Source organism: Quercus robur, chromosome 4 (genome assembly GCF_932294415.1).
Source record: "Quercus robur chromosome 4, dhQueRobu3.1, whole genome shotgun sequence".
Lineage (NCBI taxonomy): Eukaryota > Viridiplantae > Streptophyta > Magnoliopsida > Fagales > Fagaceae > Quercus > Quercus robur.
Window position 1 is genome coordinate 2,189,575 of NC_065537.1, and position 144,179 is coordinate 2,333,753.

The 144,179-nt window shown below is 36.9% G+C and overlaps 5 protein-coding genes and 2 pseudogenes across 13 annotated transcripts; 5 read left to right on the plus strand and 2 right to left on the minus strand.

Moving 5' to 3' along the window:
• The first annotated feature begins 17,888 nt into the window (after nt 1-17,888).
• Nucleotides 17,889-75,318, plus strand: LOC126720330 (uncharacterized). Of its 3 annotated transcripts, none has more exons than XM_050422667.1 (4): nt 17,889-19,026; nt 19,113-19,262; nt 70,608-70,793; nt 75,151-75,318. In XM_050422667.1, exons 1-4 carry the CDS (start codon nt 18,040-18,042, stop codon nt 75,229-75,231), a joined length of 1,404 nt encoding a protein of 467 aa, XP_050278624.1. In that variant the 5' UTR covers nt 17,889-18,039; the 3' UTR covers nt 75,232-75,318. The 3 variants fall into 3 exon arrangements, with proteins under 3 accessions (XP_050278624.1, XP_050278625.1, XP_050278622.1); XM_050422668.1 differs by lacking the exon at nt 70,608-70,793 and adding an exon at nt 26,457-26,642 and having other exon boundaries at nt 17,890-19,026; nt 75,151-75,310; XM_050422665.1 differs by lacking the exons at nt 70,608-70,793; nt 75,151-75,318 and adding exons at nt 26,457-26,642; nt 31,093-31,503 and having other exon boundaries at nt 17,892-19,026.
• Nucleotides 21,396-26,519, plus strand: LOC126720332 (elongation factor 1-alpha-like; annotated as a pseudogene).
• On the plus strand, nt 32,619-104,084 carry LOC126720328 (organic cation/carnitine transporter 3-like). 2 transcript variants are annotated; one of them, XM_050422663.1, is made up of 2 exons: nt 32,619-32,720; nt 54,837-56,522. In XM_050422663.1, exons 1-2 carry the CDS (start codon nt 32,646-32,648, stop codon nt 56,319-56,321), a joined length of 1,560 nt encoding a protein of 519 aa, XP_050278620.1. In that variant the 5' UTR covers nt 32,619-32,645; the 3' UTR covers nt 56,322-56,522. The 2 variants fall into 2 exon arrangements, with proteins under 2 accessions (XP_050278620.1, XP_050278619.1); XM_050422662.1 differs by lacking the exon at nt 32,619-32,720 and adding an exon at nt 103,957-104,084 and having other exon boundaries at nt 54,722-56,366.
• LOC126720333 (uncharacterized) lies at nt 61,564-66,113 on the minus strand. Of its 6 annotated transcripts, none has more exons than XR_007653349.1 (4): nt 65,917-66,113; nt 65,731-65,759; nt 65,238-65,290; nt 63,999-64,294 (listed from the first exon to the last, which is right to left on the minus strand). XR_007653349.1 is itself a non-coding variant. In XM_050422669.1 (2 exons), the coding sequence occupies exon 2, from the start codon at nt 63,363-63,365 to the stop codon at nt 62,553-62,555; it is 813 nt and encodes a 270-aa protein (XP_050278626.1). In that variant the 5' UTR covers nt 63,366-63,662; nt 65,917-66,113; the 3' UTR covers nt 61,564-62,552. The 6 variants fall into 6 exon arrangements, 1 of the variants encoding a protein (XP_050278626.1); XR_007653348.1 differs by having other exon boundaries at nt 65,663-65,759; XR_007653350.1 differs by lacking the exon at nt 65,238-65,290 and having other exon boundaries at nt 65,663-65,759.
• On the plus strand, nt 66,964-70,670 carry LOC126720331 (elongation factor 1-alpha-like; annotated as a pseudogene).
• Nucleotides 100,617-101,489, minus strand: LOC126720230 (uncharacterized). The gene has a single exon (XM_050422549.1). The coding sequence runs from the start codon at nt 101,487-101,489 to the stop codon at nt 100,617-100,619; it is 873 nt and encodes a 290-aa protein (XP_050278506.1).
• Nucleotides 102,349-103,950, plus strand: LOC126720329 (organic cation/carnitine transporter 3-like). Its single transcript, XM_050422664.1, has one exon. It carries the CDS (start codon nt 102,349-102,351, stop codon nt 103,909-103,911), a length of 1,563 nt encoding a protein of 520 aa, XP_050278621.1. The 3' UTR covers nt 103,912-103,950.
• Nucleotides 104,085-144,179: the final 40,095 nt, after the last annotated feature.

A 144,179-nucleotide genomic window follows, 5' to 3' on the forward strand; every position in this document is an offset into this window, starting at 1 on the left:
TCCCAACCTGCCATTGGTGAGTTAGTTAAAAATATTTTCCTCCACTTGCCCAATTCTACCCGCGCACATACCTAGTAGAAATTGTCTTAAATTTCTTATTTGACTTGGTTTAGGGTTTTTTTTTTTTTTTCCTTAAATTTTAAAATCATTGTATCAAAGACTTTAAAGAGGTTTTTTGTTTTTGTTTTTGTTTTTTTTGGAAGAGCTTTTAGCTTTTAGTTTTTATGTATTGTTTTTTAAAACTACATTTTTTTTTTTTTTACATTTTTAAAACACAAATATACTTTAGCACACTTTTAATAAAAAAAATATTTAATAAATGTCAAACTAATACTTAACTTAAAATAATGGAAACTGAATATGTATGAATCACCAAATTTAGCTTACTATGTTTGTATTCAAGGAAAAAAAAAAAAGTGAGGGGAATTAATACACAAACAAAACCGACAATTATTTTAGGCATTTTAGGAGGGGCAGCCTTATACATTGTAATTTGTACGTGGTGATGAAGTTTAAAGAGAGCTTTTCGAAAGCTATGCAAAAGACAAAGGAGAAGAACATCTTCATAAAATCTAATGCTCCCCATATATGAACCAATTCAATCTTATCAATTTGACCTCATTGAGTCTTTTACTTTTAAACCTTTTAAGTGGGAAAAATTAGGCACTTTTAAGACAGTGTTATGACCCACTAATCTTAAAATTATGATTCGTTTCACATGACCCTGGTTTAACAAACTGTAACTAATTAGGGGTAAATGTTTTCCATATTTAATTAATATGTACTAAATATTTATTTCACTGTTCATGGTGATTTAAGCACGTGGATTACAATCATTATGAGCCTTGAACCTAAGTGCAACAGCAAATAAATCATAATTTGTAATAATTGTGGTTGTTTGTACTTGTTCTTCCATCCAATGACTAAAACATATTGCAGCCGTGCGTCACGTTTATAGGAATTGTACAATAACAATTCCTTTTTTTTTTCTTTTTTTTTTTTCCCTTTTTTTTTTTTTTTTAATCCTAATTGTCTTCACATACTCTTCCATCAATATGAAAAATTACCATTAGAGACAACTATTTTTTAAATAATTTTTTACAATTTTTTAGGTGGTAAGATATGATTGAAGTAACATAATTTTCACATAAACCCAACACTAGTAATATTTTTATTATACACTAATTACATCAAGTCACATAAACAATTGTAAAAATAATTTGATATGATAAATGATGAAGAACAAACAGTTCATACCTTCTAGAACAAATATATCGTTAAAAGTCAACATACAAAAAATCTAGAAAGTTAAAAAGTACTAATAAAAATATTCAGAGCCAATGTCAAAATCGTATGAAATTTGGTGACTTTACGAAAATCATCACAAGGATCAAAATAAAGTCATTCAGGAAAATTCCTTTATTTAGGCCCTTAATTAGTCTCTTTATTATAGTAATTAATTTTTATTGTCGTTATAACTTTTAGATTAATAAAATTTCAAAATATTTCTATTCTATATTTTTAGTAGATTCGGGAAGTTCTTGTGAATTCAAGGGTTATTTTCTTGAAACTTGATTTGCTTCTTATGGCTTTCCATCTATGTCAACGAATCATGCTTCTACTTCATGTACAAATGCATAAAGTTTTTGTTGCAATTTGCAAAGCTAATCCCCAGAACAGCCTGTAATTAAGAACGTGTTAAGAGTGGTGCATATTAGACTATTAGTTCAATGTGAAGAAAAACAGAGTTCAGCATGAAGAAACATATTGATATTATTATGGTTTCACACCTTACTTGTTATATACTGCATGCAAATCTTGATCTACAGGCTTCCCATTTGATTTTTTTCTAATGAATTTAGGAGTAAATGACTTGATCAAACTTTAAAGATGATGGTGTCTCTATCTAGAAAATGTTCTACGTGGGGCATTCAAAACCACAAGTATCCAGCTCATACTTATGAATTTCCTAAAAAAGCCTAACTTAACTTTTAATTATTCTGATTAATTTGAAGCTGTCATTGTGTATTATTTTCAATATCGAATTGCCAAGCTAATGTTTTGTGACTCTCTCTCTCTCTCTCTCTCACTCTCTTTCACAAGCCACTTAGGTATTTTCATTTTATTTTTAATGAATAAGATAATGTACTGATCAGTCAATTCATACAGTTACTTGTGCGGCTGTGTCTATGTTTTGTTTGGAATTTGTCTAAATTTCTTTCTAATCCTTTTCTTGGACAACAGATAGAGTGGACCTATAGCTAATCTTCTGTTTATTCCTGTATAATACTCTCTCAACTTAAATAACATAGAATTGGACAATTGTCAATGGTGGTCCTACATATTGCTCCACATCAGATGACATGTATTGACGTCGAGAATTTTGGAAGCGCAAGACTGAGATGTGTCTAATCTCATTGTTTTTTGCAAAAGTTGTACATTTAAGCCATTTCTGTTAGAATATCCCATTGTTATTTGCTAGACAGGCCAATGGCTTTAAACCAAGACTATCCCTTTCTGATGACAGACTTTGGTCTTTGCAATACATTACTAGACCACCATAAAAATACTCATATCAGCCAGCATGTTAGAACAATTAAGCTGGGTACATGAGAAAAAGTCACCACAATTTCACAACATTCTTAATAAATTTATTTACCACTTCATATATGGGCCTACCACAATTAACAATTTAATTTAATTTTAACAATCCATGTGTGAGATGACAGACTAATTTGAGAATATTGTGGAATTGTTATGATTTTTTGTTGGCCAGTGTACCTAAAAGGACTCGTATTAGAATATTGGTGAGGTCATTGAATTAAAAAATTCTTAATAATTTAAACTTTTGAAACAATCGGTAATATTTTATCATGATAACAAAGTTGGCGATCTTAATTCTTGACTTCAAACCCTATTTTCACTTTACCTCTTATTTAAAAAGTCTAAAAATCTCACATGCATGTTGAATCTCAATTATTAAGGACTTACAGCTTAAGCTTTTGAGACGATTATTAATTGAATTTATCATGATACCATTCTAGTTATATGAATGACTTTGTCTCGTGTCTACCTATTAGAGCATCTCCAATAGGCTCTCTAAACCCAAAATTTGGAGAGCAAATTCATAAAAACGTGCTCCAGCAGTCTCTCTAATTCACTGTTCATTAGCAAAAAATTGGTTGATAATGAACAGTAGCTCTCTAAGTCTATGACCTACTGTTCATGAGCAAAAGAATTAATTCGAATAAAATATTGAACTATCATTTAAAATATTGAATTTTTACTCAATAATCACAATGGTAACAACAAAACTATTCTAGATCTTTTCTCTCAAACATCTCTAAATTGAATCTTAATCAAAATACAAACTCAAAAACATAATCTTAAAATTAATCAAATCATAACAAAAAAAAAAAAAAAACCATCTGACCCACGGTGGAGCAAGCAAGCAACCCACGGTGGAGCAAAAAAGAGACAATGCCTGCCTGTGTCCTTCGATCAACGGTGGAGCAAGCAATCACTTGTTCTTAAATTCTCTGTTTCTTATCACTATATAGAGTGTTCTAGAAAAGTAGAAATAGAAAATGTAAAAAAAAAAAAAAAAAAAAAAAAAAAAAAAAAAAGAAAAAAGAAAAAAGAGAAAGCTGGAGAAAGTGAAAGTGAGATCCGGAATGAGCTAGAAAAAGAAAAAGAAGGGTAGATAGAGATGGGAGTGGTATAGGTGTGTGGTGGAGAAAAAACCAAGAGAAAAAAAAAGAAAAGAAACGTATGGATGTAATTAAGTTTGAAAAATAATATAAAAAATAAGAAATAACAATTAAGAAATGCTACAACAATATTTTCACAATAAATTTTAAGTAATAGATTATTATTAGCTAATATTTGTGAATAAAAAAATAATTTCAGTGGTGGATTCAAATTAGAACTAGTAATAACTTTCCACATAAGATTTTGATATAATTCTTGTGAAAGTATTACGAAAAATATTGTAGATATAACATTTTTCATTGAAAAATATAATTGTTGGGAATGAATATAAGAATAATATATGATGATAAAAAAGAATAAAAAATGAATGAAGAAATAATAATTAAATGAGATGGAAAAAAGGATAGAGGGTCTGTTGGAAAGTGTATTTGAAAAAATAAGTAGGCAAAAGATAAAATGAGCTATTCACTCTCCAAACAGTACAAAAATTTGAAGAGACTGTTGGAGATGCTCTTAGTCTTGTGAATTTTATCTGTTAAGGTTATCAACTGCTTGCTTGGTTTAAGTAACCTATTTATTGACTCTGTCCCATGTCCCCTGTTAGTCTAGTGAATGTTATCGTTATAACCATATAATGTTTGCCTAGTTTCCTTAGCCATATATTACTACGTCTCTTATTAGTGAATGCTTTTCTTATACCAACGACTAGCAAAATATTCAACCAATAAACGCCTTGCTAATCCAGTTTTTTTTTTTTCCTGAATAAAATGCATTGTATATGGAATCTTACATAATATGAATTCTAGAAGCTAGAAATTTATTAAACTATATCATTATCTTAAGCCAAAATATTCTAACTTTCAGGTTTTCCAACTGTTTGGGCATGTATTTATGAGAAAGGAAAAGTTTTCAAACTTTTGTGATGGAAGAAAAATAGAACAGAGCAGATGATGAAGTGCTCTAGGGGAAATTTATACTTACACTTCAAATAATTCAATATTCTAACTTTGATTTGTATCCACTAGCGTCTTATGACGACACTAATTTGACTAAATCATATTATTTCGACCAATGTCTTAATCATATGATCTCAGCATCAATATTATAGCTCTCTCTCTCTCTCTCTCTCTCTCTCTCTCATTGTCATTAACACTCATTAATTATGTAAACCTTGCAAGGAGTAGCAAAAATGGTGCACACTTCTCCTACTATTCATTACACAGTCATATTCATGACAAAGACAGAGATTATCCTCAGGCCAGAAACTGTAGATTGATAGCCTGAGTGCCAGTGTATATGTTTCTCATATAGATGTAAACTTTGGTGCGATAGCTTGGTTGCCAAAACTGTTTGGCATGGTGGCCATGTATTTGGCTACAACGGTAATCGAAGAATATATAGACTCAACTATGCTTGATTATAGATAGACTGAAGAAGATGACTGAGCAACTGCGCATAATATCAAAGGCTTGAGAAATAGCAAGAACACTCAAGAGTGCAATGACATTCGTACTACTATAGTATTGTCACAGAATTTTAATAGAAGAAAATTGATACACGTATAAGACAAAATTTAGGTTGAGAGAATTGTTGATCTCTCTCTCTCTCTCTCTCTCTCTCTCTCTCTTGCCAAAAATAAATAGAATTAAATTAAAATTAAGTGATTCAAAATCAGAATAATAGTATGATACCACAGGTTGTGTAGATTGTAATGGATTGGACTTTGTATTGCGCTAATGTGTGCTAAAGTCCTACATTTGGGGTGTTTGTAAGTCAATTTGGGTTATATAAATGATTACGAGCAGCATTAATTATTATGTAACTAGTCTTTTTTAAGTTCTAGTGTAGATATGACTAGTGTCTTTCTTGAAACATAACATGTCAATTCTCAGTATAGTGCTCTACGCTAATTGGGAGATGTTGAGACATTCCTTGGAATTAGTTAATTGAAGCTCAAATATAGTCTTTACTGTTTTAGTTGTGTGTAGTTGCTGTTAGAAAATGAAAGAGTTTTAGATATGAAAAAAATGTAGAAGAAACAGAGTAATTAGGGAAGTTAGTGAGGTGACAAGAAAGAAAAAGAGGCAGTTGAGTGAAATAGAATTCAAGAGAAATAGTATTACTCCAAATGAATCCAATCTATACAAGGGTGATATTTATTCAGTGAAGGTAAATCTCCGAGACAATTGTGCATATTGTTAACAAAATCTTTTCTGGCATTCAAACCCAAATCAATCAGCAAGTTTCAAATCTCATGGAATATGCATTTTGTGCTTTATTGATGCACTTGGAGTGCATCCCAAGTACCCGTTGCATTCTTCAATATGGTTGTTTCGCTTGCCTTGGTTGTTTGTCATACCAAATTGCTAAAAAGCTCTGATACCAATTGATTCTTAATGGAAAGTGTGATAGAGGCTAAATCTCATTCTAGATTAACGAAACCCTTAAATCAATGAGGGTTTCTTTAAATTTATAAGGAAAACCTAGAATCTACTAGAAAAGGATAAAAATCTTTTTGAAATTTTATTAATGAAATTCTAAACTCTAGTTGTGAATTTTTATTTTACATATTGCAAGCCTATTTAAAAAATTCTATTCCATATCTTATTATAATCGGACTCTAATTTAACTAGAAAAGTTTTTAAAACACCTAAAAATCAAGAAAAAAAATTCCTAAATACTAAAATAAATGAAAATTAAATAACAAAAAAAAATTCAAAAATTAATATACGATAAAAATTAAACTCCATGTCTTATCTTATATCACAAAAGTCTTTAGAAGTAAAATTGATAATAGTTTAATTATGTCCTTATTCATTTACTAGTGTTATACCACAAATGACAGTATCATGCTACATGTTTATCAGTGAATATGAAATGGTTTCACTTCTTCTTGCTGTTGTTCAGCGCTAAATTAAGATAAGTTTGAATAGTACAAACTTTAGATATTTCTTGAAAATAAGATCCAATCGTTGATCTTTTCCCGAACAGGAACCAGTGTACGTTTCAAACTTTCATCCAATTAAACTATAAAGTCTCAGCGGTTTACTACACGAAAATTGTTTTGAGCAACTTTCGGTCAATCAATGGCACAATATTTTAATTGAGTCTAATATCTGTTTCTTCCACTAGATTGGTAGTTTCAACAAAAATTAGAAAATAAAAAAAAATAAATAAAAATGTTTGGTCTTTGATATTAATTATATGCATCATATGTAACTAGATCTTCATTCTTCCATGTCAGCTAGCAACCACTCTTTAATTCACATCCGGTTGAGTTGTGCGATTATGAGCGGTCTACGTAAAGTAGTGGTGAGTCGCAAAATACAAAACCTGTTCATCAATCATAGTCGCACAACTCGACATGTTGTGAAATTAAGTGTGTAATTGATTGTATCCTTAGAATTATTCACCTTCAATTTTGCCAATGACTCTCTCTAATACCACTAGCAGTTGGATTTCTCTCTTTTAAGGTCAAAAACTTGATCAGTTTAAGTAACCTATTGTTAATTAATTAAGACAGATCCTTCTATTAACTTTTTAAAACATTGGTACTAAGTCCTTCGTGTGAAATTCTTAATCAATAATTTTCTTGTACCAATGATTAGGAAAATATTCAAGCAATAACCAAGAGACTACGTCTCTGTATATTGGTCTTCTTTTTGGATAAGTCTTTCTCAGAAGTCTTCACCATATAACAACTAAGTCAATTTCTTCCTAATGACCAATTGCAGTCACTTGAACTCTAGAAATATAAAAAAAATTTCTAAATAAATTTTTTAATGAAGTAATACAATCCAAACATGCTGGTTTTCCAGCTATTTGGTAATATATTTACGAGAATCAAAATTTTTAAAAACTTACAAAGAATAGAGTATAGATGAAGTATCCAAGTGGATATTGAGGCTTACACTTCAAAACAAATTAATATTCTAAGGCAGAATGTATACAATACGATAGTCTCCAATGTCTTGACTAATCCAAGTTATAAACTTTGACCAATGCCTTATGTGATACTCAACAAAAATATCTTTTTATATGCTCTCTCTCTCTCTCTCTCTCTCTCTCTCTCTCTCTCTCTCTCTCTCTCTCTCTCTCTCTCTCTCTCTCTCTCTCTCTCTCTCTCTCTCTCTCTCTGTAATGTAAACTTTGTTACAAGTATCAAGAATTTATTAGCACACGCTTCTCCTAGTGCCTATGACCAATCCTTCACAAATACACATTGATTATCCTTTACCCAGAAACTATTGTAGATTGACAGCCTGATTTTACGCATGTATTTGACCGAGTATAGTTTGAGCTTGGTGTCAATGTTGTAGCTGTTATGGAATACAAATGCAAGCCTATTTATGATGATTGATGATTTGCATTTTATTTAAATTTTTTTTTTTTTTTTTTTTTGGGTATAGAACAATTTATCCACTACTCATCGTATCCATAGAGCTACTCACCAAAGGCCCAAACCCAACTAAATGCCCCCGTTAGAACTCAAACCTTAACTGCTCAGGAAAGGCCCAAGCCCTACTTAATGCCCTTTTCATAATTCAAACCTTGGCCTTTTAAATTTTTAATTGACGAGAGACAAGAGATAACAACCCTATATGGAGGAGGCCTCGGCAGCTCTGTTTGCAGTCAGATGTGCATGTGAGCTAGGGGTTGATAAGGTTATTTTTTAAGGGGATTCAGCCAATGTTTTTCTTCCTCTCAAGTGTTGCTCAAATGTGCTAGCTTTGGACCATATCTCCCATAATTAATGATATTTTTAATCATTGATCCATCTCTACTGTTAAAACATATGCTAATTTTGCTGCCTATTGTTTAGCTAAGTAGGTCTTTTGTTATAACAAGTTTGGCTCCTTCAAACTCTCAGAGCTCCCTGATAGTGTTGTGGCAGGGGAAGCTTGTGTACTTTAAGAGCCTTTCTTCTTCTTCTTCTTCTTTTTTTTGGTTATAGCAAAAATAAAAATTATAAGTCGATATCTTATGAGATGGTCTTATGAAACCTACCTATCACATGTTTGGGTCTTACATGTTGTGAGAGGATGGTCTCATGAGATACCATTTCATAGTCTCAAATGTTGTTGGCAATCCTAATGGGTTATTTTAGTAGTTTACAAGATTCATGTGATGTGTGATATCCCAAGTCTTTTAGTCAATATCGTACTAGGAGTATCTTCAAGGAATTTTTATTTGTAATTATATTATGTGTGTGATATGAGGGACTACACATACCTTAATTATTAGTTAAATACTCTAAAAGCCCTAGATCCATACTAACACCAACCAAAAAAAATCTCAGGCAATTGGCAAGCGAGAATATATACATAATGCATTATCCTTTGCAAAAGCATTCCACCAAGGCTATAATGTAAATCCTTTGCAAAAGCATTCTACAACGGCAATAATACATTATATCTTGCAAAAACATTCCATTTTTGCATCCCACTATTGGTAAATTCAGAGAATTCAAGCTCCAGTAATATAAATACCACCCTATATTTATATAAAAGATAGTAAAAATAAATAAATTAATTAAAAAAAAAAAAACACAAAAGCAAACACCTTTTTCGTATAAAAAATTGTAATTTTTTTCTCTCAATTATACATTTTTAGGTCAAAATACAAAACTTATCTTCTAAATTTCATTATTATTCATTTAAGTTCTATAAGTTTTTGTTTGTTATTTTAGTCATTGAAAAGTTTAATTTCTTTTCAATTAAGTTCTTTGTTAATGTGCAGTTAGTAAGTTTCTGCGTTATTTTTTTTTTAATTTTTAATTTTTATTTATTTCTTAATTAAAAAAACATTAATTAAAAAAAAAAAAAAAAAAAAAAAAAAAAGGCCAATTATAGGGTTTGGCTCCCCTCCAGTTTCAAACTCTCGTGTTTCTCCTATTTTAATATAGATGAAGGACTCTTAGCAGACCAACAATCCAAAGGCTAAAAAAAACCCCCATTTTGGCTCTCATGTTTCTCCTGTTCTAATAAATTTTTTAATGAAGTAATACAATCCAAACATGCTAGTTTTCAGCTATTTGGTTATATATTTACAAGAAGAATCAAAAATTTTAAAACCTTACAAAGAATAAAGGGTATAGATGAAGTATTTAAGTGGATTTTTTTTTTTTTTTTTTTTTTGAGAAACAGTATTGTGATGCATTAAATTAAGGAATACTAGCTAAATCAGCATGGTAAAAAGATAGTACATCAGATAGAACATCTTCCATCCATATTACATAATTTGGAAAATTAACTACTAACTGAGCCAAGTTGTGCACAACTGTGTTGCCCTCTCTCTTAGTGTGAGAGTAGGACAATTTAGAAAAACTTGTAGATGCATTTAAAGAGTCTTGTATCAGCAAGCCAAAAGGAGCTAGCCCAAGGTTCTTAGAGTTCAAAGTTGTCATCACCAGTGAAGAGTCGTCCTCCAGTACAACCTCTGAAATACCCATTTCTTTAGCAAACTCGAGAGCTTTGTTGGCAGCCAAAGCTTCAATCTTAATAGGCTGGAGTTGTTGAGGAACTCGAGTAGCCATGGAAGCTATAACAAGACCTTCCATGTCACGAATGATAACTCCTAGGCTAGAGCATTTATCTTTGGCGAATATGGCTCCACTAAAATTGATTTTAAACGTTCCTTGAGCAGGTGGTTTCCATCAAACTCTCCTCTTTGGTCTACTGGTAGTTGGTGTCATTTTCAGAGCTTTGAACTTCACATACCTGTCATGAGTCAATTGAGAGAGATGGTTTAGAGGACAGTGGGATTGCTAGGTTCTCACCTGATTTCTTTGGTGCCAAATGGACCAGATGGTGAAATGCAAACAGGACGGGGTTCCTTTGGTGATCAAATACCCAGGCTAAGAGCTCGTTGAAACTGGAGAAACATCATTGGTTCTGAAAGCTCCATATATTATTTGCTCCCCAAACTCCATCTAGCTCTTTGCAGCTTCACATCATGTGCAAAATGTCTTCATTTTCTTCCCTGCAGTAGTCACAACTCTGCTCTGAAATAATTGTTCGACGCACTAGATTGCACTTTGATGGGAGTGAATTATGGCAAGCCCTCCAAATAAGATTTCTTACTTTATTTGGGCATTCAAGAGCCCAAATCTTCTTCCACAGCCCTTTTTCATGGTTTTGATTCTCTGCCACCTGAAAACCAACTTCATCCTCCTTCAAGAATCGATAGCCCATTTTGCAACTATATCTCCTATCATGCTCCCACGGCCAATACATGGTGTCTTCTGTTTCATTCCTAGCCAACGAAATATTTTTTATTTCTTTAGCTTCTTGTGGAGCAAAAATCCCATCCACCATCGTTGCATTCTACGTTTTAGTTCCTTCATCAATTAAGCAATCAATTGTAGCTTCTTCCATTGTGTCTACCACTGGGAAGAGTATCTTGGTTGGATGTTTTCGGGGCAGCCAATGGTGTTGCTAAATTTTGATCGATTTACCATTCCCCACCCTCCAACAAGCACCATCTAGGATAACATTACGACCATGCAAAATACTCTTCCAAGCGTAAGACCCCGTACTTGATTCCTTGGCTTCTAAAAGAGAGTGATTAGGGAAGAACTTTGCCTTAAAGACTTTGTAGAAGAGGGTTTCCTTGTTATGCAAGAGTCACCAAGCTTGTTTCGCCAAAAGGGCGTCATTGAAGTGAGCCAAATCGTGAAAACCCATGCCGCCTACTATTTTGGACTTAGTCAAATCACTCCATCGAATCCAATGAATTTTCCTTCTATTGCCCCTTTGTCCCCACCAAAACTTCTTTATCATTACCTCAATGTCATCACAAAGCCCCAATGGTAATTTAAAGCACCCCATAACATAAGTAGGAATAGCTTGGATCACGGATTTGATGAGGACCTCTCTCTCAGCTTGTGAGAGCAATTTACCCTCCCATCCTTGGAGTTTTCTCCAAACCCTCTATTTTATGTAATTGAAGCTAGCCTTTTTTCCCCTACCCATAAAGGAGGGAAGACCCAAATATTTCTCGTAAGACTTCACTTCTTGGACTTGAAGGAGATTCTTTATGCTTGATTTTGCTTCATCCGTGGTGGACTTGCCAAAGAAGATTGCGGTCTTGTCTTTGTTGATCTTTTGCCCTGACCAAGATTCATATTCACCCAATAATTTCAACACATTGTTGCAATCCTCAAAGATGGACTTGCAGAAAAGCAAGCTATCATCTACAAAAAACAAATGGGTTAGTTTAGGGCCTCGTTTGCACAAGGAAAAGCCTTTAATATCTCCATTCTTTGCCGAGCGTTTAATAAAAGCATGAAGTCCTTCCATACATAAAAGGAAAAGGAAAGCAGAAAGGGGGTCTCCTTGTCTAATTCCTCTTTTGGGATGGATCGTTTCATTGAGCTTCCCATTTACCATGATAGAGTATGACATTGTTTTCACTCATCATGATAGCGACCCATCTAGCACAAAAACCCATTTTCTCCATTAGCCTCTCCAAACACCCATTCCACCCGATTGTAGGCTTGACTCATGTCTAATTTGATAGCTATACAACCATGTTTTCCTGAATTATGGTGCTTCATATGATGAAGAGTGTCAAATACAACAATAATATTGTCTGAGATAAGTCTTTCCTTAGCAAAAGCAGATTGATGTTCAATAATTAAGGAAGGTAAACATTTCTTCAACCTATTTACTAAAACCTTAGAGTAAATCTTATATAGGACATTGCAAAGACTAATAGGGCAAAATTCAGGCATAAGTTCAAGATTAGCTATTTTAGGGACAAGAGTAATGAATGTATGGTTGATGGGTTGGGGTAGAATACCTGAGTTCAGCCATGAGAGAATGGTTGAAGTAACATCATACTGCATTGTCGACCAAAAATGTTGATAGAACAACGGTGGCATACCATCGGGGCCCCGCGCTTTTAGAGGTGCCATCTAATTCAAGGCTTCCTTAACTTCCAGTTTTGTAAATTCCTTCACTAATTCAGTATTCATCTTATCTGTAACCATGCATGGGATTTTCTCAAGAGAATCAACTTCTAGATTCGGGTTGGAGGTGGAAAAAAGTTCTTTGTAGTAATTCTCCATCACATGCCCAATTTCATCTTGTTTGGTTAGCCAAGTTCCATTCTCGTCTCTTATTCCTCTTATTAGATTCTTCCTAAATCTCTTTGTTGCCTTACTGTGAAAGAAAGCTGTATTATTGTCACCTTTACTAAGCCACAACACCCTCGATCTTTGACACCACATCTTTGATTCTCGATCTTGCAGCAATTAATCTCCATTCTTAAGCTTCTAACCTAAGTATTGTTCCCACTCACCATAGCCTCATTCTCGGCCAAAGCTAGTTTGTTCTTTTTAATCTCCAATACCCTCTTCACGTGCCCAAATTTGTGTTTGTTCCACCATGTTAACTCTTTTTCATATTTCGCCACTTTTTCTAGAATGGTTATGCTTGGATTTGGTTCCCTTGTGCTACTCCACACTTGCCCAACCATTTCCCCACAAGTTGGATCTGATAACCACATTTCTTCAAATCTGAAATACCTCTTTCTCCTAGGTTCAGGCAACCCCGACAAATTGATCAATAGAGGAGAGTGATCCGATGACATACAACTAAGGTGATGTACCCTAGTTCTTGGGAATTTTTGAAACCAAGAATTTGTAGCCAAGCACCGATCCAATCTTATTCTTATGGAATGTCCAACATAATGTTTTTTCCCATGTGAACTTAGGCCCCACACACCCCAAGTCCATAAGTGACATTCATCGATCACATCTTGAAATAGTTGCATTTGATTATTGTCTCTAGGTGCCCCACCCCACTTTTCCTCTTGACGAACAATTTCATTAAAATCGCCACCACAAATCCATAGAATGTTCAACCTAGAGTTTAAGCTTCTCAGTTTACTTTATGCTTCACTCCTCCTATGGGTTTCGGGCTCTCTGCAAAAACTAGTGAATCGCCATGCATTTTCAGTGTTCCCATTGATGATTGTATTAATATAATACTTGTGGGAATCAACAACATCAATGTTAATAGAATTTTTCCAAAATAATACTAATCCACCACCTCTATTAAGCCTTGGAGCCACTCACTTCTGGTTAAAATTAATCTTGCTCAAAGTACGATCTAGCCTTACTTCATCTGTCCATGTTTCAGCTATAAACACTACAAAGGGATCTTTTGCCTGTATCAATCTTAAAAGCTCATTCTCTGTACGTGGGTTCCTAAGCCCACGACAATTCCATAATAATAAACTCATTACTTTTGTCAAGGTTGGTAACCAGCCTTCGCCAATATCTTATTTTTTGTTACACCTCCCTGAGATATCCTTCTTTTTTTTGGTAACTCGGTTTAGGTTGTACTTCATGCACTTCTTTTTTCCCCCCACTGCTTCAGACGTACCCACATCTGATACCACCCCTATTCTAGTAAGCCTTTTCCAAGTACCTTCAGCATGCATGTGATTGACAAGAGAGCTGGGAATCTCAGCCAAAGGGACTCGTGATGATGCAGACAAGAGGGCTACATGTGCTAGCGGGCTTGGCACGTTTGATTCATTAATGCTAGGATGGTCAACATCATTTTCCTTTCCTATGTTAACACCAAACCCGGATGCCACTGTAGCTTTTGAATCATACTTTTTTTATTTCTTTATCTATCTCCCCAAGTACCTCCTCAAAAGACTCGGCTGACACCTTTTTTGCTTCTAACCTAGTCTGTTGTAGCATCACATCCTCCATGATTCCCTCTTCATTTGACAATTGTGACCCCTGTTGATACAGCCCCTGAAAATCCAACTCTGTGTTCTCTCTCTCACTAGCTTCAAGGTTTTCCTTTTCAAAACTAATAATTTCCGGTAGTGTTTTCCCTATGCGAATCACCACCACCACCAGTGGCTTCTTGGTTGTACTAGTTTTTTCCGTCGATGTATCCGAGTTTTTGCTAGCAAAAAAATCGAGAACTTTGACCATATATCTCCGGGTTGGAACAAATGGCATTGTCTTAAGCCAGGGACCAAGCTGTTGGGATTCAGGTGAGAGGCTTCCTTCACTTTCAACCCAAAGGTCACAGTCACGATCGTCGTGTGTCATACATCCACACTAGAAGCAAAGGCTTGGAAGCCTTTCATATTTGAAGGGCACCCACAGTTCCTTACCACTATCCAGTGAGATAACTCGCCCCCTGCACAACGGTTTGGAGATGTCTATGGTTACTCAGACTCGCATGAAGTTATCGCCTCTGTTTCTTCTTCATCAGTCCCTTTAGTCACTGTTCCAATCACTTGACACAACTGTTCAGCTATCTTCCTTGTCCTAAATTTGATTGGGAGGTCGTGTACTTGCACCCAGAATGTCACCTTACTAAACTCCATATCACCCACATTTGTTTCCTCACCATACCATTGCAGTACCATTAAGCGTTTGTCAAAGCTCCAAGGCTCTGTTGCCATGATTTTCTCCATCTCACTCTTATCGTCAAACGTAAACAATACCACATGCTCACTCTTCTTTTTGATTTTGAAGCCATTTTTTGATCTCCAAATGGGTGTGAAGGTCTTAGTTATGGCATCTATGTTAAGAGCTCTTTTAGTCAAGAACTTAGCTGCTAAAATAAACTCCGTCTTCGCCTGTTTCTCCTTGATGTGAAAGTTCGATCCTTCACATTCCAAGAAGGTTAGGCTGTTCCAAGTTTTTGTGAATTCTTCCATCCTATACTAATATTTGTTTCCCAAAATCCCTGAAGAAAAAACCACCAAAGCCTCAAGGTAAACCTGTTATCTTGTGGGACAAAGACACCTTCAAGAGAAGGGACAACTATTCTACACTCTAGAAGGAGATGGAGACCCACCCTTCACTAACAGAGAGAAACTCAACGACTATCTAAGTGGATATTGAAGCTTACACTTCAAAACAAATTAATATTCTAAGGCAGAATGTATACAATACGATAGTCTCCAATGTCTTGACTAAACCAAGTGATAAACTTTGACCAATGCCTTATGTGATACTCAACAAAATATCTTTTTACATGTAGTGTTAGCTTTGTTAAAAGTATCAAGAATTTATCAGCACACGCTTCTTCTAGTGCCCATGACCAGTCCTTCACAAATACACATTGATTATCCTTTGGACAGAAACTATTGTAGATTGATAGCCTGATTTTACGCATGTATTTGACCAAGTATAGTTTGGGCTTGGTGTCAATGTTGTAGCTCTTATAGAACAGACATGCGAGCCTATTTTTGATTGATGTTTGGCATTTTTTTTTTTTTTTTTTTTTTTTGGGTATAGAACAATTTATCCACTATTCACCAAAGGCCTATACCCAACTCAATGCCCATGTTAGAACTCGAACCTTAACTGCTCAGCAAAGCCCCAAGCCCCACTTAATGCCCTTTACAGATGTGCATGTGAGCCAGGGGTTGATAAGGTTATTTTTGAAGGGGATTCAGCCAATGTTTTTCTTCCTCTCAAGTATTGCTCAAATATGCTAGCTTGGACTATATCTCCCATAATTAATGATATTTTCGTTATGTTAAAACAAAATAACATAACATATGCTAATTTAGCAAAAATATGCTAATTTTTAAAACATATGCTAATTTTGCTGGCTATTGTTTGGCTAAGTGGGCCTTTTGTTATAACAAGTTTGGCTCCTTCAAACTCTCAAAGCTCCCTGATAGTATTGTTGTAGAGGAAGCTTGAGTAGTTTAAGATCCTTTGTTTTTTTCTTTTCTATAAAATTTTCATTTAGAAAAAATAAAAATTATAAGCCGAATGAAAATGAATCTTATAAAATGGTCTTTACGATGTCTACCTATTACAATATGTTTGAATCTTATATAGTTACATGTTGTGAGAGAGTGGTCTCATGAGATACCATTTCACAGTCTTATATGTTATTGGCAATTTTAATGAGTTGTTTTAGTAGCTTACAAAATTCATATTATGCATGATATCCCAAGTCTTTTAGTCAACATCAGACTAGGAGTATCTCAATTTTTTTTTTCTTTATGATTACAAGATGTGTATGATACGAGGGACTATAGTCTACACATATCTACATTCTCAAAAAAAGAAAAAAAAAAAAAAATAAGAAAAAGTCTACACATATCTAAGTAATTATTTAAATGCTCTAAGAGCCCTGGATCCATATTAACACCAACCATAAAAAAAATCAGGCTATTGGCAATTGATGATAGGATAAAAGCATAGCTTAATGGACACTAGCCAGCCAAAATATAAATAAAAAAATATACATATATATATATATATATTTATTTATATTTATATATAATGCATTATCCTTTGCAAAAGCATTCCACTTAGCCAGTGATGCATTATCTTTTGTAAAAACATTCTATAATTGCATTTAACTACTCAATGTTATATCTATACAAAGAATTCAGCCACAAAAAAAAAAAAAAAAAAAGCAACACACTATATTTTGTTTAATATAATAATAATAATAATCTACTAGTATCTAAATATATTTCTTTTATATATATATATATATATATATATATATTTTATTGGTAAAACCTAGATAAAGTACCATAAAACTTAAATATTGTTTATTAGTTAGTCTTTTAGTCACGGCTTAATAAAATGAATAAACTATATAAAAAAAAAAAAAAAAATGAATAAACAGTGATACAGCCTACAGCCTACAGCCACAGCCTTCTCTCTCTCTCAGTCCTCCTCCTAAGTAAAAATAAATAAATAAAATTAATATCAACTTCCATGTAAAAATAAATAAATAAATAATTTTTTTTGATTAAAAAAATGCTTTACAATGAATATATACTACAACAAAAATCTCCAAGTCAGAAAATATAAAAATAAGAATACAAAAATACTGAAAAAAAAATATTGAAAATACTAAGCAATATTATGAATCATTAGTGATTATAGCTCAAAATCTTTCTCAGTGAATGATTGAAGAGTGACTGCATCACCGCACCGGCGTCGGAAAGACCACTAGTCTCCGCTTGCCGGCCTCGGCTCCTCCGGTGCATTCTCTCTATTTTTTTTTTTGTTCTAATTTTTGTTTGGTTGGGTTTTTAAAATTTGTTTATTTGGACTTTGAAATAAAGTACGATCCGAGGCCCACCAAACGAAGCCCATCAGTGATGGGCTCAGCTCGGACCCACTGTGTACCCTTCTCTCTCAAACAGTCATAGAGCAACGTTTCTTCTCGCTGCACGCTTTGTTTGTTTGTTTTGGATGATGGGTTTTACTGTTACATCGTAGTCGAAGGGTTTTAGATAGTTTTAACGTTTGTTTCCTTGTTGTTTCTTTTTCAGAAGTGGAAGCACCCACTGATCATTTTTTGAGAAATGAGACGAAGAACACTCGCTAATTTCTCTAATGCCACCAGACAGTCTCTGATCCCTTTCTCTACTTCTAGCGGCGGTGGTGGTCGAGGCCGTGGTCGCGGTTTTGGTGGCCCACAGTTTGATTTCACTGCTCCGGGTAAGCCAGGACCCGAGGTATCCGAATCCGAGTCCGTGTCAGTGTCCAAACCCGACACTTCACTTCCCGGACACGGACACGGTCGTGGTAGACCCCTCCCTTCTTCCCCATCTCTCCCCGGCTTCAATTCCTTCGTTTCCTCCATCAAACCACCACCCGCAGGCGCCGGTCGCGGCCGTGTCGCTGACTCTCCACCGCCTCCAGATTCGGGTCCTAAGCAACCCATCTTCTTCAAGAGACAAGATGGTGTCGGACACGGGAATGAACAAGGACACGTGTCGGACACGGCTGAGAGTGTCCATGAACGGAATGTCAATTTCAATCTCCCTCAGAGCATTGTCTCTGTATTGACTGGCAGCGGTCGCGGAAAACCCATGAAGCAGCCGGTCCCGGAGGAGCCCCCTATCGTCCAGGAGAACCGGCATGCCCGGGCCAAACCCCAACCCCAACCCCAACCCCAAGCTCAGTCCCAGCCCAGGATGACCAGAGAAGAAGCTGTGCAAAATGCAGTGAAGATTCTATCCCGTCGTGGCGCTGGTGGCGGTGAGGATGATGGTGAGGAGAGCAGTGGAGGCAGAGGCAGAGGGAGAGGCAGAGGTAGAGGTAGAGGGAGAGGATGGGCTAGAGGGAGGGGAGGAAGAGGATTTGATAGGCGGCGGGATAGAGATTCAGAAGATGGGTTTGGTGCAGGATTGTATTTGGGAGACAATGCTGATGGAGAGAAGCTTGCTAAAAGGCTTGGACTTGAGACCATGAACCAGTTAAATGAAGCTTTTGAGGAAATGAGTTCTAGAGTGCTGCCGTCGCCGTTGGAGGATGCAATTTTGGATAGCATGGATGTCAATTATGCGGTTAGTTCAGTTCCCATATGTTGTTTATTAAGAGTTCTTGTTTTTGCTAAATTATGGCTTGATTGTTTGTTTGTTTTGGATTATAGATTGAATGTGAACCTGAGTATTTGATGGGGGAGTTTGATCGGAATCCGGATATTGATGAGAAACCGCCAATGCCACTTCGTGATGCACTTGAGAAGATGAAGCCGTTTTTGATGGTATATGAGGGGATTGAGAGTCAAGAGGAGTGGGAGGTAACTTTTTATGGCTCGTGTTATTCTTTCATTTGATTGATATAGTTTCATGTTATTTAATACTGCCCGTAATTATTTTTGACTCTGCTGTTATTTTACAATGCATTTGCTGTTTGGTTTTCAATTGCATTTTGTTGCTTGAGTAATTAAGATTTGGTGAGATCTTTGAACATATTCATCCATATTGCTAGTAGTGCTATCGTTCTTAGCATTTGTTTTATGTTCATCCTAACTTACTGTTGTTTTAATTTTTTTCGATAAGTAAAACTTTCCTTGTTTAATGTGCTCGAGCCATCTCATTATTGTTCATAAGGACCTGTGAAATCCTCAAAAATGAACTTGCAAAGCTGATAGTCATTATGAACATTAAACATGAGAAGGATCTTAGTGCTTGAATGTATACAAGCACAATCTGTCAAAGCCTTCTTAAGAGGCTGCTCGAGCTGTAACTGCTTGATAGCTGGAAGTTAGCCAAGCAATATTCTGACAGCATAAACCAATGTCTATCTAGCCACATGCTGAATACCAAGACTTAAGAGTTAGTTATTGACCTGCTCTTTACAGAATTAACTAATCCTAGGACAATGCAAACTATTCTTGGACAGATGCTAACTTGATCAGTTACAGCAGTAAGTGAGCTGAGTGACCTCATGACACCTTACAATGGTCTATCAAAATATCAATGTTACTTCCACAATGAATGATAGAGTGGACTTTGTGTAATGCTATCATGTTTTGGTGGTTTGTAAGATAGTTGATGATGGGTAATTTGGGATTGGTTCTTATATTATTTCAACATCCCTCCTTTCTTAAACAAGGTTAGGATAACTATGTGGCTTATATAATATATATGCTTATATTAAATTCATATTTCATTACTTTAAAATTTCATTTACCTGCCATCTATGTTTTCCCTATAATATCACCATTTTTTATGTATATCTGCAATACAATTCACCAAAAAAAAAGAAAAGAAAAACCAAAGTCCTAGACACTATAACCAAGATATATTGAAGAAACAAAGTTTCCAAGCTTACAAACGTTTCAGAATTAAATGAACTTAACAACAACTAGGCTTCTTTCTAGTTAGAAGGCATATAAAGCGGCGTTTTTTAAAACACAATTAACGCTGTTGTTATTACAGGGGAAAAAATTCTGCCAGAAGTACATGGGCTGTATATGCAGATTTATCCCACACTTACAGCTTTAGATATTAAGCACAACAAAAAATCTTTTTCAGTAAAGAAGGCAACTGAAAGCAAAAGATATCTTCCTAAGTTTTTAGTAGAAAACTCAAAACTGATTTACATTTGATTATCCCTAAGAAGGACAGACTTTGCATGCATGATTTTGTGCATCATACACATAGATCACGTGTTGGATCATTTCCTGTATTTCTGCAATAAGATGAGATGCAGATACCAGAAAATAGTGATAAACACATCGTTTATCATAATAAATGCACTGAATGATGTCTTGTAGCACCACAGCCCAACCAAAAATATAGGATATGAATATAGACACAACAATATACAGAAGACATGAGGAGACAGTGGACAGATGCAACAATAAGAGAAAACAACAGCACAGGGAAAACATATGCTATTTATAATACAGATCAAAACTATATGTAACACAAACTAGGACCAGCCACATGACATTTAAAACTAGATAGCCACATATATTGCTACCAATAGTAAATCTCACCTCAGCAAAGTGCAGATGGTAGTCTCCTAGTTGCTTATCAGCCCATCTCTGGATGGGTGATAAAAAGGATTGTAAGAAAGACAAATCCTGAAAGCCCTCTTGCTCAACTTTGGAATGCAAACTATTCAAGTGTGACCTCTTTCTTGTGGACCCCGTTGTTCCTTCAATGGTATTTTTGTCAGCTGCACCATGGGATGTTGCAAGATTCCTTGATCACTTGTCATAGCATACTGAGATCACATGACAAAAACTAATATAAAAAAGGTAATAACAATAATTAAGTTTTGTTTAACAATGACAATAACAAACTAACATACCAACAGTCATGGGCGTGCGTGTGCGCGCACGCGTACACACACACACACACATATATATATATATATATAGAGAGAGAGAGAGAGAGTCCTTTATGTTCATTAAGTCCAAAACTTCCTGTAAGCATTGATGGAATAAAACAGTTGCAGCATGTGTATAAGGAAATGAGACAAAGCACATCTCATCACCAATTTTAAAAATCTTGTGAGACAATAAAGCATTTTCTTTCATAGAAAAATATGAAAAGTGATTGAATGGCTGCTTAATTTGGCAATTACAAGTGTTATATGCTTATGACTACCATACGTGATGAAATAATACCCATGCATAGCAGGTGCAATGGATGGTCTCCGTGATTCCTAAATCATGCCAGGTTGACTTTAAGAGTTCAAGAATTTCTTCCGCTTCCTGAAAAAGTGGATAGAAATATATGGTCCAGTCAAGCAAATTGTGAAAAGTTCATCTACAATGAATCATCATATTAAATTTACAACAATTCCTTGGATCATCTTTTGAATCTGATTAACATCCCTAAATGAAAATGAGTTTGTTATAAATACAACTATCATTTTTTTAATTAAAAAAAAAAATTTATAAGCAAATTCCAACAGAACTCAAAACCAAAAACTAACTGCATAAAGCTGTAACGCAAATATGAAGCCATAAACTAACTCAAAAATATGAAGAAAATCTGAAATTTCACTAAGATCTGAATGCTTCCATCTTGGTGCTGTCATCACCTGAAAAAAAAAAAAAAAAAAACTACTAACCTTTGTCAGCTTTCCTTCATCTAACATGTCAAAGATACTGAGAAGCAGTTTCTCATATAGTCTAACATTTAGGTGATAACCATCAGCCCATAGTGAATGGTACACTAGTTGAGAGTGATAGAGGGGAAGGTATTAGTTTTGGCCCTTTTCCTTCTAGTACTTTAAATTAAATTTGGTCTTCTGTTGTGATATTTGGTAACTTTGAGAATCCTTGTAACCTAAGATTTGGTATTCAGTACTAGGATTCTGTCAATTTGATTGCTTTTCATGCGCATAGGTTGTAACACCTTGTGTCCTTTCCCCCCTTAAATGATAAATTTATTACCCAAGAGAAAGAGGTTTAGTTGATAAGAATGGGGTTCATATGTGGTTTTCAATGAAGGGTACACTTGGTGAGAATGATAAGGGGAAGGTATTAGCCTCTTCTATGGGTTTGGGATTTTTCATTCTAGTACATTAATTTAAAGTTTTAAGTTTGGTCTCTCTCTCTTTTACCATATTTGGTACCCTTGAGAATCATCGTAACCTAGGATGATTTTAAATTTATCGTCCTTTGATGGTCTCACTAATCACGTGGCAACATCTTCCGTACTAGGCTTTTGACCATTTGATTGCTTTTATATCTAGGTGGATGAATTAACTTAATTCTTTGTACTATTTGATAGGTGATTACAAAAAGTTGGTTATTATCTACAACTATCGTTTAGCAATTAGGATATTCTATGATAATAAAGATGCATTTCTTGTTTCCCCACTGTTCTCTTAAAGAGGAAGGTTAACAAACCTTCAAAAATACTGAGAAAAATGATCAATCTACATACTTAGATGGATACTTTAGTCCAACTTGCATTTAATATTTTCAAAATAACTTGGATATAATTACTTATCAAAAAAAAAAAAAAAAAAACTTGGATATAATTGTGTAAGTCATGATTGAATTTGAATGAAATCTACTGTGCTGTTTCTTTAAATAAATTATACTCAAAGGTGTTTCTTGGGTTCTACCTAAAAGGGTTATTGACTTGCTGGCTGGTTGGAGAGGAATTGGTTGGGGAAGCATTCTTCAAATGTTTGGAATTTGGTACCACATTGTGTGATTTGCGTTATTTGGAGGGAGAGAAATAATTGCATATTTGAAGATTCAGTGCTTTCTGGGGATAAGTAGAAGCTCTTAGAGTTGTTTGCGACCACTTTGTTTGATTGGTCTTGTGCGTGGGGTGGGGTTTTACTTCAAAATCCATTCCACTGTTTTTAGATTCACTTTTTTCTTGTACATAAGTTGTTTTGGTTTCCTTTGTTGCTTGTACATATTTCCTTCATTTACTTCATCTCTTTGATGGAGTAGCTTCTTTTTTATACAAGTTTTTCTTACCTATCAAAAAAAAAAAAAAAAACTCAAATCCTTTACCCTTTCATGCTTCATTGCAGAAAGCCATTTCCCCCTCCTGTCTCATGTGGTGACTGACTTAAGGTTAATGATGATGAGATATACGAAATGGAGTTATAGATTTTTAATTTACAATTGCAATTTTAGAATTGGTCATAGAATTTGTAGCCTATGGTTGTTTTAAGCACTCTTGACTTACAGTTGCAATATTATGTAAACTTAGTAGGCTTTGGCATGTTTGTTGGATGAGCAGGCCTCTTTAGAAAGCATTTCATTGTGTTTACTGTTGTTACAGATTGAGTTCAAGATGCATAATATTATTAGGATGTGTATGAATGTGAGAAAAGGCTGCAGTAAATGAATGATAAGGATCAAGATTTTATCCCCCCCTCCCCCTCACCCTAACCCAAAAAAAAGAAGAAGAAGGAAAGTTTGGGTGTTGTGGTCATCTTCTTTTATATAAGCATGAACCTGGACATATGATAATCTCTATTTACCTTATTAAGCTACTGAGTTCAACAAAAGAGATAGATAGGAACATCTAATATGCTGTGGCTAAATTGTATCCAATGGATTCCATGAATGACCTTAGAGGGAGGCAACTATTGGGTTCGAGTTCACAAAGTTTGTCTTTAGGCTAATTTACTATTGTGTTGGAGAGGGACTTTGAGTTCATTTTGGAGCAAATATGAAAGAGGTGGACTTATGAAGGGGTTGAATTAATGTTGATAGACTTACGCTTGTCTTTCTAAGATTTTAATTTTCCATTTATCCATTATCATTGTTTCCCTTGTTGGATTTTCAACATTTATGATTGTAATTTGATGGGGATACTTATAGTACACAGTTTTTTATTTTTGTTTTTCATTCTTCTGCATATCTCTCAATGCTGTACTTTTTATTTGCTTTATCAAAAATCAAATAGGGGAGTTTGCTCTTAGTATTGTATTAGCTTTAAGATACCAAATGTCTCCACTCTCTCTTGCTCCTCACATACTCTCTTACGAGTGCTGTGAGAGTGTCTCTCTTATACCTTAGCAAGTTTCATCAGTTTTCCTTTTAAAAGTTTATAATGGGTAAGGAGAAGGTTCACAACAACATTGTGGTCATAGGCACTTATCAAAAAAAAACATTGTGGTCATAGGCCATGTTGACTTTGGAAAGTCGACCACCACCAGGAAATTGATTTACAAGCTTGGAAGCATTGACATGGTATTGACAAGTGTAATATTGGGAGGTTTGAGATGGAGGCTGCTGAGATGAAAAAGAGGTCATTTAAGTATGCTTGGTTGTTGGACAAGCTCAAGGCTGAGCATGAGCATGGTATTACCCATTGATATTGCCTTGTGGAAGTTTTGAGGCCACCAAATACTACTGCACTGTCATTGATGCACCTGGACATTTTGAGTTTATTAAGAACATGATTACTGGTACCTCACTGGCTGACTGCATTTTCCTCATTATTGACTCCGCTGGAGGTTTTGAAGCTGGTATTTCCGAGGATGGTCAGACCTGTGTACATGCTTTGCTTGCATTTACCCTTGGTGTCAAGCAGATGATTTGCTGCTGCAACAAGGTGGATGCCACAACCCCATAATACTCCAAGGCATGGTATGATGAAATTGTTAAGGAAGTCTCATTTTATTTAAAGAAGATTGGTTACAACCCTGACAAGATCCCCTTCATGGGGTTTCTGGTTTTGAGGGTGATAACATGATTGAGAGGTTTGCCAATCTCAACTGGTACAAGGGCCTCGTCCTCCTTGAGGCTCTTGACCAGATCCAGGAGCCCAAGAGGCCCTCAGACAAGCCCCTCCATCTTCCTCTCCGGGATCTCTACTAGATTGGTGGTATTGGAACTGTCCTTGTGGGGCGGGTTGAGACTGGTATCCCTAAGCCTGGGATGGTTGTGACATTTGTCCCCACTGGATTGAAAAATGAAGTTAAGTCTGTAGAGATGCACCATGAAGCTCTCCAGGAGGTCTTTCCTGATGACAATGTTGGTTTCAACATGAAGAACGTTGCTGTTAAGGATCTCAAGCATTGTTTTGTTGCTTCCAACTCCAAGGGTGATCCTGCCAAGTGCTGATTTCACCTCCATCATCATGAATCACCCTGGTCAGACTGGCAACAGCTATGCTCCTGTCCTTGATTGTCACACCTCCCACATTGCTGTTAAGTTTTCTGATCTTGTGACCAAGATTGACAGGAGATCTGGGAAGGAGCCAAAGTTTTTGGAGAATGGTGATGCAGGGTTTGTGAAGATGATTCCTACATAGTCCATGTTGTTGAGACTTTCACTGAGTACCCACCCCTTGGTTGTTTTTCCGTGAGGAACATGTGCTAGACTGTGGCTTTTGGTGTCCTCAAGAGTGTTGAAAGGAAGGATCCTTAAGGTGCTAAGGTCACCAAGTCTGCAACAAAGAAGAGTGGAAACTGAAATTTGCTTTTGAGGTTTATGCTAGTTGACTAGTTTTATCTATTTTGGTGTTACTGGTTTTAAATTTTATTTTGGTTGTTCTTGCATTTTTGAGGACAGCTTTAAAAGTTTCCATCACAGTCTTCTAGCCTTACTTCTGAGGATGTGGAGGGGTTAAGCAGTCAAATTTCATCTGGTTGCTTGACAAGCTGTGGTGGAAGCTCTGTTTTCTGATTTATGTTTTTAAGTTCTATATCTGATTGAAATCAGTTGTGTAGTTCATTGTTGATGAACAACTTCATATTAGTGTCAAAACTTTGGTTGTTAGTTCACTATCTAAATAAATAAAAAGATACGAAATGTCATCATTAGACATGAATGATAATGATGTTACGGTAACCTTGTTATGTTATTGCTTACATGTTGTTTAATTTATTGGAATTATTTCAACGATCTTTGATCTTTTTGTGTTGCAGGGATACTATAATATGCTTCTTGTGGGCTATTTTATTCTTTTGTTTTTCCATTATATTAAAAAAATATGTGGTGCAGTTCCTTTATTTCTGTTATCTTTCTGAAATTTTCTTATTTTACTAGGAAATCATGAAAGAGACAATGGAGAGAGTTCCTTTGATGAAAGAGATTGTCGATTACTACAGTGGACCAGATAGGGTAACTGCAAAGCAACAACAACAAGAATTAGAAAGGGTTGCAAAAACAGTTCCTGTCAGTGCACCTAAGTCTGTAAAGCAGTTTGCTGACCGTGCGGTTCTATCTCTTCAGGTTAGTTGTTCACCCTTGGTGTCCTGAAATCTCATGTTATTTCTACATTGGGGATGAATTTCTCTTTATAGAGTAATCGCTCCTTGCCTATGCCTCTGTGTGTGTGTGTGTGTGTGTGTGTGTATGTGTTAATTGTATTTGCCTGTGGAATGGAACTACAATGGACTATGGCATTTGGCATCTCTATACTAAGAAAAGGGTATGGTTTCCTCACATGGGCAAGAGAGTCCTTGGAGACTTGCGAAAGGCACGTTTTTGGGTCAAAAGTATCTATCTTTCTAAAGGCATAGGACAACAAGCACCATCATTTAACACATCCTATATTTAGTTGCACTCTCAAAAGAAGTATTTACATTTTCCCTTGTACCTCTTTTAAACTGCTGGAGTCTCTGGGTTCTGGCTTTGTCATTTAAGAACTTTTCATATAAGAAAGAAGAAACTTATCAAAAAAGAAGAAGAAATAGAATGAAACATTGTAATATTTATAAATAAAGGAAAACAAACAAGCGATTGTTTTGTTCGACTCTGAAGACATGGATAGATGATAGGTTGCCAAGTACTAGCATATTCTTTCTTTTTTATCCTGTTACAAAGTACAAAATTTGTACTTGGGCTTGACACAAATCCTTTGGTAGGCTTATCTCCTTAAACTTGTACTGGTCAAAGGATGTCCTGGATCTTAACATGGGTTTGTTTTGGAGAACATATAGGTTATTTGTAAGGGCAAACTATCTAAGAATGCATTTCTTGTTGAACAATTACATGCTGACATCAGAAATATAGAAGTTCTTGTGATATTTTAATCATGTAAGCATCTAAGGCAGACATGTGTCTATGTGTCCAGATCCTCTATTCTGAAGTTGTGTGTATATTTAGACCAATATATGTGGAGTTGAAAAAATTCAGATATAAAATTCCTTGTTATCCGTGTCTGGATGTGGATTTTGCTTACCATAATTTTGGAGTTGAAAGTCTGGAAGTGCAAAATATTTCAGAGAAATTGTTTTTTATGGACAACTATGTAAGAATAGATTTCTTGTTGTACAATTAAATGCTAACATCAGAAATGTGGAAGGTATTGTGATCTTTTAGTCATGTAACTAAGGTCAGATGTGTGTCTATGTCCAGGTCCTCTATTCTGAAGTCATGTATGTATTTAGGGGAGAGTATGTTGGGATATGAAAATTCAGATCTAAGATTCCTTTTTCATAAAATTCCCTTGTCACCCCTGTGGCTGGATGTGGATTTTGCTAACCATAATTTTGGAGTTGAAAGTCAGAAAATGCAAAATGTTTGTGAGAATATACTGGTTATTTTATTATGGACAACTACGTAAGAATAGATTTCTTGTTTTACAATCAAATGCTAGCATCAGGTTGTAATTATCTAAGGGCATGTGACTTTTGAGGTAGGTGATGGAGCTTGTGTTCGGTTCTGGTATGATCAGTGGTGTGGCCACCTTCCTTTAAAGGATTTGTACCCTGATCTCTTTGCCTGTTTAGTTGATAGCTGGGAAGCATAGACACAACATTTTGGGTGCCATACCCACGTTTGACACGTACTAGACATGGGACAAGCGTGCGACACAGCAGCACGTGTGTCCCAGCTGTTTAAAATTGATGGGACATGGGGGGTCCGGGGGGAAGGCTCATACTGAAAAGAGAAAGAAAAACTGAGAGAAAAAGAGATCTGTAACCTTGCATTGCCATCTTCAGTCTTCCTTGTGCATCTTCAGCTTGTCCAACACTGTGTCTCTTCATTTTTCTTTAACTTCCTTTCTCAATTTTTTTTTCAAAACTTCTCTTTTTTTCGATAGTTGTGTGGTGGAAAATCCAATGCCTCTTCTTTTAAATTTCACAATTTCATTTTTCTTGGACTTTCTCTCATTTTTTGAATTCAAAACTTATCTCTCTCTTCCTTTTTTATTTTTGGATTGTTGTGTGGCGGAAAATCCAACACCTCTTCTTTTAAATTTCACATTTTGACTTTTGAGTGGCTAGCTGTTAGCCTGTTAGCCACTTCCACTCTCCCACTCCAGTGTGTCTTTTTTTTTTTTTTTTTTTTTTCAATTCATATATCCTTTTGTATTGTGAAATAGTTGGACATGGCACTCACAGAATGGGCTTTATTATAGTTGGGACATGGGCTAAAATTATTAAAGGAGGTAAGATTTTAGATCTCTATCGAATATACAAATATTTACATGTATTTTGAAAGACTCTTAGACTTTAATTAAATATAATATCCCTTATTGCTCTTAAATTGATATATGTTTAACATTATATGAAAAATAAATGCTTAACAATATATAAAAAAATACAAATAAAAATATATTTAATATATGTATCCCCGTCTTGTCATGTTCTAATTTTTCAGAAATTGCCATGTCATTGTGTTCTACCTTTTCTTGTATCCATGTCCTTAGGTTGGTAGGGAAGATTTAGTCTCTAACTTGTTGGATTATTGGTTGGATGAGGAGGTTAAAAGCTGGAATGTTTGCTTTCACAAGGATTTTCATGACTGGGAGGTTGAGATAGTGAATTCTTTCTTTAACCATATTTACTCTCGAGTGCCTAGTGGGGGGTATAGGATGAGATGGCGTTTAAATGGGAGTGGCAAGTTTAATGTTCAGTCTTATTACAAGGATATCCATGGTGCCAGTGGTAATATTTTCCCTTGCAAGAGTATATGGTGTGTTAAGGCCCCTAAGAGTGTGTCTTTCTCTTTGTTGACGGTAGTTTGGGGTAAAGTAGTCTTGTTAAGTAGGACTTCTCTTTAGTAGAATGGTGTAGCAGGAAAATAGTGAACCATTTACTGCTTCATTGGGATGTTACTTATGCTGTGGTGTGAAGTTCTTAACATATTTGGAGTTCAGTGGGTGATGCCTCTGACAGTAACATCCCTTTTATTTAGGTGGAGGAATTGGTTTGGGAAGCATTTTTCAGAAATTTGGAATGTAGTGCCATCATGTTTAATGTGGTTAGTCTCTCAAAAAAAAAAAAAAAATGTTTAATGTGGTTAGTGTGGAAGGAATGCAATTCCCACACGTTTGAGGATATTGAGAGATCTCTAGATCACTTGAAATTTTTATTGATTTGAAGTTTGTTTGAGTGGTCTTGGGTTTGGAGTTTTACTCATTGTACTTCCATCTTTGAGTTTCACAATTTTCTTAGATCCTCTGTTTGATTCTTTGTAATTTTTTAAGTTACTTTGTGTAGATCATCGTGAACATGAAGTAATTCTAGTTTTCAGAAAACTTCATCAATTACTTAGATGTGTGTTTATGTGTTTATTCAGATCTAAAATTCCTTTTTCTTAAAATTTCCTTGCCACTCCTGTGGCTGGTTGTGGATTTGCTAACCATAATTTTGGAGTTGAAATTCAGGAAGTGCCAAATGTATGCGATTTTTTTTTTTTTTTTTTTTTTTTGGGTAAAGTTTCATAAATGTGGATTTTATTGTACATTTGATGGCCAGAGAAAAACGCTAATCACTTATTTTTACTTATATATATATATATATATATATAAATGTGGATATTTAAATCATGGTAAAAAGTTTTAATAAGAATTTTGGGAAAAATGGTTTTTGTTAAATGCTTGACTAGATTTATGGGAGTTATTTACCATGGGTTAACGTCTGTTTGTTTCAAATTACAGCTAAATGATCTGAGAGATGAAATTTTAATTCTGTCAGAGAAACTGAAATATAATCATGTAGAAAAAACTCACTATGGTAGTGTGCTGGTAAGTAGGGGTGCCCTGGGTTAAGTTGGTCCAGGTTTGGTGTCACCTGCCACTCAGGTGAAATTGCGTTAAACTCACCATCTGCCTGCAAACACGATTTTTGGAGATGCACACCTGATTTCAATTGGCCATTTGATGGTGCCTATCAATGATCCTTTGGATGGGTCCAGGTCAGTTGGGTGGATCAGGTTTTGCAGGTAGAGGCAGAATTTCTTTATTAGGATGTTGGCAATGATTATTTTTTAAAAGACAAAATATGATTTTCCTTGTCAGGATGTTGGCAGTGATGCCTTTTCTCTTCTTTTTGCCTGCATGTGAGATAGGAAAAATAGTTCAACTTATCCAAAAAAAAAGGAAAAAGAATTCATATGCAGAGGGTAGAAGGCTAAAGGCAAAAGTCAGTCCTTCAAAAGTTGACATGTTAAGGCCAGTTTTGATTCGGTTTCATTTTGTTTGAGTATTAAAAGGATGATCTGGACTGGTCTTTTTGGAGACCTTGTTTAGTTGATCAAGTAATATTTTATTAATTCATTTAGTAACTTTCTATGTGATTTTTGAATGGTGAAAGAAATTTTAATAATGCTACTAAATGACTACCTTGATGTGGTATGGTTGATTTACAAAGTGGGAAACCAACAAAAAGTCTGTTTTGATGGAATGTGTTGCTTGGATGTTTGAGATTCTCATAAAACTTTTACAATGCAGAGCAACCCTGGCTGGGGATTTGACAAGAAATGCCAGTTCATGGACAAACTAGTGAGGGAGGTTTCCCAGCAATACACATAAGCTCTGAAAACACATTTTGCCATTTTTATACCCTGTTTCAAGCTGCTCGATGGTTAAGATCATTCTTAGAAGTGAATTGGTAGGTGAGGTCAACCATCCTCGTCATGCTTTGACAAACAGTTTTTATTATGGTAATAATTTTAATACCTTGTTTTAAGGATTTTGCTCTGTAGCTTTTCTACTGTCTTTAGCAATTGTCGCTTAAGTTAATTTCGGGGATTACATAATTCTTGTAATAATTTTGCTATGTATGCATTACGGCATCTGATCCGCCAACCATATTGAAGCAGCGTGTTCACATTAAGTTTTAACTCAAGAAGCTTTTGCAAAGTTATGTTTTAGTGATTGCACTGCTTGTATTGATTTTACTGTTAACTGTATGCGCCCAGGGCTTGAAATATAGGAGGCTGATGATACCTGCATCTGCATATATAGTGAGTAATGGTTTCAGGATTTAACTTGGTATTTCATTTGCTCTTTGTTTACACTTTTTTAAGAAAAAGAAAGGCATTGTGTAAGGGACAAGAGGAAAGAGAGAAGAAGTGGAAGGGAAGGGAAGGGAAGGGAAGGGAAAAGCTTAGGAAATGGACAAGAAAATAATTTTCTTTCAAGTTTTAAGATATAAAAAGGAAAGAAACGAAGAAAATATGAAAACTTAGTATAAAGGGGAAAAAATAGTATGTTTTCCGATTTGTTCCCATGCATGTTATTAGATAAATTAAATATTAAAACACTTGGGGGACCTACTAAGTCTCTCTCTTCCCCTGTCTTTTCCCCCAGTTTGGGCTGATAACAAAACCGTGGATCCACATCAGCCTATCTCATGTCAACCAAACTAAGAAAAATTATGGGTCCTACAGGCTACAGAAATTAAATTATCCTCCCTCATTTTTCACTCCATCCAAACCGAGTGTTAAGATTCTTAAATAAAACCATTTTATGCTCTTGATCTGTGGGCTAGTATAGTGTTTTTATGCTCATTGCTAAATAAATTTTTACTTGTTTCATATGGTACTTTAGTGCAAGTTGTTTTGTTCTCATTTGAGATGCTAGAAGATAGAAATTGTTGGCTGCACATGTTAATGAGGCTGTCTTTGTCATGGCTAGGTTGGTTCTTTGTGTTTGAGGGGAAGTTTTAATAAATCAGTAGTAGAAAAACGAAATAAATGTTATTTAACATGTTAGATCCAACCAGAATTTAAAAACTATAGTTGATCTTTCTAAAGATCATTTATTTATATCAATTATTTAACATGTATATCTACAATTGATATTTGATACAATAATGTCCATATTTTAAATCCACACTACTCAAATATAATATTTTACCAAGGTTAGGTTATGTGCCAATCATAGCTGCTTGACGTGGCACACACTTTACTCTCCCCTTAGCCTAAAACAACTATAAAAGCCTTTATTCATTCACGTTCCTCTTACACCTCAACCCTGCCTTATAATAAACATAGTTACAAATGGCCGATTCAACACCACTTCTCTCCCAACCCAACTCAGTCAAGTCAGAAAGCACTCCACCTCTAGAAAAACACCTTCCATCTCTTGATTCCACCATTGAAAGATGTATAGGAGATTTTGGATGGGCTCAATTCCTCCAAGCACTACTTGTATCAAGTGCATGGATATTTGATGCACAACAAACATTCATTACTGTCTTCACTGATGCACATCCAACATGGCACTGTACTACTCATCAACATGGTTGCAACTCTATCTCCAACATTTGCTCTCTTCCAAAGAATTCATGGGCATGGGATTGGCCTTCCCATACTTCAATCATATCAGAATGGAACTTAGAGTGTGCTGCCTCCATTATCACTGGCTTGCCTGCATCTTCTTTCTTCATGGGTTGTCTAGTGGGTGGACTTGTTCTTGCCACACTTGCTGATTCCTCACTTGGTCGCAAAAACTTGCTCTTTCTCTCATGCCTAACTATGTCTCTATCTGCTTTGCTTACTATCTTCTCCACCAATATATGGGTTTACTCAGCTTTAAAATTGGTTTGTGGGTTTTGCCGCGCAACGATTGGAACTTGTGCACTTGTGTTAACAACTGAGCTTGTGGGGAAAAGATGGCGAGGCGAAGTGGGAGTGATAGGATTCTTTTGTTTCACAATAGGGTTCTTATCACTTCCAGCTATAGCTTATTTGAATAGAGGTTCTTCTTGGAGGTATCTCTATGTATGGACTTCTATCCCAGGAATCTTGTATTCTATGTTAGTTCACTTCTTTGTTCATGAGTCACCTAGATGGCTATTTGTGCGTGGACGTAAAGAAGAAGCGGTGGCCACATTGAAAAGCATTGCACCACCTAGCCATAGTGGTTATTTAACTTGGAGCTTCTCTGGGGTTTCGTTTGAACAAGAAACATGCAATAATGGGAATGTTTACTCAACTATTAAGATGTTGGTGCAGAAAAGATGGGCTTTTAGAAGGCTGTTACCGGTTATGGTGATAGGTTTTGGGATTGGAATGGTGTACTATGGCATGCCATTAGGCCTAGGAAACTTGTCATTCAATCTCTACTTGAGTGTCACATTCAATGCCTTATCTGAGCTACCATCTTCATTGGTCACTATCTTGCTTATAGGTAAGTTGAACAGAAAAATTTCGGTGCTTGCTTTCACAATGATCAGTGGGATTTTTAGTGTCATGTGTGCTTTGAAAGGCCAGGTGTGGGCAAGATTCCAAATTGGACTTGAGCTAATATCTTTCTTCAGTGCATCTACTGCCTTCAATATATTACTCATATTCACAATAGAGTTGTTCCCTACTTGTGTGAGGAACTCAGCTACTTCGTTAGTGAGACAAGCACTTGTGTTTGGTGGTGTGTTTGGTCCGATGCTAGTGGCTGCTGAGAGCAGAAATGAAATTTCATCCTATGGGGTGTTTGGGTTAGTGATAGGGTGTTGTGGGCTTTTTGCTGTATGTTTGCCAGAGACAAGAGGTAGGACAATTTGTGATACAATGGATGAGGAAGAACACAAAGAGAAAGCAGCATGTAATAGTGTAGGTGATGTCTTGGCTTGATTTGCTTTTGGTTTGCTCAAATTATGTGAGAATAATTGTACAAGGTTGTGTAGTGATTGGTCAAAAAAAAATAAATAAATAAAAATTCATGTACTATATAATAAAAGTTGGGCTTAGAAGCCATGATTGCGTCAAGTAGCTTCACCAAATCTCATAAATTTTTTTAGATTTAAAAAAATGTATATAAATTTTCTTCTCTTATAATTTTTAAGTTAATAAAAATCTTAATTTGATTACCATCCAAATTCTTCATCTAATCCATCTAATTCGTATTTTTTTACGTGTAGTGTATTATAAAAAATATGCAGCAACTTTCTTAATATAATAAAAGTTGAGCTTAGAAACCGTGGTTGCGTTAAGTGTCTTCGCCAAATTGTAGAAAATTTTTTAGATTTTTAGATTTTTTTTAAAATATATATATATATATATAAATTTTCTTCTCCTATAATTTCTAAGTTGATAAAAATTTTAATTTAATTACAATCCAAATTCTTCATCTAATCCATCTATGTGTAGTGTATTATAAAAAAAAAATCAGCAACTTTCTTATTTTATTATTACTACACTACACGTTTATATATTAAAAAAAAGGTAATTAATTAATGCGGTAATTCTGAAATACCACTTCCAAAAACTAAATAGATAATCCTAAGACACATAAGTAAATAAATAAAACTAAATAGATAATCCTAAGACAAATAAATAAATAAAAGAGAAGAAGAATTTGGTCACAATTGGAATACTAATCCGCATCAAATACCACTTATATTATATATAAGTTATCAACTATTCTTCTATTATTCAATAATTAAATAAAAACTATTCTTCTATTGCTTTATTAATTTTAGGGATAAACACAAAAGCTTAATTATTGTTAATTTTTTTATAATTTTTTTCTTAACTGTTATTGTTAGTTAAACAATTAATTCACGTTGAAGTTAGACAATTTTTTTCTAATACACGAGTCTCATCTTCTTTTTTCTCCCCAAATCCCAGGTCTACTAATATTCCTATACAACAAGCTATTTAATATTTAAATTTCAGTCATTATGTGAGCTCACCGCCACAAAAAAAGTTAATTAACTTCGCCCAATGCAATGCCTCAAAACAGTAATCAACCCGAAGAAGAAGAATAATAAGTAGACAAAGAATAGTGGTGGTGGGATTATGAGGGCCAAAATGGCCAAGTACCACTATTTGGCAAAATATGTATAGATCTACCATTGTTTGCAAAATAATTAGGGATTTACTAATTTTTTAAAACTTGAGTTTGTAAAACTCAAGTTTGCCATGAACTCAAGTTTCACAAACTCGAATTCCATGGAAATTTTTTGATGTAACTCGAGTTCCAGAAACTCGAGTTCTATAAAAAATTGCACGACAAAATTGAAGGCTATTTTTTCAAAGAACTAAAGTTACACTGCAAATTTGAATTTCACAAATTCGAGTTTTAAAAAGGTGATAGATTGTTGAATATTTCACAAACAGTAGTATATTGCTAAATATTTTTCCAAACAGTGGTTTATAGTCATTTTGGCTAGATTATGAGTGCTAAAACCTTTGAATCTTTGATTCTCTGAACCAACTTTCAAAGTTAACAAGGATATAGGATTTCACCATATGAGTCAAGTATACCCACCCTTATTTTGTTGTTTTTTTTTTTTTTTTACTTTTTTTTTTTTGGTGTGAGGATGGGGACAAAAAAAAGAAGAATATTTGATGTTGAAAAAGAGTTAAAATAAGCCGAGTTTGACATATATATATATATATATAACCTGTAACTGTTGAGATCTTGTATTCACTACTACTACTGTAAGTGTTTATCCTACTTTCAATAACAAGTATTTTCAGTTCTATGTTCATTACTTTACTTGTTGCTACCACCACCTTGGACGGATTACCGCCATACCGGATGGTTCTAAATTGCTTTCATTTATTTTGAACTATTGTTCTTATTTACTTTGAATTATTTTGTTATATACTGCTTGGCTGGTTCTAACGCCTTATTATTGTTCTTACATTCAAGTTATTTATTTTCAAGCTATTTACTTTCGCGTTGTTTACATTATTTCCATTTACAATATTTCTGTGCTTCCTTCCCCTTCATCTGTGCGTCCCCTTCCTTCCCCTTTATTTCTGTGCTTCCTTCCCCTTCATCTATGCGTCCCCTTCCTTCCCCTTCATATGGTATCAGAGCCACTCTTTTCTAGCCGGTGGTAGTGTGGTTGTGTTCTTTGTTTCTTGTCCGTGTCTGTCCGAACGCTTGATATTCCGTTGTTGTGTTCCCTTCTTACCGTCGTTGGCGCCACCCTAGTTGTAAAGTGAATTCCTAGGACCTAGCTGTAAGGCCCGTTTGAGCCAAGAGAGGGCGTGTAGGGCATGAGAGGTATGAGGTTGGTTAGGGTATGTGTTACGAAATGCAACGGTTGTGAGAAAAACATGATAACTGAGTGTTGAACCTAGGATAGTATGGATAAGTTGTGGAGATCCAACTCCTCTATCAGCTCCAGGACTAGTTGTCCTCCTGATATTGTAAATGAAGAAGATCACACTATTGATGATAATGAGATGATTCCTGATTTTCGTAAATGGACTATTCCTAAAGTTGATACCAAAACTATTTATAAAACTAGTTTTGTTGAAAGTACTTTTCATTCTGCTTATAAAGCTAGAACTGTTGAACAAATTTTCTCTATTTCGAAAGTTCATGAAAAATGTTGCTTATTCACTAAAAAGAATATCAATGACTTCCTTGCTGCTAAAAAATTCTATTATTTGCATATTGGTATGGTCCAAGTTGCTATTAAACCACTTACCCGCAAGGGCATTAATGCTTCTGTTCTTATGTGTTTAAGAGATGCTAGATTTAAGATTTTTAAAGATAGCATTCTTGGAATGATCACTGCTTCTTTGTATGATGGTCCTGTTTATTTTAACTGTTATCCTGATCTTACTCTTGCTTTGGATGATCCTAATATTGTTAAAGCTTTAACTTTGAATATTGCCTCATCTGGATATTACATGGAAGAGGGTAGTAAGCCTTTTGCTTTGATCTATCGCATTTATTACAAACTAATGGATACTCAAATGAATCCTTGTGCTTTAATGCCTAGAGAACCTTCAGGTAAAACCATGTTAATTCAATGTTCAACTCCTGATGCTAAAATCCAAGTTCCAAAAATGATTCAATGGCAAGATGTTAATCTTCCTAAGGATTGGTTGTTAGAACAAGAAACCCCTCCTACTAAACCCATTTTTGATGAGCTTGATCTCACCCATATTCAACAATATCTTGATGGTACTGTTAAAATAAGTTTTCAAAACAATCCACCTTTGAGGATCAACGAAGGAAGACATTCCTTTGCTGGATCTGAAAGTATTTCAAAAAGAGATCGCGACATCAATGAATTTTTGAAAAAGAATTTGGAAACATCCTCTGATTTAAAGCTAAAAGGTATTTCAAGTGATAAATCCCAATTCAGCTCTGTTTACTATTCAACTAAACCTGAAACTTCCACTCCATTTAGTAAAACTGCTAATGAAGATGAGGAAGATACTGTTTCTCTTACTCCATCTGATTTTGAATCTCCTATTGAAACTCCTCCTGTTTACCAAAATCAATTAAGAGTTTTGACTGTTTTAAATGATGATTTTGAAATTGATTGGGATTCTTTGTACAATGAATTTATGCTTGCTTCAAACAAAACCAAGAGAAAATATTTCCAAGATAATTTTGCTCAGTCTGATAAAGACCGTGTTAAAAGAAAATGGTTGGAAATGATGAATCAATTGAAAAAACATATTTTGTTTTTTGATTTTCTCGAAAACCATTATGTTCCAAATAATGAGGTTTCAAAACAACATTTATATGTGATAAAGAAATCAAATTTTGTTAAGATTGATAAAACCATTATTAGGTCTAGTCATCTGCCTCTTGATTCAATTTTGATAACTACTAAGAAAGATGAAGTGACAAAAGAGGAAGTGAAGGCCTCTCCTTTCAAAATTGCTGATGATCAAACTCCTATTGTTAGCCTTATTGAACAAAACAATTTTACTAATCAATCTTTGCATATCATTGGTCAACAGCTTGACCGTATTGAAGAAAGATTTGTTGAAAAATCTGTTTCTACTTCTGAAAAATCTGTTCCTGTTAAAACTGAGAAACCTTTGATTGATTTACCCAGTCAAAGAGAAAAAGTTATGTTTAAAACTTCTCAGTCCAAGACTCTTGAAATTGTTGACAAAATGCTTTCTAATCTAAAGATTAAATCTGAGGGTACTAGTACTTCTACAAGAACTCCAACTGCTCTCACTATTTCCAAAAAAGAAATTATTTCTGATGAAAATACAGATTCTGATACTGTTTCTTCTGTTTCTTCTGTTCCTACAAAAAGAATCTTTGATAATGATTTCCCAGAAATTAAAAGATTTGTTGGGAACTCCAAACCCATGTCTTTTACAAAAAATTGGTATCCAAAACCTACTCCTCCTGATATGCAGTTTGAAGAGAGATCTTTTCAAACACAGTTTTCTGTCTCTGCTGATAAGCTCTATGAATGGAATATTGATGGTTTGTCTGAACAGGAAATCATTAATAAAATGAGCCACATGTCTATGGTTGGTATTGCTTATCAAAACAACCATAATCTTGATCAACCTGAAATTGTTAACTTGCTTCTTACTGGTTTTTCTGGTACTCTTCGTGGATGGTGGGATTCATACATCACTGAAGAATCCAAAGAGTCTATTAAAAATGCTGTTAAAAAGAATGAAGAAGGTTTGCCTATTTTTGATGAAAGTATTGGTCGTGGTATTCCTGATGGTGTTAATACCTTGATCTATACCATTCTCAAACATTTTGTTGGTACTCCATCCAATATTTCATCCCGTGTTTCTAATTATCTAAATAATTTGAGTTGTCCAACTATGTCTGATTACAGATGGTATCAAGATGTTTTTACTTCCAGGGTGATGCTCCGGAAAGATTGCCATAAGTCTTATTGGAAAGAAAAGTTTATTGACGGTCTGCCTCCTATCTTTGCTCATAAGGTAAAACAAGAATTAATGGGTAAAAATGATTCTATTGATTATGATAATTTAACTTATGGTGATATGTTCAGTACTATTAAAAAACTTGGTATTAATATGTGCAATGATGAAAAATTGTTAAAACACCAATTAAAGAATAAAAGTAAAAAACATGATAAAAGCCATAAAAAATACAGAAATACCTTTATTAAACCTAATGATTTCTATGCTAAGAGGAAAAATGTTTCTAAAACACATGTTAAACAAAAACCAAGTAAAGGTAAATGCTTTAACTGTGGTAAACCTGGACACTTTAGTAAAGATTGTAAAGAAAAACCTGGTAAGTTAAAAAACAAGTTCAACATGTTAAACATTGATGATAATGTGCAAGAAGAATTATTTAGAATCCTTGAATCAAACACTCCGTCTGATTCTTTGGAAGATGATTTTTCTTCTTCATCTGATTCTTGCTATCAATCTGCTGATGATTCTTCTGATTCTCCTAATATTAAAATTGGTTGTAGAGATTCCTGTTGCAATGTTATTAATGCTCTCACCAAGAGTGAAGAAGATGAAAAACTGATAATTCAGCTAATAAATCAAATTCAAAACCCTGAACTCCAGAAAGATTATTTGGATAGGTTTAAGAAAAACTTGATAAGAGATGAAATTGGTAAAAAACCAAAATCAACCATAAGTTTTGAAGAAACTTTGGAAAGATTTAATAAAAAGAAATCTAAAGATTTAACTGTTAATGATCTCCAAAATGAAATTCATATTGTTAAACAAGAGATAAATGAATTGAAACATGAATTTAAAAGCATGAAAAGTGATAATCATAATCTTAAACAAGAATTGACAATGCTAAAACTTGATAAAGATCTTAATAAATCCGGTAACGAACAAAATGAGCACAGTGATGGAAATGATTCCAGTCAACAGGCTCTTCTTTCTGATAAAGGTACTCCCGATACTCTCACTAATCCCCAACTTGCTTTTGTTAATAAATTATTTCCTCCAAAATGGTTTACAAAAGTTAAAATTGTTGTTTCTCCTGATTATCATTTCACTGTTATTGCTATGATTGATTCTGGTGCAGATATGAACTGTATCCAAGAAGGATTAATTCCCTCAAAATATTTTGAGAAATCTACTGAAAGATTGGTTTCTGCTAATGGTTCTCAAATGAAAATTAAGTATGAATTGAATAATGCTCAGGTGTACCATGATGATGTTTGTTTCAAGATTCCTTCTGTACTTGTCAAAAATATGACTGATAAAGTGATTCTTGGTCTGCCTTTTATTAACTCTTTGTATCCCTTTCTTGTTGAACATGATGGAATTACTACTGACCCATTTGGACAGAAAGTAAAATTCAAATTTGCTTCAAAGTTTGAAATTGATATTGATAATCTGTCTTATAAGAAAGACTCTCCCATGAATGACCTTGTTCAAGAACTGATAATGAATTCTGATGATTTTAAAGGTGATTTTCATAACACTAAAATGTTAAAACCTATCCATTATCCTAACAATATTAATGATTCTTTGCAGGAATCGGATAATGATACGTGGATAAATACCACTAATAAGTGGGATAATAATAATATTCATATTTATACCACTAGTAAGTGGATTATCATGGAAAGAGAAAACAAGGGAAAAGCTCCTGCGCATGACTATTCCCAAAGCAAAAGGTTCCCAGCAGGACGACCTTTTAAAATGCATGAAGGCGCATCTTCTGGTGTAAAACCCAGTGGATCAACATCCCTTCAAAGAGATGTCCCGACAGAGGTGACATACTCCAATGGTGATATATTAATTGCTTTACAAGAAGTTTTGTCAAAAAACCTACAATTCCACAATGGTACCTACTCAGAATTACCAGATTCTATTAAATTCATTCTTGATAACCTTCAGTTTGCTTTTACCAAAAACCACAGTGATGTTTTTCACAAAACCCTTAGAGCCCTTGAAATCCACCTTGTTAACCTTACTGCTCAAAACGAGATTTATATGAGCCATTATAGTAACCTTATTCCAAATAATGACCTCGCTTCAAATATTGACTTTGTTCCAGAAAATAACCTTGTTTCAAAAAATGAGGCTCTTGTGAGCCGTCTTAAAACCTACATTAGTCAACTCTTTGGCAAAGAGGAAATCCATTCGATGGATACAAAGACTATAATGGGCACTGATTATGCTAGATTGAGTCTTAAGACCCAATCCATGTTAAGAAGTGCTGTTGCCAACTTGCCTTCAGATTTACAATCTCGTATTCTGGATAGCAAGGCTATGTCTCGGTCTTTTGACCTATGGTCCAAGTATTTCAGAAAACTTGTTACTGCTACTATTCCTGACCCTAATGAAATAGACGAAGGTGATAATGTCTTTATTCAGCTTGAATGGGAAGATCACTTTGGGAGCAGTCTCAGAGTATATGAAAAGAAACATCCATTTCCTGGTCTCCTTATTAATTTTGATACTGGTTCATATTTCACTGATGAAGATTCAGATGATAGTGATGATGAGGATCCTAATTCTAGCTGGCTTTCCCAAATGTTTGAATATGGCTTTGTTAGGTTTGTAAAATTGACAAGTCATAAACAGGCTAGCCAACTTCCACAGATCATTCAAAATGCTATTAAAGGGTTTGAAAACTCTTCCACTAGACCTTTTGTTACCATCAGATGCTGGAGCACTCTACCAAAGTGGGAGAAAAATAACTGGATGAATGTTAACCCCTCAAAGCATCTCATCCTCATTAATGGCTATACCCACCAAGGGCCATGGTTCGAGGGAAATTCTCAGTTGTCCCTTAAAGATCCTTTTGGTCTGGCAAAATGCTGGAGAAATTATTTTAATAATCAAATTCGTGAAGTTGCTCATAATCTATGGAAAAATTATCATTTCATAGGAAGCACAGGTAGAATTGCTATTTTTGGCCCCAAACCCTATGCTGACGCCTTTGTTCACCTACAAACAAAAGATCATCCTAATCTAAACAGTCTCCTCATCCCAGGAAAAACCCCAAAGTTTGAGCCAATTTTATATTGTGGATTCTGTAATAAGTATGCTATTTACCATGAGCATGTATGTGATTCTCCACAAGGTCCTTTTGATCCTTTTGATGGTTATCCCTCCGATGCTCCCTCTACTGATTGATGAGGCCACTACTATTTCTAGACTGGTGCTACTTTATTTGTCTGGCTTGCACAACAGCCAAAATATTTTATTGTAATTCACAAATATGTTGCGGAAAATCCGGAACCAACTCATGATATTCCGGATTTTGCGGAAGATTTTGATTCCCCTATTTGTCTAGTCTGCACAACGGCCACTATTTGTCTAGCCTACACAACGGCCAGATCTATTACAATATTCAAAATAGTTTGAAAGGCACAGGCCATGATGCTTGTGAAGATATGATGACAAGAGCCATAATGCTTGTGAAGATATGATGACAAGAGCTTCCTTTTGACCAACACATGATGCCACATTTGGAGTCTTTTTAGAAAAGAAAGAAGCATCTAAGTACTTGGTGGAGACATGCATGCTTTCCTTTTGTCTTTTGCCATGCTTCTCCTGACATGTTGGACCAAATGAAGGACAAAAGTTCAGAAGTTTTTATTTCAAAAAAGTGGAAAAAACACTGTTCACTAATTACTGTTCACTAATTACTATTCACGGATTACTGTTCACGGATTACTGTTCACAGATCACTGTTCACTTTTTACTATTCATGACACTGTTCACTCCGAATTTTTGCCTATTTAAGGGGGGTTGTCCGTTAAGTTTTAGGGTTCTTCAGGTCAAGTTTTACTTCTGATTTCTCTTCCCTTAGAACTAACCTTCTTAGAGAAAGAACTCACCCTACTTCTACTACTACTACCTTATTCATCCTTGTTCACTAAAAACTTTGTAATCCTACAAACCTTGTAACTAGGACTAGTTCAAGCTTTGTACTTGTTAACCTGTAACTGTTGAGATCTTGTATTCACTACTACTACTGTAAGTGTTTATCCTACTTTCAATAACAAGTATTTTCAGTTTTATGTTCATTACTTTACTTGTTGCTACCACCACCTTGGACGGATTACCGCCATACCGGATGGTTCTAAATTGCTTTCATTTATTTTGAACTATTGTTCTTATTTACTTTGAATTATTTTGTTATATACTGCTTGGCTGGTTCTACCGCCTTATTATTGTTCTTACATTCAAGTTATTTATTTTCAAGCTATTTACTTTCGCGTTGTTTACATTATTTCCATTTACAATATTTCTGTGCTTCCTTCCCCTTCATCTGTGCTTCCCCTTTATGGTATCAGAGCGTTTATCTGTGAAGTGGCTCTGATATATATATATATATATATATATATTTTTTTTTTAAATTTTATGAAACCAAGTAATTCCTAATACAAAACCAGGCAACACAATCACCACAAGCTTGATCTGAAATGATTAGGAGGAAGAACAAAACAAGGAAGAGAACCGTTAAACGGTAGCTTCAAGGTATTAATCATTACCACTTTTTTTTTTTTTTTTTCAAATATAAATGAAATAATGATCTTAAAAAAAAAAAAAACGAATGAAATAGTGAACTTAAAATATATAAACTTATATATTTCCCTTAGAATATATCTGAATATCTGATTATATATGATGATTTGATTAAGTAAACAAATCTATTTGTTTACTATTTCTTAAGTTTAAACATTAATAAAAACTACTAATTGATGTAAGTGGAAATATTTTAAATCTCTAATTTAATGAATTAATTATTTTAGATTGAAAACAAGCGTTTTGCTCTTTGGGACCATATAAAATATTTAAATGAAATTCGATTTTTTGATGTTTAGATTTATAGATAAACATTTTATGTTAATATTTTTAACTGGAGCTTTTACTAAACTATGTTTTAAATTTATTTTATGGATTGCATTTATATATTCAATCTAGGGCATTTTCATTTACATCTATGTGTATATTGTGGTGCTTTATGTTTTCAATTTTAATTATTTTTAAGGTTTCTCAAAAATTTTTTTTAATATATATAAATTTGGAGCTACAAATATAATTTTTTTTTTAATAATCTCACATAATATATATTTATTATATAGCTTAAAGTAAAAGATCACTTCACTTCAAAAAAAAAAAAAAAAAGAAAAAAAATATAATTTTATTTTTATTATCTATACTACTATTTAAGGGACTTTCCCTGTTTGAGATCCTCAATTGTGTGATTCAAAAATGCCCCTACACCCTTAAGTTTAAATAGGACATTTGGTAAAAATATATCTCTAATTCCCTACAAAATAGGATCACTTTTCTAGTGGGTTTTTTAAACTCAACTCTCACATCTCTCCCATATTCCACTCGCCCCACGTTTTAATTTTTTTTTTTCCTTACTCTAATCTCACTGTTCTTCTTTTTTTTTTTTTTTTCAAATCTTCTCTTTTTTATTTTGAAAAATTAAAAACTCTTACTATAAAAAAACCACTATTATATTCCAAATCCTCAACTCTCCTATCTCTCCCATATTCCACGTTTTCACTGTTTACTTCTTTTCCTTTATCAAGACTTATATGTTTCTTTTGTCCCTTTTTATTTTCAATAAAATTTCAGGTTTCCTTACTCTAATCTCACGGTTATTTTTCATTTTCTTTTCCCCAAATCTTGTCTTTATTTTTTTTTTTAAAAGCTCATACTATAAAACCACTACTGTAACTTCTCATCCATATCCTTAAATTTAGGCACCACTATATATGTTTTTATATATATATATATATATATATATATATATATATATTCTTCTGAATGGCAAGTGAGTTGCCAAACAAAACAAAACATAAATAAATGTTTTCTCCCCCATTCTCTTTTTCACGAAAGCATAAGCAAAGTTACATGGTTTACTTACTAACTCTCTTTATACAATTGTATCTTTATTTGATACAAAATGGACTCTCCCTCAAACTATTCACTTACAAGTTATGTTTTGGGTTTTTCTCTTCCCTTTCTTTTATGAAGATGTGGAATTTGACGAGATTTATCCATTTGTGAATGAAATAATTTTTTGGTATAAATATCATCACACCTCTACATATTTTTGTGATTAAAAAATGTAGCAATCCCGTCATCATGTTCTTGGGAGTGTGCTCTTTTAGTGTCCCTAAATAGAGCAAAAATTATATAATTTTAGGACAATGAAGGCATTCTATTGTATCAAGTTCAAACTTGGTGTTTTGTTTCTCCAATAAATAAATAATGATAATAAAAATAAAAAGGTTCTTTTTTTTGGAGAATTAAAAAAAGAAAAGAAAAAAGGCTCAAATTTGGTGTTTAATGTTCTTTGAATCCAGCGGATATTGACTCATAAACACCTTGTCATAATAATACAATATTTGATGTAAATTAATTGCATCCCACAGAAACAAGAAAATAATTGTAAAATGGTCAGTAGAATCTGCCATACATTGCTAGCTAGCTACAATATTATTTTATAAATTTTAGATCCAACCAGAGTTTAAAATCTGTAGTTGATTAGAGCATTCACATCAGCTCTTGGATAATTGTGTATAAATGTGTAAAATACACATTTTGATCATTTTTACACATTTTGGAGCAAAAAACACACTGCGTCAGTCTTTGTAAACTCATGTAAACTCATGTATAATTTTCCACGAGCTACAGTACCCGTGTAAATTTACACGGACACTGTAGCTCGTGTATACATTATTTTACTAATTTTCGTTCGCACCAATTTTTCTCTCTCTTCTCTGTGCACAACAACCTTAGCTCCTCATCTTGTTTTCCTCAGATGCACACAAATACATCCACACAAATAAATCAACACAGAAACACACCCACACACAAACAAACCCACACAGACAAACCAACAGAGAGATATGGGTCGCCGGTGAAGAAACGATGTGGGTCACCGGAGCTTGGTTCGTGGATTGGCCGGTGAAGAAAGGATCTGGGTCGCCGAGCTTGGTTCGTGGATCGGCCGGTGAAGAAAGGATCTACGTCGCTGGAGCTTGGTTCGTGGATCGGTCGGTGAAGAAAGGATCTGCGTCGCCGGAGCTTGGTTTGTAGATCGGCCGATGAAGAAAGGATCTGGATCGGCCGGTGAAGAAAGGACCCGGTGAAGAAGTGATCTAGGTTGGTAGTTTTTAGAAAGAAAGGATCTGGGTAGCAGGTGAAGAAAGGATCGGTCGGTGAGGAAAGGATCTGGGTAGCCGGTGAAGAAAGAATCTGGATCGGCCGGTGAAGAAAGGACTGTGAGGAAGTAATCTGGGTCCGTCGTTTTTGGGAGAGAGAAGGGAGAAAAGAAAGAGAGAGAGAGAGAGGTCTTTCTGTTTTTTTGGCTGAATAGAGAGAGAGGTCTTTCTGTTTTGGAAAAATGAATAAAGAGAGAGAGTGAGAGCGCGTATAGGGATAGGCAGTTGAGCGAAATAAAAAAAAAATGAGAAAGGTGATTATTTTATTAAAATATCTTGTAAAATAGAAGAACTGATGTGGGTGTTTTATATAGGTGGTAGTGTAAAATAGAAAAAGTAGGTTTTTTCGTGTAAAATAGACGGAAAATTTAGAAGAACTGATGTGAATGCTCTTAATGTCCAATTGTGACAAACACTTGCAGAACCCTTCCACCACTATAAAATGTATAGGTGAACATTCTAATTCACATTATGTGCCGAATTGCCAATACCAACTTTTCTAAACAATTGAAAATAAAAATAATTGAAGACCCAATTGAGTTTAGCAGCTAAAATGATGCCCACGACATTATCAAAAGTAATGAACATAAGTTATCACAACTGGTTCCTGCGATTAAAATCCAAGAAGCAGATTTCCAATTCTCTTTTGCACTGAATGTGCCCTCAGGACTTGTAAGCACTTCCAAGAAAACCAGTAAAGCAATGGCAAACACCTAAAGCCTAGTTTATCATCATACACATCAGACCATCTACAGTTTCACTAAATTCACAAAGTTTTGAATTCAGAAGTACCACTTAACAAATACAGTCCCTAACAGCATTTAGAGTAAATTTCACAAATTAGAAAGAAAAAAAATACATTAATAAGAGAACCTAGATGGAAACCAACTAACCAAATCCCATCACAAGTGGCTAGAACAAGAAACTCATCATCATCGCAAAGCTCAACCTATTTCAAGGAGAACCAAAAATGTCAAAATAGAGCTTGAGAAGAAGAATCTTTTAAGAACATATCCCAATAATTTTATGAATGGCCATACCCAACTGTGGCGGCTCTAGAAATTTTTTTTAGGGTGGTTATTAAGAAACTTAAATTATACAAAATTTAATAAAAAGACAATTTGAATATATCAACGTCACAAAAAAAAAAGAAGAAGAAGCAAATACATGAAATATTATATATATTTTTTTGTACTAACAAAGAGAATAAGAAAAAAAAAAAGACTAATAAAAGATAAAGAACAAATTGAAAATGATGATATGAGAATCATAAAGTGATCACAACAATTTTATAACAAATCTTATGCAATAAGTTGTTAGCCTGTTACATTTTTTTCAAGTTAGGTGGTTACAAAATATATTAGTGTAAATTATTTATTTATATATATATATATATATATATATTTTTTTTTTTTGCATGTATAATTTTTTTTTTGACAAGTGAGGACCACATTCACATATAAGTAGAGCTGCCAGTGATACCCAATAACCATATTCGACCATATCAAACTCAAATAGAGAGAGGAATGATGTACCTATTTGGATTGCACTGATTCTGGCGTTTGCGTTTCTGTTCTGCGGGTTTTTTTTTTTTTTTTTTTTTTTTGTTCAGCCCGCAATAGTTGACTTGTCAACTATGAACAGTGCACCCATGTACTGTTTACGGATCCCACAAATTACATTTTTCAGCAACTTTTTCATTAAAAATGGGTCCCACAACACTATTTACACATTTGAAAATTATTTTTCTACAGTATTTTCAGTTTTAGTTTTAGCAAAAATAGGCTCAATCCAAACAGACTCGATATGTAGCCAAACTGATCATTTGGAAATTAGCGTATAGTTTTGATCCTCACCTTTACCGGTTAGCAAATCCATGGAATGTGGGAAGGAGATCGATGGATAGAAAGCTTGGTTCTCCCCTAGAATTGAGTGAACGTGACAGAGAAATAGATATGTTTTGTTTTTTGTTTTTATTTATTTATTTATTTATTTTTAGGGTTGTGCTTTTATATGGAAACTTGCTCTTCTGGTAATCAGTATTCACTAAAATTAAATATATGGTTAGGATTAAAACTATTACAATTGAGGGTCAAGATTTGAGTGGGCACCATACCCCCTAAAAAAACGGGTGTACCATAGAACAACTCATGTGAATGGGGTTCTAATTTAGTAGGAAAAAAAAAAATGATTGGTCTAAGTGAAAGTGACAATTAGCCAGTTACAACTTGTCACGTAGGATATTTATGATACTAGAAGTCTGGAATTACTATTTGATTCATGCCCATGGAAAAAGGAAAGAAAAAAAAAATATTGAATAAACGAATTTTCTTTTCAAACCCTCACGTCAAACAGCCTTTAAGTTGTGAACTTACATTGCTCATACAATAGAATTATGATAAGGATTTTGCTTGATTACGTGAAATTTATTTATTGGGTAAGAAGGTCATGTAAGATAATCCTATTGAGAGATTAAATCTATGAATAAGTAAAAAAGTTATAAAAATACTTTTAACTCACAAATCATACATTTAAGTGCAGTGATTACAAGGATTTTGTTAATTACAAGACACAGATCTATATGTGTGTGTGAGCAGTTGGAACGGAATATAATACATAGATTTATTAAATGGAATTGTTTAAACAACACAACCATGGTTGGCTGTTGGCTGAAAACAAGCTAGTAATAACAAATTTGCTGCCGAGGTTTTCGAATTCAATTAAATAAATACTTTTGAGCTTTTGCTTAGACAAGACAATTAGTGGATGAAATTATGCTATTACTAGCATAATTTCATCCATAAGAATGATAATAATAGCATAATAACAAAATTATGCTATTATTATCATTCTTATGGATAAATGGTACATCGATCCATTCCCAGCCCACAATTTCTTATGGATAAAGCTTATTACGTCATTGGTATAGTATATTATCTCGTACTTGCTTTGCATGTACTTGGACAATGCTAAAAAGTATTGAAGTGACAAGCACTGCCAAATTATTGATAGGAATGCTACAATTGTATAATATATTTGTATTGGATTATTTTGATCTAAAAGCAAGTTGGGTAAGGGGAGAAAATGTTTTTAGAAAGGGTGAGGTCTTAAAAACACTTTTATAAGGGGGAGAAAAAAACTACACCATACATACACTTGAGCTGGGAGATAATTTTCTTGGTGAGTTCAATTGATGCTAGAAGATATAAATTGATGACTGCGCATTTTATTGAGACTGTCTTTGTCATTGCTAGGTTGGTTCTTGTGTTTGAAGGGAAGTCTTAATAATTTGGTAGTAGACAAACCGAATAAATGTTATTGGTTGAGGGATAAATTATAATTTATTCGGAATAGACAAAGGGAAAGTTCAGGGATATGCTAGTTTTTTATTTATTTATAGATATGATAGTATTTTACATTTACGATGTTCACTTTGTGATAATTGTTCTTTATTATATGGTTGGTACGTCAATTGATTTTTTGTGTAGACATAAATTAAATTAAAATATCTTATTCAATGACAAGGTACTTTATCATTTGATCTAACTAGACAAAGAAAAGTTTCAAGGATAACTATCCCCTTAGTCAATCATCATGTTCAACAGAGTGTGCCTTTTTGTGTGCTTAATTATTAAACAAAACAAAAATTATACAATAATCTTAGGACAAAGAAGATATTCTGAATATAAACCACATGCTCACAATCCACCAAGCTTACACACCCATAGACATAAACAAACTGACAACCTGCGGACCACTCACCTATACATGGTAGACTTATATACACTCAACTGAGCATCATAATTTTATGTTTTACCAATTATAATTTGTCATGTATTTATTTGACTTTTCTTATAAAATAGCTAAAGTTTAGCATGGAAAAATATCAAGCACATGGCAAATTGTGATTGGTGAAAAATGAAATGAAATACAATACACACACATATATATATATATATATATATATAAAGGATTTGTTTTCATTTAAGTGTAATGCTTAAGGGTTTTGTTAATTACATGACTCATATTTATTAGTTTGAAAAATCGGTGACATGTGTCCTATTGAGGAATGTATAATTTCTCAAACAAGCGAGAAATCAAACAAGCGAGAAATCAAACAAGTTATTAAAAAAATATTATAAGAAAAAACATTTGAAGCTAGCAAAACTATGGTTTTTCTTTTCTTTTTTTCTTTTTTTTGCTAAGTGTAACACCATAACCATGGGTTGCTAAGTGCAATATGTGTGTGTGATCTGTCGTGGTGATCGAGGGTGTGATTTGCCAATGGTTGGTTGGATCTATTCCTTGAGATTTATGGGTTTTTTGAGTTCCTGGGTTTTTTTTTTGTGTTTTCGGGTTTGTTCTTTAAGATTTATCGGCTCTTTGAGATTTATATGTTTTTGTATGTTTAATTATGATTTTTTACTTTTTTGGGCAACCAAACATGTTCTTTAGAGGAAAGAACATGAAGAACTTGAACAGTAACATGGAAGAACACCTAAACAAGGTTTTCAGAACCGAATCAAACTGGGAGGTCGAACCGTGAAAACCAGGAACTGGGATGAAAAACGATTTTTTAAGCCTAAAGAATCAGATTTTTTGTTAATTCCGTGAACCCCTAAAACCGGGGTTGGACCGCATGAATCGGTGAGAACTGTGCGATCCAAACCCTTAGCAATATTTAAAAATAAAAAATAAAAAACAACTTAACAAAATTTTATTCTACTTAATTAAATTATCCACTCTTACAAGGAATAAAAAAAAAATTATAATTAAAATCCTTAAAAGATATTCAACTAGACTTCAAAAATTAATCATAAATTTTAATGTTTTCATGGTTATTATTTTATTTTATTAACTTTCTTATTTAATTATTAAATATATACTTGAAAATCATTAAATTTCCCTCACATATATAGATATATTGTCAATTTTGCTAATTTTATAAATTTAATATCTATATTTAGGCTTTAATTAATTATTAAATTAATTATGACATCATCACGGTTCGACCCCGGTTCGACCTCAAAAACTTTGAACCTCTCTCTTTTACGGTTTAATGAACGGTCCGAGTCTGAAAACCTTGCACATAAACATAAACATGAATATATTCTTGGAAAAAAAAAATAATGACAAGAAAAAAAATAATTATTTTAAAATTATAAGTTCATAATTTTGTTTTTATTTTATAACTTGACATGGCTCTTGTTTTGCTTCTTTTTTTTTTTTTTTTTTTTTTTTAATTTTTTTTCTGATATGGATATGACGTGAATGTGGGCTAATGGCACATAGAATCAATTATTTATTTTTTTAATTGCAAAGCTTGCCAACAAAGCGCTCCATTTTTCATGTATGAATTTTTTGTTAGTAAATTGACGACAAGGACTAAAATAAACATGTTTCTTTTTGTTTTCAAAGATTCAGATAGACACGACTAAAAAGTGAGAACCAAAACAAAAATGGGACCAAAATATAAGTACCAAAAGTATATTTTTACATATTAATAATTTTAAAATATAAGAAGTCAAAATCACCTACCAACTCTCTCCCTTCTACTCTCCTTTCATTTAATCTGGGCTAATAACAAAACTATGGATACCATAGTAACTTCATCCCTCCAATAAGGCCACTTTCTTTTCTCTCATGTCGACGAAACTAAAATGATGGCTCCCACAAAAACTTCTCGCTTTCCCTCCTTTTTCTCTCCTTCCAAGTAGCCTCAAAGAAAACGTTACTTGTTTTGTTTCTTATTTAGACACTGTTTCAAAAGGCAATAGAATACTTGCTTTAGAAACACACACAGTTGTGTTAGGTAAAAGCTAAGAGCATAGCATCTGAAGATTAAATTTAAAAAAAAAAAAAAAACATATTTTGTATCCTCAAATATTATTTTATCTATTTTACCAATTTATTTTATAATTTTACATCCTAGTTTTTATTTTTATATACAATTCAATAAAATAATATAAACCACTTAATAAAATAATAAAAAAATATTATTCTCTTTTTTTTTTCCTCCCACTAACTTTTTCACGTTACACACAACTGCAAAATTAAAATAATATATATTTTTTACAACATATGGATATTAAGGTTGTATAAATGCAACCTTACTATTCATAGATTGCAAATTCTTTTAAGTTTACAAACCCAAATAGAGTGGATTTTAGATGGTTTAAGTTGTAAAATAGTAACTGGGAGGTATTTACACTCCAATGCTAATGTTCTAAGAAGTCTTTAAAGAGACAAAAATTATCTTAAGAGAACGGTTTTATGAGATTAATTTCTTTCTTTTTTCTAATAAAAATTTAGGAAGACTGAAACATCTCCAAAATGAAGGAAACGATGAAATTGCCAATGTGAAGCCCTTGACACATGGAGACTAGTATAATATTTTTAATTATGCTATGCTCATCTTGATTTCTCAGAGGGAGAGGTCATAATCGCAGCCTCATTCTTATATCATTGTTACTTGTTTCATATGGTATTTTAGAGCAAGTTGACTACCATTGTTGGCGTGTTAGTAGTATAATGTATTGTTATTGGATAAATTAAAAAAAAAAAAAAACAAGTTGGGAAAAAAAAAAAAATATCTTTAGAAAATCTGAGGTCTAAATAACCCTTTACACCATACGTACACGAGCTTTTAGATAATATTTGCGGTGGAAGATGCCAGAAGAAATAAATGGTTGGCAGTACGTGTCAATGATGCTTTCTTTATAATGCGGGGTTGATTATTAGGAATAGACAAAGGGAAGGTCCAGGGATAACTATCCCTTGGCCAGTCATTATGATCATGACTATCTTCATGTTCTCTATGTCCATCTTCATGTATGTAGGGACGGAGCCAAAACTTAGAGGGAGAGAAGTGACCTTATTACTGATTGTGTGTAGTGATTTCAGCTTCTAACTCTACTGCTGTTTAGCCGTTTGGTTGTTGGCTGTTTAAAATTTTTTAAAGAGTCAGATTATTTATTTTAGGTAAAATTAGTTGACTAGGCTTAATTATTATTATTATAATTATTTTAAAAGTTTTAGAATGGGTAATTTTGTTTATTTTGGGTTTTGTATATTTTGTTTTAGACTTAGTCTTTAAAATGAGGAAAATACTAGAATTATAAACTTTGTTACAAATAATGATGTGATGAGTGTTTATTGGAAAGTAAAAAAATAATGTAAATAGTAGGCCCAAATGTGAATCAATAAGAATTTACTACCTTAATAGTTTATAAAAATATTATAGAAAAATTTGTGATTATAACAATATACTTAAAAGAGTTAATAATATTGTCCAGGGCTTCGTCCATGCATGTTCTAGTGTCCCTGCCGAAGTTAGAGTCATGTACAATCATTCCAAGAAATGCTGATTTAACACTCACAAATATAAATAATATGAAGTCTAGATGTCAAATATAATCAATTTTGAGTTTACACGTCATCTACTCAATGTTTTGAAAACCGAACGGTTCAAGGAAACAAAAATGAGAGAGGTTTGAAGTATTTAAAATTGGACCGACATCAAACTATAATAATATCATAATTAATTAATTAATTAATTAAAATTAAATTAAATTAAGACATTAAATATGTAAATATTAGCAAAATCGACCCCCAAAAAAAAAAAAAAAAAAAAATCCAAAGTTAGAGTCACAAAATTAAGTAATTTTGAGCCTGCACGTCACCTAATAATATATACTCTCATCACATGTGTGCTCTTTAATTAGAATGCCTATCTCATTGAACATGCCTCAAAACAAAAGAATTTTTAACCATTTGAGGTATCAAGTTTAAACTCGGTGATTTTAACCTTTTATTAAAAATAAATAAATAAAACTAGATTCAAACTTGGTGTTCTATGTTCTTTGGATCTAGTGAATATCAACTCTTAAAGATCTTGTCAAAATACATTAATGATATAATTTTTGTTGTAATGCTTTGTTTCTGTTCTCATAAATATCTACTTGATCAAAGACCCTAACGACAAAATTTTATTAAATGGCACAGGGACAAGAAAAATAAATGTAAAATGGTCAATAGAATCAGACATGCGCATCTCCAGCTATAGCTGCGTCATTATTCTAAGACTATTAGATCCAGCCAGAATTAAAAACAGTAGTTCTTTTTATGAACAAATAAAATATTTTCATGAGGTTAATATTAAATGTGATATTTGACCTGGCACACACTGTTAGACTCTCCTAGCCTAAAACAACTATAAAATCCATTGTTATTCATTCACATTCCTCTCACACTACCAACTCTTGCCTTCTCATAAACATATTTGTAAATGGCAGATTCAACACCACTTCTCTCCCAACCCAACTCTGTCAAGTCAGAAAGCAGCCCTCCACCTTTAGAGAAACACCATCCATCTCTTGATTCCACCATTGAAAGGTGTATAGGAGATTTTGGATGGGCCCAATTCCTCCAAGCACTACTTGTATCTATTGCATGGATATTTGATGCACAACAAACATTCATTAGTGTCTTCACTGATGCACACCCGGCATGGCACTGTACTTCTAATCAACTTGATTGTAACTCAGTCTCCAATATTTGCAATCTTCCGAAGAATTCATGGGCATGGGATTTTCCTGCCTATACTTCAATCATATCAGAATGGAACTTAGAGTGTGCTGCTTCCATTATCACTGGCTTGCCTGCATCTTCTTTCTTCTTGGGTTGCCTAGTGGGTGGACTTGTTCTTGCTACACTTGCTGATTCCTCACTTGGTCGCAAAAACATGCTCTTTCTCTCATGCCTAACTATGTCTCTATCTTCTTTGCTTACTGTCTTCTCCACCAACATTTGGGTTTACTCGGCTTTAAGATTGGTTTGTGGGTTTTTCCGTGCAACAATTGGAACATCTGCACTTGTGTTAACAATTGAGCTTGTGGGAAAAAGGTGGCGAGGCCAAGTGGGTGTGATAGGATTCTTTTGTTTCACAATTGGGTTCTTATCACTACCAGCTATAGCTTATTTGAATAGAATTTCATCTTGGAGATCTCTTTATTTGTGGACTTCTATCCCAGGAATCTTGTATTCTTTGTTGGTTCACTTCTTTGTTTGTGAGTCACCCAGATGGCTACTTGTGCGTGGACGTAAAGAAGAAGCGGTGGCCACGTTGAAAAGCATTGCACCACCTAGCCATAGTTGGAGCTTTTCTGAGGTTTCGTTTGAGCAAGAAATGTCGAATAATGGGAATGTTTACTCAACTATAAAGATGTTGGTGCAGAAAAGATGGGCTTTCCGAAGGTTGTTACTGGTTATGGTGATAGGTTTTGGGGTTGGAATGGTGTACTATGGCATGCCATTAGGCGTAGGAAACTTGTCATTCAATCTCTACTTGAGTGTCACATTAAATGCCTTATCTGAGATACCATCTTCAATGTTCATTATCTTGTTTATAGGTAAGTTGAACAGAAAAATTTCTGTGCTTGCTTTCACTACCCTTAGTGGGATTTTCAGTATTATGTGTGCTTTAAAAGGTGAGGTGTGGACAAGATTGCAGATTGGACTTGAGTTAATATCCTTCTTCAGTGCTTGTACTGCTTTCGGTATATTACTCATATTCACAATAGAATTGTTCCCTACTTGTGTGAGGAACTCAGCTACTTCGTTGGTGAGACAAGCAATTGTGTTTGGTGGTGTGTTTAGTCCGATGCTAGTGGCTGCAGAGAGAAGAGATGGAATTTCATCCTATGTGGTATTTGGGTTGGTGATAGGGTGTTGTGGGCTATTTGCAGCATGTTTGCCAGAGACAAGAGGCAGAGCACTTTTTGATACAATGGATGAGGAAGAACACAAAGAAAAATCAGCTTGCAATGGTGTAGGTGATGTCTTGGCTTAATTAATTAGCTTTTGGTTTGCTCAAATTATGTGGAAATAATTGTAGGTTGTGTGCAGTGCTTGGTCAAAAAAGCAACATTTATCTTTCATAAGATTGATTTGGTTGGTTATTTTTGTTTTTGTTTTTGTTTTTTATTTTTATTTTAGTGTAAGTGGATTCGGCCAGATTTTAATCATATAAAAAGGGATAGGTTGCCTCCTTTCATTTTCACTTTAAAAGAAGAGAATTAATTTGAGGTTAAGATTTTCTTTTCAATATATAACAATGTAGAAATTGTTAAGTTATTAAAATTTTAATTGACGTGATACACGTTTAAATTTTTTTATATCTAATCTGAACTATATAAGAAATGAATCCATACAAATGATCATTTTCCCTCTGTTTGATGGCTTATTGGTTTACAAATAAGATACAAAATGACTTTAAACAAATAATTTGATTTTTAACATATAAGTCAATTTATATGTTTCTTCTCAAAAAAAGAAAAAAGAAAAAAAGGAAGTCAATTTATTAGCCTGTAGTTTTTTTTTCTTCCTCTTCTTTTTAGTTAAAAAGTTATAAAAATATCCCATAAAAAAAGTTATAAAAATACTACTAACTCCCAAATCATACAATAATATAGTGATTATAAGGGTTTTGTCAATGACATGACACGCATTTATTGGTTGGAAAATTTGGTGCCATGTGTTTTATCGAGAAATTAATAATTTTTTGTATAAGCGAGAAATTAAAGTAATTTCTAAAAACACTTTAAAAAATAACATTTAAAACTAACAAAACTATGATTTTCTTTTTTTTTGCTAAGTGTAACACCATAATCATGTGTTGCTAAGTTCTATATATATATATATATATATATATATATATGTATGTGTATGTGTATATGTATGCGCTCGCGAGAATAGTTAGAACGGAATATAATACATAATTAAAAGGATTTGTTTAAAGTTTAAACAACAAAACCATGGTTGGCTGTTAGCTGAAAACTAGCTAGAAAAAAATTTGCTGCCGAGGTCTTCGAACTCAATTAAATAAACAATTTTGAGATGTTGCTTAGACAAGACATGCAATTAGTTGGATGTGCACTTAAATAATACCATGCTAATATTATCTTAATGATGGAGAATGGTACATCCATTCCCAGTTCACACTTTCTAAAGTTAAGCTTTTCATGTCACTGATATAGTGTATTATCTTATACTTGAGCTTTGCATGTACTCGGACAATTAATGCTAAAGGATTAAAGTGACGACTGACAAGCACTCCCAAATATTAGGAGTGCTAGCAATGTATAATTTATTTTTATTGGATTACTTTGATCCAAAGACAAGTTGGTTAAGAAGGGTAAATATATATATATTTTTTAAAAAAAGTAGTGTTCACACATTTTTTAAACTGAAATGGTAAGCTGAAATTTTTTTTAAACTAATATCGATATCTGAAAGCACTATTTCAAAATTGAAATCATGTTTTCCGATCATGTGTTTTAGTTTAAAAAATGAGTATATAATAGGATGTGTGTGACAATTTTTATTCTTTAAAGAATGTAAGGTCTTAAGTACACTTTTATGAGGAAAGAAAAAATTGTTGATACAGGATGATAGAAATTGTTGGCTGCATCTGTAAATGAGGCTGTCTTTGTCATTGCTAGGTTGGGTCTTATTTTTCATTGGAAGTTTTAATAAATTAGTAATAGACATTTGGAATAAACGTTATTGGTCAAAGGATAAACTATAATTGATTAGGAATAGACAGCGTGAAGGTTCAGGGATAACTATACTCTTTGGCCATATATATATATATATATATATATATATTAAGATACAGTAGTGTTTTAAATTTATGGTATTTGCTCAATAATTTCTCTTTATGATACGTTCAAGCATATTACAATATATATGCTTGAGTTTTTTCATCATATTTCAATAAGGCACCCATAATCCAACACCACTCCACTCTATTGCAATCTATACACAAGATTATTTATTGTTCTAAGTTGTCTAATTAATTTGATGCTGTTAAATTTTATGTCCATTGTAGGATCTATGTATTTAATTTTTTAAGCCAAAAAATAAAGATCAAATAAATATCCTTATTTAATAGTTTAATAAAGAAAAATTCAAAATCACCTACCAAATCTGCCCCTTCTCCTAATTTGGCTGATGACAAAAATATGGATCCCATAGTAACTTCATCCCTCCACATCAGCCCACTTTCTTTTTCTCTCATATCAACCAAACTAAGAAAAATTATGGATTCCATAAAAACTTCATGCTTTCCCTTCTTTTTCTTTCCGTCAAACAGAGTGTAAAGGGTCTTAAAGAAAACATTGCTTGTTTTGTTTCTTCTTTTTAGACACCGTTTTAAAAAGATTTAGAAACAGACACAGTCGTGTTAGATAAAAATTAATTAAGAAACCTCTAAAGAGAAATTATATTTTGAGACGGTTTTATGAGATATTTTCTTTAGTGCTCATAGTTTGATACATAAAGATAGTTGTGGCAAAGTTAGAAACGGACCCAAAATTTCAAATTAGGAGGGTCAAAGTATAAGGAAAAAAAAAAATCCAAATAAGCATCTATATAGTACTAACAAACTATCAACCAAGACAAATACACAAAATAGTTGTTTCTTAATATATTAAGATGCAATCATCTATCAACAAATACAAAAGACACAAAATACATTGTTTCTTAATACATTACAATGCAATCATCTATGAAAAGAGAACTCGACGCTCTTTTTTATTTTATTTTTTATTTTTTTATTTTTTTTAAGTTTGGTTTGTAAAAATCAGGCTAATAGGTTTGTTAAATGTTTTGAAGTTTTGTTTTTGCTTAGTTTTTGGTTTGAGTAGTTACTAGTTAGGCTAAGTTGGTTGAGCTGATTGGAGGAGAGGAGGCCTAAGGTTTTGGAAGAGGAGGGCCCAACAACAAAAGTGATATATATATATATATATATATATATCCACAAAAAAAAAAAAAATTCTTTGGGCCAAGGGGGTCCCGGATCCCCTTGGACCCTTCCTTGGGTCCTTTTTTTGACAAAGTGTGTATATTTCTGTGTGGTACTAGCATATTCTTGGGCTCTTTACCCTTTGGCTAGTATAATATTTTTATGCTATTCTCATCTAGACTTGTCCAATATTGGAGAGTTCAAGAACTGAACGAGCCTCATTCTTTAATCATTGATACTTGTTTCACATTGTTAGGACATATGTGAGTCAATTTTAGGAACATATGTCAACATTTTATGTAATTGGTTAATCCTTCGACAAAACGCATTTTACTTGTAATTGGGTAGATCTAGGATGTATTTAATGCTTCAAGAAATAAGGTTTCAAGTTCAAGTGTTAAAACCATGCAAGTCTGTTCAAGAATCAAGTGAGAAAGTGCAGGACTTTAAAACTCGACAGCTAGCATCTATCGAGATTTAAAAGCTGCTAAAGCCCGTGGCTTGATAGCTAGCTTGATAGATGGTTATTTATCGAGGTTTATGAAGTTTAGTTTTCAAATTGATTTTCATCAAATCCGTGAATATATGTTTGGGCTCTCTTTTCTCACAACCCTAAACATATATAAGGATTATTTTAAGGGCCGTAAAAGGTTACAGAAGTTGCACAAGAGCAAATTCCACAAGTGTGAAGAAAGATGTGACCGGAAACTTAATTTGCCCTAATTCTTCTTTCTCTTGAAGAAGCTGCTGTGTTTTGTACACCATAGGGTTTTGTGACCAAGCAACTTCATGATCTTCATTGTATGATGAACAGAAGAACTTTGCAGCCAACATCCTTCTCAAGTTGGTGATCAAGTCGCGTACTAGGATCCACGCAATTAGTTAGTCACGTATTGGGAGCCGTGCATTAAAATGAGAGATTGTTACTACAGAATAAGTCCAATGGGGTATTGGGGTAAAGGTTCAACTGTAGATTGGTATAAGGTACTGAGATTCCTTTACTTGTAACCGCTTGTTTTGATAATAGTGGATTCTTGGGAGTAGTGACTTTAAAATCACCAGTGGGGCTTTTGCCGTGTAGGTTTTCTCCATTCGTAAACAAATCACCATGTCAATTTAATTTTCGCTGCATACTTAGTTTAATTGGTGATTTGTTTGTACTGCCACGTATAATTGCATGTTAATCAATAAATTTGGCTAATTAATCAATTAATTCATCACAAGGGGTCAATACGTTTTTGGCCTATCACGCATGAAATTTTAATGCAAGTTTTTTTTTTTTTGAGTAAACAGTAAGACTTATTAGAACACATACAAAAATAGTAATATTAGTGTTTTAAATCGGGTTTATAATACATTACATAACTAGAGTACAACTACAAAATGACTTAACCTTTATAGTTGTAGACTAGGGTTATAAATAGCGGATACTAGACACACACAACCAATATGGAATAAACATCCCAAATTTTAATGCAAGTTGATTACCATTAGTTTGCATGTTAGTATTCTATAATGTATTTTTATTAGATAATTTTGTTTTAAAAGCAAGTTGGGCAAAAACCATAAATGTATCTAGAAAAAGTGAATTATTAAATTATTATTAATAACCCTTTTAGAAAAGAAAAAATAACACCATACATACTGACGTGCTCTCGTTTGTGGGAGATAATTAATCTCAATTGGTACCGACTTCGATTGATGCTAGCTAGGAGAAATAAATGGTTGGTGTTAGTGTAGTGATGCTGTCTTTATTAATGCAGTTGGTTCTTTGTTTCCTAGCTAGTGCTCTGATCTTTGTGTTTGATGTGAAGTGAATAAATGTTATCTGTCTAGCTAGGGATAAACTTTTAGGAATAGACAAAGGGAACCTTCAGCCTTAGCCAGTGGAGTCATCGTGTTCAAGGGTAAGCAATATAAGTGGGTTTTTTTTTTTTTTTTTTGGGGCTGGGCTGTTACATTCTCCCATTTTTTATAAAAATTTCGTCCTCGAAATTTTACATGGTAAACTTAGATCTCGTTATCCATATCAAATAAGAGTCACTGCCTTACAACAATTTCATTCTCTTTACTAGAGTTGATTGAACTTTCAACTAGCCAAGTAGGCTTCTGAATGGCCTATTCAACCTCAACTCCCAAACTTTCTAAATTAATAAGGATCTTCCTCTAAGTGGTATGCAAAGCAGCTGAAAAATAACTAGAGACTTTCTACTAAGTGCACCACTAATGACATAGCCTTGAGGAGATGATAGTTGATAATGTAATCATGGTACTTAAACAACTCAAATCATTTCATGGTCTCATGTATAGCTCATTCTAGTTAAATAATTACCCTAAACTTTTATGATTCATACAAATATCATATCTCTCATACAAATCATGTCTCCAAATTTTCAAGCAAACACAACTGCAATTAACTCCAAGTCATGTGGGGAAATCTTTCTCATGATTCTTACATCCTACTAAGATCCAATGTAATTCCATCCTTAGAGATCCCATAACTTGACAACACTACTTGATCCAACCAAAATTCAGACTTCCACAATTTAACAAACCACTTACTTTCTCTTAGTATTATTATTTTCTTTTAATAATCCTCAAGTGTTCTCATCTCTTCTAGACTCTTAGAATAAGTCAAGATATTATCAATGAATACAATGATAAAATGATCTAGTTAATCATGAAATGCCACATTCATCAAATCCTTAGAGGTAGTAGGGCCATTAATTAATCCAAATAGCATCATTAAGAACTCATAATGACCATACCTAGCCCAAAAGGCTATCTTTGGTATTTCCCAAATTTTCGACTAGAGGTAACCAAAACAAGATCAATCTTAGAAAATACTTGTGCTCTTTGCAACTAGCCAAAAAAGTCATCAACGCAAAGCAAGGGATATTTACTCTTAATGGTAACTCAATTTAGATCATGATAGTTGGTACATAACCTCATAGACCCATCATTCTTCCTAATTATTCATACAAGCATGACAAGAAGCCAACCGATCCATGCCTAGGATAACATAAATATCATGCTTTTCTAGCAACACCATTTTAGCTAATAACTCTCTACCCCGATAGACTTAAGCACAAGATTATTCCATATAATATCACCAATTGGGATTAACTTAAAATCAAGTAGTTCCAAGCTCTTATCATAACTTTTAATAAGGCACAAGAAACAAAATAATGTGTGAAACTAAGATCAAAAGAACTCTAGCATTTGTGGAGAACAAGGAAGTATATTTGTCACCATTGTATTTGTGGACTAAGCATCCTAAGTACTCAAGGGGTACACTCTACCCTGCACCCTTTTCCCCTCATCATTACCCTCAACATATTGGGGTGTGGAAGAGGAACCCGAGCCCTTGGTAGTTGGGCACTGCCTAGCAAAGTGTCCGAGTTGCTTACAAGTGTAGCACACCTTTACTCCCTCCATGCAAGTTTGACCCTCATGGGTTTTACCACAATGAATGCAGGGCCACTTCTTACCAAATTGAGGAGAGCCACCCTTGCCTTGCCCATTATAATGACCCTCATTACCGGACTTCTTAAAGAACCCCTTCTTGGAATTTTGCCCCCGACCATCTACATGTTGATAATTAGAGGGTTCTTGCTTCTTTTCATCCTCCTTGGAACCGGGGTTGCACTTAAAGTCCTCTTCAAGACTCATTGCCCGCTTCACAGTTTCAGTAAAAGTGCCCACTCCAAAAGCTATAATGTGGGGGCGACTCCTATCATTAAGACCTTTCTGAAATTCACTTACTTTCTTGGGCTCATCCAGAATCAAGTAAGGAGCAAAGCGAGAAAGCTCCACAAACTTTGCAACATATTCTTCTACAGTCATAGTCCCCTGAACTAAATTAGAAAATTCTCTTACCTTTTGGTCCCTCACTACATCAGGAAAATATGTCTCATTAAAAACTTCTTTAAACTTCTCCCAAGTAATAGGAGTTTTCCCTCCCAACTCCATCCTCAACAATTGCTCAGTGCCTGACCACCATCTTTCAGCAGAACCCTGAAGAGCAAAAGTGGCATACACCACCTTCTGAGCATCAGTGCAATCAAGGGCTCTCAATAATTTTTCCATCTTTAGCAGCCAATTCTATGCTGCCAAGATCAGGCTCCCCATCATATGTTGGAGGGTTTTGCTTATGGAACTCCCCAAAAGAGCAACCCTCCTTCCTATGTTCACCTCCCTAGACCACTCTAACAATCCTAGCAAAAATCCTGTCTGCCACCTCATCATCTCACCACCAGCAGGAGTGATAGATCTCTCACGCTCTTGGCGTTGCCTATGGCCATGCTTTGGAGCTGTAACCTCATCTACATGCCTTACTTTACATGTTTTCTTTCTAGGAGGCATAGTGTACCAAGGTACTTATACCTATACCCAAGAAACAAGCAAGTATATCACATGGCAACATAGAAGGTTAGCATTAAAAAAAATAATAATAATAAGGAAAAAGGAATAGCAGGTGGAAGCTGAAACAACAGAACAAAATAAAGAATTCATCAAACCCCTAATGCTCTGACTTAGATCAAAATCAATTCCTATTTTCAAAGTTTATAGAATCATAACCTAAACTCTGATACCATAACTATCACACCCCCGAACCCAAAAGGGTCCAAAGCATGAGAAAGACATCTTAAGGGTACCTGTAGATTTTTTCTTTTCTACAATTCAATCTAATTAAATTATATCAAGTACCAAAATTAAGAATTATCATAATAATTCTATTAAATATATTCCCAAAGTAAGTCAGGGCTCTAAGCAATAATTACAAGGACCATTGGCCACAAAAGAATGGAGGCTTGAATAAATACAATTACATATCAATAACTTGTCCCAATAGTGGAAATAAAGTCATAACCACTATAACATACAAAAGAATGAGTCAAGTCTACACTATGATGTACATCATCTAATATCTCCATCACAAAAGCCAGCCTTCATCAGCAATTAGTCTAACTACTATTAGCCACCAAAAAACTGTCTCAAAACGATAGTTGTCTACTCTGAAAAAGTTTGTAAAATAATGAAATGAGACAGAGCCCAGTAAGTAGCATAATTAATGAGGATGGGGGAAATACAAGTTTCATAACAATGAACAGTTTACAAAGCATGTTATAATTTGGGAATTTCCAAGAAAATCAAGAAAATCCATTTTTCCTTAATAAAATGACAAGAATGATTAACAGAATGTAGCACTAAGCTTTCTCAAAATATTTCAACTCGAAACTACATACGATACATTGTGAGCAATAACAAAACCATTCCAACTCGAAAATTTAACCCAAGGCAACATGACAATCGCCGACACAAAGCCGGAACTAATCTGTCGACACAAAGCCGGAACTCATCGTCGACACAAAGTCGGAACTCATTGCCGACACGAAGCTGGAACTAATAACCATCACAAAGACGGGTGCTAAGATACCAAGGTCACATGACTATAGTATCTAGCTAGGTAATCACTAGGAAATCACATGTCACAGCCCAAGGCTAAAAACATGAAGAGCCCACAGTTTACATGAAATCAAAACACGGTTCAATTTCAAGTAATTTCACAAAAACCTTTGAAATACCCAATATATTCACAAGGTTCTCAAATTTTCCAAAATCATTTCTTGTCAATAACATTTTCTATCAATTTCTCATATATCACAAGTCAAGATAAAACATCTTTAGAATTTGCAAATAATGCAATAAATCCATAAAGTCCATTCCCAAGAATTATATCAAAGATGCTCATCTCTTCCATACTAACAAATTATGCATTTCCCCATATGCAATATTAAACATGATGCTTTTCATATATAATCATATATAATAGAGTCACAACACAATACTTTTTAAGAAACATAGTTCCACAAATAATTTTCCAAAATGTGTTTAACCCAAAAACAAAATTTATGCAACGTGGTTATTTTCCAAAAATCCCATTAAGAAGCTACTTACCTCACAATCCGTAAAAGCCTAATTTTCCAAACTCCAATGAAATTAGCTAGAACCTATACAATACCAAGTAAACCTATCACAATAAGCATAAAGCTTGAAATTGTATCTAGCTACATATTAGGAATTGCCGAATAAGCACTAAATTGGGCAAGCCTAGTATTTAGCCTCACAAATAATATTTTCTACTTCCAAAGTTTCTCAACCAACTCATTTACAAGGCATAGGCTCCAATTTATAAAATTAATCCATTCAATATCATCTCCCTAATACTAAAATCTTAACAATTTATGAGTAGCTTCCATAATATTTACACAATATCATCAAGAGACCCATCAAACCAAAGTCAACATTCTCCAACACAAACCATTTAAACTTTTACTAGCTCCAAATAACTCAATAAAAATTATATTCAACATCTATCTTACATTAAAGAGCCAAAACTCTCAAATCTTCACCACTTAGCTAACCACCATTGCAAAAATCATAAACCCACCCATCAAATACATCCACCAAGACCAAAACCTATACATAAAAACACATAAATATCACTTCTAATGCTCATAAATCACATGGGTATTATTATTAAAGCTTAGATAAACATAATTTCAAGCAAAAGCATATAAACCCACAAAAAGATTAGAAATTTATACTTCAAATAGTAGAGGTGAGTGAGCCTTACTGTTTTCCTATGGAATTTTCTAGTGGTCTTGCTTGAAAAATGGTGGTGGAAGTGGTGAGGAGTGGTACCGGCGGGAGAATAAGGGAGTGTGGGAGAGGAGTGTTTGTGAGGAAAATGAAGAGAAAAGAAAAGAGAAGTGAGGAGCCGGTCAAAGGGATAAGGAGATGAGTGAAAATGAGTGGTGGGGAAGGGTGTTAGGTGGGGGCACATGTGGCTCCTTAAAAATCTAATTCCCTCTTCTTTTTTCTTTTTTCTTTCTTTTTTATTTTTTTATTTTTTTTTATTGGGCTGGGCTGTTACAATATATACTCTCATCACAGTTGTTCTCTTTAGTATGTCTCCCTTAATAAACATGCCTCAAAACAAAAGAAATTTTAGCCTTTTATAGTATCAACTATCAAGTTCAAACTTGGTGTTTTCTTGGTGTTCAATGTCCTTTGAATCTAGTGTATATCCCATTCTTAATACATTAATAATATAATTTATTTTGTTATGCTTTGTTTTTGTTTCAAGGTATCTTCTCGATCAAAGACCTTGAAAGTATGTTTAGACCCCTTTAACAGATTGTTTAACCTAATTTATTAACCAAGTGATTACTTGGATTAATTTTCAGATCTAGGTTAACCTAATTTGATCACATGGCTAATTAAAAGACTTAAGAGTTAGTTATTGACCTTCTCTTTACAGAATTAACTAATCCTAGGACAATGCAAACTATTCTTGGACAGATGCTAACTTGATCAGTTACAGCAGTAAGTGAGCTGAGTAACCTCATGACACCTTATAATGGTCTGTCAAAATATCAATGTTACTTCCACAATGAATGATAGAGTGGACTTTGTGTAATGCTATCATGTTTTGGCGGTTTGTAAGATAGTTGATGATGGGTAATTTGGGATTGGTTCTTATATTATTTCAACATCTCTCCTTTCTTAAACAAGGTTAGGATAACTATGTGGCTTATATAATTTATATGCTTATATTAAATTTATAAAGCACAACAAAGAATCTTTTTCAGTAGAGAAGGCAACCAAAAGCAAAAGATATCTTCCTAAGTTTTTAGTAGAAGGCTCTAAACTGATTTACATTTGATTATCCCTAAAAAGGGCAGACTTTGCATGCATGATTTTGTGCATCATACACATAGATCACGTGTTGGATCATTCCCTGTATTTCTGCAATAAGATGAGATGCAGATACCAGAACATAGTGATAAACACATCATTTAATATAATAAATGCACTGAATGATGTCTTGTAGCACCACAACCCAACAAAAAATATAGGATATGAATATAGACACAAAACAATACACAGAAGACATGAGGAGACAGTGGACAGATGCAACAATAAGAGAAAACAACAGCACAGGGAAAACATATGCTATTTATAATACAGATCAAAACTATTATGTAACAAAAACTAGGACCAGCCACATGACATATAAAACTAGATAGCCACATATATTGCTACCAATAGTAAATCACACCTCAGCAAAGTGCAGATGGCAGTCTCCTAGTAGCTTATCAGCCAATCTCTGGATGTGTGATAAAAAGGATTGTAAGAAAGACAAATCCCGAAAGCCCCCTTGCTCAACTTTGGAATGCAAACTATTCAAGTTTGACCTCTCTTGTGGACCCCGTTGTTCCTTCAATGGTATTTTTGTCAGCTTCACCATGGCATGTTGCAAGATTCCTTGATCACTTGTCACAGCATACTGAGATCACATGACAAAAACTAATATAATAAAAGGTATTAACAATAATTAAGTTTTGTTTAACAATGATAATAACAAACTAACATACCAACTGTTGTGGGTGCATATACGTACACACACACAAATATATAATGAGAGAGAGAGAGTCCTTAATGTTCATTAAGTCCAAAACTTCCCGTAAGCATTGATGGAATAAAACAGTTGCAGCATGTGTATAAGGAAATGAGACAAAGCACATCTCATCACCAATTTTAAAAATCTTGTGAGACAGTAAAGCATTTTCTTTTGTAGAAAAATATGAAAAGTGATTGAATGGCTGCTTAATTTGGCAATTACAAGTGTTATGCTTATGACTACCATACATGACGAAATAATACCCATGCATAGCAGGTGCAATGGATGGTCTCCGTGATTCCTAAAACACGCCAGGTTGACTTTAAGAGTTCAATAATTTCTTCCACTTCCTGAAAAAGTGGATAGAAATAGATTGTCCAGTCAAGCAAATTGTGAAAAGTTCATCTACAATGAATCATCATATTAAATTTACAACAATTCCTTGGATCATCTTTTGAATCTGATTAACATCCCTAATTTGTCTTTAGGCTAATTTACTATTGTGCTGGAGAGGGATTTTGAGTTCATTTTGGAGCAAATATGAAAGAGGTGGACTTATGAAGGGGTTGAATTAATGTTGATAGACTTACGCTTGTCTTTCTAAGATTTTAATTTTCCATTTGTCCATCATCATTGTTGCCCTTGTTGGATTTTCAACATTTATGATTGTAATTTGATGGGGATACTTATAGTACACAGTTTTTGATTTTTGTTTTTCCTTTCTGCATATTTCTCAATGCTGTACTTTTTCTTTGCTTTATCAAAAATCAAATAGGGGAGTTGTAATGCTCTTATTATTGTATTAGCTTTAAGATACCAAATGTCTCCACTCTCTCTTGCTCCTCACACTCTCTTATGAGTGCTGTGAGAGTGTCTCTCTTATACCTTAGCAAGTTTCGTCAGTTTTCTTTTTAAAAGTTTATAATGGGTAAGGAGAAGGTTCACAACAACATTGAGGTCATTGGCCATGTCGACTTTGGAAAGTCGATCACCACCAGGAAATTGATTTACAAGCTTGGAGGTATTGACATGGTATTGACAAGTGTAATATTGTGAGGTTCGAGATGGAGGCTGCTGAGATGAAAAAGTGGTCATTTAAGTATGCTTGGGTGTTGGACTTGTCAAAAAAAAGGTATGCTTGGTTGTTGGACAAGCTCAAGGCTGAGCATGAGCATGGTATTACCCATTGATATTGCCTTGTGGAAGTTTTGAGACCACCAAATACTACTGCACTGTCATTGATGCACCTGGACATTTTGAGTTGATTAAGAACATGATTACTGGTACCTCACAGGCTGACTCCATTTTCCTCGTTATTGACTCTGCTGGAGGTTTTGAAGCTGGTATTTCTGAGGATGGTCAGACTTGTGTACATGCTTTGCTTGCATTTACCCTTGCTGTCAAGCAGATGATTTGCTGCTGCAACAAGGTGGATGCCACAACCCCATAATACTCCAAGGCATGGTATGATGAAATTGTTAAGGAAGTCTCATTTTATTTAAAGAAGATTGGTTACAACCCTGACAAGATCCCTTTCATGGGGTTTCTGGTTTTGAGGGTGATAACATGATTGAGAGGTTTGCCAATCTCAAATGGTACAAGGGCTTCACCTTCCTTGAGGCTCTTGACCAGGAGCCCAAGAGGCCCTCAGACAAGCCCCTCCATCTTCCTCTCTGGGATCTCTACTAGATTGGTGGTATTGGAACTGTCCTTGTGGGGCGGGTTGAGACTGGTGTCCCTAAGCCTGGGATGGTTGTGACATTTGTCCCCACTGGATTGAAAAATGAAGTTAAGTCTGTAGAGATGCACCATGAAGCTCTCCAGGAGGCCTTTCCCGATGACAATGTTGGTCTCAACATGAAGAATGTTGCTGTTTAGGATCTCAAACATGGTTTTGTTGCTTCCAACTCCAAGGGTGATCCTGCCAAGTGCTGATTTCACCTCCATCATCATGAACCACCCTGGTCAGACTGGCAACAGCTATGCTCCTGTCCTTGATTGTCACACCTCCCACATTGCTGTTAAGTTTGCTGAACTTGTGACCAAGATTGACAGGAGATCTGGGAAGGAGCCAAATTTTTTGGAGAATGGTGATGCAGGGTTTGTGAAGATGATTCCTACATAGTCCATGCTGTTGAGACTTTCTCTGAGTACCCACCCCTTGGTTGATTTTCCGTGAGGAACATGCGCCAGACCGTGGCTTTTGGTGTCATCAAGAGTGTTGAAAAGAAGGATCCTTCAGGTGTTAAGGTCACCAAGTCTGCAACAAAGAAGAGTGGAAACTGAAATGTGCTTTTGAGGTTTATGCTAGTTGACTAGTTTTATCTATTTTGGTGTTACTGGTTTTAAATTTTATTTTGGTTGTTCTTGCATTTTTGAGGACAGCTTTAAAAGTTTCCATCACAGTCCTCTAGCCTTACTTCTGAGGATGTGGAGGGGTTGAGCAGTCAAATTTCATCTGGTTGCTTGACAAGCTGTGGTGGAAGTTCTGTTTTCTGATTTATGTTTTTAAATTCTATATCTCATTGAAATCAGTTGTGTAGTTCATTGTTGATGAACAACTTCATATTAGTGGAAAAACTTTGGTTGTTAGTTCACTATCTAAATAAATAAAAAGATACGAAATGTCATCATTAGACATGAATGATAATGATGTTACGGTAACCTTGTTATGTTATTGCTTACATGTTATTTGATTTATTGGAATTATTTCAATGAGCTTTGATCTTTTTGTGTTGCAGGTATACTATAATACGCTTCTTGTGGGATATTTTATTCTTTTGTTTTTCCATCATATATAAGAAAAATGTGGTGCAGTTCCTTTATTTCTGTTATCTTTCTGACTTTTCTTATTTTACTAGGAAATCATGAAAGAGACAATGGAGAGAGTTCCTTTGATGAAAGAGATTGTCGATTACTACAGTGGACCAGATAGGGTAACTGCAAAGCAACAACAAGAAGAATTAGAAAGGGTTGCAAAAACAGTTCCTGTCAGTGCACCCAAGTCTGTAAAGCAGTTTGCTGACCGTGCAGTTCTATCTCTTCAGGTTAGTTGTTCACCCTTGGTGTCCTAAAATCTCATGTTATTTCTACATTGGGGATGAATTTCTCTTTATAGAGTAATTGCTTCTTGCCTATGCCTCTGTGTGTGTGTGTGTATGTGTCAATTGTATTTGCTTGAGGAATGGAACTACAATGGACTATGGCATTTGGCATCTTTATACTAGGAAAAGGATATGGTTTCCTCACATGGGCAAGAGAATCCTTGGAGACTTGTGAAAGACACATTTTTGGGTCAAAGTATCCATCTTTCTAAAGGCATAGGACAACAAGCACCATCATTTAACACATCCTATATTTAGTTGCAAACTCAAAAGAAGTATTTACATTTTCCCTTGTACCTCTTATAAACTGCTGGAGTCTTTGGGTTCTGGCTTTGTCATTTAAGAACTTTTCATATAAGAAAGAAGAAACTTATCAAAAAAAAAAAAAAAAAAAGAAATAGAATGAAACACTGTCATATTTATAAATAAAGGAAAACAAACAAGCGATTGTTTTGTTCGACTCTGAAGACATGGATAGATGATAGGTTGCCAAGTACTAGCATATTCCTTTTTTTTTTTTATATCCTGTTACAAAGTACAAAATTTGTGCTTGGGCTTGACACAAATCCTTTGGTAGGCTTATCTCCTTAAACTTGTACTGGTCAAAGGATGTCCTGGGTCTTGACATGGGATTGTTTTGGAGAACATATAGGTTATTTATAAGGGAAAACTATCTAAGAATGTATTTCTTCTTGAACAATTACATGCTGACATCAGAAATATAGAAGTTCTTGTGATATTTTAAAAATGTAAGCTTCTAAGGCAGACATGTGTCTGTGTCCAGATCCTCTATTCTGAAGTTGTGTGCAGATTTAGACCAATATATGTGGAGATATGAAAAATTCAGATCTAAAATTCCTTGTCATCCGTGTCTGGATGTGGATTTTGCTAACCATAATTTTGGAGTTGAAAGTCTGGAAGTGCAAAATATTTCAGAGAAATTGTTTTTTATGGGCAACTATGTAAGAATAGATTTCTAGTTGTACAATTAAATGCCAACATCAGAAATGTGGAAGGTATCATGATCTTTTAGTCATGTAACTATCTAAGGTCAGATGTGTGTCTATGTCCAGATCCTCTATTCTGAAGTCACGTATGTATTTAGGGAAGTGTATGTTGGGATATGAAAATTCAGATCTAAGATTCCTTTTTCATAAAATTCCCTTGTCACCCCTGTGGCTGGATGTGGATTTTGCTAACCATAATTTTGGAATTGAAAGTCGGAAAATGCAAAATGTTTGTGAGAATATGCTGGTTATTTTATTATGGACAACTACGTAAGAATAGATTTCTTGTTGTACAATCAATGCTAGCATCAGATTGTAATTATCTAAGGGCAGATGTGACTTTTGAGGTAGGTGATGGAGCTTGTGTTCGGTTCTGGAATGATCAGTGGTGTGGCCACCTTCCTTTAAAGGATTTGTACCCTGATCTCTTTGCCTGCTTAGTTGATAGCTGGGAAGCACAGAGAAAAAGGGATCTGTAACCTTGCATTGCCATCTTCAGTTTTCCTTGTGCTTCTTCAGCTTGTCCAACACTGTGTCTCTTCATTTTTCTTTAACTTCCTTTCTCAATTTTTTTTTTCAGAACTTCTCTTTTTTTCGATAGTTATGTATTGTGAAATAGTTGGACATGGCACTCTCAGAATGGGCTTTATTATAGTTCGGACATTGGCTTCAATTACTAAAGGAGGTAAGATTTTTGATCTCTATTGAATATACAAATATTTACATGTATTTTGAAAGACTCTAAGACTTTAATTAAATATAATATCCCTTATTGCTCATAAATTAATATATGTTTAACATTATATGAAAAATAAATGCTTAATAATATATAAAAAATACAAATAAAAATATATTTAATATTCGTATCTCCGTCTTGTCATGTTCTAATTTTTCAGAAATTGGCATGTCGTTGTGTTGTACCTTTTCCTGTATCCGTGTCCTTAGGTTGGTAGGGAAGCTTTAGTCTCTAACTTATTGGATTATTGGTTGGATGGGTAGGTTAAAATCTGGAATGTTTGCTTTCACAAGGATTTTCATGACTGGGAGGTTGAGATAGTGAATTCTTTCTTTAACCATATTTACTCTTGAGTGCCTTGTGGGGTGGTATAGGATGAGATGGTGTTTAAATGGGAGTGGCAAGTTTAGTGTTCAGTCTTATTACAAGGATATCCATGGTGCCAGTGGTAATATTTTCCCTTGTAAGAGTATATGCTGTGTTAAGGCCCCTAAGAGTGTGTCTTTCTTTTTGTTGACGGTAGTTTGGGGGTAAAGTAGTCTTGTTAGGTAGGACTTCTCTTTAGTAGAATGGTGTGGCAGGAAAATAGTGAACCATTTACTGCTTCATTGGGATGTTATGCTGTGGTGTGAAGTTCTTAACATATTTGGAATTCAGTGGATGATGCCTCTAACAGTAAGATCCCTTTTATTTAGGTGGAGGAATTGGTGTGGGAAGCATTTTTCAGAAATTTGGAATGTAGTGCCATTATGTCTAATGTGGTTAGTGTGGAAGGAATGCAATTCCCACACGTTTGAGGATATTGAGAGATATCTAGATCGCTTGAAATTTTTACTGATTTGAAGTTTGTTTGAGTGGTCTTGGGTTTGGAGTTTTACTCATTGTACTTCCATCTTTGAGTTTCACAATTTTCTTAGATCCTTTGTTTGATTCTTTGTAATTTTTTTAAGTTACTTTGTGTAGATCATCGTGAACATGAAATAATTCTAGTTTTCAGAAAACTTCATTAATTACTTAGATGTGTGGTTATGTCCGGATCCTCTATCCTGAAGTCAAATATGTGTTTATTCAGATCTAAAATTCCTTTTTCTTAAAATTTCCTTGCCACTCCTGTGGCTGGTTGTGGATTTGCTAACCATAATTTTGGAGTTGAAATTCGGGAAGTGCCAAATGTATGCGATTTTCCTTTTTTTTTTTTTGGAAAAATTTCATAAATGTGGATTTTATTGTACATTTGATGGCTAGTGAAAAACGCTAATCACTTATTTTTACTTGTAAAAATAAAAATAAATAAATGTGGATATTTAAATCATGGTAAAAAGTTTTAATAAGAATTTTGGGAAAAATGGTTTTTGTTAAATGCTTGACTAGATCTGTGGGAGTTATTTCCCATGGGTTAACGTCTGTTTGTTTCAAATTACAGCTAAATGATCTGAGAGATGAAATTTTAATTCTGTCAGAGAAACTGAAATATAATCATGTAGAAAAAACTCACTATGGTCTATGGTAGTGTGGTGGTAACTAGGGGTGCCCTGGGTTAATTTGGGCCACTCAGGTGAAATTGCGTTAAACTCGCCGTCTGCCTGCAAACGTGATTTTTGGATATGCACACCTGATTTCAATTGGCCATTTGATGGTGCCTATCGGTGACCCTTTGGGTGGGTCCAGGTTTTGTAGGTAGAAGCAAAGTTTCTTTATTAGGATGTTGGCAATGATTATTTTTTAAAAGACAAAAGATGATTTTCCTTGTCTGGATGTTGGCAGTGATGCCTTTTCTCTTCCCCTTTTTGCCTGCATGTGAGAAAGGAAAAATAGTTTAACTTATCCAAAAAAAAAGGGAAAAGAATTCATATGCAGAGGGTAGACGGCTAAGGCAAAAGTCAGTCCTTCAAAAGTTGACATGTTAAGGCCAGTATTGATTCGGTTTCATTTTGTTTGAGTATTAAAAGGATGATCTGGACTGGTCTTTTTGGAGACCTTGTTTAGTTGATCAAGTAATATTTTATTAATTCATTTAGTAACTTTCTATTTGATTTTTGAATGGTGAAAGAAATTATAATAATGCTACTAAATGACTACCTTGATGTGGCATGGTTGATTTACAAAGTGGGAAACCAACAAAAAGTCTGTCTTATTGCTATCAAAGCAAGAGTTGGATTGTGAGTCGGTGACTTGAAGTTTACATCATTTAGTGTGGTAAAACATAGTTACATTTCACCTGCTTGTGGATTTTTAATTTTCATTCAAACAACAGAGTTCATATACAATTTTTTTAGACTGTATTTGATGATTCCACTTGCATGAAGGATTTTAGTATCTAATTTATAATAATGATTTTTTGTGCCGTTTTAATTTTCTCACACGTAATTATTTGGTATGACTGCACATGAAAATTATGTTTATAATTTTTTGCTTTTGCTTTCACATTTTAATCTGATACTAGCTGAAGGAAAAAAGAAATCCTGCGGTGACTACCTATCTATTTGTGTAATTGCACTATTTTGATGGAATGCGTTGCTTGGATGTTTGAGATTCTCATAAAACTTTTACAATGCAGAGCAACCCTGGCTGGGGATTTGACAAGAAATGCCAGTTCATGGACAAACTTGTGAGGGAGGTTTCCCAGCAATACAAATAAGCTCTGAAAACACATTTTGCCATTTTTATACCCTGTTTCAAGCTGCTCGATTGTTAAGATCATTCTTAGATGTGAATTGGTAGGTGAGGTCAACCATCCTCGTCATGCTTTGACAAACAGTTTTTATTATGGTAATAATTTTAATACCTTCTTTTAAGGATTTTGCTCTGTAGCTTTTGTACTGTCTTTAGCAATTGTCGGTCAAGTTAATTTTGGGAATTACATAATTCTTGTAATAATTTTCCCCAAACTAGTGAGTAATGGTTTCAAGATTTAACTTGGTATTTCATTTGCTCTTTGTTTACATTTTTTTTAAGAAAACGAAGAAAGGCATTGTGAAAGGGACACGAGGAAAGAGAAAAGAAGTGGAAGGGAAGGGAAAAGCTTAGGAAATGGAAAAGAAAATATTTTTCTTTGTAGTTTTATGATATAAGAAGGAAAGGAATGAAGAAAATATGAAAACTTGATATAAAGGGGAAAAAAAATAGTATGTTTTCCGATTTGTTCCCTTACATGTTATTAGATAAATTAAATATTAAAACACTTGGGGGACCTACTAAGTCTCTCTCTTCCACTGTCTTTTCCCCCAGTTTGGGCTGATAACAAAACCGTGGATCCACATCAGCCTATCTCATGTCAACCAAACCAAGAAAAATTATGGGTCCTACAGGCTACAGAAATTAAATTATCCTCCCTCCTTTTTCATTCCATCCAAACAAATCCGCATCAAATACCACTTATATAATATATAAGTTATCAACTATTCTTCTATTATTCAATAATTAAATAAAAACTATTCTTCTATTGCTTTATTAATTTTAGGGACAAACACAAAAGCTTAATTATTGTTAATTTTTTTCTTAACTGTTATTGTTAGTTAAACAATTAATTCACGTTGAAGTTAGACAATTTTTTTCTAATACACAGGTCTCATCTTCTTTTTTTCTCCCTCCCCAAATCCCAAGTCTACTAATATTCCTATACAACAAGCTATTTAATATTTAAATTTCAGTCATTATGTGAGCTCACCGCCACAAAAAAAGTTAATTAACTTCACCCAATGCAATGCCTCAAAACAGTAATCAACCCGAAGAAGAAGGTGGGATTATGAGGGCTAAAATGGCCAAGTACCACTATTTCACAAAATATGTATAGATCCATCATTGTTTGCAAAATAATTAGAGATTTACTAATTTTTTAAAACTTGAGTTTGTGAAACTCGAGTTTGCCATGAACTCAAGTTTCCCAAACTCGAATTCCATGGAAATTTTTTGATGTAACTCGAGTTCCAGAAACTTGAGTTCTATAAAAAATAGCACGACAAAATTGAAGGTTATTTTTTCAAAGAACTAAAGTTACACGGCAAATTTGAATTTCAAAAATTCGAGTTTTAAAAAGGTGATAGATTGCTGAATATTTCACAAACAGTGGTATATTGCTAAATATTTTTCCAAACAGTGGTATATGGTCGTTTTGGCTAGATTATGAGTGCTAAAACCTTTGAATCTTTGATTCTCTAAACCAACTTTCAAAGCTAACAAGGATATAGGATTTCACCATATGAGTCAGGTATACCCACCCTTATTTTGTTATTTATTTATTTTTTTTTTTTTTTGGGTGTGAGGATGAGGACAAAAAAAAGAAGAATATTTGATGTTGAAAAAGACTAAAAATAAGCTGAGTTTTTTTTTTTTTTTTCTCTGTTTTTTTTTTTAAAATTTTATGAAACCAAGTAATTCCTAATATAAACCAGGCAACACAATCACCACAAGCTTGATCCGAAATGATTAGGAGGAAGAACAAAACGAGGAAGAGGATCGTTAAACGGTAGCATCAAGGTATTAATCATTACCATTTTTTTTTTCAAATATAAATGAAATAATGATCTTTAAAAAAAAACGAATGAAATAATGATCTTAAAATATATAAACTTATATATTTTCCTTAGAATATATCTGAATATCTGATTATATATGATGATTTAATTAAGTAAAGAAATCTATTTGTATACTATTTCTTAATTTTAAACATTAATAAAAAACACTAATTGATGTAAGTGGAAATATTTTAAATCTCTAATTTAATGAATTAATTATGTTAAATTGAAAACTAGCGTTTTGCTCTTTGGGACCATATAAAATATTTAAATGAAATTCGATTTTTTGATGTTTAGATTTATAGATAAACATTTTATGTTAATATTTTTAACTGGAGCTTTTACTAAACTATGTTTTAAATTTATTTTATGGATTGCATATATATATATATATATATATATATATATATATATTCAATCTAGGGCATTTTCATTTACATCTATTTGTATATTGTGGGACTTTCCCTGTTTGAAATCCTCAATTGTGTGGTTAAAAAATACCCCTACACCCTTAAGTTTAAATAGGACATTTTGGTAAAAATATATCTCTAATTCCCTACAAAATAGGATCACTTTTCCAGTGGATTTTTTAAACTCAACTCTCACATCTCTCCCATATTCCACTCACCCCACGTTTTAATTTTTTTTTTCCCAAATCTTCTCTTTTTTATTTTGAAAAATTAAAAACTCCTACCATTAAAAAACCACTACTATATTCCATATCCTCAACTCTCCTATCTCTCCCAAATTCCACGTTTTTACTGTTTACTTTTTTTTTTTTTTTTTTTCCTTTATCAAGACTTATTTGTTTCTTTTGTCCCTTTTTATTTTCAATAAAATTTCAAGTTTCCTTACTCTAATCTCACGGTTATTTTTCTTTTTCTTTTCCCCAAATCTCTTCTTTATTAAAAAAGAAAAAAGAAAAAAAAAAGGCTCATACTATAAAACCACTACTGTAACTTCTCATCCATATCCTTAAATTTAAGCACCACTATATATATATATATATATTTTTTTTTTTTTCTTCTGAATTGCAAGCCAATTGCCAAACAAAACAAAACATAAATAAATGTTTTCTCCCCCTTCTCTTTTTCACGAAAGACATAAGCAAAGTTACAAAGTTTACTTACTAATTCTCTTTATACAATTGTATCTTTATTTGATATAAAATGGACTCTCCCTCAAACTACACACTTACAGCTTACGTTTTGGGTTTTTCTCTTCCCTTTCTTTTATGAAGATGTGGAATTTGACGAGATTTATGCATTTGTGAATGAAATAATTTTTTGGTATAAATATCATCACACCTCTACATATTTTTGTGATTAAAAAATGTAGCAATCCCATCATCATGTTCCTGGGAGTGTGCTCTTTTAGTGTCCCTAAACAGAGCAAAAATTATATAATTTTAGGACAAAGAAGGCATTCTATTGTATCAAGTTCAAACTTGGTGTTTTGTTTCTCCAATAAATAAATAATGATAATAAAAATAAAAAGGTTCTTTTTTTTGGAGAATTAAAAAAAGATAAGAAAAAAGACACAAATTTGGTGTTTAATGTTCTTTGAATCCAGCGGATATTGACTCATAAACACCTTGTCATAATAATACAATATTTGGTATAAATTAATTGCATCCCACAGAAACAAGAGAATAATTGTAAAATGGTCAGTAGAAGCTGCCATACATTGCTAGCTAGCTACAATATTATTTTATTAATTTTAGATCCAACCAGAGTTTAAAATCTGTAGTTGATCACATTAATGTCCAATTGTGACAAACACCTGCAGAACCCTTCCACCACTATAAAATGTATAGGTGAACATTCTAATTCACATTATGTGCCGAATTGCCAATACCAACTTTTCTAAACAATTGAAAATAAAAATAATTGAAGACCCAATTGAGTTTAGCAGCTAAAATGATGCCCACGACATTATCAAAAGTAATGAACATAAGTTATCACAACTGGTTCCTGCGATTAAAATCCAAGAAGCAGATTTCCAATTCTCTTTTGCACTGAATGTGCCCTCAGGACTTGTAAGCACTTCCAAGAAAACCAGTAAAGCAATGGCAAACACCTAAAGCCTAGTTTATCATCATACACATCAGACCATCTACAATTTCACTAAATTCACAAAGTTTTTGTTAATGTATATTATGTTATGGGCTTTAGGCCCAATTAGGTTACTTGTATAGCACACTTGTACTTGTACTACATTCTACTTGTACTGCACACATATGCCTCCTATATAAAGGCAGTGATGTATATTCTTTTATTTTATGAAATACAATACAATTATTCTGTATTTCTAACATGGTATCAGAGCCACTGCTCTAATCCTTTGGTGTGCCGCTCTTAAGCAGTCTTGTCTTCTTGGGTGTCCTCTGTAGCCGTTTTTGTGAGCAACACCGCTGCCTTCACCGCGACTCCAGTACATCAAAGACCACTGCCTTGCCACCACCACTGCTTCCGCTTCTCCGATCAGACCACAGATAGCATCATTGGAAAGTAGTCTCTCCGATCTGCCGTTCTGTGAAATTTCGTCTTCATCGGACCTCCCACGCGCCCCCACGCGTCGCCATAATTCTCGGCGTCACAACCACGCGCCTCCACGCGCGGCCTGTCTCTGTCACGCGCTTCCACGCGCCGGATCTGTCCGCTGACGTCATCACCTGTGCCACGTCAGCCCTAGCTGCGTCAGCATCCACTGATCTGCTGACGTCATCGCCACGTCATCCTGTGACGTCATCTGCCGACCGTTGACCGTTGACTTTCGCCAGGTTAACTGTTGACTTTGACCAGGTTGACCGTTGACTTTTGACCAGAGTTGACTTTTTGCAGTCCGGGTCCTCCTTACCCAGTTTTTCGCGTAGATTTCATTTTTGCGCTCCATTTTTGCATATTTTGCTTTAAAATGAAGAATAAGGACAAGTCTTCTACCTCTTGCAACAATCGTCGCCGACAATCCAACAAACGTTTTTGCAATTTTTGCAAACGTTTTGGCCATAATATTGAGACTTGCTATCAACGCAACAAATCAGCTGTTTCCATTTCTGCTGCTACTGTTGCTAACACTGAGAGTGTCCAACCTATGGCTCCCGTCTCTGCAAAGTCTCAGTCTTCTGGATCTACTTTCACCATTTCCAGAGATGACCTTATAAATATCATCGCCAATCTCATTCGTACGGTTGGTAATGCATCTTATTCCTCTTCTCTCTCAGTTTTATCTGGTATGTCTCCTACCTCTTGGCTTATGGATTCTGCTTGTTGCAATCACATGACACCTCACTCGTCCTTATTTTCTGACCTTAAACCTGCACCGCACCCTATTAATATTCGCACAGCAAATGGTTCCACAATGTCTGGTCATAATATAGGTTCCGTTGTGACCTCCAATCTCTCGGTTCCTGGAGTCTTTAATATTCCTGACCTTTCTTATAATTTATTTTCTGTTGGACAATTAGCTAAGTTGGGTTATCACATTATCTTTGATTATTCTGGGTGTATTGTGTAGGATCCGAGGACGGGACAGGAGCTTGGGACTGGTCCCAGAGTTGGGCGTATGTTTCCCGTGGACAACCTTCGTCTTCCACTTGTTGCTCCTGTTTCTGTTGCTGCAGCTGCTACAGCTTCTTCAATTCCTTCCCTTGCACTTTGGCATGCTCGACTTGGTTATGCATCCTCCTCTCGGGTACAACAATTAGCTTCTAGAGGTTTGTTAGGTTCAGTGTCTACAAAAAATTTTGATTGTGTTTCGTGCCAATTAGGAAAACAACCAGCTTTGCCCTTCAATACTAGTGAATCAATATCCACTGATATCTTTGACCTTATTCATTATGATGTTTGGGGCCCTTCTTCTGTCTCTAGTATTGGTGGGTCTCGATATTTTGTTGTCTTTGTTGATGATTACTCTCGCTATAGCTGGATTTTTAATATGAAACATCGTTCTGAATTATTGCAAGTATATTCTAATTTTGCAAAAATGGTTGAAACTCAATTTTCCAAACGCATCAAAATTTTTCGATCTGATAATGCTCTTGAATATACTCAATATGCTTTCCAAGCTGTTTTGCATTCCTATGGCACTGTTCATCAACTAACTTGTCCAGGTACCTCTCAACAAAATGGTAGAGCCGAACGGAAACTTCGTCATATTCTTGACACTGTTCGTGCTCTTCTTCTCTCTGCCAAAGTTCCTGCTCCTTTTTGGGGTGAAGCTGCTCTTCATGCTGTTCATACTATTAATCGCATTCCGAGTCTGGTTATCCAAAATCAAACTTCATATGAGCGCCTTTTTGGGTCATCTCCAGACTATCACCACCTTCGCTCCTTTGGTTCTGCTTGTTTCGTTCTTCTTCAGCCACATGAGCATAACAAACTTGAGCCTCGGTCAAGGCTTTGTTGTTTTCTTGGCTATGGCGAAACTCAAAAGGGGTATCGGTGTTATGACCCTGTCTCTCATCGTCTTCGTGTTTCCCGCAATGTTGTCTTTTGGGAACATCGCCTCTTTGTCGAGCTCTCTCACTTTCGTGCCTCCCTATCTTCCTCCTCTGTTTTAGATCTTTTTCCAGATGAGGCACATATTCCTTCTGTAGCTGCTCCTGATCCTCCTGTAGTTGCTCCTGATTCTCTTGTAGACTTCTCTGTCCAACCACCAGATATCACTGATCCCTTTCCTAGTTCACCCTTTAATGAACAGGTGGAAGATGAACAGGTTGAAGACGAGCTACCCAACCCCAACCCTGAGCTTGGGTCCCCTGCTCCTGCTCCGCCTGAAGATCTTGCACAAGACATTCCACCTCGTCACTTAACTCGAGTAAGATCTATTCCTACACATTTACTTGACTATCATTGTTACACTGCTCTTGCTACATTACATGAGCCTCACACCTATCGTGAGGCTTCCACTGACCCTTTATGGCAGATTGCAATGAAAGAGGAACTTGATGCATTATCTAAAAACCATACTTGGGATTTGGTGACACTCCCTCCCGGGAAATCTGTGGTTGGTTGTAAGTGGATCTACAAGATTAAGACTCGCTCTGATGGGTCCATTGAGCGCTACAAAGCTCGTCTTGTTGCAAAAGGTTTTACACAGGAGTATGGGATTGATTATGAAGAGACCTTTGCTCCGGTTGCTCGTATCTCATCTGTCCGTGCCCTCTTAGCTGTTGCTGCTGCCCGTAAATGGGATCTTTTTCAGATGGATGTCAAAAATGCATTCTTTAATGGGGATTTACATGAAGAAGTTTATATGCAACCTCCTCCTGGTCTCTCTGTTGACTCAAATAAGGTTTGTTACCTTCGACGTGCACTTTATGGCCTTAAACAAGCTCCACGAGCTTGGTTTGCCAAATTCAGCTCTACCATCTCTCATTTAGGTTACATGGCCAGTTATTATGATTCTGCCTTATTTCTTCGTCGCACTGACAAAGGCACTATTTTACTTCTCCTATATGTGGATGATATGATCATAACTGGTGATGACCTCAGTGGCATTCAAGAACTCAAGAATTTTCTCAATCAGCAATTTGAGATGAAAGATCTTGGACATCTCAGCTACTTCTTGGGTCTTGAAATCACTCATTCTACTGATGGAATTTATCTTACTCAAGCTAAATATGCTTCTGAACTCTTGTCTCGAGCTGGACTCACTGATAGCAAGACTGTTGACACTCCAGTTGAGCTTAATGCGCATCTGACTCCCTCAGGGGGGAAACCATTGTCTAATCCCTCTCTTTACAGACGATTGGTTGGCAGCCTAGTTTATCTCATAGTTACTCGTCCAGACATCTCCTATGTTGTTCATCAGGTGAGCCAGTATCTGTCTGCTCCACGATCAACTCACTATGCTGCTGTTCTGCGCATTCTTCGATACTTGAAAGGCACCCTCTTTCATGGCCTTTTCTACTCAGCTCAGTCTCCTCTTGTACTCCGTGCATTCCCTGATGCTGATTGGGCAGGAGATCCTACTGATCGCAGGTCTACTACAGGTTACTGTTTTCTCCTTGGTTCTTCTTTGATTTCTTGGCGAAGTAAGAAACAAACTTTTGTGGCCCGCTCCAGTACTGAAGCAGAGTATCGTGCTCTTGCTGATACCACATCTGAGCTCCTTTGGTTACGATGGCTCCTTAAGGATTTAGGTGTGTCCACCTCCTCTGCTACTCCCCTTTATTGTGACAACCAGAGTGCCATTCATATTGCTCATAATGATGTCTTTCATGAACGGACTAAACACATCGAGATTGATTGTCATTTTATCCGTTATCATCTTGTCCATGGTGCTCTTAAGCTTTTCTCCGTCTCCTCCAAAGATCAACTTGCAGATATCTTCACCAAGTCACTTTCTAAGGGACGCACTCGTGATTTGGTTGACAACCTCAAGTTGGTCTCACATCCACCTTTAGTTTGAGGGGGGCTGTTAATGTATATTATGTTATGGGCTTTAGGCCCAATTAGGTTACTTGTATAGCACACTTGTACTTGTACTACATTCTACTTGTACTGCACACATATGCCTCCTATATAAAGGCTGTGATATATATTGATGTATACATCACTGCCTTTATATAGGAGGCATATGTGTGCAGTACAAGTACAAGTGTGCTATACAAGTAAGCTAATTGGGCCTAAAGCCCATAACATAATACACGTTAACAGCCCCCTCAAACTCAAGGTGGATGTGAGACCAACTTGAGGTTGTCAACCAAATCACGAGTGCGCCCCTTAGGAAGTGACTTGGTGAAGATATCTGCAAGTTGATCTTTGGAGGAGACGGAGAAAAGCTTAAGAGCACCATGGACAAGGTGATAACGGATAAAATGACAATCAATCTCGATGTGTTTAGTCCGTTCATGAAAGACATCATTATGAGCAATATGAATGGCACTCTGGTTGTCACAATAAAGGGGAGTAGCAGAGGAGGTGGACACACCCAAATCCTTAAGGAGCCATCGTAGCCAAAGGAGCTCAGATGTGGTATCAGCAAGAGCACGATATTCTGCTTCAGTACTGGAGCGGGCCACAAAAGTTTGTTTCTTGCTTCGCCAAGAAATCAAAGAAGAACCAAGGAGAAAACAGTAACCTGTAGTAGACCTGCGATCAGTAGGATCTCCTGCCCAATCAGCATCAGAGAATGCACGGAGTACAAGAGGAGACTGAGCTGAGTAGAAAAGGCCATGAAAGAGGGTGCCCTTCAAGTATCGAAGAATGCGCAGAACAGTAGCATAGTGAGTTGATCATGGAGCAGACAGATACTGGCTCACCTGATGAACAGCATAGGAGATGTCTGGACGAGTAACTGTGAGATAAACTAGGCTACCAACCAATCGTGTGTAAAGAGAGGGATTAGACAATGGTTTCCCCCCTGGGGGAGTCAGATGCGCATTAAGCTCAACTGGAGTGTCAACAGTCTTGCTATCAGTGAGTCCAGCTCGAGACAAGAGTTCAGAAGCATACTTAGCTTGAGTAAGATAAAGTCCATCAGTAGAATGAGTGATTTCAAGACCCAAGAAGTAGCTGAGATGTCCAAGATCTTTCATCTCAAATTGCTGACTGAGAAAATCCTTGAGTTCTTGAATGCCACTGAGGTCATCACCAGTTATGATCATATCATCCACATACAGGAGAAGTAAAATAGTGCCTTTGTCAGTGCGACGAAGAAATAAGGCAGAATCATAATGTTCCTGACCTTTCTTATAATTTATTTTCTGTTGGACAATTAGCTGAGTTGGGTTATCGCATTATCTTTGATTATTCTGGGTGTATTGTGCAGGATCCGAGGACGGGACAGGAGCTTGGGACTGGTCCTAGAGTTGGGCGTATGTTTCCCGTGGACAACCTTCGTCTTCCACTTGTTGCTCCAGTTTCTGTTGCTACAGCTGCTACAGCTTCTTCAATTCCTTCCCTTGCACTTTGGCATGCTCGACTGGGTCATGCATCTTCCTCTCGGGTACAACAATTAGCTTCTAGAGGTTTGTTAGGTTCAGTGTCTACAAAAAATTTTGATTGTGTTTCGTGCCAATTAGGAAAACAACCAGCTTTGCCTTTCAATACTAGTGAATCAATATCCACTGATATCTTTGACCTTATTCATTCTGATGTTTGGGGCCCTTCTTCTGTCTCTAGTATTGGTGGGTCTCGATATTTTGTTGTCTTTGTTGATGATTACTCTCGCTATAGCTGGATTTTTAATATGAAACATCGTTATGAATTATTGCAAGTATATTCTAATTTTGCAAAAATGGTTGAAACTCAGTTTTCCAAACGCATCAAAATTTTTCGATCTGATAATGCTCTTGAATATACTCAATATGCTTTCCAAGCTGTGTTAAATATTAGCATTGATACACCATGTTGAATATGCTAGTATAGATGCGGAAGCGAAAGCATAAAGTATAGAACACAGTAACACACGAGAGTTACGTGGTTCAGCCTAACGGCCTACATCCACGGAGGAAACCCTAAAGGGTTACATCAATAATATATTAGAGTGTAGTACAAATCCTGTGTTACAATGAATCATAACATGTGTATATATAGTAGACTAAACCCTAGACTAATAGACTTCTAGTACAAGTAGGAGACTTGGCTTGCACACAAAGTAGAATTAGGCTTGGGCCTATACTAATGGGCTAATATATCTTTAACACCCCCTCTCAAACTCAAGATGGAAGCTTGATGAAATCTTGAGATTTGATAAGGTTGAGAAGATCCCTTGAATGAAGTTTGGCTCTGTGACGGTAGTTTGAGGAAGGCAATGGTCTTGCAGTGTTGATGCGACTTCTAACAGTGGCTTGACTATACCGAAGAGTTTTGACGGCAATAGTAGGAAGCCAAAGAAGATGAACGCAGCGAAGAAAAACACCGAGGAAGACAAAGATTGCTCTTAAATATACCGTAAGGACAGAAAACCATGACCACAGGAAGGTGGCTCTGATACCATGTTAAATATTAGCATTGATACACCATGTTGAATATGCTAGTATAGATGCGGAAGCGAAAGCATAAAGTATAGAACACAGTAACACACGAGAGTTACGTGGTTCAGCCTAACGGCCTACATCCACGGAGGAAACCCTAAAGGGTTACATCAATAATATATTAGAGTGTAGTACAAATCCTGTGTTACAATGAATCATAACATGTGTATATATAGTAGACTAAACCCTAGACTAATAGAATGTAGTACAAGTACAAGTGTGCTATACAAGTAACCTAATTGGGCCTAAAGCCCATAACATAATATACATTAACAGTTTTGAATTCAGAAGTACCACTTAACAAATACAGTCTCTAACAGCATTTAGAGTAAATTTCACAAATTAGAAAGAAAAAAAATACATTAATAAGAGAACCTAGATGGAAACCAACTAACCAAATCCCATCACAAGTGGCTAGAACAAGAAACTCATCATCATCGCGAAGCTCAACCTATTTCAAGGAGAACCAAAAATGTCAAAATAGAGCTTGAGAAGAAGAATCTTTTAAGAACATATCCCAATAATTTTATAAATCGCTATACCCAACAGTGGCGGTTCTAGAAATTTTTTTTAGGGTGGTTATTAAGAAACTTAAATTATACAAAATTTAATAAAAAGACAATTTGAATATATCAACGTTTCAAAAAAAAAAAAGCAAATACATGAAATATTATATATTTTTTTTGGTACTAACAAAGAGAATAAGAAAAAAAATAGACTAATAAAAGATAAAGAGCAAATTGAAAATGATGATATGAGAATCATAAAGTAATCACAACAATTTTATAACAAATCTTATGCAATAAGTTGTTAGCTTGTTATTGGTGGGTAAAATATGTCAATATTGAACTCGAATTAAAATTAGTAATAGCTTACCACATAAGATTTATTGTGAAATTATTGTAAAACTTTTATGGATGTACGTAGCATTACTCTTATATATATTGAACTCAAATTCTTTGATTCTCAAGTAAAGTTGTTCAACATTTTTATTATGGTGGTCAAAATAGGTTAATTTAGTATATACTATATTTTTGAAAGTATATATATATATATATATATATATATATATATATATATATATTTATATATATATATTGTAAGGACTGAAATTGGATTGGACCCAATATAGGGTTGGGTTTTAGCCTAAGAAGCCCAAACAATAAATTTGTAGAGCGTGGATGAAAGAACTAGACCAACTCAAGAAGAAAAACGATAATTTGCTAATTTAAGGCTATTAGACACAAGTAAGATGAGAAAGTCTGTCCTCAGAGTAGCCTCAGGAGCTTATATTATATTGTCTTGTTTATCAACAAAGTTACAAGAGTTCACCGGTTTCTTGTAAAAATTCCTTGATCCCCCCCCCCTTTTAGTATATCTTCCCATGTTATATACTACAATATTGGTATCATCCCTACCATACACATGTAGGTCAGATTCTGGGAAATCCTTCATGTCCCATCCAACGCCTCCCAAAACCATCAACTAGTAGCTGTAAGGCTGCTTGACCACTGTTCAGGCATCACCTCCACATTAATGCGGTTAGAAAGTTAGTTGGGAGGCATTTAACGCGGATATAGCAGCTTTTTGAAGATATTTGTTGTCCTTCTCCTTTCTTACCCCTTGTCCAACATCCAACTCTTAGTTGTGATGTAACTTCGTAGGAAGTCTGTGATGATATGACACTCTTACTGACCTCGAACTCTTGTTGCTGAGATGACTTTTCTCCTCGGACACTCGTTGGGCTTATCTCATATTATCTTTACTTTTCTCTTTATTCCGTTTCTCCTTATAATCTTATTTGGACATCCTCGGACTAGCTAATGTCCTCGGATTGGGCCATAGGCTCAGTTAGTACAGCCTTAATAGTACCTCCTGATTAACCGGCCCCCACATATATATACATTTTTTTCAAGTTAGGGTGGTTACAAAACATATTAGTGGAAATTAATTATATATATATATATATATATATATTTTTTGCATGTATAATTTTTTTTTTTTTTTTTTTGACAAGTGAGGACCACATTCACATACAAGTAGAGCCGCCAGTGATACCCAATACCCATATTCGACCATATCAAAATCAAATAGAGAGAGGAATGATATGTAGCCAAACTGATCATTTGGAAATTAGCGTATAGTTTTGATCCTTAGCTTTACCGGTTAGCAAATCCATGGAATGTGGGAAGGAGATCGATGGATAGAAAGCTTGGTTCGCCCCTAGAATTGAGTGAACGTGACAGAGAAATAGATATGTTTTGTTTTTGTTTTTATTTATTTATTTATTTATTTTTAGGTTTTGCTTTTATATGGAAACTTGCTGTTCCGGTAATCAATATTCACTAAAATTAAATATATGGTTAGGATTAAAATTATTACAATTGAGGGTCAAGATTTGAGTGGGCACCATACCCCCTAAAAAAATGGGGGTACCGTAGAACAACCCATGTGAATGGGGTTCTAATTTAGTAGGAAAAAAAAATGATTGGTCTAAGTGAAAGTGACAATTAGCCAGTTACAACTGGTCACGTAGGAAATTTATGATACTAGAAGTCTTGAATTACTATTTGATTCGTGCCCATGAAAAAGGAAAGAAAAAAAAAATATTGAATAAACGAATTTTCTTTTCAAACCCTCACGACAAACAGCCTTTAAGATGTGAACTTACGTTGCTCATACAATAGAATTATGATAAGGATTTTGCTTGATTACGTGAAATTTATTTATTGGGTAAGAAGGTCATGTAAGATAATCCTATTGAGAGATCAAATCTATGAATGAGTAAAAAAGTTATAAAAATACTTTTAACTCACAAATCATACATTTAAGTGCAGTGATTATGAGGATTTTGTTAATTACAAGACACAGATCTATATGTGTGTGTGAGCAGTTGGAACGGAATATAATACATAGATTTATTAAATGGAATTGTTTAAACAACACAACCATGGTTGGCTGTTGGCTGAAAACAAGCTAGTAATAACCATGGTTTTAAAAACCGGTACGGTGAAAGAACCGGAAAATGAACTAATTATTGGTTTTATGGTCGGACCTATTATTGGTTTTATGGTCGGACCGAGGTCCGACCGATGGTCGAACCGGTGACGTCATAAATAATTTAATTAATATTTATTTAAATTATATAAATAATTAATAATTTTTTAATATACTAAAATCATAATTAGACTCATGACTAGCACATCACAAAGAGTTTAATGCCACACATTTACTGATTTACAACATTTGTCAACAAGTCATTGAAAGCCCATCAAAAAATCCTCCTCCAATTAGGCAATTACAGGGAAAATCAGTCAACAATTTATACAAAATAATGATTTGGCTTATCATTCATATTCTATTCTATTCTATTCAATAGATACACATATTCATATCCTATTCAACAGACTCAACAATTTATTCAAAATGGTGACTTGGCTTATCATTCTCCCTGCTTTGCTTCAAATCCACCAAAGTTACCATCCAAACCCAACCACAAAAAATGTAGGGCATCCAAAGCCAAAGGACATCCAAACAAACTCAACTCATCTATAGCTTTGTCTTCTAATAAAAAGATACACACACACACACACACACACATATATATATATATATATATATATATATATATATTAACTATTAGTTTATTACCTGATGAAGCCGAAAAAAAAAAAAAAAAAAAAAAAAAAAAAAAAAAAAAAAAAAAAAAAAAAAAAAAAAACAGAGAGTGCAGAGAGTGAGGGCGAGGGCGAGGGCGGGGTTGGAAAAAAGAAAAAAAAAACCCTCAACTTGACCGATCTGAGGGACAGGGTGCCGCTGCCGCTGTTGCTGTGCGCGAAGCAGAGAGTGAGGGCGAGGGCGAGGGCGAGGGCTGGCTTGGAAAAAAGAAAAAGGAAAAAACCTCAACTTGACCGATCTGAGGGAGATGGTGTTGCTGCCGCTGTGCGCGAAGCAAAGAGTGAGGGCGAGGGAGAGGGCGAGGGCGAGGGCGGGCTTGGAAAAAAGAAAGAAGAAAAAACCTCAGCTGAGAGAGCTTGTGCGCGGTGCGTAACGGTGCCGGTGCCGGTGTGCGGTGCGTGACGCAGAGAGAGCTTGAGTACTTGACCGATTGTGAGATGAGAGAGTTGAGATTTGAGGCTGAGGCAGAGTGATCGTGAGGCTGAGGGCTGAGGCAGAGTGATTTCGTGAGTGAGATGGGAATGGGAGAGTCAGAGAACTTTAGGCTTAGGAGTTAGGAGTTAGGGTTTGTTTCTACATTTTAGGACATTTGTGGAAATTCAAAGCACCAAAACGGCAGCAAAACGACGTAGCTTTCCCAGGAAAATCAAAAAAAATTCCAACCGGTCATTAACCGGTTCGACCTCCGGTTTTTCTGGTTCTCAGGTTGAACCGGACGGTTTTTACTGTTCATCGGTTTTTTAATGATTTCCGGTTTTATATCATAACCGGACCGGATTAGAGACCGGTTCCCGGTTGAACTGGTTGGACCGGCCGGTCTGGTCCGGTTTTTAAAACTATGGTAATAACAAATTTGCTGCCGAGGTTTTCGAATTCAATTAAATAAATACTTTTGAGCTTTTGCTTAGACAAGACAATTAGTTGGATGAAATTATGCTATTACTAGCATAATTTCATCCATAAGAATGATAATAATAGGCCAACGGAGGCTTGGCTGAGTGGGTAAGGCTCGTTTACTTCGTACACCACACTAAGGTTCAAGTCCCACTGCTCGCAAGAGTCCGTTGGTGGACATCCTTAATGAGATTGACCCCTCACACGGTCTGGTAGGAAAACGGGTTGCGCCCATGCTGGACTAGCGCCTTGCCCGAAGGTGTAATATAACCATAAAGCTCCCATTTTTGTTAACCAAAAAAAAAAAAAAAAAAAAAAAAAAGCATAATAAATATTATGCTATTATTATCATTCTTATGGATAAATGGTACATCGATCCATTCCCAGCCCACAATTTTTTATGGATAAAGCTTATTACGTCATTGGTATAATATATTATCTCGTACTTGCTTTGCATGTACTTGGACAATGCTAAAAAGTATTGAAGTGACAAGCACTGCCAAATTATTGATAGGAATGCTACAATTGTATAATATATTTGTATTGGATTATTTTGATCTAAAAGCAAGTTGGGTAAGGGGAGAAAATGTTTTTAGAAAGGTGAGGTCTTAAAAACACTTTTATAAGGGGAGAAAAAAACTACACCATACATACACTTGAGCTGGGAGATAATTTTCTTGGTGAGTTCAATTGATGGCTGCGCATTTTATTGAGGCTGTCTTTGTCATTGCTAGGTTGGTTCTTGTGTTTGAAGGGAAGTCTTAATAATTTGGTTGTAGACAAATCGAATAAATGTTAATATTTGAGGGATAAACTATAATTTATTAGGAATAGACAAAGGGAAAGTTCAGGGATATGCTAGTTTTTTATTTATTTATAGATATGATAGTATTTTACATTTATGATGTCCATTTCATGATAATTGTTCTTTATTATATGGCTGGTATATCAATTGATTTTTTGTGTAGACATAAATTAAATTCTAATATCTTATTCAATGACAAAATATTTTATCATTTGAGCTAACTGGACAAAGAAAAGTTTCAAGGATAACTATCCCCTTAGTCAATCATCATGTTCAACAGAGTGTGCCCTTTTGTGTGCTTATTAAACAAAGCAAAAATTATACAATAATCTTAGGACAAAGAAGATATTCTGAATATAAACCACATGCTCACAATCCACCAAGCTTAAACACCCATAGACATAAACAAACTGACAACCTGCGGACCACTCACCTATATATGGTAGACTTATATAGTGATCATCATAATTTTATGTTTTACCCATTATAATTTATCATGTATTTATTTGATTTTTCTTATAAAACATCTAAGGTTTAGAATGGAAAAATATCAAACACATGACAAGTTGTGATCGATGAAAAATGAAGTGAAATACAATACACACACACACACACACATATATATATATATATATATATATATATATAAATAAAGGATTTGTATTCATTTAAGTGCAGTGCTTAAGGGTTTTGTTAATTACATGACTCACATTTCTTAGTTTGAAAAATCGGTGACATGTGTTCTAGTGAGGAATGTTTAATTTCTCAAACAAGCGAGAAATCAAACAAGTTATTAAAAAAATATTTTAAGAAAAAACATTTGAAACTAGCAAAACTATGTTTTTTTTTTTTTGCTAAGTGTAACACCATAACCATGGGTTGCTAAGTGCAATATGTGTGTGTGATCTGTCGTGGTGGTTGAGGGTGTGATTTGCCAATGGTTGGTTGGATTTGTTATTTGAGATTTATGGGTTTTTTGAGTTCTTGGGTCCTTGGGTTTTTTTTTGTGTTTCCGGGTTTGTTCTTTAAGATTTATCAGCTCTTTGAGATTTATATGTTTTTGTATGTTTAATTATGATTTTTTACTTTTTTTGGGCAACCAAACATGTTCCTTGGAGGAAGGAAAGAACATGAAGAACTTGAACAATAACATGGAAAAACACATAAACATGAACATGAATATATTCTTGCAAAAAAACAAACAAATGACAAGAAAAAAATTTAATTATTTTAAAATTATAAGTTCATAATTTTGTTTTTATTTTGTAACCTGACATGGCTTTTTTTTTTTTTTTTTTTTTTTTTTTTTTTTCCTGATATGGATATGACGTGAATGGGACTAATGGCACGTAGAATCAATTATTTATTTTTTTAATTGCAAAGCTTGCGAACATAGCGCTCCATTTTTCATGTATGAATATTTTGTTAATAAGTTGACGACAATGACTAAAATAGATATGTTTTTTCGTTTTCAAAGATTCAGATAGGCGCGACTAAAAAGTGGGAACCAAAACAAAAATAGGACCAAAATATAAGTACCAAAAGTATATTTTTACATATTAATAATTTTAAAATATAAGAAGTCAAAATCACCTATCAACTCTCTCCCTTCTACTCTCCTTTCATTTAATTTGGGCTAATAACAAAACTATGGATACGATAGTAACTTCATCCCTCCAATAAGGCCACTTTCTTTTCTCTCATGTCAACGAAACTAAACTGATGGGTCCCACAAAAACTTCTCGCTTTCCCTCATTTTTCTCCCCTTCCAAGTAGCCTCAAAGAAAACATTACTTGTTTTGTTTCTTCTTTATTAGACACTGTTTCAAAAAGCAATAGAATACTTGCTTTAGAAACACACACAGTTGTGTTAGGTAAAAGCTAAGAGCATACCATCCGGAGATTCAAAAAAAGAAAAAAAAGAAAAAAAAAAAGAAAAGAAAACCTATTTTGTAACCATAAATATTATTTTATCTATTTTACCAATCTATTTTATAACTCATTTTACGTCTTAGTTTTTATTTTTACATACAACTCAATAAAATAATATAAATTACCTAATAAAATAATAAAAAGTATTATTCTCTCTTTTTTTCCTCTCACTCAATTTTTCTCTTCAGACACAACTACGAGATTAAAATAATATATATTTTTTACAACATATGAATATTAAGGTTGCATAAATGCAACCTTACTGTTCATAGATTGCAAATTCTTTTAAGTTTATAAACCCAAATAAAATGGATTTTAGATGATTTAAGTTGTAAAATAGTAACTGGGAGGTATTTACACCTCAATGCTAATGCTCTAAGAAGTCTTTAAAGAGACAAAAATTATCTTAGGAGAACAGTTTCATGATATTTCTTTCTTTTGTCTAATAAAAATTAGGAAGATTGAAACATCTCCAAATTGAAGGAAACGATGAAATTGCCAATGTGAAGCCCTTGACACATGGAGACTAGTATAACATTTTTAATTATGCTATGCTCATCTTGATTTCTGAGAGGGAGAGGTTATAATCGCAACCTCATTCTTATATCATTGTTACTTGTTTCATATGGTATTTTAGTGTAAGTTGATTACCATTGTTGGCGTGTTAGTAGTATAATGTATTGTTATTGGATAAATTTTAAAAAAAAAGTTGGGAAAAAAAAATATATATCTTTAGAAACTGTGAGGTCTAAATTACCCTTTACACCATACGTACACGTGCTTTGAGATTACATTTGCGGTGGAAGATGCCAGAAGAAATAAATGGTTGGCAGCGCGTGTTAATGATGCTTTCTTTATAATGCGGGGTTGATTATTATGAATAGACAAAGGGAAGGTCCAGGGATAACCATCCCTTGGCCAGTCATTATGATCATGGCTATCTTCTTGTTCATCTTCATGTACGTAGGGACGGAGTCAAAACTTAGAGTGAGGGGAGTGACATTGTTATTGGTTGTATGTAGTAATTTTGGCTTCCAACTCTGCTACTGCTTAGCCATTTAGTTATTGGCTGTTTAAAATTTTTTAAAGAGTCAGATTGTTTACTTTAGGTAAAATTAGTTGGCTAGGCTTAATATATATATATATATATATATATATATTATTTTATAAAAAAAGTTTTAGAATGGGTAATTTTGTTTATTTTGGGTTTTGTATATTTTGTTTTAGACTCGGTCTTTAAAATGAAGAAAGTACTAGAACTATAAACTTGTTACAAATAACGATGTGATGAGTGATTGTTGATAAGTAAAAAAATAATGTAAATAGTAGGCCCAAATATGAATCAATAAGAATTTGCTACCTTAATAGTTTATAAAAATATTATAGAAAAATTTGTGATTATAACAATACTCTTAAAAGAGTCAATAATATTGTCAAGGGCTTAGTCCATGCATGTTCTAGTGTCCCTGCCAAAGTTAGAGTCATGTACAATCATTCCAAGAAATGCTGATTTAACAATCACAAATATAAACAATATGAAGTCTAGATGTCAAATATAATCAATTTTGAGTTTACACGCCACCTACTCAATGTTTTGAAAACCGAACAGTTCAAGGAAACAAAAATGAGAAAGGTTCGAAGTATTTAAAATTGGACCGGCATCAAATTATAATGATATCATAATTAATTTATTAATTAATTAAAAATAAATTAAATTAAGACATTAAATATGTAAATATTAGCAAAATCGACCCAAAAAAAAAAATCCAAAGTTAGAGTCACAAAAATAAGTAATTTTGAGCCTGCATGTCACCTAATATATACTCTCATCAGATCACAAGTGTGCTCTTTAATTAGTATGCCTATCTCATTGAAGATGCCTCAAACAAAAGAATTTTTAACCTTTAGAGGTATCAAGTTTAAACTTGGTGATTTTAACCTTTTATTAAAAATAAATAAATAAAACTAGATTCAAACTTGGTGTTCTATGTTCTTTTTTTTTTTTTGGTGGAAAACGGGAGGTCTTATTTAAAATATATAATGTTCATACATCACCAACATTTGAGCCTGGGGCACATAGTCTAGTCATGCCCAGGCCCGCCAAATCCCTTCCATAGTTAACATATACAAAACTGGGACATGTACTATAGACAGTCAAAAGATTCCGTTGGTGAGTTCCCCGCTTTGCCAGAGCGTCTGCACATTCATTTGCTTCACGGTAAATGTGCTGCATACGCACTTCCCAGTCCTGCTCTAAAAGGTTCCTGCAATCACAAATTAAAGGCATCATATTAGTAGGGAAACTTGTATTGGGATTTGTTAACCAATTTATTACCACTTTTGAGTCAAGTTCTAGGTAAATAAATTTAAATCCCAGAGTCCAAGCCATGGCCAAGCCCTGCCTGGTCGCGGATAATTCAGCCATATTATTTGTTGCTAGTCCCACGTGGAGAGAAAATCCTGATATCCATTGTCCCAAATGATTCCGCAAAATTCCCCCAGCTCCTGCTATACCCGAATTACCTAGGGCACTTCCATTAGTATTAATTTTTATAAAGGGGTTGGGGGGCATATGCCAGCATATATTTCGGAGGATTTTGACCTAGGTCTGCCTGATAGTGCTAGCTAGGTAGTAAAATTCCGTAGCTGCTTGTATGGAGGAGTAGATAATACTATGTTAGGATCGAGATTGATCCCTGAAAATCCGTCCATTACGAGCTAACCAAATATTCCAACAAGTGAAGGGGAAATATACATGCCAAGGAATTTGATGGGGCAGGATTACAATAGTCGTCGTTGCATTGTACCGTGACCAGTCTTGCAACGACATTCGGAAGAAGTTCAGGGGCAAGATTCTTGGGGATTGTTGCCAGATCTCTTTCGTCCAGGGGCAGTCGCGTAAAATGTGGATGGTTGTTTCCGAGGTATGACACCGGGGACAATGAGTATTCACATGTGGACGCCCAAAAGCTAGGAATTGTTTAGTGGGCAATTGGTTGCGCATAGCCTTCCATAAGAAAATTTGAATCTTTTGGGGGCAGGTTAAAGCCCAAATCCAGTTCCATAGAGGTTTATTCCATGGTGCATGGTGTTGGTGAAAAAGAAATTTTGAGGTGGATTTTACCGAACAAGTACCATTGTTGTGGGGCCATAGGAAAGTATCTGTTAGTTGAGCATACTGTGGCACAGGAATACCTTGAATGAGGTTTTGAAGTTGGGTGGGAAGAGGGATATTGAGAGCCTCAAAAGACCATGTCTTGTTGGTCCACAGCGAATGGACCTGATAGTCTTCATCATGAGGGAGGAGGGGCCCCTCGATATAGCTACGAAGAGAGCCTTGAGGGAGCCAAGGGTCCTTCCATAGGCGAATAGTTTGGCCATCTCCTACTATCCAACTCATGCCTTGTCGAAGCAACTTTGCTCCTAGTGAGAAAATGGTCCAAATATGCGACCCTCTTGAGTTACACGGGCTAGTAAACAGAGTTGACTGTGGAAAATATTTAGCTTTGAGCACCTAGGCCCATAGCATAGTGGGATTGGTATATAGGTGCCAAGCCTGATTCATTAGAATTGCATGGTTTCTATGCCGGGTGGATGGGATACCCAAACCTCCCACCTCCTTGGGTAGCGTGACAATCTCCCATTTGACTGTGTGGCAGCCTCTGTGACGTTCAGTATCCCCCCAAAGGAAGTTACAACTCATTTTGTCTATTTGGTGACTAATTTTTTGTGGAAGGAGCGTGGTTTGCATGGCGTAGATCGGGATGGTAGTCACAGAGGCTTTGACGAGGGTGGCCCTACCAGCCATCGATAGATATTTGACTTGCCAGCCTTCAATTCGCGATCGGATATTATCTACTAAGTATTGGTAAGATTGTGCCATGCGGCGGGAGGTGAATATAGGTGTGCCTAGGTAGGTACCAATGCGGTCAGTGGTGGGAATCCCAAATATTCCAGCCACTTGCTCTTTTATTCGCCTAGGGGTACCAGGGGAAAACCATAGTCTCGATTTGGTAACACTCATGAGTTGGCCAGATGAATCACAAAATTTGTGTAGAATTTGGCATAAATTTTTGCAGTCCCTAGTCGTGGCTTTTGTGAAGAGAAAGATATCAACGACGAAAAATAAATGCAAGAGGAGTACCCTAGCCCTAAAATTTATAGGGTGAATGCATTTACCACGGACAGCCTCTTCCAATTGGAGAGACAACCGTTCCATACAAAGGATAAACAAATATGGAGACAGAGGGTCACCTTGTCTTACTCCCCGACTTGGCGCCACTTCTTGGAGAGGAGTCCCATTCCACAGAATATGGAGTCGAGTTGAGGAGATCATATTCACTATAAGAGTAATGAGGGTTGGTGGCATGTGAAAGAATTCTAGGGTGTCCCGAATAAAAGGCCATTCTAATCGATCATAGGCTTTTTCAAGGTCCAATTTAAGAGCCATGTATCCAGCTCGACCTCGCCTAGATTTTAACGTTCAAATCAGTTCCTGGACGAGGATAATATTATCACTTGTTCGGCGAACTGGCACAAACCCAACTTGGTAGGGGTTAATAACCTCTACAATATAAGGTTTGAGTCGTTACACAATGATTTGAGAAAGTAATTTATATAGGGTATTGCAAAGGCTAATTGGACAGAACTGGGTGATTAGTTCAGGATGAGCCACTTTTGGAATAAGTACCAGGTTTGTGAGGCCCTAGTTTGGAGGTATGGTAAGCTGTTCAAAAATTTCCTAAAGAACTTGAATTATACTCGGGCCCAAACAAGACCAATTTTGTTGGAAGAAAAGCTTATGATAGCCATCTGGCCCAGGTGCCTTTAAAGGAGGGAGTTCCCTAAGGTTCCTAAGGATTTCTGCAGGAGAGGGAATACAGGCTAACGAGTGGGCATAAGTAAGAAAAGGACTACATTGACTACCCTGCCTCGTAGTCCTAGGTGTAGGGCGTATATGAGGAGACGTAGCCTGAAATAATTTTTTAAAAGCATTATTAATATGTTGGGTTAGGGGCTCTCCAGTCAGCGATAATCCTATGTCATCTTTTAAAGTAGTCACCCTTAAATGGTTCTGTCTTTGGATGGTTTTTAGGTGAAAGTACTTTGTATTGGCATCACCATAGTTTAGCCACAAGATTCGAGATTTGAGTTGCCAATATAAATATTCTTGATGGAGAATAGTGTTATATTCTTGAGCTAGTTGTTGCTCAAGAGAGTATAAAAAAGCCGAGGGTTTCCTAGTTAAGGCCAGTTGGAGGCCCCGAATCCTAGCTAAAATACGATTTTTGCGCCAGAATAAATTGCCAAAATGGTTAGAGTTCCAGGTGCGAATGTTATTGGTTAAGAAATCAAGGCGTCGGGGGAACCTAGACAAGGGGGAGGAAGCAGAAGGGAGTGTTTAAGAAGTTTTCTATCTATCCTTCACAAGGGAAGAGAAGGTAGGATCAGTAAGCCACATTTGCTCAAACCTAAAAGGCTTGGAGGATTTTGGTGCTAAGGGGTCAGTGATAAGCATAATGGGACAGTGGTCAGATTTAACCCTAGGTAGGTGGTGGATTTTAGAAGCAGGGAAGATCAGTTTCTAGTCAGCATTGCCCAACCCTCTATCCAATCGTTCCTTAATATTGTTTTGCCATATCGGGCTTTTTGTAGTCCACGTAAAATGAGGACCGTGAAAGCCAAGATCCATGAGACCACACCTATCCATGCAATTTCTAAAAGCAGTTATACGATATCCATTGATAGGTAAGCCTCCCATTTTTTCATCATTCGAAAGCATATCATTAAAATCACCCAAGAGAACCCACGGTAAAGAAACAACTGTAGCTAGATTTTGCAAATATTCCTAAAACAATTTACGCTTGGTAAAATTAGACGAGGCATATACGGCAGTGAGTGAAAAAGTTAGAGAGGGAGAGGATACCTTCACCAAAGCATGGATGCTATATTCGCTATGAGTGATAATTTCGATCTAGAGGGAAGGGCTTTCATTCCATAGCAGCCAGATGCCTCCAGAGAAACCAGTAGGATCCACTCGGTGAGAATGAGTGTACAGAAGCGTGTTAATCACAGCTTGAACCCTTGCTTCGGCAATGCGGGGCTCGATAATGATCAGAATATTAGGGTGATGCCTACGATGGAGTTCATAGGCATGGTTTCGAAAAGTCTCACTATGACAGTTCCAAGCAATCATTTTCATTGGTGAAGTATTAGGATTGAGGTAGTCATTTGGGGCTCCCCCTATCATCGAGGTCCTTGCTGCAGATGGAGTGAGGCATTGATGCCTTGTTGTGGTGGTCTAGATGCAATACATTAGTGCCACTTCACCGAGCCTGGCCTAGTGCGTGCCGGACATGACAAATGGAAGGCTTTGGTTTGAGAACATGATTATGTACAGGCTGGGTTCGTCCTCTCTTAGTGCTATGATTATTTCACCGAGATCCAGGAAGAGGAAAATGGCTACGGGCAGTGGGTCGGGAGAGTCCACACTGGTTAAGCTCGCTTAATTGCTCTGCTGTCGTACTGGTGGAGCTCGGGAATGGCTTGCCGGGGCTTGATGTGGGTGCGTCGACCGGCGCACTCGGACATGAGTCCATGGAGTATGGTAAGGAGTAGGTTGGGGTGTTGGTTCGAGCAGCATGGGCAGACTTGGTGTCTGCGTTTCTTGATTCCATACCAGTGCAGTCCGTGGGTGAACCAATATTTGGACATATGTCACCGTCTCATCGTTGGAACGGCCTAGAGAGAGGCTGCTCCATATCTGTTCGAGGTTCGCCATCTCCTGGGCTTGGTCGTGGGGGAAAGATGAAGGTGTGTTCATGTTGGGAGTGGCAGGGAGAGGTGGGAGATTGTGGTGAGTCGGGGTGAGATGCAGGTCGGGGTCTGTCTGTGTGGGAGTCGTGGAGCTGTGGTCCGATGAGGGAGGCATTGTGCAAGAGTTGTTCTGGCTGTGTGGGGGCAGGTCGGGGTTTGTCTATGTGGGAGTCGTGGAGCTGTGGTCCGATGAGGGAGGCATTGTGCAAGAGTTGTTCTGGCTGTGTGGGGGCAGACTGGTTAGCAGCGTTGGTGTTCTCCACAGAATGCATGGTTTGATAGGATGGTGCATTCTGTGCAGTACGGGGACAGGTGTTCATGCAAGCTGGTTGCATGCAGTCCGTGTCCACCTCACGTGGCTGAAGTAAAAGCTGGGATTTATCGTTTGATGCCACCTTATCTCAGTGAAATCCAACTGGCTGCGTCAAGCCATCAAGTGGCTGTCCCTTCGCTAAACCAACATACGGATTGCGCAGCACATGGACCTGAGGTGAAGTGGGTGGGACACGTGGTTTTACTGGGGTATGCGCATCACGTTGGTGCTGCATACCACGTGGAGAAGTCTCAGAAGGTGGCCTTCGAGCTCTAGCACGCCGGGTTTGTACCGTTTTCCAGGGAGTTGTCTCATGGGTCGGTGATGATGTTCCCTGGTCAGCACATGGGTCAGGTTCAAGAGGGGTCATGGTTGGAGTTTCAGTGAGGCCCTCGGAGCAGTGAGCTTCACAGTGGCCAATTCGTCCACACTGGTAGCAAAGCAGGGGAAGGTTTTCGTAGACAATGTCTTGCCAAAAGGAGACAATTTTAACTTGTTTCGGTAGCGGGTTAGTCATGTTTAGTTGGACACATAGCCGAGCATATCTCCCTCGAATGGCGGCACTAGTTATGGCGTCCACCTTTAGAAGTTTTCCTAGTTTATGGCCCACGTGTTTGAGAAACTCGGTATGATAGTATTCTATAGGCAATTGTTCCAAACGGATCCAAACTGCCGTAGTTGAAATTTTGGCTATGTGTGGGTGGAAATTTGCTTCCCATGCCTGCACGTGTAGGTATTGGTTGCCCACAAGCCATGGTCCATCCATGAGCGCATGATGGTAGTCCTTTGTTTCGTCAAAACGCATAATAAAAAAGCCATATCCAATATCAATGAAATGAGTCATACCTGAGGGTCGCCAAATACTCGCTAACCTGGTTTGGAGTGCCTGATATCTGAGAGGTCTTCCCATGAGTTTGAGGATGATGCTCGTTTGCCACGGCCCAGCAAGTTTACGCTTCATTTCTAGAGTCACCTGTATTTCCTAGTCCTCTGTGTTCAAATCCTTGTTATTGCTGTGGTGGAGTTCAGCGTTGTGTGTCTTCTTTAACAGTACCATGCATGGGCGTTCCAGTGTCATCGATATCATCTTCTTCTCCTAAGTCGCAGCTCAAATCCGGCATGCAGATATCCCAAGTCATCTCAGCATATGTTTTCTTTTTTTGGGAAGTATTACTCAAAAAGTTGCTTTCAGGGTTATCAGCGTCGTGAAGCAATTCTGGAGTGGTCATGTTATCTTTTTAGTAGCTGGCTAATTTCAGTTTTTGTTTTTAGATTATTTTAATCATCTAATATAAATTTTCATTTTCAGAATGTCTTATGCTGTTATGCATGTGGCTCTTTCAAATTCGTTTGTTACTTTAGGGAAATTTGTGTTCTATGTTCTTTGAATCTAGTGAATATCCACTTTTAAAGATCTTGTCATAATTCATTAATGATATAATTTTTGTTGTAATGCTTTGTTTCTGTTCTCATAAATATCCACTTGATCAAAGGCCCTAACGACAAAATTTTATTAAATGACACAAGGACAAGAAAAATAAATGTAAAATGGTCAATAGAATCAGACATGCGCATCTCCAGCTATAGCTGCGTCATTATTCTAAGACTATTAGATCCAGCCAGAATTAAAAAACAGTAGTTCTTTTTATGAACAAATAAAATATTTTCATGAGGTTAATATTAAATGTGATATTTGACCTGGCACACACTGTTACTCTGTTAGACTCTCTCCTAGCCTAAAACAACTATAAAATCCATTGTTATTCATTCACATTCCTCTCACACTACCAACTCTTGCCTTCTCATAAACATATTTGGAAATGGCAGATTCAACACCACTTCTCTCCCAACCCAACTCTGTCAAGTCAGAAAGCAGCCCTCCACCTTTAGAGAAACACCATCCATCTCTTGATTCCACCATTGAAAGGTGTATAGGAGATTTTGGATGGGCCCAATTCCTCCAAGCACTACTTGTATCTATTGCATGGATATTTGATGCACAACAAACATTCATTAGTGTCTTCACTGATGCACACCCGGTATGGCACTGTACTTCTAATCAACTTGATTGTAACTCAGTCTCCAATATTTGCAATCTTCCGAAGAATTCATGGGCATGGGATTTTCCTGCCTATACTTCAATCATATCAGAATGGAACTTAGAGTGTGCTGCTTCCATTATCACTGGCTTGCCTGCATCTTCTTTCTTCTTGGGTTGCCTAGTGGGTGGACTTGTTCTTGCTACACTTGCTGATTCCTCACTTGGTCGCAAAAACATGCTCTTTCTCTCATGCCTAACTATGTCTCTATCTTCTTTGCTTACTGTCTTCTCCACCAACATTTGGGTTTACTCGGCTTTAAGATTGGTTTGTGGGTTTTCCCGTGCAACAATTGGAACATCTGCACTTGTGTTAACAATTGAGCTTGTGGGAAAAAGGTGGCGAGGCCAAGTGGGTGTGACAGGATTCTTTTGTTCCACAATTGGGTTCTTATCACTACCAGCTATAGCTTATTTGAATAGAATTTCATCTTGGAGATCTCTTTATTTGTGGACTTCTATCCCAGGAATCTTGTATTCTTTGTTGGTTCACTTCTTTGTTCATGAGTCACCCAGATGGCTACTTGTGCGTGGACGTAAAGAAGAAGCGGTGGCCACGTTGAAAAGCATTGCACCACCTAGCCATAGTTGGAGCTTTTCTGAGGTTTCGTTTGAGCAAGAAATGTCGAATAATGGGAATGTTTACTCAACTATAAAGATGTTGGTGCAGAAAAGATGGGCTTTCCGAAGGTTGTTACTGGTTATGGTGATAGGTTTTGGGATTGGAATGGTGTACTATGGCATGCCATTAGGCCTAGGAAACTTGTCATTCAATCTCTACTTGAGTGTCACATTAAATGCCTTATCTGAGATACCATCTTCAATGTTCATTATCTTGTTTATAGGTAAGTTGAACAGAAAACTTTCTGTGCTTGCTTTCACTACCCTTAGTGGGATTTTCAGTATTATGTGTGCTTTAAAAGGTGAGGTGTGGACAAGATTGCAGATTGGACTTGAGTTAATATCCTTCTTCAGTGCTTGTACTGCTTTCGGTATATTACTCATATTCACAATAGAATTGTTCCCTACTTGTGTGAGGAACTCAGCTACTTCGTTGGTGAGACAAGCAATTGTGTTTGGTGGTGTGTTTAGTCCGATGCTAGTGGCTGCAGAGAGAAGAGATGGAATTTCATCCTATGTGGTATTTGGGTTGGTGATAGGGTGTTGTGGGCTATTTGCAGCATGTTTGCCAGAGACAAGAGGTAGAGCACTTTTTGATACGATGGATGAGGAAGAACACAAAGAAAAATCAGCTTGCAATGGTGTAGGTGATGTCTTGGTTTAATTAATTAGCTTTTGGTTTGCTCAAATTATGTGAAAATAATTGTAGGTTGTGTGTAGTGCTTGGTCAAAAAAACAACATTTATCTTTCTTAAGATTGATTTGGTTGGTTATTTTTGTTTTTGTTTTTTATTTTTATTTTAGTGTAAGTGGATTCCGCCAGATTTTAATCATATAAAAAGGGATAGGATGCCTCCTTTCATTTTCACTTTAAAAGAAGAGAATTAATTTGGGGTTAAGATTTTCTTTTCAATATATAACAATGTAGAAATTGTTAAGGTATTAAAATTTTAATTGATGTGATAAACGTTTAAATTTTTTTATACCTAATCTGAACTATATAAGAAATGAATCCATACAAATGATCATTTTCCCTCTGTTTGATGGCTTATTGGTTTATAAATAAGATACAAAATGACTTTAAACAAATAATTTGATTTTTAGCATATAAGTCAATTTATATGTTTCTTCTCAAAAAAAAAAAGAGTCAATTTATTAGCCTGTAGTTATTTTCTTCCTCTTCTTTTTAGTAAAAAAAGTTATAAAAATATCCCATAAAAAAGTTATAAAAATACTACTAACTCCCAAATCATACAATAGTATAGTGATTATAAGGGTTTTATCAATGGCATGACATGCATTTATTGGTTGGAAAATTTGGTAGCTTGTTATTTATCAAGAAATTAATAATTTTTTGTATAAGCGAGAAATCAAAGAAGTTCCTAAAAACACAGTAAGAAATAACATTTGAAACTAACAAAACTATGGGTTTTTTTTTTTTTGCTAAGTGTAACACTATAGCCATGTGTTGCTAAGTTCTATATATATATATATATATATATATATATATATGTATGTATGTATGTATGTATGTATTTACGCACGTGCGTGAGTAGTTGGAACGGAATATAATACATAATTAAAAAGATTTGCTTAAAGTTTAAACAACAAAACCATGGTTGGCGGTTGGCTGAAAACTAGCTAGAAACAAATTTGCTGCCGTGGTCTTCGAACTCAATTGAATAAATAATTTTGAGATGTTGCTTAGAGAAGACATGCAATTAGTTGGATGAGCACTTAAATAATACCATGCTAATATTATCTTAATGATGGAGAATGGTACATCCATTCCCAGTTCACACTTTCTAAAGTAAGCTTTTCATATCACTGATATGGTATATTATCTTATTCTTGCTTTGCATGTACTTGGACAATTAATGCTAAAGGATTAAAGTGACGACTGACAAGCACTCCCAAATATTAGGAGTGCTAGCAATATATAATTTATTTTAATTGGATTACTTTGATCCAAAGACAAGTTGGTTAAGAAGAGTAAATATATTTAAAAAATAAAAAAGGAATAGTGTTCACACATATTTTTTAAACTGAAATGGTAAGCTGAAAAAAATTTTAAACTAAAATCGATATCTGAAAGCACTATTTCAAAATTGAAATCATGTTTTCGGATCATGTGTTTTAGTTTAAAAAATGAGTATATAATAGGATGTGTGTGACAATTTTTATTCTTTAAAGAATGTAAAGTACACTTTTATGAGGAAAGAAAAAATTGTTCATACAGGATGATAGAAATTGTTGGCTGCATCTGTAAATGAGGCTGTCTTTGTCATTGCTAGGTTGGGTCTTATTTTTCATTGGAAGTTTTAATAAATTAGTAATAGACATTTGGAATAAACGTTATTGGTCAAAGGATAAACAGACTTAAACATATTAGGGTCCATTTTCATTCTCTTATCTGCTTTCTTTACAGGAGTTTTCTTCTTTGGGGTTTAAGGAGCCATCTGTGAATAATCAGAAAAGGCCACAACAACATAGTACAATACATGTGTAGAACAAATCAGTACTTTGTTAGTAATAAAGACAATAATAAAGGAAAAATCTCATAACTTAAACCAACCACATAGATGAATGAACCCAAAGGTAGATACTCAAGAACAACTAGCATTATGTAGAAGAGTACTAATGCTGTAGAGACTGACATCACCCAAAGGACAAACATATGTCAATGAGACATATACTATGATGAGTATGAAATCACCCAGAGAACACAAGATAGATGCACACACTAGAATCAAACAAACACAGATTCAAATCACCCAACAAACAAGTCATAAACATTTTGAAACAACACATCAAAATGAGATCAGACAAGATGGGTATAAGACAGATAACAATCCCTAAGCTAAGAGAAAGTCGCATGATGAAGACCAAATCCAGCAACTTAAACAAGTTCATAAAAAAAAATCAATAGCCTCTACTAGCTAAGCACGGACCGAGAACAACAGCTGAAACATAAACCCAACTCAAATCAGAAAAAAAAATGTAAATAATCAAGCGGGAAAAGCACAAAAACAAGAAATATAGAGTGTGAGAAAGAATACCCATACCTTTTTCTTGAAGATTTTGAGTTGAAAAGAAGCAACAATGGAGTTCGAAGTGGGTTACACGGAGCGTTTGGGAAGGAGACAGATAAGAGAAAAGATGAACAGTCACAAAAAGTTCGAGGGAAAACTAAAAAAGATTTTAAAAACTGCCCTCACTGTACAAAACTCGCGTTTTTCGCGGCTGAGGTAAGTCGCTAGATAGTCGCCAGATCCACCCGCCAAAACACTTCAAGCCAAAAGTTTTGAAAAAAAATTCTAAGTGTTTTTCGCGACTGGAAGTCTTACTCGCAAGGGAGTCGCGAGCTGAGCCGTGAAAATCTCTATGTACCCCTCGCGACTGGACCTTCCACTCGCGAACAAGTCACCAAAATAGACCCGTGAGCTCGCGACTGTGGCATGCGACTTGACTTACTCGCGACTGAGTCGCCAAAACAGGGCAACACTGTTTTTTTGAAATTTTCAGTCTTTGAAGAATAAAATACTTTCCAAAAACACCTAAAACACTCAAAAATATTTTTGTGCTTGAATCAACAAAGATTGAGCATGTGAAAACACATTTTATCAAGTACAATCACACAAATGAATATGGCATTCATTGAACATAAACTTGTGTGTTGTGTGTGAGTATCAACAATGAGATAGTCCTTTGTCTAATGTGAAGCTTCAATGATCAATTCAACCAAGGCATACACAATTAGCACTAGATCATGTGACCCATCTCAATTACAGAAGCATGCATATATGACCTCCCACAAGACTTGATTACATAATTTGGAGTTTTACATTTGACTCCATTTTCAATCATAATATTTGATCTTTTTGATCCTTTTGAGACAATCACCTCTCATTGTGAGAGTGATATTTGATATTTCACCTTGATGAGATAGCATTTGGCTTTTTGAATAATCATTCACTTTAATTTTTGGTCGCTTTCCCTTTTTCCTAGTCGAATACTAGTATGTGTGACAGGCTTTTGCAGCTCAATATCTCTTTTCATTTGGAGATTTACATTTGGTGAGCTCTTTTTAGCAAAAACAAAAATAAAGAGTGGGAATATATATAGGCACAAGTCTATGCATGTCTCAAGATTAACATAATCATTCACTAATCATTCATGACAAGTTTGAAGATCTATTTATAACAGTCACATAGATTTCAAGATTTCTTCCACAATAAGAAGAGTGCAAAGGAACAAGCTACGCTCGTAAATGCACAAAGCCATTAGTACAAAGGTACAAGACAAAACAAGTTTTGAGACAAAACTCAACAATGTTGATCAAACCTTTTGATTTTCTACTTTTTATGTGGTTTTTGGATTTTTGACACATAAGAAGGAAAAGATTGATAAAAAAAAAACAAAAAAGAATAAACGATAGAATGAAAAAATAAACAAACACATTTCAACCAACACAATAAAATAGCAAACAACCAAACTAAGTCACAAAGCATAGGAAGTATTGATGCATGAACATGTTGTAATGCTTATGCATGAGTACCCCTTTTCACCCACACGTCACTTGTGCTTGGGGTGATTTTCTTATACGATTGGGTACGAGAGTTAGGGCTTTCAAACCTTCGTGTGAAGCTCTTCAAGCAGTTGGTGAAAGCACCAATTATCTTCATCACGTCCATTATTCCGGTATCACCACTTTGATCTCTTGATGGTTCACCAGCCCAATTTCTCCTGTCATTTCTAGGTCCTCGTGACCTTGGAGCAGTTGCATTATTCATTGCTCTCAGTTTTTGACAATTTGGCCGAGTATGCCCTTAAAGTCCGCAATGATGACACACATAGTTCGATTTAGGACCTTTTTGTGATCGTGGACGAGACTTGGCTCGAGATTCAGACCTACCCACAGATTGATTATGAGGGTTGTTCAACATCCGTTGGTTCTCCACATTCCTCTTCTCCTCAATGTTGGGCTTCTCAGTAGTAAGGCCAACTTCAGTTGACTCTTTGGCTTTTATAAACTTCACTTCTTTAGTGATATTGCCAGATGAGTTACTCCCTCCGGTATATCCCAACCCGGATTTGTCTGAAAAGCTCTTTTGTGATGAAATAACATCATCTAACTTCTTGGTGGTGACCCTCTCTATTTTAGCATTTGCTTGCACAACCTCTTGCTCAAGAAATCTCACTTTTGTGTAGGCTTCTGATAGCTCACCATTCAGTGTTTCTATCTCACATTTAGCCTCCTTATAGCGAATTAGGAGACTTTTATAGTCCTCCTCTACCTTCTTCATTTTTCTCACAACTGCCTTGGCCACCCTTGTGTACTCACCCGACTTCTCTAGGAGTGAGTTATAATTCTCTTGAAGATTGGCTATGATTTCATCTTCTTCAGCATCTGATTCTTCAACAACTCCCAATGATTCTTCATCACTATCTCCAAGTTCTCGTACAAGCAAATTCAACTCGTCTAAAGATTCAACAAGGGCAATCGTCATGAAAGCTGAATAATTCCCTTCTCCATCACAGCTTTCCTCAGAATCTGAGTCGGATGAATCCAAGTCACTCAATGTCGTGGCATACACTTTGCCTTTCGATTTCAAATAATTCGGACATTCCTTTTTAAAGTGTCCATGCTCGTTGCATTCAAAACAAGTGACACCTTGTGTAGATTGGGATTCTTTTCCACCTTTCTTTTTGAATTCCCTTTTCTCCCTTCCTAAACTTTGGAATTTCCCTTTATCATCAAATTTTCCATTATTCTTGAATTTCAAGAATTTTCGAAAATTTTTTACAAGGTATGCAACATCTTTGTCAACCACATCTTCTTCCGATGAGTTAAGGACTTCCACCTTCTCATTAATGGTCTTAAGAGCAAGAGATTTGCTCTTCCGTTGATTGGGCAGCGACATTTCATAAGTCTAAAGAGAACCAACTAGCTCTTGGACTTTGATGTCATCAAGGCCCTTGCTCTCTCCAATCGCAGTCACTTTGGCACGAAAACTTTCCGGCAATGATCGAAGGATCTTCCTTACAATTTTAGAATCCTCCATTTTCTCTCCCAAATTGAACTCGCTTACAATCACCTCATTCAGCTTGCTATAGAAAGAGTCAAAGGACTCATCCACACTCATTTTTAACTCCTCAAACCGAGTGGTCAGCATCTGCAGCTTGGTATCTTTCACTTTCTTCGTTCCTTCGTAGGTGGTCTCCAATATCTCTCATGCTTCTTTGGCAACAGTAATATGAGAAATCCTATGAAACTCATCTAGAGACACACCACAGAAAATTGCGTTAAGTGCTTTACTGTTAGCATTAGATGCAGCAAATGCTGCCTTATCCCATGTGGATTTGGCTTCCTCAGACCTGGTCCAACCTATATCAACAACATCCCAAACTGATTCATCAATGGAACATAGAAATGCTCTCATGCGAACCTTCCAAAAAGCATAATTACTACCATCAAAATATGGAGGTGCATTTAGGGATTGAGATCGATCCATCTCAATAGGGAGTCAAGGATCACACTATGGTAATGAAACCACTAAAAGTGTACCCACTCTGATACCAATTGAAAGTTCAAATAGTAAATATATCACCCTTGAACGTTTAGACCCCCAATTACAAAATAACCAATTCAAGCTTTATGTCAAACAACTAGTGTACGAAAATGAACAAAATCTATAAATAGAATTGGTAAACAACCTAAGCCAATTAAAATCACAACCCATAGCGAATAATAAAAGGCAAAGATAAAAGGGAAGGAAGATGCAAACACAAGGACAACACTCGATGTGTTATAGAAGAGGAAACCGAAGCCCTCGGCATAAAACCTCTCTACCATGCTCCAAGTGGTAAGTAATCCACTAGAAAATGTAGTTGGGATACATGAACAGCAATAGACCCTCCAAGCCTAATCTATCCAGTGTACCTAAGCCCTCCAAGCTTCTTGCTCCAATGAGGTTGCGCCGAACCTATTTCTTTTCTAGCTTTCCGGATTCCGCTACTTGACTATAGCATCAACCAATGTAGATTGTGTAAGGTTGAATTTATTCAACCATCTAATTGGCTTTATTCCGTGCCAAATTTGCTTGTATTTCAGCATTTAGTAATCTTGTATTTAGGTGGGCTTGTTGTAAGGGTAGTGAGTGAGATAGAGTGAAATTTGCTCAAAAGTGTGCAAGAAAACAGAGACTTGCGGCTTGGCCTTGTGGGTGACTCATGGCTGCAAGCCGCCAGATGCAGCACATGTGCCAAGCATGCCAGAAGGTGAACAGTCATGCTAGCTGGAGCACTACAGGACAAAACAGGACAACTGGCCATACGGTTATCTCGCGACTGGATCTTGCGACTCAGTCAAGTCGCGAGGCCAAGCCGCGAGCCAGCCGTGTTTTGAAAAACCTGACGTTTCACATTCCTCTCTCACCCTAGTATATATACCCCTTATACCCACAAAAGAAAGAGAGCTTCCAGAGAGAATTTTGAGAGAGAAACCCTAGAGAAAAACAAGATTGATTCATCCACAATCTTCATCTAAGAGACTCTTCAAATTCCTCTACTCTCTTCCTCTCCATTGATACATCCTTGAGAGATTCTTGGCCAAATCCTTTTCTCACCATACCCATATCTGTGAGAAGGTTTATTTGGTGCTTTGGGAAGCAGTTAGGAAGGTACCAATTCATATTGGGTGATGCTATGGTCTAGTAGCGGAATTCGGGAAGCTAGAAAAGAAAAAGGTTCGGCGCAACCTCGTTGGAGCAAGATGCTTGGAGGGCTTAGGTGCATTGGGTAGATTAGGCTTGGAGGGTCTATTGCTATCCATGTATCCAACTACATTTTCTAGTGGATTGTTTACCGCTTGGAGGGCGGCGGAGAGGTTTTACGCCGAGGGCTTCGGTTTCCTCTTCGATAACACATCGCGTATTGTCCTTGTGTTTGCATCTTCCTTCCCTTTTATCTTTGCCTTTTATTATCTGCTGTGGGTTGTGATTTTAAATTGGCTTAGATTGTTTTCCAATTCTGTTTTATAGCTTTTGTTCATTTTCCGCACACTAGTTGTTTGATATAAAGCTTGAATTGGTTAATCTGTAAATTGAGGGTCTAAACGTTCAAGGGTGTTTATACACATATTTGAACTTTCAATTGGTATCAGAGCGGGTGCACTTGCTGTGGTTTAATTACCTAAGTGCGATCCTAGACCCCTTAGCTTTGGATGAAGCTATGAAAAAGGGCATGCTGAATTGTGGTTTACATGTTTGTGATAATGACTCTATGAGTATGTTTGAAGGGTGTCCTAACAATGAACTCTTAGAGTTATTAAAATCAAAGAAACATGCTAGAATGTTTGTTCACATGCTGAAATATTTTGAAAATGAGAATCACATTTTACACAATAGTCTATATGAGTCTAATTTGTTGGTTAAGAAGTATAAAAGAAGAAATAGAATGTTGTGTGAGGAGATTGATAATCTGAAATGTCAATCTAACAGAAGCATGAAAACTAAAATTCTGTTTGAAGGTCAAGAATGTTTGTCTCATGCAAGCTTATCCGTGCATACCTCATTGAAGGTATTTAATTCATGCTTATGGTATCTTGACAGCGGCTGTTCTCGTCACATGACAGGAGATAAATCACTGTTTAAGACACTCAAAGTGAAGGTTGGTGACTATGTGACTTTTGGTGATGGAAGTTATGCTCAAGTTCTCGGTAAAGGGACTATTGAGATACGTGGATTACCTCTGTTGAAAGATGTATTATACATCAAAGGGCTGAAGGCAAATCTTCTGAGCATCACTCAAATATGTGATGAGGATTTCCTTGTCCAATTCTCGAAGAAGGGATGCTTAATCATCAATGAAGAAGGGATTCAAGTCTTGGAAGGAAAGAGGACTACCGACAATTGCTATGGAGTGGTTCCTACAGCACCAATTTCCTGCAGAATTGCTCGTGTTGACTTGTTGGAACTTTGGCATTAAAGATTCGGACATGCAGACTTCAAACAAGTGGCTAAAGTCTCTAAATACGAAGTTGTTGAAGGACTTCCAAAATTTGGAAAGGTGGAGAAGACTTTTTTGGTGCATGCCAAATAGGGAAGCAAATAAAGGCAAGTCACTACATGGCGAATGTGATCGCCACTTCACGATGCTTAGAGCTCCTTCATATAGATCTAATGGGGCCCACAAGAACTAAAAGTCTAGGAGGAAAAAGGTACATTACGGTCATTGTTGATGATTTCTCAAGATACACTTGGGTTGAATTTCTTAGAGAAAAATCAGAAGCGTGTGAGAAATTGAAAATTCTTTGCAAGAGACTACAAAACGAGAAAGGGGTTCCTATTGTCAAGATAAGGAGTGATCATGGCAAGGAGTTTGAGAATGCAAGATTTGAGTCGTTTTGTGAAAAGAATGGAATCAAAAGGGAATTTTCAGCTTCCAAAACTCCTCAACAAAATGAGGTGGTTAAGAGGAAGAATTGGGTGATTCAAGAAATGGCAAGAGTTATGCTACTCAACAAGCAAATTCCTCAAAAGTTTTGGGGAGAAGCCGTGAACACCTCATGCCACATTGGTAATAGATATTTCTTCCGAGCGGGAACAAAGAAGACCGCCTATGAAATTTGGAATGGAAAGAAGCCAAAAGTTAAGTACTTTCGAGTATTCAGAAGCAAGTGTTGCATTCTCAATGATCGTGAGAACCTTGGGAAGTTTGATGCGAATAGTGATGAAGGCATCTGTTGAGGTCTAAAAAGGATCATAGTGAAGGAGGCCCAAAAGAACGAGTCAGGCCCAAAAGGAAAAATCAAGCTAAGCCCAAAGTAGCAGATGCAGGAGACCCATGAAGGAAATAAAAAGGCCCAGGGGATCCTGAAGCCCAAACGAAGAAGCATAAAAAAAAAAAAAAAAAAAAAAAAAAGAACCACGGCAAGGGATAAGAAGTAAGGATCCCCAGGAACCATCAAGAGGCGCGGATCCCTTCAAGCACAAAGACAAAGGAAGACTAGGACAGCTCGAAAGAAAAAGACAGAAGAAGAAAATAAGAAACAAAAGCAAAAGAACACAAGCGCTAGTAGAACCCAGCAACCTCTCATGGCACAGACAGAAAAAAACCTCGGGGAACCAGAATAGGGAAGCACAAAAGAAAGAATGATAACAAGCAGCTTTCAAGTTGGCAAAACAGGTTCCGCCCAGATGGGAAAGAAAAGGGAAAAGTGGAAACTGCCAAAAACGGGGACGCCGAGAAGAGCATACCTCAGCACATCCCAAAGAAGATGGCCAACCAGGAACTTTCAAAAGAATCAGAACTGAAAGAAGGAAAGGATGAGAAAAAACGGAAATGGGACTTACCGAGTGATAGGTACAGGATGTGCTCTGTTTGCAAAAAGGTAAAACAGGGGAACCAACGGTTCCCCGGGAAGACCAAAACTCCATTATAAAAGGAAGGGATGGGTTGCGAAGAAAGGGCAGCGGAAAAAAAAAAGAGAGAAACACAAAAAAGAAGAGATTTCCTAGAAAAACTATCAGTAAATCTGTGGTGAAGAGAAAGAAAAACACCAAGGGAAAACAAATATTGCTTCCCGGTATCCTGTAAAAGCCACTATTGCACATACTCGGATTCAAAGAGAATCAAACTTTGCAAGTTTTGAAGGCTGAAATAGCCACTCAAGACTGTAATTTTTGAGCTTGATTGAACCTTGTATCACGTCCTAGTGAGCTTTCTGTAACTTAACAGACAATGTATTAATGAAATATGCCTCATTAATCCCAGGATTCCCTTAGCATTAATTTTGTATCACTTTGTTAATCCTGCTTCTTTCCTTTTGAATTTACCTTGTTGTTTTTTGGCATTCTTCAATACGAATATCCTTGCTTGTCATTTTTTTTTTTATTGTCAGGAGCATCCCCTGTATATTACTTGATTCTTAAACAACTTGTTAGCTGCGGTGAGTCAAGGCCCGGTTCACCAAAATCATTTATTTAGGCCCGGGATCCTTAGGCCTGAGCGTCACAGAAAAAAGGTACTCTCACATTTTGGCGACTTCACTGGGGACTGGGCAAAGAAGAAGGAAGAAGCAATCCCTTCACAGAGTATGCCTCCAAGACAAAGAAACAGCAAAGGAACTAATGTGCCACCTACGGCTTCTGAGCCCGTGGGAGAAAACGAGGTAGCTTCCAGGCAAGGAGGCGGGATACCCCTGGTAGAACAGGAGGTTGTGTCAGAACAAAGACACACAAGGCAGGAACCAGAACTCATGGCCAGGATGACAGCAATGTTGAAGGATCTGGAGCAAGAAGTTCGTCTTCTCAAAGAGGGCAGGACACAGGAAACCAAAGACAATGTTCCCCTTACTGGCCACCAAGATGGAACGCAGCCAGAAGGAGGGTCAGCAGTGGGAGGAAGAGCCAACCCTCAGTATTTAACACTGGTAGATGTCAATGTCCTCTTGGAGCAAGAAAGGGAAAAACTCTCAAGGATCCCCAAGCAATTCTCTCGGGATCCCCCGTTCCCTCCAAAATTTCTTAGCAAACCATACCCTAAGGGGTACGAACCCCCAAAGTTCCATCATTTTGATGGAAGAAATGGAAGTGCCGTGGAACATGTGAGTAGGTTTATCCACACTATGGGCCCCTATGCAGGAGACAGAGAATTATGTCTAAGGGAATTCACCAAGTCCTTAGTGGATAGGGCATACACTTGGTACACCACGCTGAGACCCAGGTCCATCAAAACCTGGGATGAGATGATGGAAAAATTCTGCGCCAAATATTACCCTGGTGAAGACAAGATCACTTTCCAGAATCTGTAAATGGTGAGGCAGAGACCTAGGAAGGATCCCGTCCAATTCATTAAAAGATTTGAAGATGTGTCCCTAGACTGCTATGGGGACCATGAAGAAAAGGAGCTCGTAGAAACCTGTGTAGCCAACATGCTTTTTGATTATAGGCTCAACCTTGAAAATATATGTATCACGCAGTTTGCTGACCTGCTACAGAGAACCAGAAGGACGGCACAAACCATGAGGACAAAAAGGCTGCCCACGTCCCAAGCTATGACAGCATCAGTAGGAGAGAAAAGGAAGAGACCAAATGGGAAGGTGTTCGAGGAACCATCAGTGATCCCATGTATAGCTGAAGAGTTAAGCCATGTCTTAGACAAATGGATTGGAGATGGGGTTGTTAGGCCATTCACTATGTCCAGGCCACTAATTGAAGAAGAAAGGAAGAACCTTTTATTTTGCAGAATCCATAATTATGTCAAGCACTCCACCAAGGATTGCTGGACCCTTCGCAGACTCTTCCACAAAAAGTTGAGGGAAGAAACCCTGGAACTCACTCAGAAGGAGCCAGAAGTGTAAAGAAACCCCTTGCCTAACCACAAAGGAAAAGGGGTGGTAGCAGTAGTAATACATGGGAACCCGGCAGAAGCAGGAGAATCTGAAGGATCCTTCCACCCGAGCACAATCAGGACCCTCCAGAAGAATCCTAAGTTCAGGTCACTATTCAATCAATTAGGATTCGGACCAGAAGCAAGAAGAGTGGCCATAGAGTCTCTCATGAGCATAGCAGCAGATTCAGGGATGGAATGCTTTACAGTAGAGTCACATGCTAGTCGAGCTTTCCTAGAGACAACTAATGCAATAACCTTCAATGATGAAGACATGGAGATTGAGCACCCAGACCACCGTAGACCCCTTTATTTAATGGCCACCATAAACGGCGTTCAAGTCAGAAGAGCACTGGTGGACATCGGGGCATCACTCAATCTCATAGCCTTGAGTACCCTGGAAGCTGTAGGCTTAGTTGACAGAAGGATCCTGGGGGCTCCCATGGAAATAACAGGATTTGGAGGATCGGTGGAATCAACAGAAGGATACGTGCAGCTAGCCTTAAGGGTAGGGCCAATAGTAGCCCTGACAAGGTTTCATGTGATTAATGCAGAAGTTTCTTATCATATGTTGCTGGGACGCCCGTGGCTTCATAAACATCACCTTATTCCATCCACGTTCCATCAATGCATTAAATGGAGACTGAATGGGAGGCCCATAAGGATCCCTGCCAACCATAATCCTTTCAGCCAGGGAGAAGTAAACTTTGCAGAAACAATGTTTTATGATGAATTGGAGCCAGATGTTGAGAACCCTGCCCTGGGGACCCCAGGGGCACTTATCCTAGAAGAAGAAGAAGGAGGGAAGGGCACCCGTAACTTGAGGAACCTTCTGGAAAGAAAAAGACAAAAAAGGGAGCCTAGCTCTTAAAGATCCCGAGAATGTGTGGTAGTGCGGGAACCGGGAGAAGGCTAATCTATCATTTGTGAAGGTGCGCGGGACCCGAATGCATCATGCAGGAAGGTCCCGGACCACCAAGCTGCATGATGGCCTAAAAAGAAATTCCAGAAGAACCAGTTAAGGAGGCCCAGATTCAGCCTGAGGAAGAATTAAAGGAAATAGATTTGGGAACAGAACCAAGATCCTGAAAGCCTGTCTTCATTAGCAGTCAATTGGTGGCGCAAGAAAGGGAACAACTGATAACCTTGCTTCAAAAATACAGAGATGTATTCGCATGGACCTATGATGAGATGCTTGGTTTAGACCCAGGGTTGGTAGTCCATTCTCTTAATGTGGACCCAGGGATGAGGCTAGTAGTTCAACCGGCTAGGGTCTTCCACACTGAGGTAGAAGCTCAAATAGTTCAAGAGGTCAAAAAATTGCTAACAGCTGGTTTTATCAAACCCATCCAACACCCAAAATGGCTTTGCAACATTGTACCTGTGAAGAAGAAAAACGGTCAGATCCGTTGCTGTGTGGACTTTCGCAACTTGAATAAGGCATGTCCTAAAGATGAATTCCCCTTGCCCAATATCGACTTCCTTGTAGATTCAGCTGCAGGAAGCAAAATGTTCTCATTTATGGATGGGTATAGTGGGTACAACCAAATCCGCATGGCTGCCAAAGATGCAAAGAAGACGGCATTCAGAACTCCAATTGGGAACTTTTACTACACTATAATGTCCTTTGGCCTAAAAAATGCGGGGGCTACGTATCAGCAGACCATGACAACCATTTTCCATGACATGATGCACGAGGAGATGGAAGATTATGTAGATGACATTGTGGTCAAGTCAAAGACCAGAATAAGACATTTCCAAGTACTTGAGCAAGTCTTTGAAAGATGCAAGAAGTACAAGTTGCGTATGAACCCCATGAAGTGCGCCTTTGGAGTGTCTGCTGGAAAGTTCCTTGGGTTTCTGGTACATCACAAAAGCATAAGTGTGGATCCAGCCAAGGCCACAGCTATCGCCACAATGAGAAGACCAACTACTGTTAGGGAACTCAAAAGCTTCCTGGGAAGGGTCTCCTATATTAGGAGATTTGTGCCTGGTTTGGCCTCAGCTACAGCAGGTCTATCCAAATTGTTGAAAAAGGGGAATGAATTTACCTAGGGGACGAAGCAGCAGGAAGCTTTTCAAAGAATTCAGGGCATCATGAATCATTTGCCCACCCTCCAGGCACCAGTACGTGGGCGACCTCTGCTGCTATACTTAGCATCAAACTCCCAGGCAATAGGAGCTTTGCTGGCACAAGAAGACGACCAAGGGAACGAGCAGCCTGTATATTATGTAAGTAGAACACTCAAGGATACCGAGACCAGGTACCCCAGAATAGAGAAAGCCTGCCTAGTGATCATTTATGCGTCCCAAAGGCTAAAGAGGTACTTCTCAGCTCACCAAATCCTTTTGATAACCAAGTCCCACCCCATAAAAACACTCCTGCACCAGCCCCTTCTTACGGGAAGAATAGCACAATGGCTAGTTTTGCTCTCTTAATATGATATAGGCATAAGAACTCCCAAGGCTGTCAAAAGCCAGGCCATAGCAAATTTGCTAGCTCAATTCCTAGGAAAGGAGGAAGGCCCGCTGAGCGAAGAGATCCCTAGTGAGGTAGTAGTAATGGAGATCCCAGGGAAGAAATAGACCATGAGGTTTGACGGGTCGGCTACAACAACTTCAAATGGGGTAGGAATTGTACTAAGTTGTGAAAATTGGGATATCATACCCTTGTCTCAAGCTTGGTTTCTCGTGCTCTAATAATGCAGTTGAATATGAGGCATACCTAACCGGGTTGACTATAGCACTCAGCATAGGAGTGAAACATATGAGAGTGTTGGGAGATTCCAATCTTGTAGTCTCCCAAGTGAAAGGTGACTTTGTGTTACGGGAACAAAGCTTAGCAGCCTACAGGACTTAGGCATAAAGGCTGGATATGGAATTTCAGACTTTTAGCATAGAGTACACTCAAAGAAGTGAAAACAAGTTTGCTGATGCGCTTGCCACCCTGGGAACCCAAATACCATTTAATGGGAGAGTGTTGAGGTCTGAAAAAGATCATAGTAAAATAAGCTCAAGAAGAATAAGTTAAGCCCAAAAAGAATGAGTTAAGCCCAGAAGGAAAACTCAAGCTAAGTCCAAAGGAATTATATAGGAGACTCATGAGGGAATAAAAGAAAGGCCCAGAGGATCCTGAAGCCCAGAAAAGAGAAGCATCCAAAGAAAAAAAAAAAGAGAAGACCACGGCAAAGTATAAGAAGCAAGGATCCTCAGGAACCATCAATAGGCGCGGATCCCTTCAGGCACAAAGAAAAAAGGAAGACTGGGACAGCTCGATAGAAAGAAGACAGAAAAAAAGAAAACAAGAAAACAAAAGTAAAAAAGAACGCGAGCGACCTCTCATGGCACAGACAGAAGAGGCCACGGGGAACCAAGACAGGGAAGAAGAATGATAACAAACGATTTTTAAAAAAGGCAGAACAGGATTCCACCCAAATAGGAAAGAAAAGGAAAAGTAGAAGGCGCCAGAAGTGGGGATGCCGAGAAGGGCATACCTCAGCACTCCCCAAAGAAGATGGCCAACCAGAAGCTTTCAAAAGAATCAGAACTGAGAGAAGGAAAGAATGAGAAGAAACGGAAAAGGGACTTACCGAGACAACGGGGACAAGACATACTCTGTTCGCAAAAGAGCAAAACAGGGGAACCAGTGGTTCCCTGGGAAGCCCAGAAAACTCCATTATAAAAGGAGGGGATGGGTTGTGAAGAAGGAGTAGCGAAAAAAGTGAGAAAGAAAGAAGAAATTCTCTAGGAAAAGAACTATTAGAGAAAATCAAGAGTGAAGAGAAAATATTAAGGGAAAACAAAATATTGCTTCCCGGTATCCTGTAAAAGCCACTATTGCACATATTCAGATTCAACGAGAATCAAACTTTGCAAATTTTAAAGGCTGAAATAGTCATTCAAGACTGCAATTTTTGAGCTTGATTGAACCTTGTAGCACGTCCTAGTGAGCTTTCTGTAATCAAACAGATAATGTATTAATGAAACTTTGCTTCATATTTCCCAGGATCCCCACAGCACTAATTTTTATCGCTTAGTTAATCCTGTTTCTTTCCTCCTGAATTTACCTTGTTAATTTTTGGCATTCTACAATATCCTTGTTTGTCATTTTGTTTGTATTGTCAGGAGCATTCTCTGCATTTCACTTGATTCTTAAACAGCTCGTTAGCTGCGGTGAGTCAAGGCCCGGTCCACCAAATCCTCCTTTTCATTTAGGCCTAGGATCCTTGGGCCTGAGTGTCATGAAAAAGGGCACTCTCACATTTTGGCGACTCCGCTGGGGACTGGGCAAAGAAGAAGGAAGAAGCAACCCCTTCACAGAGAATGCCTCCAAGACAAAGAAACAGCAAAGGAACTAATGTGCCACCTACGACCTCTGAGCCCGTAGGAGAAAACGAGGTAGCTTCCAGGAAAGGAGGTGGGATACCCTTCGTAGAACAGAAGGTTGTGTCAGAACAAAGACACGCAAGGCAGGAACCAGACCTCATGGCCAAGATGACAGCAATGTTAAAGGATCTGGAGCAAGAGGTTCGTCTTCTCAAAGAGGGCAGGACACAGGAAATCAGAGACAATGTTCCCCCTACTGGTCACCAAGATGGGACGCAGCCAGAAGGAGGGTCAGCAGTGGGAGGAAAAGCCAACCCTCAGTACTTGACACTGGCAGATGTCAATGCCCTCCTGGAGCAAGAAAGGGAAAAACACTCAGGGATCCCTAAGCAATTCTCTCGGGATCCCCCGTTCCCTCCAGAACGTCTTGGCAAACCATACCCTAAGGGGTACGAACCCCCAAAGTTCCATCCTTTCGATGGGAGGAACGGGAGTGCTGTGGAACATGTGAGTAGGTTTGTTCACACTATGGGCCCCTATGCAGGAGACAGAGAATTATGTCTGAGGGAATTCGCCAAATCCTTAGTGGATAGGGCATACACTTGGTACACCACGCTGAGACCCAGGTCCATCAAAACCTGGGATGAGATGATGGAGAAATTCTACGCCAAATACTACCCTGGTGAAGACAAAATCACTTTCCAGAATCTGCAAATGGTGAGGCAGAGACCTGGAGAAGATCCTGTTCAATTCATCAAAAGATTTGAAGATGTGTCCCTAGACTGCTATGGGGACCATGAAGAAAAGGAGCTCGTGGAAACCTGTATAGCCAACATGCTTTTTGATTATAGGCTCAACCTTGAAAACCTATGTATCGCGCAGTTTGCTGACCTGTTACAGAGAACCAGAAGGACGGCGCAAACCATGAGGACAAAAAGGCTGCCCGCATCCCAAGCTATGACAGCATCAGTAGGAGAGAAAAGGAAGAGACCAGACGGGAAGGTGTTCGAGGAACCACCAGTGATCCCATGTACAGCTGAGGAGTTAAGCCATGTCCTAGACAAATGGATCGGAGATGGAGTTGTTAGGCCATTCACTGTGTCCAGGCCACCAACTGAAGAAGAAAGGAAGAACCCTTTATTTTGCAAAATCCATAATTATGTCAAGCACTCCACCAAGGATTGCTGGACCCTTCGCAGACTCTTCCACAAAAAAGTTGAGAGAAGGAACCCTGGAGCTCACTCAGAAGGAGTCGGAAGTGCAGAAAAACCCCTTGCCTAACCACAAAGGAAAAGGGGTGGTAGCAGTAGTAATACATGGGAACCCGGTAGAAGCAGGAGAATCTGAAGGATCCTTCCACCCGAGTACAGTCAGGACCCTCCAGAAGAATCTTAAGTTCAGGTCACTATTCAATCAATTAGGATTCGGACCAGAAGCAAGAAGGGTGGCCACAGAGTCTCTCATGAGCATAGCAGCAGATTCAGGGATGGAATGCTTTACAGCTGAGTCACATGCTAGTCGAGCTTTCCTGGAGACAACCAATGCAATAACCTTCACTGATGAAGACATGGAGATTGAGCACCCAGACCACCGTAGACCCCTTTATCTAATGGCCACCATAAACGACGTTCAAGTCAGAAGAGCACTGGTGGATACAGGGACATCACTCAATCTCATAGCCTTGAGTACCCTGGAAGCTGTTGGCTTGGTTGACAGAAGGATCCTGGGGGCTCCCATGGAAATAACAGGATTTGGAGGATCGGTGGAATCAACAGAAGGATACGTGCAGCTAACCTTAAGGGTAGGGCCAATAGTAGCTTTGACAAGGTTTCATGTGATTAATGCAGAAGTTTCTTATCACGTGTTGCTGGGACGCCCGTGGCTTCATAAACATCGCCTTATTCCATCCACGTTCCATCAATGCATTAAAGGGAGGCTGAATGGAAGGCCGATAAAGATCCCTGCCAACCATAATCCTTTTAGCCAGGGAGAAATGAACTTTGCAGAAACAATGTTTTATGATGAGTTGGAGCCAGATGATGAGAACCCCGCCCTAGGGACCCTAGGGGCACCTATCCTAGAAGAAGAAGAAGGAGGGAGGGGCACCCGTGACCTGAGGAACCTTCTAGAAAGAAAAAGACAAAAGAAGGAGCCCAGCTCTTCAGGATCCCGAGAATGTGTGGTGGTGCGGGAACCTGGGGGAAGACTGATCTATCATTTGTGAAGGTGCGCGGGACCCGAATGCATTGTGCAGGAAGGTCCCGAACCACCAAGATGCATGATGGCCCAAGAAGTAATCCCAGAAGAACTAGTTAAGGAGGCCCAGATTCAGCCTGAGGAAGAATTAAAGGAAATAGATTTGGGGACAGAACCAGGATCCCGAAAGCCTGTCTTCATTAGCAGTCAATTGGTGGCTCAAGAAAGAGAACAACTGGTAACCTTACTTCAAAAATACAGAGATGTGTTTGCATGGACCTATGATGAGATGCCTGGTCTAGACCCAGGATTGGTAGTCCATTCTCTTAATGTGGACCCAGGAATGAGGCCAGTAGTCCAACCAGCTAGGGTCTTACACACTGAGGTAAAAGCTCAAATAGTTCAAGAGGTCAAGAAATTGCTAACAGCTGGTTTTATCAAACCCATCCAACACCCAAAATGGCTTTCCAACATTGTACCTGTGAAGAAGAAAAATGGTCAGATCCGTTGCTGTGTAGACTTTCGTAACTTGAACAAGGCATGTCCTAAAGATGAATTCCCCTTGCCCAATATCGACCTCCTTGTAGATTCAGCTGCAGGAAACTCAATGTTCTCATTTATGGATGGGTACAGTGGATACAACCAAATCCGCATGGCAGCCAAAGATGCAGAGAAGACGGCATTCAGAACTCCGATTGGGAACTTTTACTACACTGTAATGCCCTTTGGCCTCAAAAATGCGGGGGCTACATATCAGCGAACCATGACAGTCATTTTCCATGACATGATGCATGAGGAGATTGAAGATTATGTAGATGATATTGTGGTCAAGTCAAAAACCAGAACAGGACATTTCCAAGTACTTGAGCAAGTCTTTGAAAGATGCAGGAAGTACAAGTTACGTATGAACCCCATGAAGTGCGCCTTTAGAGTGTCTGCTGGAAAGTTCCTTGGGTTCTTGGTACATCACAAAGGCATAAGCGTGGACCCAGCCAAGGCCACAGCTATCGCCACGATGAGAAGACCAACTACTGTAAGGGAACTTAAAAGCTTCCTGGGAAGGGTCTCCTATATTAGGAGATTTGTGCCTGGTTTAGCCTCAGCTACCGCAAGCCTATCCAAACTGTTGAAAAAGGGGAATGAATTTACCCGGGGGACAGAGCAGTAGGAAGCTTTTCAAAGAATTCAGAGCATCATGAATCATCTGCCCACCCTCCAGGCACCAGTGCGTGGGCGACCTTTGTTGCTATACTTAGCATCAAACTCTCAGGCAATAGGAGCTTTGCTGGCACAAGAAGATGACCAAGGAAATGAGCAGCCTGTATACTATGTAAGCAGAACACTCAAGGATACCGAGACCAAGTACCCCAAAATAGAGAAAGCCTGCCTAGTGATCATTTATGCATCCCAAAGGTTGAAGAGGTACTTCTCAGCTCACCAAATCCTCTTGGTAACCAAGTCCCACCCCATAAAAGCACTCCTGCACCAGCCCCTTCTCACAGGAAGGATAGCACAATGGCTAGTGTTGCTTTCACAATATGATATAGGTATAAGAACTCCCAAGGCTGTCAAAAGCCAGGCCATAGCAGATTTGCCAGCTCAATTCCCAGGAAAGGAGGAAGGCCCGCTGAGCGAAGAAATCCCTGGTGAGGTAGCAGTGGTGGAGATCCCAGGGAAGAAATGGACCATGAGGTTTGATGGGTCGGCTACAGCAACTTCAAATGGGGTAGGAATTGTACTAAGCTGTAAAAATGGGGATATCATGCCCCTATCTTTCAAGCTTGGTTTCTCATGCTCTAATAATGCAGCTGAATATGAGGCATACTTAACTGGGTTGAATATAGCACTCAGCATAGGAGTGAAACACATGAGAGTGTTGGGAGATTCCAATCTTGTAGTCTCCCAAGTGAAAGGTGACTTTGCATTACGGGAACAAAGCTTAGCAACCTACAGGACTTGGGCACAAAGGCTGGAGATGAAATTTCACACCTTCAGCATAGAATACACTCAAAGAAGTGAAAACAGGTTTGCTGATGCGCTCGCCACCCTGGGATCCCAAATACCGCTTAATGGGAGGGATACGCTGATAAAAATAGGAAGGCAGGAACATTTTATTGTAAGGATCCTCCAAGGGATGTACCCCGGAGAGTCCAAACAGTGGGACTAGAGGGACGAAGTCAAAGAAAAGATGAAAGAGGTAGGTCCTAGAGGGAACATCAAAGAACTAATGGATTACACTCAGATAGAAGGAGAATTGTATAGAAGGCTACCAGGAGGGATACTGTCTAGATGTATCACCAAGAAGGAAGGAAAGTCGAAACTAGAAGAATTACACACCCAAGTATGTGGAGTTGCAGAAAAGGTCAGCCTATACAGAAGGATGCAACGCATGGGGTATTACTGGCCAGATATGGACAAGGAAGCAGCAATCACACAGGGGCAATGCCAGGAATGTCGTGTGGCAATTGATAAAGAAGAAAGCTACGCGGTGTTTATTGCAGAAGATTGGCGGGTTCCTTTCATAGGATACCTGGCTCAGGGGATCTTGCCAACCAACAGGAAACTGGCCCACAAGCTCAAAAAGTTAGCGTGCAGGTATTTCCTGCAGAATGATATTTTATTCAAAAAGGGATACCATGGGGATCCCCTCAGGTGCCTGGGACCAAAGGAAGCTAGAGAAGTAGTCAGAAAGGTACACTCTGGAGATTGTGGAAGTCATCCAGGGAAAAGAAGGCTGTACAAGCAGTTACTGTTGTTGGGATATTACTGGCCAACGATGAAAAGGGACTCTGAGGAGCTGGTCAAAACTTGTCGTGCTTGCCAAGTCCTGGGAGATGCAATCCACACTCATCCAAATGTCCTACAGGATATGACGATGCCATGGCCTTTTCATACTTGGGAGCTCGATCTCATAGGGCCTATAAACCCTCCATCCAACGGTTATATATGGATCCTGGCAGCCACGGAGTACTTTACAAAATGGGTAGAGGCCATCCCCTTGAAAAAAGCTACTGGAGCAGCTGTGGCAAATTTCATTCGAGACCACATCATTACAAGGTTCGGGATCCCCAGAAGATTGATCAGTGACAATGGAACCCCATTCATAAACAAAGATATGAAGGGATTAACCGAAGCATACCACATCAAGCATAGAAGATCTACCCCATATTACCCACAAGGAAACGGCCAAGCTGAGGCTACTAATAGGGTAATGTTGAAGATCCTTAAGAAAATGAAGCACGAGTATGGAGGGAAATGGAGTGACCATCTGGCAGATGTGCTTTGGGCATGTAGGAGCTCTGTAAAAACAGCCACAGGATTTTCCCCATTCTCCCTGGTCTATGGAACAGAAGCCATCAGCCCCGTGGAGTTAGTCATTCCTACACCAAGGGTAATTCTGGAGGAAAATCAAGGAGAAAGTGAGGATGCAAACAATGAAAAGAGGCTAGCAGATCTGGAAGGGGTAGAAGAAGAAAGAGAGCTGGCCAAGAAAAGGAGCCGGAGATACCAGCAAAGAATGACCAGAGCATATGCATAAACAATACACCCAAGAGTGTTCACTGAGGGACAATTAGTACTAAGGATGGCGGAGCACGTGAGGAGGAACCTGCCAGGGCCTTCCAAGTTCACCCCAAAATGGGAAGGACCATACATCATCAATGCAGCTCATGAGAGTGGGTATTATTACCTTGCCAAAGAAGATGGGACAGTCCTGACAAAACCCATAAACGGAAAATGGCTGAAGCAATACTATGCATAAGGACAAGGGGATCCCGGTACCTCAGGATCCTTTTACCAGCTTCACTATCTGCTAATTTTTTTTTTTTTTTTTTTTTTTTTATTGTTATCCTTTTTTTTTTCAGCCTTTATCATGAATTCTGGTCTAAGATAATTTTGTTCAGGAACATGTGATAGATTGACACTTTGTGGTCAATACTGCACCAAATGATTTTTTCTTTGTTCCTTAAAAATGACCATGTTTTAATGAAGTTCCTGTTTCTTCAACATTTGAATCTTTCTTTAAATACTGCAAAGACCAAATTTGGATAGATTTAAGGAAGGATACCTGAGTCAAAAAAAAAAAAAAGGGAGAGTATGTAATACCCTTTTACATATGGTCCAGAATCCACCTCACAAATAATTTCAGATATCCCACAAACAGTTCCAAGTGCATAGGTCTAGGATCACAGAATAAAAGTGAAGTATCTAGGATACCTAGCCTAGCACTTGGCAAAAGGGGAACCTGTCAAAGTTCATGAACCGGGACCGTATCTCAAAAAAAAATACATAGGAAAGGATACCAGTGTACCCAGTTCAGTACTTGCATAATAGATTACCAGGTACCTGGACCAGAACTTACAGTGAAGCCTGTGGAAACCATGGTCCAGGACTCAGGAAAGAAAAGAGTCATAGGAAAGTAAAGGCAATATATCAAAGAAAAAGGCAGATTCACATACTAAGAAATGAGAAGCAGTTTTGAAACACAAAAAAAGAGAAAGCAAAGAGTAGAGCAATGTTCAAAAAAAAAAAAAAACTTATACAACCCCAAATTGTTTATGTAAGTCTAAAATAAGCTAAGGAATGAGGCCGGCCAACAGGGAGGCATCCGGAGAAATAACAGGCACAGTCAAAGAAGAAAGGATCCTCTGCCGCTTGACCTTCAAGTCTTGTAAAGCCTTGTGAGCATGAGCCAAAGCTTCCTCAGCAGCAGTTATCTCAGTGTCTATACTCTTGAATGATTGCCTTTGAAACAGCATATGAGCCAGCAGACGCAAGTGATCCAGCAGAAAAGACAAATTGAACTTGACCTCCAGAAGGTCTTGCACCACCCCTCTCCACTCCAGAAGTTTTTCTTCAGACAAGGAATCTACAGAGGAATTCCTCAAGGAAACCAGCACGGCACACAGCAACTCCATCAAAATATTGCCTAGAAAGATGCCTCCCCTAAAGCCACTGGTGAAATCCCCGTGACTCTTGAGCAGACTCTCTAGCAGCGGCAGGCCTTCCACAGGAACAGAGAAGCGCAGGAAGTTGCCATAAGAAGACCCAAAAACATGGAAGTGGCTGGCGGGAAGACTGTTAAATTCCAAGAGATCAAAGCGAGCCAGGAAGGAGGAAAGCCCTGAATCAAGATCTGAGGCAGCCACTTTCGAGGCATCCCCCATCACCGTGTCACCACTTGCAGAGACAGGGGGACTTGCAGCCTTTCGCTCTGGATGAAGGTCAGCAACTTGAACAGGTTTCACAATTCCTTCAGGGATAACAGGCTCAGAACCTGCAAAGCCTATATCAATATTCAAAAAGAAAAGAAAAGAAAACACAATGGGAGCAGCTCGCGCTCACCTTCTGAGCTGTCTGATTCTAAAGAAGAGGTAACACTGGGAGCAGATTTCTCACTGGTTTGACCTAAAAGGGAGAAAGAAAAGGAGGAACTAAAAAAAAACTGGAAAAGAAAATAAAGATATAACGCTATTTCAAGGAAACAAGGCTTACCTGTTTGTTTGGATAAAGGAGTGTCTCCCAAAGCGCCTTTATCTGACAAGGATTGAGGAAACACAGTCCTGATAGGACTAGGAGTACGTTCAAGATGGGGACTTTGAGATGAAGGGATCCCAGAGACTTTGGGATCCTGAGAATCCTGGGAATCTTGCATCGGTTGCCCGGTTTCCTCAGCTGAACCACCAGTAGGGGACTCCTTCCCCACAGCAGGAAAAACAACAGAAAGAGTTGTGATAGCTTCCTCTCCCAAAGCCTTGCCAGTCATAGGAGGGGATACCTCCACCTAAAGGAAGAAGAAGAGGAAAAGACAGCGCCAAGTAAAAAAAAAACAACGGAAAATGCTAACAACACAATGATAGAACAAAAGGGAGAAAACAAAAAAGGGGAGACACACATACCACATCATCACCAGAAGATTGGCTTTTACCCTTCTTGTGATCAGACTTGCGCTTGGACTGCAAAGGAAATCACCACTCGTCAGTAAAATAAAAATAAGTGCAACAAGGTAAAAAAAAAAAAAAGAGAGAGAAGAAGGAAAGAAGTCTTGCCCTTCTCTCTCTCTCAACAGATTCTCTGGAAGTCTTTTGCTTACTACGAGTACGCCCAGAGGGTCCTAAAGGAGGCTGGGATACCAAACCAAAGGATCCTAAAGAACCATGGACTGAAGCAGTCACAGGAACCTGGGAAAAAGAAGACTCTACCTTGGTCTTCTTCCGGGTCCTTGAAACCAAAGGTTCCTTGACATCCTTGCCTTCCTGAGATGCCAAGTGTGCTTGAGATTTCCTAGTTTTTCTTCTTTTCGCCTCAGAACCTATCTCCACACCCCCTGTACTTTCGCCAACATCAACAGCTTTCATTTTCTTCGGCCTAACGTCCTTACCTTTACTCGGAGCAGTGGCAGCACTTATTGTCTCCATTGCACCTTTCTTGATGGGCACTCCAGAAGAAGCGCCAATAATGAGACTATCACCCAGCCAAGTCTCAGGAAAGTCCTGTCCATAAGCCACCCAACCTCCCCTGGAGGCATGCCACTCTGCGAACCCAGTCTTGCTGCTTGCAGCAGCAGAAACAATCCCAGCAGTAGGAAGGGATAAACGTCTATTGGATGTCGGAGCAGAAACAATGCTAGGATTCGGGGCTTCCCGAATTGTACCAGAGCCAACATAATCAACAAAAGACTTTTGTACTCTTCTCCAATAACTGGTATAGCCGCTAGAAGCAAAGACTCCTCTCTGGGAGTTAGGCACTGCAAATTGGGGGCTCCTCTGTGACCAATAAGAAAAGGCCTGCACCCTCAGGAAAGGATCCAAGGAAGGAAGGGATGGCACCACGTCCTTAAAGACTGGAGGGATGTCTTGGTCAAAACCAAATTGTCGGAGCACCCGGTGTGCTGAATAATGAGTATATTTTGCGCCACTTGAAGAAGGCACAAGAAGCCAGGAGGGGCTAATACAGGCAAGATAAGCCAGACTGCCCTCATCACCACGGAGCAAGTCAAAGGTATTACCTGTAGAAGATAAAAAAGAAGACAACACAGAATCACACGCGAAGCCAGGACCAAACTCACGAGGGGATCTCCAATGTAAGCTCCCTGCTTGATCAAACAACTCCACAAGATTAAGGCCACCGCCTTTCAAGCTAATCCAACGAAAAATGATGGGAAAGGCATCGGTAGAATTGCCACAAAGACCCTTCACTATGTCGGGGGATCCTTGGAACTTGTCCTTCACAAATTTCAAATTCCTGCACTTGGCCAAAGTAGCTGCAGAACGGTCCCACATGAAAAGCTGAAGAATGGCACAGTGAAGAGATGAAGTGATCACGTAACAAGAATCACCCTCAGTCTCATCTCCATGAAGCTGGTCCAATTGAGAGTAAACATGACCCAAAAACAGAGGGGCCAAAGGATACTGGGTGCCTCAAGCCAACTTGATTGCCAACGGAAAAAACGAAGACTTAACTCCGTACCCAGGGAACTCACTAAACAAAAACTTATTAAGCCAAAAAGCCAGAAAACCGGCCCACCTCACTTCCTTATCCTTCTCACGAGAAAGGGTCATCACCCATCTCCCCATCCTAGCCGGCTTACCACCAGAAGAGGCAGTGCGACCACCAAAATGACCAAACAATTTATCCTCTACCACGAGATCCTCACCAGAAAGGCTAATATCAAACGGGCTCTCTTCACCAAAAACCGGGAGTAGGAAATTATTAACCACATCTTCCAACGTGATCGTCAATTCACTAGCAGAAAAGAAAAAAGTATGAAGAGAAGGGCACCAACGACGTACCAGATGCCTGAGCCCTTTGGTGTCTCTAAAGCCCTCAAGGTTTCTGGAAATAGCCACTGCCTTTAGGATACCGGGGCGCTCCAAGCGACCCACAAACTCAGCATCAGACAGTTCCTTGTCTACCCATATAGGCCAGCCCTGAATCTTTCCTGGAACAAAATCAAAGAAAATAGGAACCGCTTCTCGGATTCCTTGCCTAATCTGGAGATCGAAAATCTCTCTAGGGTCAGGAACCTGGGCGGAACCAGCGAAACCCGCTTGGCCAGAAAACATCCAAACATGAGGGGATGGAGGAGCCTCACCATGAGATATATGAGGGAAAAAAAAACTGGGAGAATACCAAGGATCTCGTAAAGGGAAGGCCGGACGTTTGGTAACTTCGTGAGAATCACTCGGAGCAGAACCAGAAGAACCTTCACCCTCAGAAGGACTGGGAGTACGCTCTCTCCTCTTTCGGGAAGAAGAAGAAGCCATCGGAACAACACGTACAATGAGAAGAAAGGAGATTGAAAGTGCGAAAAGGGGAAGACCAGAGTAACAGAGAAGAAGAGAAACTTAAAGAATGAAAAAAGCTCAAAGAAGCAAAGTGATAAGATGAAACGGCTACAATAAGGGCGCAAGTAGCAGTTGGGAAAAACAGTTTATGGAAAGACGCGCCAGTTGCAAAAAATTTAATTTGAAGAAGGGATTAATCAGCAGTTATTAATGAGAAGCAACGGGAAACGAGAAAAGTGGGTAGAGGAGTTTTACCTCAAATACTCAACTGCCACGTCCCGTGTAAAGAGGAAGCTGCAAAAAGTAATAATTATAAGAGAACGCAACACGCAAAAAGGAGGTAACCAAAAGCAGTAGAAAGGGGCCGGGATCCCGAGTAAAAAGGGAAGGGAACCAATAGAAGTAGAGAAAAAGGGGATCCCACGAAAATCTTAGGAAACCTAAATCACTCACGCGTGGGCTTCAGGCAACCCACGAGCTCGGGGGGCTAAATGTTGAGGTCTGAAAAAGATCATAGTAAAATAAGCTCAAGAAGAATAAGTTAAGCCCAAAAAGAATGAGTTAAGCCCAGAAGGAAAACTCAAGCTAAGTCTAAAGGAATTATACAGGAGACCTATAAGGGAATAAAAGAAAGGCCCAGAGGATCCCGAAGCCCAGAAAAGAGAAGCATCCAAAGAAAAAAAAAAGAGAAGACCACGGCAAAGTATAAGAAGCAAGGATCCTCAGGAACCATCAATAGGCGCGGATCCCTTCAGGCACAAAGAAAAAAGGAAGACTGGGACAGCTCGATAGAAAGAAGACAGAAAAAAAGAAAACAAGAAAACAAAAGTAAAAAAGAACGCGAGCGACCTCTAATGGCACAGACAGAAGAGGCCTCGGGGAACCAAGACAGGGAAGAAGAATGATAACAAACGATTTTTAAAAAAGGCAGAACAGGATTCCGCCCAAATAGGAAAGAAAAGGAAAAGTAGAAGGCGCCAGAAGTGGGGATGCCGAGAAGGGCATACCTCAGCACTCCCCAAAGAAGATGGCCAACCAGAAGCTTTCAAAAGAATCAGAACTGAGAGAAGGAAAGAATGAGAAGAAACGGAAAAGGGACTTATCGAGACAACGGGGACAAGACATACTCTGTTCACAAAAGAGCAAAACAGGGGAACCAATGGTTCCCCAGGAAGCCTAGAAAACTCCATTATAAAAGGAGGGGATGGGTTGTGAAGAAGGAGCAGCGAAAAAAGTGAGAAAGAAAGAAGAAATTCTCTAGGAAAAGAACTATCAGAGAAAATCAAGAGTGGAGAGAAAATATTAAGGGAAAACAAAATATTGCTTCTCGGTATCCTGTAAAAGCCACTATTGCACATATTCGGATTCAACGAGAATCAAACTTTGCAAGTTTTGAAGGCTGAAATAGTCATTCAAGACTGCAATTTTTGAGCTTGATTGAACCTTGTAGCACGTCCTAGTGAGCTTTCTGTAATCAAACAGATAATGTATTAATGAAACTTTGCTTCATATTTCCCAGGATCCCCACAGCACTAATTTTTATCGCTTAGTTAATCCTGTTTCTTTCCTCTTGAATTTACCTTGTTAATTTTTGGCATTCTACAATATCCTTGTTTGTCATTTTGTTTGTATTGTCAGGAGCATTCTCTGCATTTCACTTGATTCTTAAACAGCTCGTTAGCTACGGTGAGTCAAGGCCCGGTCCACCAACGACGTACTAGATGCCTGAGCCTTTTGGCGTCTCTGAAGCCCTCAAGGTTTCTGGAAATAGCCACTGCCTTTAGGATACCAGCGCGCTCTAAGCGACCCATAAACTCAACATCAGACAGTTCCTTGTCTACCCAGATGGGCCAGCCCTGGATTTTTCCCAGGACAAAATCAAAGAAGATAGGTACCGCCTCTCGAACTCCTTGTCTAATCTGAAGGTCGAAGATCTCTCTAGGGTCAGGAACCTGAGCGGAACCGGCGAAACCCGCTTGGCCAGAAAACACCCAAGCATAAGGAGATGGAGGAGCCTCACCATGAGATACATGAGGGAAAAATGAACTGAGAGAATACCAAGGATCCCGTAAAGGGAAGGCCGGACGTTCGGTAACCTCGCGAGAATCACTCGGAGCAGAACCAGAAGAACCTTCGCCCTCAGAAGGACTGGGGGTACGCTCTCTCCTCTTTCGGGAAGAAGAAGAAGCCATTAGAACAACACGTACAATGAGAAGAGAAGAGATTGAAAGTGCGAAAAGGGAGAAGACCGGAGTAACAGAGAAGAAGAGAAAAAGAAAGAGAAACCCAAAGAATGAAAGACTCAGAGAAGCAAAGTGATAAGATGAAACGGCTGCAATAAAGGTGCAAATAGCAGTTGGGGAAGACAGTGTATGGAAAGACGCGCCAGTTGCCAAAAAAATTAATTTGAAGAAGGGATTAATCAGCGGTTATTAATGAGAAGTAACGGGAAACGAGAAAAGTGGGTAGAGGAATTTTACCTCAAATACTCAACTGCCACGTCCCGTACAAAGAGGAAGCTGCAAAAATAATAATAATAATAATAATAATAATAAGGGAACGCAACACACAAAAAGGAGGTGACCAAAAGCAGCAGAAAAGGGCCGGGATCCCAAGTAAAAAGGAAGGGAACCCAGTAGAAGTTAAAAAGGGGGGATCCTACGAAGATCTTGGAAAACCTGAATCACTCACGCGTGGGCTGCAGGCAACCCATGAGCTCGGGGGGCTAAATGTTGAGGTCTAAAAAGGATCATAGTGAAGGAGGCCCAAAAGAATTAGTCAGGCCCAAAAGGAAAAATCAAGCTAAGGCCAAAGTAGCAGATGCAGGAGACCCATGAAGGAAATAAAAAGGCCCAGGGGATCCTGAAGCCCAGACGAAGAAGCATAAAAAAAAAAAAAAAGAACCACGGCAAGGGATAAGAAGTAAGGATCCTCAAGAACCATCAAAAGGCGTAGATCCCTTCAGGCACAAAGACAAAGGAAGACTAGGACAGCTCGAAAGAAAAAGACAGAAGAAGAAAATAAGAAACAAAAGCAAAAGAACACAAGAACCAGTAGAACCCAGCAACCTCTCATGGCACAGACAGAAAAAAACCTCAGTGAACCAGAACAAGGAAGCACAAAAGAAAGAATGATAACAAGCGGCTTTCAAGTTGGCAGAACAGGATTCCGCCCAGATGGGAAAGAAAAGGGAAAAGTGGAAACTGTCAAAAACGGGGATGCCGAGAAGGGCATACCTCAGCACATCCCAAAGAAGATGGCCAACCATGAACTTTCAAAAGAATCAGAGCTGAAAGAAGGAAAGGATGAGAAAAAACGGAAATGGGACTTACCGAGTGATAGGTACAGGACGTGCTCTGTTTGCAAAAAGGTAAAACAAGGGAACCAACGGTTCCCCGGGAAGACCAAAACTCCATTATAAAAGGAAGGGATGGGTTGCGAAGAAAGGGCAGCGGAAAAAAAAAAAAAAAAAGAGAGAAACACAAAAAAGAAGAGATTTCCTAGAAAAACTATCAGTAAATCTGTGGTGAAGAGAAAGAAAAACACCAAGGGAAAACAAATATTGCTTCCCGGTATCCTGTAAAAGCCACTATTGCACATACTCGGATTCAAAGAGAATCAAACTTTGCAAGTTTTGAAGGCTGAAATAGCCACTCAAGACTGTAATTTTTGAGCTTGATTGAACCTTGTATCACGTCCTAGTGAGCTTTCTGTAACTTAACAGACAATGTATTAATGAAATATACCTCATTAATCCCAGGATCCCCTTAGCATTAATTTTGTATCACTTTGTTAATCCTGCTTCTTTCCTTTTGAATTTACCTTGTTGTTTTTTTGGCATTCTTCAATACGAATATCCTTACTTGTCATTTTTTTTTATTATCAGGAGCATCCCCTGTATATTACTTGATTCTTAAACAGCTTGTTAGCTGCGGTGAGTCAAGGCCCGGTTCACCAAAATCATTTATTTAGGCCCGAGATCCTTGGGCCTGAGTGTCATAGAAAAAAGGCACTCTCACAGCATCTTCCTTGGGTATTCTACTAATAGCCGAGCATATAGAGTATTCAACAAGAGAACAAAGATGGTAATGGAGTCCATCAATGTGGAGGTTGATGATGCTATAACAAAGGTAGAAATGATTGATGATGGAGAAGGGCCAAGCTCCAAAGAACTCACAACTGAGGGTGAAGCCCAAGATATTGAAGTTAGAGAACCTACACTGGAAAAGGAATCAACTCCTGTGAACTCAAAAATGGAAACAAGATCAATGTCTAGGACATCAAGTCCTCTCACTCCTCCGGAAGTTCATCCTCCTATCTCTCGGAATGATGAAGTGTCTACCTCAAAGAAGCCATCATCAAGAGTGATCAAAAATCATCCGGGCAGTAACATCATTGGATCTTTAGATGAAGGTTTCCGTCTTAGAAAGGGAACCTATTCTGCACTCATGACCATTGCTCATGTTAAGTCTTCGGAGGACTTGAATTTGCTTTTGCAAGAGCTTGGGGAGAATAGTGATGAAGAATCAATCGGAGTTGTTGAAGAATCAGATGCTAAAAAGGATGAAAGCATAACCAATCTTCAAGAGAATTACAACTCACTCCTTGAGAAGTCGGGAGAGCATGCAAGGGTGCCCAAAGAGCCGGTTGTAGTTGCCCCTACTGTGGAGAAGGCAAAGGTTGAAAATAAGAAGATTGTGGCTGACCAAAAGGTGTTGAATAAGCCCCGGAACCAATCTATGATCAGGTCTGAACCCAGAGGGAAATCTCTTCCAAGATCACAAAGAGGTTCTAGAACGAACCATGTTTGCCATCACTGTGGACTTCGAGGACACACCCGACCAAAGTGTCATAAGCTTAGAGCATTGAAGAATGCAACTGATCAAAGGTCAAGAGGACCAAGAAATGACAAGAGAAATTGGGCTGGCGAACCATCAAGAGATCGAAATGGTGATCCCGGAATGGTAGACGTGATGAAGATGATTGGTGGATTCAGCAACTGCTTGGAAAGCTTCACACAAAGGTTTGAAAGCCCTAACTTTCGTACCCAATCCTATAAGGATATCACCCCAAATGCAAGTGACGTGTGAGTGAAAAAGGGTACTCATGCATAAGCATTACAACATGTCCATGCATTAATTCTTCCTATGCTTTGTGACGGTGTTTGATTGTTTGCTTATTGTTTATGTTGATGGTTGTTTGTTTGTCTATTTGTGCATACTTTTGGTCATTTTTGTTTTTGATCAATCTTTTTCTTCTTATGTGTCAAAAATCCAAAAATCACATAAAAAAATAGAAAATCAAAAGGTTTGATTGACATTGTTGAGTTTTGTCTCAAAACTTGTTTTGCCTTGTACCTTTGTGCTAATGGCTTTGTGCATTTTCGAGCGTAGCTTGTTTCATTGCACTCTTATCACTGTGGGAGAAATCTTGAAATCTATGTGGTTGTTGTAAATAGATCTTCAAATTTGTCATGAATGATTAGTGAATGGTTATGTTGATCTTGAGACATGCATAGACTTGTGTCTATATATCTTCCCACTCTTTATTTTTGTTTTTGCTAAAAAGAGCTCACCAAATGTAAATCTCCAAATGAAAAGAGATATTGAGCTGCAAAAGCCTGTCGCACATACTAGTATTTGACTAGGAAAAAGGGAAAGCGACCAAAAATTAAAGTGAAAGTTTATTCAAAAAGCCAAAGGCTATCTCATCAAGGTGAAATATAAAATATCACTCTCACAATGAGAGGTGATTGTCTCAAAAGGATCAAAAAGATCAATTGTTATGATTGAAAGTGGAGTCAAATGTAAAGCTCCAAGTTATGAGTATCAAGTTTTGTGGGGAGTCATATATGCATATTTCTATAATTGAGATGAGTCACATGATCTAGTGCTAATTGTGTATGCCTTGGTTGAATTGATCATTGAAGCTTCACATTAGACTAAGGACTATCTCATTGTTGATATCCACACACAACACACAAATCTATGTTCAATAAATGTCATATTCATTTGTGTGATTGTACTTGATGAAATGTGTTTTCACATGCTCAATCTTTGTTGATTCAAGAACAAAAAGATTTTTGAGTGTTTTAAGTGTTTTTGGAAAGTATTTTGTTCTTAAAAACTGAAATTTCCAAAAATCTTTTTTTCCCTGTTTTGGCGACTCAGTCGCGGGTAAGTCAAGTCGCATGCCACAGTCGCGAGCTTGCGGGTCAATTTTGGTGACTTGTTCAAGAGTGGAAGGTCCAGTCGCGAGGGTTACACAGAGATTTTCGCGGCTCAGCTCGCGACTCTCTCGTGGGTAGACCTTCCAGTCGTGAAAAACACTTAGAATTTTTTTTTCAAAATTTTGTCTTTGAGTGTTTTGGCAGTTTGACCTGGCGTCTTGTTGGCGACTCACTTCAGTCACGAAAAACGCGCATATTGAGGGTTATTTTCAAAGTTGTTTTCAAAAACTTTTCATTTTTCCCTCCTACATCATTATAATTGTTCATACCTTCGTCTCTTGCCCTCTTTTCTCATTGACCCCTTTGTCTGTTGGTGTCAAAAAGGGGGAGAGTATACTCTAGAGTAGTATACCGTAAAGTTTTTGTCATTTCTATATGACCCTCGTGCACACTCTTAGGGGAAGAAATTCTATTTCTTGTGCACATTTGTAGGGGAAGAAATTCATTTTACTTGTCCTTTTATTACTTGCTATACCTTATGGGTCTAATGTGTTTGTGCAAGTGTTTCAGGTTACAGGTATAAATGTTCCAAGTTCATCACAGCTCATATGATTCATGATAGGGGGAGACAGAGCGAAAAGAGCTTTATGTTATATTAACTATGCTTTTGCTCTGCTCATAGTTCATGATTATGTTTAGCTGTTTAAACTATTTATAAAACTTGTACCCATGTTGCTTTTGTAAGCTTTTAGGGTTATGTTTTATGCATAGTTTGTAGGCTTTATGGTTTGTACCTTGCTTTATGCAGCCTTTTATGCTTTGTTTAAATCAGTACTTCTATATAAATGCATTGCATTTTCTTTTAAGTACTGTCACTCTTGTGCCCTTGTAGGATTGTTCCTAGATGCATATACTTAGTGTATTATGCATTGGTTGAGTGTTTGGCATGCAAGAGACTTGCATTGAGCTTGTTAGCTTGTATGTCCTAGTGTTCATTCCAAGTGTGAATGAGCATTGTGGCCACTACCTTGTAGTGATTACTTGGTTGATCAAGCCATGGTTTGTTTCTTAACTCCATCTTTGCTTGATCACATATTGCCTGTTTCATATGCATTTCACGATTTTCTACTTCCAATGATCATGGTGTATTGTTGTGTTTTAGGAGTCTTATGTTCATATGATTCAAGTGCTTCACAGCTTCTAGAGTTAGGTGTGAGTGAGTTTTGCTCAACTGTTCCCAACTCACATGTTAAGTCTAGAGTTTGTTTTAGGGTTTTGTCACGGAATAGCCAAAGGGGGAGATTGTAAGGTTGAATTTATTCAACCATCTAATTGGCTTTATTCCGTGCCAAATTTGCTTGTATTTCAGCATTTAGTAACCCTGTATTTAGGTGGGCTTATTGTAAGGGTAGTGAGTGAGATAGAGTGAAGTTTACTCAAGAGTGTGCAAGAAAACAGAGACTCGCGGCTTGGCCTCGTGGGTGACTCGCGGCTGCAAGCCGCCAGACGCAGCACACGTGCCAAGCATGCCAGAAGGTGAACAGTCATGCTAGCTAGAGCACTACAGGAAAGAACAGGACAATTAGCCATACGGTTATCTCGCGACTCAGTCAAGTCACGAGGCCAAGCCCCGAGCCAGCCCTGTTTTGAAAAACCTGACGTTTCACATTCCTCTCTCACCCTAGTATATATACCCCTTATACCCATAAAAGAAAGAGAGCTTCTAGAGAGAATTTTGAGAGAGAAACCCTAGAGAAAAACAAGATTGATTCATCCACAATCTTCACCTAAGAGACTCTTCAAATTCCTCTACTCTCTTCCTCTCCATTGGTACATCCTTGAGAGGTTCTTGGCCAAATCCTTTTCTCACCATACCCATATCTGTGAGAAGGTTTATTTGGTGCTTTGGGAAGTAGTTAGGAAGGTACCAATTCATATTGGTTGATGCTATGGTCTAGTAGCGGAATCCGGGAAGCTAGAAAAGAAAAAGGTTCGGCGCAACCTCGTTGGAGCAAGAAGCTTGGAGGGCTTAGGTGCACTGGGTAGATTAGGCTTGGAGGGTCTATTGCTGTCCATGTATCCTAACTACATTTTCTAGTGGATTGTTTACCGCTTGGAGGGCGGCGGAGAGGTTTTACGCCGAGGGCTTCGGTTTCCTCTTCGATAACACATCGCGTGTTGTCCTTGTGTTTGCATCTTCCTTCCCTTTTATCTTCGCCTTTTATTATCTGCTGTGGGTTGTGATTTTAAATTGGCTTAGATTGTTTTCCAATTCTGTTTTATAGCTTTTATTCATTTTCCGAACACTAGTTGTTTGACATAAAACTTGAATTGGTTAATCTATAAATTGGGGGTCTAAACGTTCAAGGGTGTTTATACACATATTTGAACTTTCAGATTGGTTCCTTCCTAATTGCTTCCCAGAACACCAAACAGCCCTCTCACTGTAATGGATATGGTAAAAGACCTCTCAAGGGTTTAACAATGGAGAGGAAGAGAGTTGAGAAATTTGAAGAGACTCTTATGTAAAGATTGTAGATGAATCAATCTTGTTTTACTCTAGGGTTTCTCTCTCAAAATTCTCTCTGGAAGCTCTCTTTCTTATGTGGGTATAAGGGGTATTTATACTGGGGTGAGAATAGAATGTGAAGAGTTAGGTTTTTTCAAAACTGGGGTGTCTCGCAGCTTGGCCTCACGGCTTGACTGAGTCGCGAGATCCAGTAGCGCGATAACAGAACGACCAGTTGTCCTATTTTGTCCTGTAGTGCTCCGTCTAGCATGACGCTTCAACTTCTGGCATGCTTGGCACGTGTGCTGCTTCTGGAGGCTTGAAGTCGTGAGTCACCCGTGAGATCAAGTCGCGAGTCTCTGTTTTCTTGCACACTCTTGAGCATTTCAACACTCTATCTCACTCACTACCCTTACAACAATCCCACCTAAATACAGGGTTACTAAATGCTAAAATACAAGTAAATTTGGCACAGAATAAAGCCAACAAGATGGTTGATTAAATTCAACCTTACAGACTCCATGAAAGTTTTTGAAAGTGAGAGAGAGAGAGAGAGAGAGAGAGAGAATTTTCTAAGAGAGTGAGCAAAGACTTTATTTGAAAATTCGTTTTCTGAATTTTGAGTTTGAGGGAGATAGAGAGACTTTATTTTGAAACATTTGGATATCTTTTATTAAGGGTTGTGTTAGAATTTCGTTGAAAAATGTAAAAATTTGGAGGCAGCAATTACACGGGATTTTAGTTTTTTAGTTTATTTCAAGGGTTTTAATGACCATTGTAACAAGATTAGTCAGATTTTAATTAGCACACCAGTTTGTTAGCGTTTGTTTCAACCATTTTCAGTGAACCCTTGGAAAAAGTGGGTTGAAACAAGTCATATTTTTTGTAGTGAGATAGTGGATCACCTTGGGGCAACCCTTTAGTTGGGAAGATTTTGCCTCTAGGTTTTCCATTAAGTTTAATTGAGTATGAAACAATGCTAACACACTTCATCATTATATTTACCCATTTTGTATGAAAACCCATTTTGAGCTTGATTTTTCCCAAGCACCCCCATTCCACCTCGATCATAAGCCTTACTCATATCCAATTTAAGAGTCATTTCCCCTACCTTCCCAATCCTTTTTTGGTTTAAATGATGTATGGTCTCAAAAGCCACAAGGACATTATCAATTGTTGGGCTAAGATAAATTCACCTTGGTTAATTAATTCAATTAACCAAGTTGATTAATTAAGTTAAATTACATGCAAATTGTGGAGACACCAACAAATCACCAAATAAACTAAATGCAACAGAAATTAAATTGACACGGTGATTGGGGAAAACTTGTCGCTAGGCAAAAACTCCACTGAATGAATTTAAAGCCATCACTTCCAAGAATCCACTAATCAATAATCAAGCGGTTACAAGTATGAGGAATTTACCACTACCTTGTCTATCCCAAAATTTCAACCTACAATTAAAGCTTCGTTTCAATACCCAATTGAACTTGATATTGTAGTAGTCTTCTTTCCTTTGTTGCACAAATCTCAAATATGTGACTAACTCCTTTGTACGTATCCCAATACGTGGCTAACTCCAGCAACTTGAATGATTGCTTTTGGCTACAAAGTTCTCTATTTTATATATGATGAAGATCAGGAAGTACTTAATTACAAGACCCTAAGGTGTACAAATGCAGTAGCTTCACACAGAGTATATGAGTTCCAGATCTCCGTTTCCGTGTTTGATGACTCTTAAAATAAGCTGTACGTTTTTAGATCCTTGTAAACTAGATTGTTTAACCTAATTATTTAACCAAGTGAATACTTAGGTTTATTATTCAGATCTAAGTTAAAACAAAACAATCATATCATGTAAAGCAGTAGAAAATAAAGAACATAATGATATGATGACTCAGGAAAACCAAACCGGTAAAACATCTGGGGAGGATTTAACCTAGCTATCCTCAAGGTAAAAAGCAAATCCATTATGAAAGAATTGAAGTTTGTACAATAGAACTTAGAACACTAACATCCTATTGCTACCTTGAGTAAAAAAATTACTACCACGACCGCATGATAGCTCCGAGTCCATGGACTACTTCTTTCCTTAGCCTTTGCAACACAAGCATTCACACTTGTGATAAAAAACACAAACTCTCCTATTTGTGACTCGAAGACCACCCTTGAAGGTTTAGATCATCAGCATTAGAGAATGTAGCAACTTCTACAACACCGGATCTTGAGATTTTTCAAGAAATAACACCGGTAGAAGATATGTGAGAGTTTTTTGGGTACAAAACCCTAGATACAAAAGAGGCATACTCTTCTCTCTCTGAAAAGCCTCATAAAAATGTGCTTAAGATTTCCTTTATATACTAGTAGTGTTCTACTTGAAAGCCAATACATTTAAGTAGAGTTTGAGTTGAAATAGAATTCTACAAATACGTGTTTTAATCGGTCGAGCCTGTCTTTCGATTGATCGAACTAGATAGTTTCTGAATTCTTCTTTCTACAGCTTACTTGTTCTTGAATCTAAACTTGAATCACCTTGATCATTGTCTAATAATACCTACAGACTCTAAGATCTATATCTAGACAAGTTTGTATTCATGTTTTGCCAATTGTTCTAAACTTTTAGAACCTAACAATCTCCTCCTTTTGCAATTCATGACAAAACTTACATACAATATGAAATGCTCAAATACAAGAACAACCCAGTACAATAAAATGCCCAAATACAACACAAATCCCAATCTAAGACTCCTAACCTAGAAGTTACAATAAGAGGTAGAAGGTCTTGATAAGATGTACCTTTCTTTTCTAAAAACACTCAAAAAAAAAAAAAAATTACCGCACGTGTGGAAAGAAAGACATATAAACAATAATATGAAATACAAATATAAAAACAAAAGTAAACTAACTCTCCCCCTAAGTTAGATACATCAAAAAGTTTTTATATTCTCCCCTTTTCAAAAACAATTTTATCTCCCTCTAAACAAAATATTTTAAAAACCTTTTTAAATAGGATTCCCACATTTCATCTATTTCGCCCCCTTTTTGTTACGATTGACAAAGACAACTCAAACAAAGAATAAACAGAAAACATACGCAACAAAAGTCAAGAGAAAATAAAGAATTAAGGAAACAAATGAATCCAACTTTATAAAGAATAAAGGTTAAAAAGAAAAAAACTTTTCTCCCCCTATAAAAATAGGAAAAACAAAACATGTTTTGTGGAAAATTTAGGAGGTGGGGAAAAGTAAAAACACAAAAACCTAACTTAAAAAAAAATTGAGGTTACACATGAACACAAATATTCTCTCTTTCAATAAATGCAAACTTGACACTATGTGACCCATAAACAGATGGTGTTTGAACTCAAATCAAGTAGAGAAAATATTTGCACGTTATTATCCATCATATCTCTTTAGAAAAATATTTTCTGCAGTTCATACATAAAAATAGCATATACTAAACTATGCAAAACTCAAAAATTAATCAATCAATTTTTAAATCAAGTTGAGTACCCAATGTAGCAAAGTGTATGCATGTTATGTGTGAAAACAATGAGATATATGCGAGCAAAATTGCAAGATGGATATAGAAAACAATGCAATGCATGTGAATCCTAAACATAAATGAAGCGTGAAAAAATATTTGGTTAAAAATCTAAAAACTGAAAAATCTTCATTTTCGATTGATCTAGCATCGATCGAATACCAATTGAGTCAGGTTGAAGCTACACTTGAAAATTTGGAAATTTTCGATTGATTGAAAATCATAGTTGATCGATCAAAATTCTAGAAAACTAAATTTTTTGAAAAATTACAGAAGATTATGAAGAAACTACTCAAACCAAGGAATTTCATGAATGAAACCAAACAGCTGTGTACCCGCTCTGATACCAATTGAAAGTTTAAAAACGTGTACAAAAACACTTTTGAACGTTTAGACCCCCAAAAACCAACTTAACCAACACAAGCAATATGTCAAACAACTAGTGTGCGGAAACTTAACATATGCTATAATATGGAATTGGTTAAACAACTATCTAAGCCATAACAAAATAAACCACAGCAGATAATGTAAAGGCAGAGATAGAGAGGAAGGAAGATGCAAACACAGAGATAACACCAGATATGTTATCGAAGAGGAAACCGAAGACCTCGGCGAAAAACCTCTCCGCCGCCCTCCAAGCGGTAATCAATCCACTAGAAAATACAGTTGGGATACAAGGACAGCAATAGACCCTCCAAGCCTAATCTACCCAATGCACCTAAGCCCTCCAAGCTTCTTGCTCCAACGAGGTTGCGCCGAACCTTTTTCTTTTCTAGCTTTCCGGATTCCGCTACTACACCGTAGCATCAACCAATGAAGATTGGCTCCTTCCTAACTGCTTCCCAGAAATCCAAACGACTGTCTCACAGAGATGATAATGGTGAGAACCAGGTTTGGTATAATGCCTCTCAAGGATTTGACAATGGAGAGGAAGAGAGTGAGGGATTTTGATGAGACTCTAAGGTAGAGATTGTGGGTGAAACAATCTGGTTTTTCTTTAGGGTTTCTCTCTCAAAATTCTCTCTGGAAGCTCTCTTTCAATCGTGGGTTAAAAGGGTATTTATACTGGAGTGAAGAGGAATGTGAAACGTCAGGTTTTTCCAAAACAGGGGTGGCTCGCGGCTTGACCTCGCGGCTTGACTAAGTCGCGAGTTCCAGTCGCGAGTTAACCGTATGGCCAGTTGTCCTGTTTTGTCCTGTAGTGCTCCAGCTAGCATGACTGTTCATCTTCCAGCATGCTTGGCACGTGTGCAGTTTCTGGCGGGTTGAAGCCGCGAGTCCACCCGCGAGTCCCAGCCGCGACACTCTGTTTTCTTGCACACTCTTGAGCAATCTTCACTCTATCTCACTCACTACCCTTACAACAATCCCACCTAAATACAGGGTTACTAAATGCTGAATTACAAGCAAATTTGGCACGGAATAAAGCCAATTAGATGGTTGAATAAATTCAACCTTACAATCTCCCCCTTTGGCTATTCCGTGACAAAACCCTAAAACAGACTCTAGAC

Coding starts and splice junctions, on each gene's coding strand:
- LOC126720330 (XM_050422667.1), top strand. CDS start 18,040: ATGAGACGAAGAACACTCGCTAATTTCTCTAATGCCACCAGACAGTCT. Junction 19,263..70,607: donor AGAGTCAAGAGGAGTGGGAG/GTAACTTTTTAT, acceptor TTATTTTACTAG/GAAATCATGAAAGAGACAAT. Junction 70,794..75,150: donor GTGCAGTTCTATCTCTTCAG/GTTAGTTGTTCA, acceptor TTTACAATGCAG/AGCAACCCTGGCTGGGGATT.
- LOC126720328 (XM_050422662.1), top strand. CDS start 54,759: ATGGCAGATTCAACACCACTTCTCTCCCAACCCAACTCTGTCAAGTCA.
- LOC126720333 (XM_050422669.1), bottom strand. CDS start 63,365: ATGGAAAAATTATTGAGAGCCCTTGATTGCACTGATGCTCAGAAGGTG.
- LOC126720230 (XM_050422549.1), bottom strand. CDS start 101,489: ATGAAGCGTAAACTTGCTGGGCCGTGGCAAACGAGCATCATCCTCAAA.
- LOC126720329 (XM_050422664.1), top strand. CDS start 102,349: ATGGCAGATTCAACACCACTTCTCTCCCAACCCAACTCTGTCAAGTCA.